General features: G+C 47.3%; 1 protein-coding gene across 9 annotated transcripts; it reads right to left on the bottom strand.

Annotated features, from left to right (window-relative positions):
* Window positions 1–37,435: 37,435 nt before the first annotated feature.
* On the bottom strand, window positions 37,436–124,963 carry HP1BP3 (heterochromatin protein 1 binding protein 3). 9 transcript variants are annotated; one of them, XM_044995916.1, is made up of 13 exons: window positions 124,864–124,940; window positions 97,381–97,580; window positions 96,823–96,907; window positions 93,591–93,738; window positions 85,129–85,288; window positions 82,412–82,555; window positions 81,423–81,503; window positions 60,577–60,731; window positions 58,020–58,110; window positions 57,127–57,286; window positions 42,897–43,008; window positions 40,504–40,626; window positions 37,436–38,624 (listed from the first exon to the last, which is right to left on the bottom strand). In XM_044995916.1, the coding sequence occupies exons 2-13, from the start codon at window positions 97,474–97,476 to the stop codon at window positions 38,339–38,341; spliced, it is 1,641 nt and encodes a 546-aa protein (XP_044851851.1). In that variant the 5' UTR covers window positions 97,477–97,580; window positions 124,864–124,940; the 3' UTR covers window positions 37,436–38,338. The 9 variants fall into 9 exon arrangements, with proteins under 9 accessions (XP_044851851.1, XP_044851852.1, XP_044851848.1 ...); XM_044995917.1 differs by having other exon boundaries at window positions 96,823–96,904; XM_044995913.1 differs by having other exon boundaries at window positions 96,805–96,907; window positions 124,864–124,939.
* Between the last annotated feature and the right edge of the window lie 19,216 nt (window positions 124,964–144,179).

The raw sequence follows: 144,179 nt of genomic DNA, 5'->3' as shown, positions 1-144,179 counted from the left end.
TGGGTGCCCAGCTGTGGGCTTGTGTGTGTGTGTGCGTGTGTGTGTTGGATGGGGGGGTGTTGTGAGCACACTCCAGTCAGGGAAGGGGTGGAGTGGGGAAAGAGGAAGGTTGAATCTTTAGCAAAGAATTCCTTTCTCCTTTGTGTTAGCTAAGCGTTGCTGTTAAATTTCAGTAGACGAATGGAATATTTGAAACAATCTGACTCTAACCCCACTGCCATCTCTGTTGCTGTAGTTCTCACACCCTCTCCTCTTGTCATGTCACCACAAAACATGGTGTCTTATTCCCAGAGCATCCTGTAGGTTAGACAGGACTGAAGTTTATAAGGGAAAAACTGAAGCATAACATCCCAAACCCCTCATTCCCAGCCCCAACCCAGAGCCCGCATCCCTAGCCGGAGCCCTCACACCCCTGCACCACAACCCTTTACTCCAGCTCTCAGCCTCTCATCCCCAACCCCACCCCACACACTGCACCCCCAGACAGAGCCCTTTCACCCCACCCTCTGCCCTACCTCAGACCCCTCCACACTCCTAACCCTTCAGCCTCACCCTGCCACACACCATCCATATGCAGAATGAAGTTTGGAATGAGCACCAATAGACAGGTGAGGTGTCACACCTCACCTCCGTATTAGTGCACTCAGCAAAATTCATTCCGCACACGGACATAGCAAATTAGAGGAAACACTGCTCCTGATTATCAACCTCTCTCTCAGATCTTGAATTTCATACATTGACTCATCAGAAGAAAGTGCTCTCAAGTGAGCTACAGACCAACAGTGGTTCATAGTAATTATTCAGCAAGTATTTTAGAAGACCTGGAACATTAGAGGAAATCATCACCTGCTAAGAGACAATTAATGGAGAGAAGCAACAAGATTAATCCCGTACATTGGATCGGTTGTGACTTCTTTGCCTGATTTGAAAAAAGACTAAAAGGACCTGAGTCTCCTCGCTCACGATAGCCCCCTGCTCGGCCAATCACCACTGAGACTCTGAGGGGCGGGAGGCTGAGGGGTCTCACCAGATGTCCCAAAGGACGGCCCAGGTCACCATCACAGGGGATCACTCTCACATCCAGCCCCACCTCTTGGTGAGGACCTCTGCAATGAGAGCAATACCCCTCCCCTGCCGCACTCCACACACATCCCTCCTCGGTAGAGGGAGGGAAGCTGGGAAAAGGGAAAAAAGAAGCAAGAGAAGAGGGGAAAGGAGGGAGGAAAGAGGAAAAGAGAAACGAAAAAGGACAAACCCCAATGTCCCCAGGGATTCCAACCATCAAAACCTAGGGAGGAAATCAAATTCTGCCACCTGAAGCCAGTGTTTCCTGCGCCTAGAATGCTGCCTGCGCCAGGTGGATCAGACTGAACAGGTTCCAAACTTCTCTGAGCCTCTTACCTTCTCAAAGGGAAGTTTCTTTTCAGCACAATCCATGGTAGGAAAGGAGAAAACTCCAGTGTTTCCTCCTCATGCTCACATCCATGAATCTGAATTCTCTCTCAGCCCTCGAGGAGAGACCTCCCGAAGGCGACTTGCGGCAGCAAAGCCGGGGGCTCTCAGAGACAGACCTGGCCCTGCACCTCTGTCCTGCCCGGCTGATGTCGGGGTCTCTCTCTCTCTGAGGTCACCCCCTCCCCACCACCTTTGCCCAATAGGCCGCGGTCCTGCAAAAGGCCTTTGTGATGTCACTGCCACACCCACCCCTCCCCTCAAAGCTGATGTCCTGCCCCTGGCCAGACTCGTTGGGTCTTTGAGTTGGTCAAAGGTGGTGGGGAGGTGGTGACCTCACAGAGAGATGCTGACATCAGCCAGGCAGGACAGGGGCGAGGGGCCAGGGAAACCTCAGAGACTCCCGTGGCTTTGCTTCAGCAAGTCTCCTTCTCGAGGTGTTGCTTTGAGGACTAAGAGAGTATTCGGGTTCACGTACGGGAGCGCCAGGAGGAACCTCTTTTGAGTTTTCTCCTTCCTTTTAGTGATTTTACTAGAAAACAGATGTCCCTGTTTAGAAGGTAAGAGCCTCCTCGAGGTTTGAAACCTGTTCAGTCTGATCCATCTGGTGACAGTTGAATTCTAGGCAAGGAAAACACGAGCTTAAGGAGGCAGAATTTTATTCCGCACCTGAGATTTTGTCCCTTAGAATCACTGGGGACATTAGGGTTTGTCCTTTTTGTTTCACCTTTTCCTTCGTCCCTCCCTCCCTCCTTTCTCGTCGTCTCTTTCTTCGTTTGTCATTTCTCCTGTTCCCCTCCCAACACCAGGAGAGTGGTGTGTGTGTGTGTGTGTGTGTTAGTTTGCAGGGACTGGTAGTGGGCAGTGTTGTCTGAGAATAGCCGAGCCTTTGATCACAGCAAAGCCCTGATTATGGGGCCTATAAAGGCAGACGAGGAGTCAGCCAGCAGGACAGGAGTCCAGGAGTCACAAACATAGGTGGGCACAGGGGAGTTTGAGTGGGAGTTTGTCAGGGGAGTGTGGGGAAGGGAGTATGTGGTGTTCTGGTTTTGTTTTGTGTGTGTGTGTTTCCCTTTTTCTCCTTGACAGGCATTTAGGTGGGAGGCTGTGACAGCTACAGAGGCAGCAGTGGTAGAGACCCCAGGAAGGGAAGCGACAATGAAGCTGATTGGATGTGGAAGCTGTGGAATGTACCTTATCCTGGAACAGGTACCTGAAAAGAGCTTCATTTGTATGAAGTGCCACCTGATAAGGCTGATGGAAGGTCCAAGGTTCGGAGATGCAGGTGGAAACTCTGGTTGAGCTTTGAAGGGGATTTGAGCAGATGGCTGGGGGGGAAGGAGAGAGGAGGCTGAAGGGAAAAGTGAAGACTCGCAGATACAAGCCGGACTGGAGAACTCTGAGGGGAGGCTGCTGGGTGAGGAAAGTGGCCCGTGGAAGCATGTGACTATGAGAACCAGGTGGAGGACAAGATCTGTGGATGAGGGGAAACCAGTGGACATGTTATTCCTTGACTTTAGCAAAGCTTTTGATACAGTCTCCCACAGTATTCTTGCCAGCAATTTAAAGAAGTATGGGCTGGATGAATGGACTATAAGGTGGCTAGAAAGCTGGCTAGATTGTCAGGCTCAACACGTGGTGATCAATGGCTCCATGTCTAGTTGGCAGCTGGTATCAAGCGGAGTGCCCCAGGGGTCGGTCTTGGGGCCGGTTTTGTTCAATCTCTTCATTAATGATCTGGAGGATGGCGTGGATTGCACCCTCAGCAAGTTTGAAGATGACACTAAACTAGGAGGAGTGGTATATACACTGGAGGGTAGTGTTAGCCAAAAGGGCCCGTTCTCCCCGGAGCTTACCTAATTACACCAAGGAGGCACGGAGACAGGAAGACAAGTACCACACCCTTTATTGATCGTTCAGCTGAGCGGGTGTTCCTCTCGGCTAGTGCCAGAGAAAGAGACACACCTGACATGGCCAGATGGGCCTACCTTTATACCTAGTAACAAACAACTTAGCCTACGTTCGTCTACGTCATTTGGTTGACCTGTAGAACCTGTACATGTATCTGTTAGGGGATAATTGGGTACGCAGGATACATATATCATTTTGTGGGGGCTACAAGAGACATACAGCTGTTGAGGATACATTTGTCATTCTGAAGGGGAAACAAGGTACATCTGTTGACCCTTTGTACTAAATATCTTGAAGACGTATATGGGAACACAGCTGCATGCTCTTGGGGAGCCAACATATACTTGGGGAGCCAAACAAAACTGATAAGCAAAATAGCTGACTTAGGTAGATACACGGCTTTCAGTCTAATGAGTTCTGTAAGCTTTCCAACACAGTTTGGACAAGCATAGCATAACTTTGGTTCACTCAGGCCTAATACAAAAAGGCTTCATTAGCACTATAATTTTCCAACAACTCCCCCCTTTGAGAATACTCACCAAACCTTTTGGCTGAGTTTTCTCACACTTTGAGGCCAACAAAAAAAAAAGCAATTAAGCTCTAGGGAGCTGGGGTTAATAACGAGGGGGTATTAAGTCCCACATGCATCCTTCCCATGGACCCAGCAGGATTCGGTATGTGGGAGCCCACACCCTAACCGGTCCAAATGCTTGGAAGGAGCACTGTAAATGTACACACTTCCACCCAGAAAGTGTCCAAGTATGTCTTCATGACCACAGATCAGATGGTACTCCTGACGTGTCTGTAAGGGCAGTGGGTCAAGTCTGGTGCTCAAGATCACTCCAAATGGCCATCAGCTGGTCATTCAGGAAATCCTGAATTTCTATACATACTAGATCCCACTGCAATGCCTTCCCAGCCTCAGTGATATTCAATACCATCTCTGTCAGTAACTTCTGGGTTATAGAACTAAGGGTGGAAATGACATGTAACTCACCAACTTCAGCCTATACTTGGGTTAGCTGAACTTCAGAAATAAGGCTAGTGGCCCTTTCTAGTCGGCCCAATTTCTTATTATGTTCTTGGCCTTTAAGAATATTCCAAATGGCTGCTTCACTATTGGCCCCAGCCCACAGGGATCTGGTTAATTCCCCTTTCTCCAGAGGAAATAACCTAGGCTTTTTGTTGTGCTAATCTAATGGCAGCCCCTTGTGAGCAATCTGGTATGTAAAAGTGATCTGAAAACTGGATAAGGGCAATGTCATGTAAAATCCAATTAGGGAGGGCAATACATGCTGAAAGATTTATCCAAAACACAGGGCGCAGCCTGTAGAATAAACCCCAACATTCAATTAATACCACATTCCCAAGCAGGGGTCCCACAAGTTTGTTCCTGCCAGTGTATAATTCTTTGATTCTTTACCAGGGTCAGTTCTCAATGTCCTTTTTAGTCAGGAATTCCTGGACTTTGGCAGTGTCAGTGGAGTGAGTGTTTCTTCTAGAAAAGTTCAAAGGCACAGTAGGTCTGTCAGTGGACAAGGGAGAGGTTAGCTAGCACGTCATTTTGTCCTTTTTCCCTGCTGTCCAGAAGCACAGTTGAACTAGAAGAAAGAATAGGCCAATCATCAATAGGAAAATTCTTCTGAGGTGGAGGGGTCTTTTTGCAGTGAGAATCCTGGGTCCAGGCAGTCAGTCTTTGGCACATCACAGCGGTGTTGGTAGTCAGCAGGACTTAATAAGGGCCGTTCCAGCATGGAGCCAAAGCAGTCTTTCGCTGGAGGTCTTTCACATTGATCCGGTCTTCTGGTTCCATGGAGTGGCAGGGCTGCTAGGGTCTTCGGATAGTGCTTCTTTACCTGTGAGAAAAGAAACCTAACACATTGCATTAGTGTCTTTGCAGATTTTACATCTGCTTGGGTATATTCAAGCCCCCCCCCCTTTTCTTGGTTGTTAGCCAAGTCCTTGAACAGAGTCAGTGTCTTATCTTGAAACTGAATATGTTAACTATTTTTTCCTCAGTTAACTCGTTCCTTTTCCCTTCTTGGCTTTTTTAACCTACAAAGGAAACTTTTACTTTTTACTTATACACCTTTTGTTAACAATGAACATATACACATTGCTGTTATACAGTACATTAGTCTTATTATTTAATATATGCCACATATAGCTTTTTACTAATATAACCTTATTACAGAGCTTTGGAACAACAAACCAGGACAAGCACACCCACTTTGAGAAGTTCACATAATATAACCTCTAGTCCAATAGCTTTCCACCATCCCCAGCCCTCTGGCTAGAAATCTGAGGTAGCCAGAAGGATCCCATGTACAATATGGGGAGTGGGTTAACTTTTTATGTCCTTGCTTCCAAAGACTGTTAGTATGCAATTTGGCCAATGCAGTTTTTTCTTTTACTTAAGAAAATACATAAGACTTTAGTATATCACATTTTTCTGATGTATCCAAACACTTTGTATTTTAAGTTGAACAAAACAAATATCTGCATTTCAATTCAAGCCTTCTGCTTTATTTCAAACCAGACCATCCCATGAAAATATTAAACACAACAATTCTAACCACGAGATAAACACCACAAGACAGAACATAGAACACAAAACATAATTTTTACTGTGCCAGTAACTCATGGTACGTTGAATGCTGTTTAGCTGGCATTAGTTTTCTTTGATTATCTGAAAGACAAAAACAGAGGTCTACCCCTTCTGGGCAGTCAATTATTGCTTAAAATATACAAATACCCTTGTTGATTTTAGGCAAAACAGGGGAATTACCCCATATTTTCTTGTATATGTTTTATAGGCAGCCCAGGTTTCAGTGGCTTTTACCTTATCAGTTAGATAATTTGCATTAATACAGATGCTTTCTGGCTTGCTTTTTACTTTTAACTCCTGCTTTTAAACACTGAAAGAAAACATTACCACTTATAGTGCCTTAGAGCCTAATAAATTTTCATTTACATAGCACTGTATACATTCTTTAGCTAATTCAACAAAATTGTTCATAGCCAAATGATTGCAATCTAATAATTTCTTTGCCTGAATTTATTTACAAACATTTAAAAAAACACCAAAAACGTTTCTCTTTAGCATTTTTACAAAGTTCAACTACTATTCCCTCCAGCAACTACAGAGTTAACTCTTCACTCTCCTTCAAATCACTTGCTCTTTCCTTATATCACTTGCTTTGTCTTTCAACAGCCACTTACCAATTCAAATCGCCATTCCAAATATCCTCCTGAGTATTTGAAATCCCCATGCTTATACTCACTTACTTCTTCCTTCCACTAGACCCTCAAAAGTTTCCAACCTGTTCTCCAAGCTCTCTGTCTGTTGCCTGCCCGCCTGGGCCCGATCCTTTTTTTTTTTTTTTTTTTTTGCGCTGAACCGTTTCTTTCATGGGCTTCTGCCCCCACCCTTCTGGTCTTTTCCCTAAAACATTTTATTCACAAGACTACCCGAGTCCTCCCTCGTGAGGCTTGCCACCTGGGCAAAACGCATGGCCTGCTGGCGTTTAACTATTTAATTGCCTCTTGTAGCAAACACACTGCTGTTACGGCATATGCTGAGCACGAATGGTTAAATTTTTAACAAGTCCCTGAAGGACTGGTACTTGCTTAGCCAGGGCTTCCTTTTCTAACTGGAAGTCCTGTCTCAAGGCCTGCAACTTGCCCTGGGCGCAGGTTTGAGTTGCTGCCTGGTTCATGATCTATGCTCTTAATTGCTCAATTCTAGTTATCAAATACACATTTTTTCCTTTTCTCCTACTACTCTATTGCCCAGTCCTGCTACGACTGGGGGTAGATCCACCTGCCACCCTTCCTGGTCAACCAGGGTGAAGAGAGGAATGCTAAACCCTTCTCCAGTTCTCAGACTTACTGCAGCTGAGAATGGGCACACCTTTAATTATGCAATCCTCAACATATAACACTAACAATACCAAACAGAGCAAACATAAAATAACAAGGGTAAAACAGATAGATGGTGTAAATTCTGCAGGGCTCCCCCATTCTCTATTGCTCACCAAACTGTGACAAATTTCTGTTACCAATTATCCCTCATGTCAGGTGATCAAACTGACACTGCAGGACGGTGCGGGGGTGGATAGAGAAAGCACACCATATAACCAAATGTTAAAGCTTCATTAAAAATAATAAAACAACAATGGAGAGTGTTGGGAATGCTCCCACATCACTGAAGAAAAATATAAATGCCCCAAGCCTTAAGCCACGTTAATACTCACACATGTCCAGACTGGCCACGTCTGTATATAACGTTCAGAAAAGGGGGAATAGGTGGACGGGAGATTATCCTGTATACAGCTTGTTCAGAATTTCCAACATGCTTCCGCACTTGGGAGGGCTGGTTTTTTTTTTGTACTTAACATAGTCTGTACTGATTCTTGACCTTGAGCATAAAACAACTTTCTCTTTTTACCTCTGGGCGAAGCTGAGTTTTAAATTAACCCGTTTCTAGACAAATTGCTCACACTGTGTCACAGGCTTTTCTTTAGTGATTAAAAGCTCCTCTGAGATATATGATCTTATCTAGATTAAAGGTACCTTTTAATGGGCATTGTTTAGATGGATCTTCACACACTCCTAGACCCGGTTATCACAGTTTCGGCTTCCAGTACATCAATATAACGAAAAACAAAAGTACCCCTACCAGGAATAAAAACAACAGCGTAGTAGTCACATTCCCATACTCGTTCGGCACGGCCCCCGAACTAGTGGAGTTAACAGAATTATTCATTAGCCGTGGCTGTACCTAGGTATATTAACCAAAAACCTGTTAGGGGCCCAAGGTCCAACCCGCACTTCGGGGGCGTTAATCCTCAAAACCCAGGAGGTAACGCACTTACCACGCCCGGAGTGGCCACGTCTGGCAGGTGGACTCCCCTCTTCTGGTACTGTCTTGCCTCCGTGTCGTTTGGAGTTCTCTATGGAGGGGGCGTAGCCGTCCCGGCCGATTGCGGCGACCCGGAGCTCGAGCAAACCAACAGCTCAAGGTGGCCACTCTCCTGAGCCGTCCTCGGCCGCCGGTCAACGCCTCCTACAGGGAGAGAAGTCCCGGCGTGGAGTCGCCAATTTGTTAGCCAAAAGGGCCCGTTCTCCCCAGAGCTTACCTAATTACACCAAGGAGGCACGGAGACAGGAAGACAAGTACCACACCCTTTATTGATCGGTCAGCTGAGCGGGTGTTCCTCTCGGCTAGTGCCAGAGAAAGAGACACACCTGACATGGCCAGATGGGCCTACCTTTATACCTAGTAACAAACAACTTAGCCTACGTTCGTCTACGTCATTTGGTTGACCTGTAGAACCTGTACATGTATCTGTTAGGGGATAATTGGGTACGCAGGATACATATATCATTTTGTGGGGGCTACAAGAGACATACAGCTGTTGAGGATACATTTGTCATTCTGAAGGGGAAACAAGGTACATCTGTTGACCCTTTGTACTAAATATCTTGAAGACGTATATGGGAACACAGCTGCATGCTCTTGGGGAGCCAACATATACTTGGGGAGCCAAACAAAACTGATAAGCAAAATAGCTGACTTAGGTAGATACACGGCCTTCAGTCTAATGAGTTCTGTAAGCTTTCCAACACAGTTTGGACAAGCATAGCATAACTTTGGTTCACTCAGGCCTAATACAAAAAGGCTTCATTAGCACTATAATTTTCCAACAGTAGGGGTAGGATACAGAGTGACCTAGACAAATTGGAGGATTAGGCCAAAAGAAATCTGATGAGCTTCAACAAGGACAAGTGCACAGTCCTGCACTTAGGACAGAATAATGCCATGCACTGATACAGACTAGGGACCGAATGGCTAGACAGCAGTTCTGCAGAAAAGCACCTAGGGGTTACAGTGGACAAGAAGCTGGATCTGAGTCAACAGTGTGAACCTTGTTGCCAAGGATAATGGCATTTTGGGCTGTATAAGCAGGGGCATTGCCAGCAGATCGAGGGACGTGAACAAATTGGAAAGAGTCCAGCGGAGGGCAACAAAAATGATTCGGGGGCTGGAGCACATGACTTATGAGGAGAGGCTGAGGGAACTGGGATTGTTTAGTCTGCAGAAGAGAACTATATATCTTAGAAACAGAAGCCAATCAGTTGTTTTAATTGTCATCTTTGAATTGAGCAAATCAAAATACATTCTCAATAGCACATTTGATCTCTGAAGCAGACGACTTCTGAAAAATTGTAGCCCAGTGTAAGCCAAGCAACCCCCTCCCTTGCTTTGTGCTGGGTGCCCAGCTGTGGGCTTGTGTGTGTGTGTGCGTGTGTGTGTTGGAGGGCGGGGGGTGTTGTGAGCACACTCCAGTCAGGGAAGGGGTGGAGTGGGGAAAGGGGAAGGTTGAATCTTTAGCAAAGAATTCCTTTCTCCTTTGTGTTAGCTAAGCGTTGCTGTTAAATTTCAGTAGACGAATGGAATATTTGAAACAATCTGACTCTAACCCCACTGCCATCTCTGTTGCTGTAGTTCTCACACCCTCTCCTCTTGTCATGTCACCACAAAACATGGTGTCTTATTCCCAGAGCGTCCTGTAGGTTAGACAGAGACGACGAGAAAGGAGGGAGGGAGGGAGGGAGGGACGAAGGAAAAGGTGAAACAAAAAGGACAAACCCTAATGTCCCCAGTGATTCTAAGGGACAAAATCTCAGGTGCGGAATAAAATTCTGCCTCCTTAAGCTCGTGTTTTCCTTGCCTAGAATTCAACTGTCACCAGATGGATCAGACTGAACAGGTTTCAAACCTCGAGGAGGCTCTTACCTTCTAAACAGGGACATCTGTTTTCTAGTAAAATCACTAAAAGGAAGGAGAAAACTCAAAAGAGGTTCCTCCTGGCGCTCCCGTACGTGAACCCGAATACTCTCTTAGTCCTCAAAGCAACACCTCGAGAAGGAGACTTGCTGAAGCAAAGCCACGGGAGTCTCTGAGGTTTCCCTGGCCCCTCGCCCCTGTCCTGCCTGGCTGATGTCAGCATCTCTCTGTGAGGTCACCACCTCCCCACCACCTTTGACCAACTCAAAGACCCAACGAGTCTGGCCAGGGGCAGGACATCAGCTTTGAGGGGAGGGGTGGGTGTGGCAGTGACATCACAAAGGCCTTTTGCAGGACCGCGGCCTATTGGGCAAAGGTGGTGGGGAGGGGGTGACCTCAGAGAGAGAGAGACCCCGACATCAGCCGGGCAGGACAGAGGTGCAGGGCCAGGTCTGTCTCTGAGAGCCCCCGGCTTTGCTGCCGCAAGTCGCCTTCGGGAGGTCTCTCCTCGAGGGCTGAGAGAGAATTCAGATTCATGGATGTGAGCATGAGGAGGAAACACTGGAGTTTTCTCCTTTCCTACCATGGATTGTGCTGAAAAGAAACTTCCCTTTGAGAAGGTAAGAGGCTCAGAGAGGTTTGGAACCTGTTCAGTCTGATCCACCTGGCGCAGGCAGCATTCTAGGCCCAGGAAACACTGGCTTCAGGTGGCAGAATTTGATTTCCTCCCTAGGTTTTGATGGTTGGAATCCCTGGGGACATTGGGGTTTGTCCTTTTTCGTTTCTCTTTTCCCCTTTCCTCCCTCCTTTCCCCTTTTCTCTTGCTTCTTTTTTCCCTTTTCCCAGCTTCCCTCCCTCTACCGAGGAGGGATGTGTCTGGAGTGCGGCAGGGGAGGGGTATTGCTCTCATTGCAGAGGTCCTCACCAAGAGGTGGGGCTGGATCTGAGAGTGATCCCCTGTGATGGTGACCTGGGCCGTCTTTTGGGACATCTGGTGAGACCCCTCAGCCTCCCGCCCCTCAGAGTCTCAGTGGTGATTGGCCGAGCAGGGGGCTATCGTGAGCGAGGAGACTCAGGTCCTTTTGGTCTTTTTTCAAATCAGGCAAAGAAGTCACAACCAATCCAATGTACGGGATTAATCTTGTTGCTTCTCTCCATTAATTGTCTCTTAGCAGGTGATGATTTCCTCTAATGTTCCAGGTCTTCTAAAATACTTGCTGAATAATTACTATGAACCACTGTTGGTCTGTAGCTCACTTGAGAGCACTTTCTTCTGATGAGTCAATGTATGAAATTCAAGATCTTAGAGAGAGGTTGAAAATCAGGAGCAGTGTTTCCTCTAATTTGCTATGTCCGTGTGCGGAATGAATTTTGCTGAGTGCACTAATACGGAGGTGAGGTGTGACACCTCACCTGTCTATTGGTGCTCATTCCAAACTTCATTCTGCAGATGGATGGTGTGTGGCAGGGTGAGGCTGAAGTGTTAGGAGTGTGGAGGGGTGTGAGGTAGGGCAGAGGGTGGGGTGAAAGGGCTCTGTCTGGCGGTGCAGTGTGTGGGGTGGGGTTGGGGATGAGAGGCTGAGAGCTGGAGTAAAGGGTTGGGGTGCAGGGGTGTGAGGGCTCCGGCTAGGGATGCGGGCTCTGGGTTGGGGCTGGGAATGAGGGGTTTGGGATGTTATGCTTCAGTTTTTCCCTTATAAACTTCAGTCCTGTCTAACCTACAGGACGATGTGGGAATAAGACACCATGTTTTGTGGTGACATGACAAGAGGAGAGGGTGTGAGAACTACAGCAACAGAGATGGCAGTGGGGTTAGAGTCAGATTGTTTCAAATGCTGCATTCGTCTATTGACATTTAACAGCAACGCTTAGCTAACAAAAAGGAAAAAGGAATTCTTTGCTAAAGATTCAACCTTCCTCTTTCCCCACTCCACCCCTTCCCTGACTGGAGTGTGCTCACAACACCCCCCCATCCAACACACTCACACAAGCACACACACAAGCCCACAGCTGGGCACCCAGCACAAAGCAAGGGAGGGGGTTGCTTGGCTTACACTGGGCTACAATTTTTCAGAAGTCGTCTGCTTCAGAGATCAAATGTGCTATTTAGAATGTATTTTGATTTGCTCAATTCAAAGATGACAATTAAAACAACTGATTGGCTTCTGTTTCTAAGATATTTAAGTTTTTTACATTTTATATCTATGTATATTGTGTAGATAGCAGAGTTTTAATCATCAATTTTAAACCTAGGTCTGTTTGTGTGTTTATGGTTGCTTTACATGATAATATTTCACCTCTCCTGTTTATGTAACTATTTAAAAATCAGCAAAAGGGTTATCTAGCTTAAATGTATTATGAAACAAAAGGCAAAAAACTATTCTGTACATAGTTTAGTCCTATTCAGTGTCTACTCGGCGCTTCTTGGCTTGTCTCTTGTATTCATTAAATGGAGCATCTCTTGTCACTGTCCAGCAATAGTCTGCCAGCATTGATGGGCTCCATTTGCCCTGATAGCGGTTCTCCATTGTTGCAATGTCCTGGTGAAATCGCTCGCCGTGCTCATCGCTCACTGCTCCGCAGTTGGGTGGCGTCCCCATAAACTGTCTCTTCGCACACAAAGAGGAGACACTTTAATTTAGAAACGAGAGAAGATGCTTCAGTCAGGTTAAGCAGTTGCTCCCCTTCATGATTGAAAGATCATAAAATGCCAGTCAAAATGACTCTTTCAGCCCTTACACAGCAGACCCCACTGACGGCAACTAACCGGGGCCGGGTGGGGCCAGGTCACCTTCTCAAACCTTCCCATACCCAGGGGAACGGGAAAGTGCCAGGCTGCAGCGCCACCTAGCGGCCACAGGACAAATCGCCGGCTGCTGCACCTGTGGGCACTGGTGGTTCAGTTAATATCGAAATCTGCCTAATGCAAGGTTGGCAAAACGGGGGTCTGCTGCACTACATCATCATCTGCAATGACTCAACCCGATAGGACACCTCCTGTGCTACGCTGCTACTAGTGACCCTCTCAAACAGGTCCCCACAGCTCCCCAGCCTCCCCCCACCAGGAGGCAGCTAGGAGAGGCTTGTTACATTGCTCTACAGCCAAAATGCTTCTGAAATAAATGGAGTCCAACTTTACTAATTCTGGGTCACTCAGAATGAAAATGATGCTTAAAATTCTCGATTGGCTCTAGTTTTCAAGATATGCTATTGGGTCAGTATTTATGACCCTTGACTTGGGAATGGCGGAGAAGTGAGTTATAAAGGGACGGGATCTCAATTTAACCAGTAATGACTAAAATCCATCTTTGACTGGATCTATGAATAAATCTATGAATGGGTTTGGACAGTACTTGCTTTTTAGGCAAAACAATGAAGGATGCAATCTGAAGCTGGTATTGCCTAATACATGATATGAATTGCATCATGTTATTCCTAGAAGTCATGGATGATGCAATCATAATGAAGCTGAACCAATTGCCCTATATCAGCTCTAGAAATCATACAGTGTCGTGCTCTCTTATTTGCCAGTGTTTGATTTTGCAAAGGGACCCATTTCTCTTTAGCCAAAGTGAGCAGAGATGCCTCATACTTGTGTGAACAGTGCAGATAACTTCTACTATGTTTGTGGTGAAGTGACTTTTGCATCACAAAAGTGCAGTAGAACCACTATGGTTAAGAAAGCCTATCACTTTTCTTTTGGCTGCAAAATTGGAGATCAGGACAAGAGGTGGGCCCCACACATATGCTGCAACACTTATGCAACAAATCTTCGCCAGTGGTTGAACAGCAAAGGAAATCTATGCCTTTTGCAGTGCCAATGATGTGGAGAGAGCCAACAGATCATACCAGCAAATGTTACTTCTACATGGTGCCTCCAGTTGGGAAAGGTGTGACAAAGAAGAAAAAGTGGACGCTGCATTATCCAAACATTCCATCAGCTATACGTCCAGTACCCCATGGAGAAGGACTGACGCTTCCTGATGCACCACGATCATTCTCACTTGAGTCCGACGAGGAAGAGGAAGAGGACGAAACTTCTGGTCCTGAACCATCAATGTCACAGGACCCACATTTTCTCCCATCCTCCTCCTCTGAACCACACCTCAAAACACAAGGTGAACGGAATGACCTTGTCAGGGATTCGGAACTACCCAAGAGTAAGGCAGAGCTGTTGGGCTCCGCACTACAGCAGTGGAATCTCCTGGCAGGTGACGTTAGGGTTTCCATGCTCCGGGACCGTCAAAAGGATCTTGTCCCATCTTCTTCATGGAAGGCCATCTTGTAGCGTGCAACAACATCGATGGTGTGATGGCAGCCCTCAACATCGTTCACAATCCACATGAGTGGAGACTGTTCATTGATTCATCGAAGACGAGCCTTAAAGCTGTTTTACTGCATAATGGCAATGTTTTGCCATCAATTCCACTTGGTCATGCAGTCCATATGAAGGAAACCTATGACAACATGAAACAACTTTTGAGGTGCATAAACTATGACCAACATCAGTGGCAGCTTTGTGGCGATTTGAAGGTTGTTGCTCTCTTGCTTGGTCTGCAGACTGGATACACAAAGTACTGCTGTTTTCTCTGTGAATGGGATAGTCGTGCAACAGATTCCCACTACATCAAGAAAGGTTGGCCACTCCGACAGTCATTGGAGCCTGGGAGGGAAAGTGTTCAGCATCCACCACTTGTTGAATCAAAGAAGATTTTGTTACCACCTTTACACATCAAGCTGGGGCTGATGAAGAACTTTGTCAAGGCCATTGACAAAACACAAGCAGCTCTGTGGAAAATTCCCAAGGTTAAGTGAAGCTAAGATAAAGGAAGGTGTCTTTATTGGTCCTCAGATTCATGAACTTCTTCGAGATGATGCATTTGACCATGGACTGCGTGGCAAGGAAAAGACGGCATGGAAAGCCTTCCACTTAGTGGCAATACATTTTCTCGGAAACAACAAGGCAGACAACTACAGGTTGTTGGTGGAAAACCTCCACAAGGCTTACAAAAGCCTTGGTTGCAACATGTCACTAAAGAGACATTTTTTGCCCTCTCATCTAGATTTTTTTTCCACTCAACTGCGGAGCAGTGAGCGACGAGCACGGCGAGCGATTTCACCAGGACATTGCAACAATGGAGAACCGCTATCAGGGCAAATGGAGCTCATCAATGCTGGCAGACTATTGCTGGACAGTGACAAGAGATGCTCCATTTAATGAATACAAGAGACAAGCCAAGAAGCGCCGAGTAGACACTGAATAGGACTAAACTATGTACAGAATAGTTTTTTGCCTTTTGTTTCATAATACATTTAAGCTAGATAAGCCTTTTGCTGATTTTTAAATTGTTACATAAACAGGAGAGGTGAAATATTATCATGTAAAGCAACCATAAACACACAAAAAGACCTAGGTTTAAAATTGATGATTAAAACTCTGCTATCTACACAATATACATAGACATAAAATGTAAAAAACTTAAATATCTTAGAAACAGAAGCCAATCAGTTGTTTTAATTCTCATCTTTGAATTGAGCAAATCAAAATACATTCTCAATAGCACATTTGATCTCTGAAGCAGACGACTTCTGAAAAATTGTAGCCCAGTGTAAGCCAAGCAACCCCCTCCCTTGCTTTGTGCTGGGTGCCCAGCTGTGGGCTTGTGTGTGCGTGTGCGTGTGTGTGTTGGAGGGAGGGGGGTGTTGTGAGCACACTCCAGTCAGGGAAGGGGTGGAGTGGGGAAAGGGGAAGGTTGAATCTTTAGCAAAGAATTCCTTTCTCCTTTGTGTTAGCTAAGCGTTGCTGTTAAATTTCAGTAGACGAATGGAACATTTGAAACAATCTGACTCTAACCCCACCGCCATCTCTGTTGCTGTAGTTCTCACACCCTCTCCTCTTGTCATGTCACCACAAAACATGGTGTCTTATTCCCAGAGCGTCCTGTAGGTTAGACAGGACTTAAGTTTATACGGGAAAAACTGAAGCATAACATCCCAAACCCCTCATTCCCAGCCCCAACCCAGAGCCCGCATCCCTAGCCGGAGCCCTCACACCCCTGCACCCCAACCCTTTACTCCAGCTCTCAGCCTCTCATCCCCAACCCCACCCCACACACTGCACCCCCAGACAGAGCCCTTTCACCCCACCCTCTGCCCTACCTCACACCCCTCCACACTCCTAACACTTCAGCCTCACCCTGCCACACACCATCCATCTGCAGAATGAAGTTTGGAATGAGCACCAATAGACAGGTGAGGTGTCACACCTCACCTCCGTATTAGTGCTCTCAGCAAAATTCATTCCGCACACGGACATAGCAAATTAGAGGAAACACTGCTCCTGATTTTCAACCTCTCTCTCAGATCTTGAATTTCATACATTGACTCATCAGAAGAAAGTGCTCTCAAGTGAGCTACAGACCAACAGTGGTTCATAGTAATTATTCAGCAAGTATTTTAGAAGCTCTAGAACATTAGAGGAAATCATCACCTGCTAAGAGACAATTAATGGAGAGAAGCAACAAGATTAATCCCGTACATTGGATTGGTTGTGACTTCTTTGCCTGATTTGAAAAAAGACCAAAAGGACCTGAGTCTCCTCGCTGACGATAGCCCCCTGCTTGGCCAATCACCACTGAGACTCTGAGGGGCGGGAGGCTTAGGGGTCTCACCAGATGTCCCAAAGGACGGCCCAGGTCACCATCACAGGGGATCACTCTCAGATCCAGCCCCACCTCTTGGTGAGGACCTTTGCAATGAGAGCAATACCCCTCCCCTGCCGCACTCCACACACATCCCTCCTCGGTAGAGGGAGGGAAGCTGGGAAAAGGGAAAAAAGAAGCAAGAGAAGAGGGGAAAGGAGGGAGGAAAGAGGAAAAGAGAAACGAAAAAGGTCAAAGCCCAATGTCCCCAGGGATTCCAACCATCAAAACCTAGGGAGGAAATCAAATTCTGCCACCTGAAGCCAGTGTTTCCTGGGCCTAGAATGCTGCCTGCGCCAGGTGGATCAGACTGAACAGGTTCCAAACCTCTCTGAGCCTCTTACCTTCTCAAAGGGAAGTTTCTTTTCAGCACAATCCATGGTAGGAAAGGAGAAAACTCCAGTGTTTCCTCCTCATGCTCACATCCATGAATCTGAATTCTCTCTCAGCCCTCGAGGAGAGACCTCCCGAAGGAGACTTGCGGCAGCAAAGCCGGGGGGGGGGGGTCTCAGAGACTGGCCTGGCCCTGCACCTCTGTCCTGCCCGGCTGATGTCGGGGTCTCTCTCTCTCTGAGGTCACCCCCTCCCCACCACCTTTGCCCAATAGGCCGCGGTCCTGCAAAAGGCCTTTGTGATGTCACTGCCACACCCACCCCTCCCCTCAAAGCTGATGTCCTGCCCCTGGCCAGACTCGTTGGGTCTTTGAGTTGTTTCCCCTGGATCTGGGGTTGCCAACTTTCTGACCCAACAAAACTGCAAGTTAAAGAAGTATGGGCTGGATGAATGGACTATAAGGTGGCTAGAAAACTGGCTAGATTGTCGGGCTCAACACGTGGTGATCAATGCCTCCATGTCTAGTTGGCAGCTGGTATCAAGCAGAGTTCCCCAGGGGTCGGTCCTGGGGCCGGTTTTGTTCAATCTCTTCATTAATGATCTGGATGATAGGATGAATTGCACCCTCAGCAAGTTCTCAGATGACACTAAGCTGGGGGGAGAGGTAGATACACTGGAGGGTAGGGATAGGGTCCAGAGTGACTGAGACAAATTGGAGGATTGGGCCAAAAGAAATCTGATGAGCTTCAACAAGGACAAGTGCAGAGTCCTGCACTTAGGACAGAATAATGCCATCCATTGATACAGACTAGGGACCGAATGGCTAGACAGCAGTTCTGCAGAAAAGCACGTAGGGGTTACAGTGGACAAGAAGCTGGATCTGAGTCAACAGTGTGAACCTTGTTGCCAAGGCTAATGGCATTTTGGGCTGTATAAGTTTGTGACTCCTGGACTCCTGTCCTGCTGGCTGATTGCTTGTCTGGCTTTGTAGGCCCCATAATTAGGGCTTTGCTGTGATCAAAGGCTCGGGTATTCTCAGAGCACACTGCCCACTACCAGTCCCTGCAAACTAACACACACACACACACACACACACACACACACCACTCTCCTGGTGTTGGGAGGGGAACAGGAGAAAGGACAAACGAAGCAAGAGAGGACGAGAAAGGAGGGAGGGAGGGAGGGAGGGACGAAGGAAAACGTGAAACAAAAAGGACAAACCCTAATGTCCCCAGTGATTCTAAGGGACACAATCTCAGGTGCGGAATAAAAGATAGAAGATTAGGGTTGGAAGAGTCCTCATTAGGTTTCTAGTCCGACCCCCTGCTCAGGTAGGACCAACCCCAACTAAATCATCCCAGTCAGGGCTTTGTCAAGCTGGGCCTTAAAAACCTCTAAGGATGGAGATTCCACCACCTCCCTAGGTAACCCATTCCAGTGCTTCACCACCCTCCTAGTGAAATAGTTTTTCCTAATATCCAACCTAAACCTCCCCCACTGCAACTTGAGACCATTGCTCCTTGTTCTGTCATCTGCTACCACTGAGAACAGTCTAGATCCATCCTCTTTGGAACCCCCTTTCAGGTAGTTGAAAGCAGCTATCAAATCCCCCCTCATTCTTCTCTTCTGCAGACTAAACAATCGCAGTTCCCTCAGCCTCTCCTCATAAGTCATGTGCTCCAGCCCCCTAATCATTTTTGTTGCCCTCTGCTGGACTCTTTCCAATTTGTTCACGTCCCTCGATCTGCTGGCAATGCCCCTGCTTATACAGCCCAAAATGCCATTAGACTTGGCAACAAGGTTCACACTGTTGACTCATATCCAGCTTCTTGTCCACTCTGACCCCTAGGTGCTTTTCTGCAGAACTGCTGTCTAGCCATTCGGTCCCTAGTCTCTATCAATGCATGGCATTATTCTGTCCTAAGTGCAGGACTCTGCACTTGTCCTTGTTGAAGCTCATCAGATTTCTTTTGGCCCAATCCTCCAATTTGTCTAGGTCACTCTGTATCCTACCCCTACCCTCCAGTGTATATACCACTCCTCCTAGTTTAGTGTCATCTTCAAACTTGCTGAGGGTGCAATCCACGCCATCCTCCAGATCATTAATGAAGAGATTGAACAAAACCGGCCCCAGGACCGACCCCTGGGGCACTCCGCTTGATACCAGCTGCCAACTAGACATGGAGCCATTGATCACCACGTGTTGAGCCCGACAATCTAGCCAGCTTTCTAGCCAACTTATAGTCCATTCATCCAGCCCATACTTCTTTAAATTGCTGGCAAGAATACTGTGGGAGACTGTATCAAAAGCTTTGCTAAAGTCAAGGAATAACATGTCCACTGCTTTCCCCTCATCCACAGATCTTGTCCTCCACCTGGTTCTCATAGTCACATGCGTCCACGGGCCACTTTCCTCACCCAGCAGCCTCCCCTCAGAGTTCTCCAGTCCGGCTTGTATCTGCGAGTCTTCACTTTTCCCTTCAGCCTCCTCTCTCCTTCCCCCCCAGCCATCTGCTCAAATCCCCTTCAAAGCTCAACCAGAGTTTCCACCTGCATCTCCGAACCTTGGACCTTCCATCAGCCTTATCAGGTGGCACTTCATACAAATGAAGCTCTTTTCAGGTACCTGTTCCAGGATAAGGTACATTCCACAGCTTCCACATCCAATCAGCTTCATTGTCGCTGCCTCTGTAGCTGTCACAGCCTCCCACCTAAATGCCTGTCAAGGAGAAAAAGGGAAACACACACACACAAAACAAAACCAGAACACCACATACTCCCTTCCCCACACTCCCCTGACAAACTCCCACTCAAACTCTCCTGTGCCCACCTATGTTTGTGACTCCTGGACTCCTGTCCTGCTGGCTGACTCCTCGTCTGCCTTTATAGGCCCCATAATCAGGGCTTTGTTGTGATCAAAGGCTCGGCTATTCTCAGACAACACTGCCCACTACCAGTCCCTGCAAACTAACACACACACACACACACACACACACACCACTCTCCTGGTGTTGGGAGGGGAACAGGAGAAAGGACAAACGAAGAAAGAGACGACGAGAAAGGAGTGAGGGAGGGAGGGAGGACGAAGGAAAAGGTGAAACAAAAAGGACAAACCCTAATGTCCCCAGTGATTCTAAGGGACAAAATCTCAGGTGCGGAATAAAATTCTGCCTCCTTAAGCTCGTGTTTTCCTTGCCTAGAATTCAACTGTCACCAGATGGATCAGACTGAACAGGTTTCAAACCTCGAGGAGGCTCTTACCTTCTAAACAGGGACATCTGTTTTCCAGTAAAATCACTAAAAGGAAGGAGAAAACTCGAAAGAGGTTCCTCCTGGCGCTCCCGTACGTGAACCCGAATACTCTCTTAGTCCTCAAAGCAACACCTCGAGAAGGAGACTTGCTGAAGCAAAGCCACGGGAGTCTCTGAGGTTTCCCTGGCCCCTCGCCCCTGTCCTGCCTGGCTGATGTCAGCATCTCTCTGTGAGGTCACCACCTCCCCACCACCTTTGACCAATAGCCTGAGGTCCGGCAAAAGGCCTTTGTGATGTCACTGCCACACCCCTCCCTTGCTGTGCTAATGTCCTGCCCCTGGCCAGGCACTTTGGAGGTTTGTGCTACTTCCTGTGGATCACCCCACTCAAGGAGTGTTCATTCTAGGAAGCAAGCCGGCTAGACAGTAAAACATCAGACGCTGCTCCCAATGCGGCACTCAGTTTTAAAGAAATTAGTCAACTTGATGGCCAGAAGAGATCATTAGAGCATCTCATCTGACCCCCTGCATATCACAGGCCTCCCGTATGACACGATAGCTTCTTCTGGGGCAAACACATTCCAGAATTCTCCGGTTCTCCATATGAACCCAACAACCAGCGCACACAGGTCCAGAAATGGGCAATCTCTCCTATGGTCACTAGATGGCGATGCAGCTGGCACTTTCCCTTTCATGCGATGATCCGACCTTTTGGTTAACCAATCTGGCCCTGGTCCCAATTCGATGGGATGAAGGGGGTTCCGCTCTCCTTGTGAGCGATCGTTTGATGCAGGGGATCTTCTGCTGGTGTTATTCCTTGTGGAAAAGTACAAATTGCAAAACTGATGGGAGGGGCCTTCTGAGGTGGTAGGGAGGGGTCACGCTGTTACCTGCAATGTACACAGGCCCCGCAGCAGGGACGCACCTCGGAATGTGCATAGAAACAGGTTAAAAGTGCATCACAACAGTGAAGCCGTTGTCAAGATGCTATTCTGTGCAGAGGACTGTAAGACAGCCCCTGTTCTTGATCTGAGGCCTGAATTGATTTCAATGGGAATTAGGAACTGAAATCCCTTTAAAAAATCTGGCCCTAAGTGATTTGCTCAAGGTCGCAAAGGAAGTCTGCAGTGAAGGCAGAACTTAAACTCAGACCCCTCAAGTCTTAGTCGAGTGCGATAACCTCTGGACCATCCTTCCTTTCCGTGCTATTGGGCTTGCAATTTCATATGCAAGTTCCTTTCATATTCTTGGATGAAGATTATCTGGGCCCCCCTGATTTAGTCCCATTAAGATGCTTGAGTTTGACTTCTACATTGGATGTGGTAATTTCTACTTAGAATCATAGAAGATTAGGGTTGGATGAGTCCTCATTAGGTTTCTAGTCCAACCCCCTGCTCAGGTAGGACCAACCCCAACTAAATCATCCCAGCCAGGGCTTTGTCAAGCTGGGCCTTAAAAACCTCTAAGGATGGAGATTCCACCACCTCCCTAGGGAACCCATTCCAGTGCTTCACCATCCTACTAGTGAAATAGTTTTTCCTAATGTCGGAGAAAAACTCAGTTCTCGCTTTTTCTTTTGGGTGCAGCAAAATCAAATACTTTATTATTTCTCCAGTAATTACAATGGAGGGAGAGAGTGCCATAGGACACAGGGTCGCCCCAGTCCTGGACAGGTCTCTCAACTGGTAAACAATTACAGCAAGCCTTTATACTTTTGTTACAGACAATAACTAGCAATAATACAGACAATAAAGAGCAACAACTTCATTTTGTTTATACATAAGCCATTCTGCTATCTTGTTTTCTCACTCCTAGAAGACACCAGGCTGCAAATTTGGTTATCAGTTACAAGGTCGTAATAACTTTTTACACAGTTCTTTCCCTCTGCCTCACACTATCCTTGCTTCTAGAAGTCTCACGTCATTAGGGTTACAGCTGGGCTAACTCTTGCTAACTGACTGACATGGATTAAGATCCCCTTCAAATCCTTATTAATTCTTTCCCTGCTTCCACACTAATATCCAACCTAAACCTCCCCCACTGCAACTTGAGACCATTGCTCCTTGTTCTGTCATCTGCTACCACTGAGAACAGTCTAGATCCATCCTCTTTGGAACCCCCTTTTAGGTAGTTGAAAGCAGCTATCAAATCCCCCCTCATTCTTCTCTTCTGCAGACTAAACAATCCCAGTTCCCTCAGCCTCTCCTCATAAGTCATGTGCTCCAGCCCCCTAATCATTTTTGTTGCCCTCTGCTGGACTCTTTCCAATTTTTTCATGTCCCTCGATCTGCTGGCAATGCCCCTGCTTATACAGCCCAAAATGTCATTAGCCTTGCCAACAAGGTTCACACTGTTGACTCATATCCAGCTTCTTGTCCACTGTAACCCCTAGGTGCTTTTCTGCAGAACTGCTGTCTAGCCATTCGGTCCCTAGTCTGTATCAATGCATGGCATTATTCTGTCCTAAGTGCAGGACTCTACTCTTGTCCTTGTTGAAGCTCATCAGATTTCTTTTGGCCCAATCCTCCAATTTGTCTAGGTCACTCTGTATCCTATCCCTACCCTCCAGTGTATATACCACTCCTCCTAGTTTAGTGTCATCTTCAAACTTGCTGAGGGTGCAATCCACGCCATCTTCCAGATCATTAATGAAGATATTGAACAAAAACGGCCCCAGAACCGACCCCTGGGGCACTCCGCTTGATACCAGCTGCCAACTAGACATGGAGACATTGATCACCACGTGTTGAGCCCGACAATCTAGCCAGCTTTCTAGCCACCTTATAGTCCATTCATCCAGCCCATACTTCTTTAACTTGCTGGCAAGAATACTGTGGGAGACTGTATCAAAAGCTTTGCTAAAGTCAAGGAATAACATGTCCACTGCTTTCCCCACATCCACAGATCTTGTCCTCCACCTGGTTCTCATAGTCACATGCTTCCACGGGCCACTTTCCTCACCCAGCAGCCTCCCCTCAGAGTTCTCCAGTCCGGCTTCCATCTGCTCAAATCCCCTTCAAACCTCAACCAGAGTTGCCACCTGCATCTCCGAACCTTGGACCTTCCATCAGCCTTATCAGGTGGCACTTCATACAAATGAAGCTCTTTTCAGGTACCTGTTCCAGGATAAGGTACATTCCACAGCTTCCACATCCAATCAGCTTCATTGTCGCTTCCCTTCCTGGGGTCTCTACCACTGCTGCCTCTGTAGCTGTCACAGCCTCCCACCTAAATGCCTGTCAAGGAGAAAAAGGGAAAACACACACACGAAACAAAACCAGAACACCACATACTCCCTTCCCCACACTCCCCTGACAAACTCCCACTCAAACTCCCCTGTGCCCACCTATGTTTGTGACTCCTGGACTCCTGTCCTGCTGGCTGACTCCTCGTCTGCCTTTATAGCCCCCATAATCAGGGCTCTGCTGTGATCAAGGGCTCGGCTATTCTCAGAGCACACTGCCCACTACCAGTCCCTGCAAACTAACACACACACACACACACACACACACCACCCCCACCCCACCCCCTAACCCTAAACCCTCGCCCCCACCCCCACCACCCCCACCCCCTAACCCTAAACCCTCGCCCTCACCCTCGCCCTAGCCCTAACCCCTAACCTACCCGAACCCTAATCCTACCGCTATCCCTAACCCTACCCCCTAATGCCTAACCCCTAACCCTACCCCTAACCCCTAACCCATCCCCTAACCAAAAATCACGCTTGGAGTTGCAGCTAGCCGGAGATGTTAGGAGTAACAAGAAGGGTTTCTTCAGGTATATTAGCGACAAGAAGAAAGTCAAGGAAAGTGTGGACCCCTTGCTGAATGAGGGAGGGAACCTAGTGACAGAGGATGTGGAGAAAGCTAGTGTACTCAATGCTTTTTTTGCCTCTGTCTTCACAGACAAGGTCAGCTCCCAGACAGCTGCACTCTGCAGCACAGTATGGGGAGGAGGTGACCAGCTCTCTGTGGAGAAAGTAGTAGTTTGGGACTATTTAGAAAAGCTGGACGAGCACAAGTCCATGGGGCCGGATGCACTGCATCCGAGGGTGCTAAAGGAGTTGGCTGATGAAATTGCAGAGCCATTGGCCATTATCTTTGAAAAATCATGGCGATCGGGGGAGGTCCCGGATGACTGGAAAAAAGCTAATGTAGTGCCCATCTTTAAAAAAGGGAAGAAGGAAGATCCAGAGAACTACAGGCCAGTCAGTGGATTGTACGAAGCACCCAGCTGTCTGATGTTATTTGGGACCACGCCAGGAGAAAGTGGGAAAGGCGGTTGCAAAATAAACGGGAAGGATCCTGTACGGAGACTGATGGGCCGTCCTCGGGCGTCCCATCAAAGGCCTGTTTGGGCCCTTGAGGGGCCTTGGAAGGTGCCTGGTTCTGGTTGCGCCTGTTGCCCGACGGTCTACGGTGACTCAGGCCGGGACGCCTGCTATTGTAGGGTCGCGACCTAGGCTGGTTAAATGGCCGGTAGGGTTGCTGGCGAAAGGACCTTCGCTGGGTAGCCGGTGTGTGCATACCCAGAGTGCGAATGGCTATGCGACCGTCCTTCAGGGTCTGAATTCTGGAATCCGTCTTTTCAGAAAACAGACCCTGAGTGTCGAAGGGTAGGTCCTGCAAGGTGTACTGCACCTCCGGTGGCAATGTGGAGGACTGCAGCCAGGAGATGCACCTCATGGTCACTCCTGAGGCCAGGGTTCTAGCACCTGAGTCCGCGGAGTCCAGAGCGGCCTGGATGGAGGACCTGGAGGACTTCTTGCCCTCTTCCAGGAGGGCCGTGAACTCTTGGCGCGAGGCTATTGGGATCAGCTCTGCGAATTTCACCAGGGACACCAGGATGTCAAAGGTGTATCTGGCGAGGAGGGCCATTTGGTTGGCAATTCGGAGCTGGAGACCCCCTGCCAAATAGACCTTTCGGCCCAACAGATCCATGCGCCTCACTTCCCTGGACTTCGGTGCTGGGGCTGGCTGACCATGCCTCTCCCTGTCGTTGACCGACTGGACCACGAGGGAGTCTGGTGCAGGATGGGTATATAAGTACTCGTACCCCGTGTGGGGGATGGAGTACTTCCTTTTGACACCGCGGGCGGTGGGAGGGACGGACGCCGGTGACTACCAGATGGTAGTGGTGTTTTTCTGAATAGTGCGGATGAATGGCAAGGCCACCCGCACTGGAGCCTCAGCTCCAATTACATTTGTCACCGGGTCCTCGTCCTCCGTGACCTCCGCTACCGGGAGGTCGATAGCCTTCGCCACCCTGCGAAGAAGGTCCTGGTGGGCCCGCAAGTCAATAGGCGGAGGATCTGCCATAGAAGCCCCCGCCACCGCCTCGTCTGGTGAAGATGACGAGGACAGACCTTGGACCACCGCCTCCGCAGGTGGGTCCTCTATGGGGTGGGCAGCTGACTCGGACCGTGGATGCGCCGCGGGATCAGGCGGTAACTGGGCCTCACCCGGTGATGGGGGTGACCTGCTGACAGTGGCCTCCGGCACTCTGCGTTCGGAGGCTGGGGTCCGCTGGGGGCAAGGTAGTCCTTGAGCTTCGTATTGGGCCCAGGGGACCCAAAAACCCCACTGCTGTGCCCCGTGGACTTGTCCGTGCGGGGCCGCCTGGAGATGGCCATAGCTGTCTGCCCGCGAAGCGACCGATGAGTGACGGGATGGCAACGGCGGAGCGGAGGCGCTGACGGACTGCGCCATCGAAACTGGCAGCCTGTCCCCGCACGGTGCCGAGGGTCGGTGCCAGTCGTCGCGGTACCGAGATGGCGAGCGAGACCATCGACTGCCGCGGTGCCGGGAGCTCGACCGGGAGCTCGACTGGCGGTGCCGGGAGTGGCTTCTAGAATCATGGTGCCAGGACTCGGACTTTCTGTGGTGCCGACGGGACGGTGATCGGGACCGTGAGTGTCTCCGGGAGTGCGACTGGTACTGCGATGTTGAGCGGTACCGGGACTGCGACCGGCGTCGAGATGGTGAATGGTACCGCGATGGAGAGCGGTGCCGGGACCTGGAGCGGCGCGACGGTGACCGTCTTCGGGATTGGGAGCGAGACCAAGTCCTGGATCGCCGTCTATCCCGTCCGTCAGGGGAAGGGGGCCACAGCATGGCCGGCTTGCCCGCTGACTTAACAGCCCACACCGGCGGTGCCGGGGGCCAGAGGCTCGGTGCCTCTGTGAGCTCGATGAGCTCTCTTGCCGTCGAGAATGTCTCGGGCGTGGACGGGAGATGCAGCTCAACCGCGGTTGGCACCGGGGAGCAGGGAGGATCTAATATATCTGGATTTCAGTAAGGCGTTTGATACGGTACCGCATGAGGAATTACTGGTTAAATTGGAAAAGATGGGGATTGAAATGAAAATCCAGAGGTGGATAAGGAGCTGGTTAAAGGGGAGACTGCAGAGGATAGTATTGAAGGGGGAACTGTCGGGTTGGAGGGGGGTTACCAGTGGAGTTCCTCAAGGTTCGGTTTTGGGTCCGATTTTATTTAATCTATTTATCGCTGACCTGGGAACCAAGAGTAGGAGTGGGCTGATAAAGTTTGCGGACGACACCAAGTTGGGAGGTATTGCCAATTCGGAAAAGGATCGGGATATCCTCCAGGGAGATTTGGATGACCTTGTAAACTGGAGTATTAGTAACAGGATGAAATTCAATAGTGAGAAGTGTAAGGTTATGCATTTAGGGATGACTAACAAGAATTTTAGTTATAAGCTAGGGACGCACCAGTTGCAAGTAACGGAGGAGGAGAAGGACCTAGGAGTCCTGGTGGATCGTAGGATGACTATGAGCAGGCAATGTGATGTGGCCGTTAAAAAAGCTAATGCGGTCTTGGGATGCATTAGGCGAGGTATTTCTAGTAGGGATAAGGAGGTGCTAGTCCCGTTATATAAGGCGTTGGTGAGACCTCATCTGGAGTATTGTGTGCAGTTTTGGTCTCCCATGTTTAAGAAGGATGAATTCAAACTGGAACGGGTACAAAGAAGGGCCACTAGAATGATCCGAGGAATGGAAGGCCTGTCGTATGAAAGGAGACTTGAGGAGCTCGGTTTGTTTTCCCTAACCAAAAGAAGGATAAGAGGAGATATGATTGCACTCTTTAAATATATCAGAGGGATAAATACCAAGGAAGGAGAGGAATTATTTCAGCTCAGTGCTAATGTGGACACGAGGACAAACGGATATAAATTGTCGGTCAGGAAATTTAGGCTTGAAATTAGACGAAGGTTTCTAACTATCAGGGGAGTGCAATACTGGAACAGCCTACCGAAGGAAACAGTGGGGGCGAAGGACCTCCATGACTTTAAGATTAAGCTAGATAAGTTTATGGAGGAGATGGTATGATAGGATACCGGGCTTAGTCAATAGGTTAATTAAGTGCCACACTGGTAAATAGTACAATGGGTCAATGATATGATATTCTTAACCGTTTTCCAGAGGGTATGGCTGGAGAGTCTTGCCCGCATGCTCGGGGTTCAGCTGACCGCCATATTTGGGGTCGGGAAGGAATTTTCCTCCAGGGTAGATTGGCTGTGGCCCTGGAGGTATTTCGCCTTTCTCCGAAGCATGGGGCAGGGGTCGCTTGCTAATAGAGTGGGGGGATCAGCTTATGTGGCCTGCATCTTGCAGGAGGTCAGACTAGATGATCATAATGGTCCCTTCTGATCTTGAATTCTATGATTCTATGATTCTATGATTCTAGGTACCGGACTCGACGGCTCTTGAGGTGCCAGAGTCAACGGAACCGTGCATGGCTTGTGCACTACCACAGCCGGTGCCGGAGGTGCCGGTGATGGCTGGGTAAGCTGTCCCGAAGCAGGAGGCTTAGAAGCCGAGTGCGCCGTCTTCCGCTTCCTCGGTGGAGAGAGGGAACGGTGCCGGGACGTCGGTGCCGTCTGCGAAGATCTAGCAGCGTCGGTACCGGGGCGGCTCGGTGCCGCTGGTGCGCTGCGCGCCGAGGACGATTTTGGTGCCGCGTGGGAGGCTGAAGTGCCGCCTCCGTAAGGAGCTGCTTAAGGCGAGAGTCTCGCTCCTTTCTGGTGCGCGGCTTAAACGCCGTGCAGATCGGGCACTTATCTGTCCTGTGAGATTCCCCGAGGCAGCGCAGGCAGGAGTCGTGCGGGTCGCCCACGGGCATGTGCCGCTGGCAAGCCGCACAGGGCTTAAACCCCGGTGCCTTGGGCATGAGCCCGCACCGGTTGTGGAAGAAGAGGGGCTAACCCCTCTAATTCCCCTACTATACTATAACTAACTAAACTTATTCAACTAATCTAATTACTAAACTAAGTTAACCAACTATGTACACAGAAGAATGGAGAAACACTAGGGCTGTGGAGGACAGAGAGCACTCCACAGTTCCAACTGGCCATCACGGGCGGAAAGAAGGAACTGAGGAGCGGACGGGCCGGCTGGGGTATATATCCAGCGCCATAGCGGCGCCACTCCAGGGGGCGCCCAGCCGGCCCGCCGGAGTTGCTAGGGTAAAAATGTTCCGAAGAGCCGTGCACACACGGCGCGCACACCTGATTGGAATGCATAGGAGCAATCACTCGAAGAAGAACAGGGAGTTTCACAGGGGAGTTCTCCATGTGAAGGAGGAGCAAATACAGCATCCTTGGGATCAGTGACTGTTTGTGTTTGGGGGTTACTTGTTGTTTGCTGAACTTGTGTTTGTCAGTCTGGTTGGTTGGTTGGTTGATTGAAGGACCGTGTGCTGTGGCTGGCAGTTGGAGGCTGTGAGATTCAATGGAAGGTCTGAAAGCTAGAAGCCTGACACATCAGAAAAGGGCAGACAACTAAACGGTGACAAGTTTTTAAAGTGCTTGTACACAAATGCTAGAAGTCTAAATCATATGGGTGAACTAGAGCGCCTTGTGATAAAGGAGGCTATTGATATAATAGGTATCACAGAAACCTGGTGGACTGAGAGCAATCAATGGGATACAATCATTCCGGGGTACAAAATATATCGGAAGGACAGAACGGGTCATGCGTGGGGGGGAGTGGCACTATATGTGAAAGAAAATATAAAATCAAATGAAGTAAAAATCTAAGTGAATCCACATGTTCCATAGAATCTCTGTGGATAGAAATTTCATACTCTAATAAGAATATCACATTAGGGATCTATTATCGACCACCTGACCAGGACAGTGATAGTGATGATGAAATGCTAAGGGAAATTAGAGAGGCTATCAAAATTAAGAACTCAATAATAGTGGGGGATTTCAACTATCCCCATATTGACTGGGAACATTTCACTTCAGGACGAAATGCAGAGATAACATTTCTCAATACTTTAAATGACTGCTTCATGGAGCAGCTGGTACGGGAACCCACAAGGGGAGAGGCGACTCTAGATTTAATCCTGAGTGGAGCGCAGGAGCTGGTCCAAGAGGTAACTATAACAGGACCGCTTGGAAATAGTGATCATAATACAATAGCATTCAACATCCCTGTAGTGGGAAGAACATCTCAACAGCCCAACGCTGTGGCATTTAATTTCAAAAGGGGGAACTGTGCAAAAATGAGAGGGTTAGTTAGACAAAAGTTAAAAGGTACAGTGACTAAAGTGAAATCCCTGCAAGCTGCATGGGCGCCTTTTAAAGACACCATAATAAAGGCCCAACTTCAATGTATACCCCAAATTAAGAAACACAGTAAAAGAGCTAAAAAAGAGCCACCGTGGCTTAACCACCATGTAAAAGAAGCCGTGAGAGATAAAAAGACTTCCTTTAAAAAGTAGAAGTCAAATCCTAGTGAGGCAAATAGAAAGGAGTATAAACACTGCCAAATGAAGTGTAATAAGAAAAGCCAAAGAGGAGTTTGAAGAACGGCTAGCCAAAAACTCCAAAGGTAATAACAAAATGTTTTTTAAGTACATCAGAAGCAGGAAGCCTGCTAAACAACCAGTGGGGCCCCTTGATGATCGAGATACAAAAGGCACGCTTAAAGACGATAAAGTCGTTGCAGAGAAACTAAATGGATTCTTTGCTTCAGTCTTCACGGCTGAGGATGTTAGGGAGATTCCCAAACCTGAGCCGGCTTTTGTAGGTGACAAAAGGAACTATAGGAACTGTCACAGATTGACATGTCACTAGAGGAGGTTTTGGAATTAATTGATAAACTCAACATAAACTAGTCACCGGGACCAGATGGCATTCACCCAAGCGTTCTGAAAGAACTCAAATGTGAAGTTGCGGAACTATTAACTAAGGTTTGTAACCTGTCCTTTAAATCGGCTGGAAGTTAGCTAATGTAACACCAATATTTAAAAAGGGCTCTAGAGGTGATCCCGACAATTACAGACCGGTAAGTCTAACGTCAGTACCGGGCAAATTAGTCGAAACAAGAGTTACGAATAAAATTGTCCGACATATAGAAAAGCATAAACTGTTGAGCAATTGTCAACATGGTTTCTGTAAAGGGAAATTGTGTCTTACTAAACTATTAGAGTTCTTTGAAGGGGTCAACAAACGTGGACAAGGGGGATCCAGTGGACGTAGTGTACTTAGATTTCCAGAAAGCCTTTGACAAGGTCCCTCATCAAACGCTCTTACGTAAATTAAGCTGTCATGGGATAAAAGGGAAGGTCCTTTCATGGATTGAGAACTGGTTAAAAGACAGGGAACAAAGGGTAGGAATTAATGGTAAATTCTCAGAATGGAGAGGGATAACTAGTGGTGTCCCCCAAGGGTCAGTCCTAGGACCAATCCTATTCAACTTACTCATAAATGATTTGGAGAAAGGTGTAAACAGTGAGGTAGCAAAGTTTGCAGATGATACTGAACTGCTCAGGATAGTTAAGTCCAAAGCAGACTGTGACGAACTTCAAAAAGATCTCACAAAACTAAGTGATTGGGCAACAAAATGGCAAATGAAATTAAATGTGGATAAATGTAAAGTGATGCACATTGGAAAAAATAACCCCAACTATACATACAATATGATGGGGGCTAATTTAGCTACAACGAGTCAGGAAAAAAATCTTGGTGTCATTGTGGGATAGTTCTCTGAAGATGTCCATGCAGTTTACAGAGGCAGTCAAAAAAGCAAACAGGATGTTAGGAATCATTAAAAAGGGGATAGAGAATAAGACAGAGAATATACTATTGCCCGTATATACATCGATGGTACGCCCACTTCTCGAATACTGCATACAGATGTGGTCTCCTCATCTCAAAAAAGATATACTGGCACTAGAAAAGGTTCAGAAAAGGGCAACTAAAATGATTAGGGGTTTGGAAAGGGTCCCATACGAGGAAAGATTAAAGAGGCTAGGACTCTTCAGCTTGGAAAAGAGGAGACTAAGGGAGGATATGATGGAGGTATATAAAATCATGAGTGATGTGGAGAAAGTGGTCCGGCCGTTCTTACGTTCTTTATGTTCTTATGTAATTATTAGCCTTAGAGCGATAAGAGTTAGTAAGGAAGTTGGATATGCATATGGTGCCCAGGTAAATTTTACAATTTCTCTCTCTTTGTCCCTTTGTTTAGTTTGCACCCTTTTATCTGTATAAATAATACTGTTTGGGTATTGCATGGGGCTCACATTATCTGGGTTTTATTAGCAGAGCACTTTGCTAATAAAACAGAGTGGTCTGACAAACTGTGAGTCCTGAGTCTAACTTTGACACTTGCCTGTTCCGCTGCGAAAAGGTACTAGTGGCCGTTGCCTAGGGGATGGTGAGCGATGGGTCGCCAGGTTGCCACTGCTTTTGAGCTTGGTGCCCTGTCTTGTGTAGGTGGAGAAGGCGGTGTCATGAGTGTCCTAAGGTCTCTCACTACCTCACGGTCTCTGGCGTGAAGGGAAACTCCAATGCTTCCGTATGACCCTCCCATGGAGGGGCGTTTTGAGAACCAGCCTCGACCTTGGCCTCAACCTCAATGGTGCCAGGCTAGGCAGTGACACGCTTATGTAGTCCAAAGCAGGTCTCACTGCACCCGAGTCGTTCCATGCTGGTCTTGGTGTGGGTGAGCCCCTGCCCCCCGTCCAGCTTCTTCTTTTTGCCGGGCACCAGAGATCGGGAACGGTGCCACGTGCTGCCATGGGCAGGGACACTGTGCAGGGAGCCCTGTTGGTGCTGAGGCGCTTTCTTGGTGCCGAAGTTTCTCATGTCAACATCAGAGCACTGTGCCAAGGTGCTCGGTGCCAGATCGGCTGACCCCAGCTCTGAGTGGGGATGAACTGAAGCTTCCATCAGCAGTATCTTAAATCTTTGATTCCTCTCTTTTTGAGTCCCCTATCGATCTTGCAATGGCCTTTTTTATGCAATTCCCCCAGACACTTCAAGCATGCCCTGGTCCGGGAGGTTGGTGTGGGGGGTGTACCTACTGGAACTCTAACTATTTATTATTAATAACTACTGAATAAACTATTTACAATAGAAAAGCCTGAAAAGATGAGGGGGAAAGGCTTGCTGAAGCAAGAGAATGAGTGTTCCGGCTAACCATCACAGGTGGTAAGAAGGAACTGAAGTGGTGGTGGGTCGGCAGGGCCCTATATATGGTGCCATGGATGCGTAACTACAGGGGGTGCCTGAGCTGACCCACCTGGTATTGCTTCGGCGGGGGGGGTGGGGGGGGGACTTCTGGCTACTGTGCATGTGGCACACAAAAACCTAATTGGAATGGATGTGAGCAAGCATTCGAAGAAGAAATGATGGTTCTTCAATATGTGTTCCTGTAATGGTCTTCAGGGAGGGCCCTTTGGGCAGCTATGTCAGAGTTTTTAGGCTTTCCACTGTGCTGCTGGAGCTGTAGGCTACAGAGCTTCTTACTCCCAGCTCTGCCACCCAAATTAACTAATTCCCTGCCTTTTAAGTCCTCCAGCAGATGGAGTGTTTGCGGCAGGTGGTCAGGAGTGGCTGAGCCCAAAATAATCCCTCAACTCCATGTTGCCCACTGTGGGGTTTGTACACCCCATCACAGTCCCCCTATGTAAGTGTATGTGCTTCCCTGCACTTCTGATCAGAGCTCTTTGGTAGTAGTGTCTGTTCAGCCCGTATATGTGCTCCCCGCTCCCTTGTGCTCTGCCTCACAGCTAATTAGTGCTGCATGGGCAAACCACACTCAATTCCTTGTCTACTGAAGAGTCCTCATCCTACTTAGAGCTGAGGAGGGTTGGTCATGGAGCACAAGTTGAGTAACTTCCTCATCTTCTTCAAGTAGTGTCCTTCTGAGTGCTGCGCTGTAGCTGACTCCAGTGGGAGTTTGGGGCCTTGGCTCTGAAATACTGCAGAGCCAAAGCTAGCATTGGAAGTAGAGTCCACAGTAATCGCATAGTGTTCTGCAAAGGTATGAATAGAGGCCCAAGTGGCCGCTCTGCAGATTTCAGAGCTATGGACATTACCAATCTTGAGTGTGAACTACATTGCAGACATGATAGCGCCACCCCTTTAGACCTAGCAGTGTATAAACAGAGGTGGTCTCCATTAGCAGCAGATTTCTACTAGATTTCCTTAGTGATGGCACAACCCAGTGTCTGCAACATATATGGGCGAGAGTAAAGTTATAAAAAGTTTGCCAGTAGTCAAGTTTTACCATCCCACGGAAAAAGCCAAGGGCAACTGAAGCTTGGGAGGAGGCAGTGGGATCAACTGTACTTTCCTTTTGTCCCCCTTTCCTGCAGAAGCAGAATTCACAATGGGTAGGCTCCCCCCACCCCCAAAACACACACCTTTTCCCCCATCGGAGGGTAATGCAGGCACAGTCTGAGTAACTACTTCAAGCAATAACAACACAGGTGTGAATATCTGCTTGAAAATAAGAGTTCCTTCACCTCGCTCAAAACCTCCGGTCCCCTCTCAAGCAATGCACACACCTCTCGCTGCTGTTGTTTTAGCATTAAGCTTCTTTAGTTTCTCCCTCCCACTGAGTTTCTGTCTTTTGGCGTTTGTCCCCAGATGCAGTAGTTTCTACTCCCCTGCCCTCCCTTTGTAATTTACTAACCATGATTTGATTGTTCGATGCACCTGTAGACTGTTTTGGTTTTCACAGATACTTTCAACTTCTCCCAGTTTAGTATCAGCTGAATTTCATTAACCTGCTGTTTACAACCTTTCTGACAATTAAAGGGACACTGACAACGTAAGTCAATTTTGTCTATTTTTTTAAACCCACTGTTGTTGCTTTGGTTACTTTCAGGGCCGCTCAGAGGATTCAGGGGGCCTGGGGCAAAGCAATTTCAGGGGCCCCTTCCATAAAAAAAAAGTTGCAATCCTATAGAATCCTGTATTCTCATGGGGGTCCCTGCAGGGCCCGGGCAGCCCTGGGAAAAATAAACATTTAAAAATCTTCCTCATCTCGGCACAAACACAGTTTTGAGAACTTCTTTTCAAGGAACCTTTACAAGGTATCACTGGTTCTCAGCATCAGCTAGTGCTAAAAGGCACTAAAGCTCATTAAAAGGGTTGGACAAATATTTTCCGTCAGAACTTTTTTGGATTGAAATCTAGGGTTTTTTTAAAAAGCAGAAAAAAATCACAGACAATGTCTGCCACAACCTGAACATGGTTTGGGGTTTCAGAAGCGTGTGGCCAAATATTTGCTGCTTGCTGTGTTTGATTGTTTAAAGAAACAAAGTTCTGCTTAAAAAAAATCCAAAACTTTTGAACCACCTCAGCTTGTGACCAAACGCCTGAGCCCATCCAGTCAGATTTTTTCCATGTTTGATACTCTCATGGCTTCCTTGACTCACAGCTGTCTCCATAACTTTGGGTCCATTTAGGTTAGAATATAAGAATTGCCATACTGGGTCAGACCAAAGGTCCATCCTGTCTACTGATAGTGGCCAATGCCAGGTGCCCCAGAGGGAGTGAACCTAACAGGTAATGATCAAGTGATCTCTCTCCTGCCAGCCATCTCCACCCTCTGACAAACAGAGGCCAGGGACACCATTTCTTACCCATCCTGGCTAATAGCCATTAATGGACTTAACCTCCATGAATTTATCTGTTTCCTCACAAACTGGAGATGGTTACTGTGGGTTTGTCTTTAGTATAGACTATGTACATACTCCACGAACTGAGCATTTGAACTTGTTCCAGAATCTGGGATGAGCCTAGTATGTGAAAACTGAAATGCTCAAAATAGCACATGCATGTGAATGGACACAGTGTGCTAAAATTAACCCAGGGGTTCTCAAACTGGGGGGTCACAAGGTTATTACTGGGGATCATGAGCTGTCAGACTACACCTCAAACCCCACTTGGTGCATTGGTGCCACCACTGCTCAGGGGGCAGGAAGTGGGTGGGGGGGTCAGATAGGGGGCAGGGCCAGGCTGTCTGGAGAGGCACATCTTTCCCTACCCTAAAGCTCATTCAACAGTTTGAGGCTTGCAGACAGTTATTTAACACAAAGAGCCAAGCTGTTATCTTTTCTCTTAAAGGGATGGTAGCCCTAACTTCTCAAATGCCAAATTATAGTCTACATTTAATTTCAGTGCCATAGGGAGATTCATGTCAGGGGAGGGTAGCTTCATTTAAAATTAGCCACTTTAGATTAACCACCAAGAGAGCCATGGGGGAGGGGACACATCAGAAGAGCAATATCCTACACCAACCCCCTCAGCAGTGGTGGCTCCAGCCAGGCACCAGCGCACCAAGCGCGTGCCGCGAGGGCGGCAGTCCGGCAGCCTTCGGGGGCTTGCCTACGGGAGGTCCACCAGTCCGGCCGATTCGGCAGCAATTCGACGGTGGGTACGCCGAAGCCACGGTACCGGCGTACCTCTCGCAGGCGTGATGCTGAAGGCAGCCAGCCTGCCTGCTGTCTAGCAAAAAAGCTAAAGCTGCCCCTACCCCTCAGAATCCCCAACTCATCCTGCTCCTTGTCCCCTGACTGCCCCCCCCCGAGACCCCCTCTCAACCACCACCCCGGGACCCCCCCGCTCCCTGAATGCCCCAACCCCTATCCACCCCCCCATGGAGTCCTGACAGACCCCCCGAACCTCTGCCCCCTCCCTGTCCCTGCCCCTTATCCAACCCCCCCCCCCCCCGCCCGGCCCTCTTACCATGCCGCTTACCCCTGCCTCTCCTCTCTCCCGGAGCCTTAGCGAGCTGGGTCCAGGAGTGGCCCTGGACAGAGCTAAAGCAGCCTAGCTCTGGCGGGACCTGAGCTCCCACCGTTCGGCTTCAGCTCGCAGCCCCGCCCCCTTACCATGCGTCTTCGAGCAGCAGGAGCTCAGGCCTTGCTGGAGCCATGCCGCTTTAGCTCTGTCCAGGGCGCGCCATGCTGAGGCACTGGTGGATGGGGGAAGGCAGAGCCTCAGAGATTCTCATGGGGGCCCCGTGGGGTCTGGGGCAAATTGCCCCACTTGCCCCCCCCGCCCCGGCAGCCCTGGTTACTTGTAAAGGAATGGAGGAAAATACCACTTTTTTCAGTTTATTTTGTATTGTTTTCAGGTTTTATACCACCCTCAACACCATCATACACTCAAGCACCTTCCTATCAATCATTATCTGTCATGTAAGGTTCATTCATTCTCTCATTCTCATTCCAGGGAAGGATTGCGTGTGCAGTGTTTTGATAAGAGTTTTGGTTTTTTCAAATGTACATGCTGTGTATGTTCAGAGTTTGTTAGCGAAGGCAGATGGAAGAAAATGCACCATGCATTTGAAGTGGAAGGTGATGAGGTCTGAGATGGTCCTTAGTTCCTGCGGGAGTTCATTTCACTCAACACTGACTTTACAGGGGAGACTGACTGTACCAATTTCGTCAGTTCACACTGGTCTTCACAAAGGAGGGGGAGAAGAATGTTTTAAAGAGTGAGTGTAAAATTACAGAGTTTGGTAGGGGACTTGGGAAGGGTGGGGGGGGGGGGGGAAAGGTATCTAAAACTCATTAACAAGGACCAGATTTCAAGCTGATGGTATCCCTTTAACAAAATGTTAAATAAAATGGGCCTCCACATTGATCCCTACCCCACTCTCCTAGATGTCACCTAAAAAACCTGAGAAAGCTTTGGAGAGGAAGCAGCACGCAAGACAGGGCTGGAATCTAGTTTCATTTTATTTTAGCAAATTGCATGTTCATCACTTATCAACATCTCTACATTAGGAGTTACAGAACTCTCCATTTGTTGTTTTTTAAAAAGCGCAAACAAGAAGTGAAAACTCAGGTTCTTCATCTTTTAAAAAAACATTTCAAAGTTGAATTCAAGACGACTTGTATATATTTTGGTATTAGGTAACAGATGGAGGATGTGTGGAATCGCTTACTCAAATCATGACAACCCGACTAACTGAAAATCAGGAGATTGCCCATTATGGGACTCCTTTGACATCAGATGGGTCAGAATGTTTTGCATTCACTCTGAGATCCGACTCATTTTCAAGGGGAACTTGCCGGTCTGAAGTGGCCAAACAAAAGATCTCCTTAGCAAATCACTACAACGGCCACGCAGAGAGAAGCACCTTCAGAATTCAGTGTGAGCATTGTATATATTTTGCTTCTCCATAGAAGCATTAGGAACCCTTTGTGTTAAGTTACCATGCAGCAAATCTAAGGAGAAAACTACTGCAGTTTTGCCTTTTCACTTCAGAGTTACATTTCCCCAATGATCCTGTTCCTGCTCTGTAAAGATATAAAAATCTTCTTTGAACAAGTTTTAAAAGCAAAAACCCCAAACACTCACCATAAAGTGTACAGATTACACGTTCTAGAAAAGCCCTAAAATTATTGCAAAAACTAAAGATGACTTGTTTCAGGGGGAGGGCAGGCACAGGGCATCTAGATCTAACTCGGGTTGGTTTGACTTAGTTTTCAGCTTTTCCCCATCATTCAAGAAAAAAAAATTAAGTGTTTAAGCATTAGAACTAAAATACAAATGCACGTTGACATTATAAAACAAGATTGTGGATTTGACCATGGGATTCCCTGACACACTGGAAAAGTTTACTTTTTTGCCCGGAGAGACTTCCTCATGGTGGATTTGCCCTTGGCAGGGGATTTCGCTTCTTTTCTCCCGCTTGCTGCTGGTTTCTTGGAAGAGCTGCTACCAGAGGGCCTCTTGATGGATGGGGCTGCTGGTCTGGGTTTCTTGGCAGGGGTTTTGACCTTGGGCGGGGGCTTTGCTTTCCCCCGGCGGACTGCAGGGGCCTTTCTTGGCTTGGGTTTGGACTCTCTTCGTTTCACAGGGGGGGCCCTGCTCCGGGATTTGGGGGGGGATCGCATCTGCATCCTGTCAGGAAGGACAAGAAAATTTAGTACCAAGGCAGCAACGCACAAGGGTTAATTGATATAAGATGGAGCAGAATTCAGCCTACATCTTTAATGTGGAGGACCCACCTCAATTTGAGTAGCCAGACCCCAAGAGCAAGAAAATCTTTTAAGCAAGATCACAGTGTAAAGCTCTTAACAGTCCTCAGGGTGATCTAAGTTTGTATCTCCTTTGTTAGCATATAACCCTATGAATAGTGCCTGTCATTCAGGAGTACGAGTCATGCAACCCAAGCGTCCAAGAGCTTTCCTTTGTGTTGGGTTTGTTACTAATATAGCCACTCAGCGTAAATGTACATTTGGAGCAAGAACAGTTTAATTTGGCTTTAGAACAGTAAATACACCAGCCAGAAGAGAGCAAAGTAAACTTATCCTGTATTTATCTGATATCATTAAAAAGTCTCCAGCTTTTAAAAGTGAGACCACAACCTTTCCTAAAGCATAGAAGAAACATGGAGAAACTAAATGGAAAAAGGAAATGGATACTAAATATGATACAAATAATAAGAAAAGGCCCCTCTCAGCTTTTATGAAATTGAGTAAAAGACTACCATTGGAGCCAGTCCAGGTGCACACTGATAACGTGTGTACAGCACCTACCATGATAGAGTCCTGATCCCAACGGTGTCCAAAGCCTCCAATCACAAAAAAAACCATACACCACCTTGCAAATGCCTGCATCATCCCCTGCTATTCCAGTACTGGATCTCTCTGCAGCAGTAATGGCTATCTGTGGATAATTATCCACTGCCAGAGATTGACTAATCAATTCTCAGCAGCTAGCCCTAGTCCTAAAGAACTTTACCACAGCCATGACAAAGGCCAATGAATTGCCCCAAACTCTGGTTAATCGTGACCTCAGTTCCTTCATGGATGATCCAATGTCTGAGTCGCCCCTGCACTATGTTGTTTTGCTGGAGCCTGCTGCTGAAGAGGCAGGATTCCCATGAAGCCTGTAACTGCAGGTCAGTCATACTTTTTAGTATGTCATACTGGAGGAGTCCTGTAGCAAGGAGATTTGGCTTCCCTCAGAGATTGACAGGGAGGGACCACAACATGCCCCCTGTTGTGTAGAACCAGGAAAGCTATGCCTGCCCCGCTGGAAGCTGAGGGGCAGGACAGGAAGTGGAATTACAAAAGGTAGGCCCTTCAGCTCAGCTGGGCTGGAGCTGCCAAGGGAGACAGATGCATCCTGCCTGCTGCTGGAACCTGGAGAGGAACCCATTGTGCTGAAGATTGGCCAGATCTCCCTGGGCTGCTAGCTGACCAAGATTCTGAGTAGCTGTGGGGGCTGCCGCCTGAGGACTGGCCAGAGTTCCCAGGGCTGCTGGCCAACCGAGACACCAAGGAGCTGCTGGGGCTGCTACCTGAGGACTGGCCAGAGCTCCCTGAGGAGACAAAGGATCCCCACGTTACAGAGGTACCAAACCCCAAGGATGTAGGAAGTAGCCCAGGGGAACTAGATGACCATCAGGTTAAGTGTTGGCCTGATCCTAGGTCAGAGTGTTGCAGGCAGACTACTCTGCCACTGTTAGGGCCCTAGGGTGGGATGTGGTGGAGTAGGTTGGGCCAAATCTCCCCACCGTAGGCGAGAAGGCCTGTGTTGGTCTACCATCCACTGAGCCCTAGACTGCTTTGCTGCTCTGCCCTAACTGAAGGTCCAGGGCTCAGACTGCCTTACTGCCTGGCCTGAGGGCCTGAATACTAGATGCAAGGTAATTTCCCCTTTTTCAGATCACCTTTACAGGTGTGTGACAGCAAGGAGGCATGGCCTCCCTGAGAGACGGACCAGTAGGGATGGCCATGCAGGCTTACAAGCCCATTTGTTTTCAGCTCTATACCTTTTCTTTGGAGGTGGTTCTTCTTCCTCTGACTCTTCTTCCTCCTCAGATTCCTCTTCTGCCTCCTCCTCAGATTCCTCAGAATCCTCCTCCTGCTGCTTCTCTGGGAACAGCACACCTGGGCTGCAAGAGTAATCTTGTTAACTCATGTCAAAGGATAAAAAGTTCAGTATCAGATGGCTGAAAAGGAGCCACTGATTGACCCTACATTGCCAGGGCTAGTTGCCCATTTTGTTATAGTAAAACCTAGCTAGTTTGAGCTTCCACACACTGGATTTACACACGATGCTGATTTCCATGCATGGTGCTAAATATTATAGAAATCAATGAGGTGCTGCTAGGGAAGGGCCAAGGTGGATGAAGTCAAGCTGGCTGCAAATTAATGGACATGCCACAGCCCCACCTCTCCCCTAAGCAGTCCTGCCTCAAGCTTTCTTACACATTGCTCCCTCCCATTGCAGGCATAGCAGGGGGATGGCAGTTTAAGTCAAGGTTCTCACTGATCATGGAGCAGGTCCTTAAGGAATCCATTTTGAAGCACTTGGAGGAGAGGAAGGTAATCAGGAACAGTCAATAAGGATTCACCAAGGGCAAGTCATGCCTGACCAACCTGATTGCCTTCTATGATGAGATAACTGGCTTTGTGGATACGGGGAAAGTGGAGGATGTGATTTACCTTGACTTTAGCAAAGCTTTTGATACGATCTCCCCCTGGAGCCGGTTTTGTTCACCATCTTCATTAATGATTTGGATGATGAGATGAATTACACCCTCAGCAAGTTTGCGGATGACACTAAGCTGGGGGGAGAGGTAGATATGCTGGAGGGTAGGGATAGGGTCCAGAGGGGCCTAGACAAATTGGAGGATTGGGTCAAAAGAAATCTGACGAGGTTCAACAAGGACAAGTGCAGAGTCCCGCACTTAGGACAGAAGAATCCCATTCACTGCTACAGGTTGGGGACTGACTAGCTAAGCAGCAGTTCTGCAGAAAAGGACCTGGGGATTACAGTGGACGAGAAGCTGGATATGAGTCAGCAGTGTGCCCTTGTTGCCAAGAAGGCTAATGGCATTTTAGGCTGCATTAGTATGAGCATTGCCAGCAGATTGAGGGAAGTGATTATTCCCCTCTATTTGGCACTGGTGAGGCCACATCTGGAGTATTGCCACTATTCTGTAGTGGGGGGCCAGTTTTGGGCCCCCCAGTACAGAAAGGATGTGGACAAATTGAAGAGAGAGTCCAGTGGAGGGAAACAAAAATGATTAGGGGGCTGGGGCACACGACTTATGAGGAGAGGCTCAAGAAACTGGGCTTATTTAGTCTGCAGAAGAGAAGAGTGAGCGGAGATTTGATAGCAGCCTTCAACTACCTGAAGGTGGGTTCCAAAGAGGATGGAGCTAGTCTGTTTTCAGTGGTGGCAGATGTCAGAATAAGGATAAATGTTTTCAAGTTGCAGTGGAGGTGGTCTGGGTTGGATATTAGGAGAAACTATTTCTCTAAGAGGGTGGTGAATCACTGGAATGGATTACATAGGGAGGCAGTGAAATCTCCATCCTTAGAGGTTTTTAAGGCCTGGCTTGACAAAGCACTGGCTAGGATGATTTAGTTGGGGGTGGTCCTGCTTTGAGCAGGGGCTTGGACTAGATGACCTCCTGAGATCTCATCTAACCCTAATCTTCTATGATTCTATGATCCCAGGCAGCTGTGCTGAAGCCATGATGGACTTGAAGATTAATAGGATGATTCATGCTTGAGTGTAGAGTCTTTGAGAGGTCACCCTGCCACATGTCTCCTCAGAAGAGGCTCTCAAGATAGTCACCCTCTTCATGCTCCAAGTGGCTCAGCTTAAAGGTAGGAATGTGAAGAAATTAAAGATGGTGGAGCTGAGACTGGTTCTCTCCTCTCCATAAAGAGGGGAGGCTAGCTTTATGGTATTACAGATAGTGGGATAGTTGGACCCAGGATATTTTTTCCTTATAATCTTTCTTGTGTTAAGCAAGGAAACTGAGGGCCATGCAGATTTGCTTCATCTTGGAAACACTTAAATAATACAATGATGGGTACTACAGAAGATAAAAGGACAGAATATCTGAGACTACTAGACCCAATATTTTATATGTTCCTTAAGAGTCTCCTGGCTGGTAAAGCCATCATAATGTTTAATCAGATTTGTTATCATCAGAACCTAGAATGATACGGGTTATACAATGTTGGGCATAATCAAGGTTGTTAAACCCTATTAAAAAACAAAAACAAAAAAAACCCCACAAACAACCAAATCTTCCAAGGTAAAAAAAAAATTGGTCCTGTGAACATCAAAACGTTAAACAACATGGCTAGGCTAATGGTTTGTGAAATGCTCTGCATGACCATCTGTCAACGGAGGGCTCTTTACCTGGGGTAATAAGGGAAGCACAGCTGGAAGGTACCACTGAAACCTTTCCCAGAGATCTGCTCCATCCAGCCATTCTTCTCACATTTCTGCAGGGTTCTCTTCAGTAGATGCACTGCAGGAAGTTAAGTAAGGGTGCGTCAGTAACGTTATCCAGCCACAAGCCCTGACTTTACTGTTCTATACAGGCCCCTTCTCGATGCAGTCAGCTTCTGTGTAGGACCCAGATAAAGAGCTGCTTTAGAAGAGGTTTACTACATATGTACGGTATGTAGAATTTACGGGGCAATTAAGTAGATTTCAGGTGGGGAAGGGAAAGAAAAATGGCATAAAAAGGAATATACTGTTTAGTAAGCATAATAAATGGAAAGGTATTCACTCCATCCAGCTTCCACAATATTGCTGAAGTGGGGCTTTTAGAGAGATAACATTTCACTGTAACAAAATCATTTGGGACTAAGCCATCCTTTTATCAGCCTACAGACCATTCCCACTGAATAGTTTTAATTAAAAATAGCACTTAAAGAGCTTGCTTTATTAACTGAATGGCTCATTTCCATTAAACTATTAGCTTTGTCCATGTTAGATGCACAAGAGTCCAAAATAATTATTTAAAGAAAAACCACCAAGTTTTATAATATGCCTCATAAGGCTATTTTTAAACCGGGGCAGCGAAAGGAGTGCAAGGGACAAAATGACAACCATGGCAGAGCACAGAACTCCTAACATAACTCCCTGTCTGCTTCTACATCTCCTCGGGTCTCCTGCTCTGGATAGTCCAGAAAGAGCGTGAGATCATTACAGATATTTCCATCTAGTGGTAGGGGGTGTAAGTTAACAGATGGCATGCTGAAATGTTTCCACATACGACCAGTGGTAAACAGATATCATACATCTGCAAGCAATGATCAAATGTTCTCAGGCACTGGGGATAGGTTGATTATGTACGCCTTATCAACCAGAGTTAAAATTTCCTACAGCAATGCTCTAAAACCAAATAATGCCAGTGCTAAATACATATTAGACTAGCATGGATATTCTTCCCACAGCAGAGATTCAAGCCGAGTCATGGGTCAAAAGACGAAGTTACTCACTGTGTGCAGTAACAATGGTTCTTCAAGATGTGTCTCCCTATGGGTACTCCACTGTAGGTGTGCTTGTGTCCATGCGTTGCAGGTTGGAGAACTTGGGCAGCAGTGTCCATTAGGCCCGCACATACGCTGGTCTCCTCTCATGCCCTACCATGAGGCTAGTCAGCGTGTGTGGTCTAACCCCCTCTGCTCCTTTTCTACCACAGAGTCACTGACAAGAACTCCAAGTAGAGGGGAGCAGGGTGGGTTGTGAAGCACTCATAGGGGGACACATCTCAATGAACCATTGTAACGGCACAAGGTGAGTAACTACTATTTCAGGGATTGGCAACCTTTGGCACGCGGCTCGCCATGGTAAGTACTCTGGCAGGCCGGGCCGGTTTGTTTACCAGCCGCGTCCGCAGGTTCGGCCGACTGCAGCTCCCACTTGCCATTCCAGGCCAATGGGGGCGGCGGGAAGTGGCGGCCAACACATCCCTGGGCCCACGCCACTTCCCGCCGCCCCCATTGGCCTGGAGAAGCAAACAGTGGCTAGTGAGAGCCGCAATTGGCCGAACCTGCAGATGCGGCAGGTAAATAAACTGTCCCGGCCCGGCAGGGTGCTTACCCTGGCGAGCTGCGTGCCAAAGGTTGCCAATCCCTGTACTATTTTTTCTAGTAGTGTCCCTATGGGTACCCCACTGTAGGTGACTCCCAAGCAGTATCCCCATTGGAGGGCTAAGACTTCGGAGTAAGGTCAGTTACAAATGACAGTACTGTGGAGTCAAAGATGCCATTGGGGGTGGAGTTCCCAGTGATTGCATAAATGTTCTTTGAAAGTGTGGACTGATGCTCATGTTGCCGCCCTACAGATCTCTGAGATAGAGACATTCTTGAAGGAAATGAGAGATGAAGATTGACCTTGTGGAGTGTGTACAAGTAGTATCTGGAGGGGTTATATAGTGAACTTGATAACATTGTCTGATGCAGTTCGGGATCCACTTGGAGAGTCTTTGGGCTGATATTGCTGAGTCTTTGGATCTTTCTGCAATGGAGAGAAAAAAAAAATCTAGGGGGACTTCCTGAAAACTTTTGTCCTGTCTAGGTAGAAGGCTAGGGCTTCTCCTGGCATCTAGAGTGTGTTGTTTTGGTGAGGCTTGGGGTAAAAGGTTGGAAGGTGATGGGGAGGCTACCGTGGCAGTGAATTTCAGATGTGGTCTGAACGTTACCTTGTCCCAAAACAATACAGTGTAGGATGGATGTGCCATCAGAGCTGCTATTTCTCCTATTCTCCTAGCCAAGGTAATTGCTATCAGGAAGACTGTCTTCACTGAGAGACATGCAAACAAACAGGTGGCCATGGGTATGAAGGGAGGCCTAGTCAGTCCTTTCAATACCAGGTTTAGGTCCCACATGGGAGTAAGAAATTGAGGAAGTGATCGGATGCAACAGCAGTGAGTATCCCTCTGCTGGTTGGTGGAAGGCTGCTACAGCCACTGGGTGGACTCAGAGAGCCCTGATCTTTTTAGGGTTAATGCATAATCTAAGATATGTGGAAGAGTTGATATCAGGGAAATTTGTTGGGAAGTACACCAAATCCAAAACCTGGACCACTTTTGCAGGTAAATACGTCATGTTGAGGACTGTGTAATACCTCTTGGACCTCCTTTGAACAGGAGCTTTTTTGGTGTTGGAACCAAGTAGGAGCCATGCCTTGAGCCAGCGCCAGAAAATCCAAAGACTAGGGTACGTACTCAGTTCTGAGAGAGGAGGAATGGGAGAGGGATTGGCAGGCACATCACAAACTGTGACAGGTAAGGGTGCCAGGTCTGTCTTGGCCAAGTGGGAGCAAGATTGATCACGCCATCTCTTTATTTCAGCAGGACTTTTGACAGTAGAGGAAAGGAAGGAAAGGCACAGAGAAGGTCCTCATGCCAGGGAAGGAGGAGAGCATCGCCCAGAGTGTGTTGTTCTATCCCTGCTCTGGGGCAGTAGTGTACACATTTCTTGTTCAGGTAAGTGACAAATAGGTCTGTGGTCGGCATCCCCCATCACCTGAATGGATCACGAAGTACTACTGGATCTAGCTCCCACTCATGGTTGTAGGGGAACTTGCAACTGGAGATGTGTGCTTGGAAGGCAGGCTGCTGATAGTGTGACGTCGTGGGGGATGCACCAATTCCGTAGTCTCATTGCCTCTGCACAAACAGAGGGCGACCTGGCTCCTCATCAATTTATGAGGGTGCTATCTGACTGGCTAAGCAGCAGTTCTGCTGCTCCGTGGGGCTTAACCTTCTAGACTCATAGGTAATCAGTATTGACTTCCCCTTGTCCATTTCTTGCATCAACACTGCTGCAAGTCCTTGTTGGGTCACTGCAAATGTAATCACCAACAACTTGTTTATCTCAGGGAATTTCAATCCTGGAGCTTGTACCAGAGCTTGTTTTAAATCACCGAAAGCTTTTTCTTGTTCGGGTCCCCACTCCCTTTCTACTTTCTTTTTTTAATAAACGCCACAAAGGTCCAGTTATAATGGCAAAATTCCAAATGTGTTTCCTTAAATATTTAAACCCTTCTAACATTACCCTCAATGCATGAGAGTCCTCTGGCCTGGATAAATTCATCAATGTAGACCCTGGGGGATTCTTTTGAATAAGTACTATTGTCCCTTAAAGGTAAATGCAAAGCAGGCCCAAGGATCGGGGTGCAGTGGGATGGCAAAAAAACAATTTGCCAAATCTAGAAGAGAAAACCGTGTAGGGCCCCCCTGTATTCATGCCATCATTTGAGGCAGATCTGCTACCATTGGTGCCGGGGGGGGGGAGGGGGGAGAAGAGATGTTGCTGGGGGGGGAGCTTTATTAATTTGTCTAAAATCCACTGTCAATCTCCAGTCTCCTGAAGCTTTTAGTACAGGCCAAATTGGGCTACTGTATGCAGAATTCCCCTTTTCAAATCACTCCCTGTTGTTCTTATGATTCAACTATTTTTTCAATTCCTGCCTCTGCTTTGCACAGAATATTTATACTGTCTCTGTGGTGGCACTTATTCTCCCACAATTTTACCACATTCTGCTTTTTCTTAGTCCATCCATCAGGAAACTCCTTTACCCACATATCAGTTGATTCAGTGTAATCTCTTCCACTGCTTCTGCAGCATATAATCTTGGAGTGTACCCTGCTGTCAGGCTGCTTTCTGTTGAGCCAGGCACACGCCACAGAACTGAGTTAGTTAAATCCAAAACCAACCAATTCCTCTTCGAAAAAAGGAGTCCCTAATATTAGTGGCTCAGCTGCCTGATTTATCTCTAGCATTTGTTCTTTACAACAAAAATCCTCCATTCTCTCTCTGGGTATAGGTATTTCTACTGAATGATCCATCTTTCCTGTCACTTCTTCCCCAATAAAGGATGCTGTTATAATGGTTTCAGACACATATCAAGTCAAATCACAACTTCTATTTACAATATTTACACCAGCCCCGCTATCCAATAGGTCATCTTTGGGTCCATTATCTGCCACAATGACAGTTATTCTAGGCCTCCCGTTCGAGTCCCATCTTAATCTAGTTATCTCCCACTCCTGGGGACCCATTTCCTGTGGGAGCAACTTGTCATCGGGGCTTCTCCTATAGGGTAGGTTTCTCTGAATCCTAAACTTGCACAGCTGCAACTCTTTTCTGCTCCTTAGACATTTCTTCTTCCATCCTTTGCATTTCTTTGATTAATTCATCAGTATGTCTCCCATTCCACTGATCCATATTTACTCCCCTCGATTTCAAATACCTCCAAGCAATATTTCAAATCACATCTACTCCCTTCTGGGGCTCATTCTGATTATTCCACCCTCAACCACAGCCTCTCTCTCTCTCACGGAATCCTGATCTATAAGCACTCTCATTTGAATATGTTATTGCTTCAACAAAGGGTACTCTGGGTTTCAATCCTTCTACCTTTCATCATTCCTTGGCACATTATCCAGTGCATCCATAACAGTTAACCCCTCGTCCTGGGCTGCTTGGTTCACCAAATTAGTAGACATTGCTAATAAATTCCTCTCCAATCCCTCAAACACATCATTTCAAAATTCCCTCTGATTCAAATAAACTGACATTAAAGAATCAGCTATGATGTGTCTGGCAACCTCTGTCCTGGGGTTAGTCACCAGTTGTATTTCTCCAGCCAATAACCCCAATGTTATTCTACTTAACAGGTAATCCCTAGGCGAATCCCCAGGCTTCATGTAATCTGCACTGGATAGCACTTTCATGGGTCTTTGACCTCTCTCTTTCCCTAACAACATAATAAACTGCAGTATCAGCTGGTGTGCTTCTGGCTGCCTGTCCAAAGCATTTTTCACTCAATCTACTGCCTCTCTAGTGGTAGCTGCCCTGATCAACCTATAAAATTAATTCATATTTAAATTCTGCATTCCTCCTAACTCTGCTCACTGTACTAGCCATATAGCTAGATTTTTCATATTAACTGGGTCTAATGACTTTGCCATCAACTGCAAGTCTGATGAACTCGCAGGAATTATGTGTGTCTGTTCTGACTGTATATCCCCCACTGCATCCCTAACTGTAGCAGTGATAATAGTGATAGAAAGGAGATCAACCGTCTTTTCTGGCTTAGGCTCTCCTGACCAGTTTCTTATCTCTTCCCTCAGCTTAGTATAAAGCCCCTCTCGAGGCTTTTCCTTTTGACCCCCCAGATCTTCTCCATACCACGTCTCTTTTCACTGAAATCCCAATCTCTGTTGTCTCCTTGGCACACAGCCACCACTTGTAGTCCCTTCATTTTCAATTCTCTTTTTAATGCTACAATGGTTTTCTGACACCAACTGTGAGAAGCACTTACAATCTCTTCTTCCTTTTTCTTAGTCAGTTCTCGAATTAATGCCTTCATTCCTACCACTTGATTTTCTAATTTATCCTTATTTGCCTTAATCTTTTCCCAATCTATCATTTTCTTTTCCAGTTCACTGTTGTGTTTCCCCATTTGGTCTAACTGGGTTTGCATTATCTGTGCGTGCCTGTCTTCCTTCCCGCTACAAATTTTCCTGGCAAGTTTTAGAGTTCTCTTGTAGCATCTGTAGCTTTGAACAGATTTCCCCCTTACATACAATTGCCTTTTTACAGCCTGTTACAACAACCATACTACGGCCATTTGCTTTTTCCTGGCATTAGGCTTGTACAGCTGTACATATTTCTCAAACATGTTTTCTAAGGTCTCAATTGTTTCACCGGGCTCCACTGCACCGTCCATCCAAGGGCACGTCCCAAATACAACAATCTCCTTTTTTAACAGAGAAGGGGCTTTAACTTTAGTCTACTGGGGTGCCTCCCCCACCCCTTTACTTTTCTTCTTAAGCAGTGTTTTAAACATTGTTACAATAACACCACACACACTCACTGTAACACTAGTTCTCCATGTGATATCTTCCCCATGCGTATTTTTTTCCCCTCACAAATTCCACAAATAAAGGACTCCCCCAACACTGTAAGACTCGAAATCCAGCACTCTTTAACATCTCTTCCCCCCAACCCCTGCAATTCTCTACAAAGTGTTTATCTCAGGAATATATCTCCATACATAATCCATACATCCATGTAATGTTATAGGCCTAGTGTGGATGAAGTGTGCTTGATGTGAGTTGCGTGTTGACAACCGAAGCAAGAATTTGAGGTTTTAAGCGGTCAAGGGCTGTTTGTGAAAAATAACTTTGTTATGAGAAAGATGAAGAAATACCAGAAAAGGAAATAACATTGAGGGCACTGCCATAATAATGTACCTGTTGCAATGTACCTGCTGCATTTGTAAACAAGAATTGGGGATAGAGGAACAACTTGGGCCTGGGACTGTTTCTAAACAGCTTGGGTTTTGACAATTTGCCCAGAACTGTCTCTTTGAAATTGCCCAGACAACTGACGATGTGACGGAGTGGCTTATAAAGGATGTTCGATACACTCACAATTTGGAGTCGTTCATGGCTCCATAGCCCTGTTCAGATTAAGATGGAGTAATGCTGGCTCCCTGCATCCTGTGATCGGACTGAACATTGACTGGCCACTGGGACTTCAGTTCTGATCTTCAGACTCTGGTGTAGTATGCTTGGGTTATGAATGTGGAGTGAATGGTTTATTTTGTAGACAACAAAGAGTATTTGTGGATTATATACCAACACTGTGTCCAGTATCTGCCTGCTCCCCTATCTTGTAGGGAGACTCCTGCTGCAGGTTTAACACAGGGACATGTTGCTAATGGCTCGAACAGCAGCCCAGTCAACGGAGATAGTACCAGGTTGAGAACTCAGTAAGGCAGAGACTGGTCCACATGCGGATACAGGTGCTCCAAGCCCTTTAAGAACCAAGAGCTAATTGGGTTGGAGAATACCAATCACCTGTCAGGGTTCCCTCCCTACTGTGAACTCTGGGGTACAGATGTGGGGACCCGCATGAAAGACCCCCTAAGCTTATATTCCCCAGCTTAGGTTAAAAAATTCCCCAAGGCACAAATTCCTTTCCTTGTTCTTGGATGGTATTGCTGCCACCACCAAGTGATTTAAACAGACATTCAGGGAGGGGCCACTTGGAGCCCTGTCCCCCCCAAAATGTCCCCCCCTCCCCTTCATCCCCTTTCCTGGAGAGGCTTGAGAAGAATACCAACCAAATTGGTTATTAAGTGAGCACAGACCAGACCCTTTGGTTTTTAGTGTCCTAAAATCCAATCAGGTCCTTAAAAGAAGAATTTTTTTTTTTTAAATAATAAAAGGGCAAAAGAAACACCTCTGTAAAAATCAGGATAGAAGGTAATTTTACAGAGTAATAAAAAGACTTAAAGCACAGAGGATTCCCCTGTAGGCTTAACTTTAAAGTTATAAAACAGAAATAAACCTCCCTCTTAGCATAGGGAAAATTCACAAGCTAAAACAAAAGATAATCTAACGCATTTCCTTGCTGTTACTTACAATTTCTGGAATTTTAGATGTATGATTTCAGTAGGAGCAGGATTACCTGCTTGGTCTCTCTCTGTCTCAAGTGGGAACACAAAAAAGAGCACAAATACCCCCTCCCTCCACCCCGATTTGAAAGTATCTTCTTTCCCCATTGGTCCTTCTGGTCAGGTGCCAACTAGGTTATTTGAGCTTCTTAACTGCTTACAGGTAAAGGAGGGGTTTTATGCTACCCTTAGCTGTATGTTTATAACACTGCCGTTCACCGGTAGGGGGGAATGCTGAGACTGCAGCTAAGTGGACTCTGATGGAAGATACTGTAAGACCTTCCCCCTTCAGGTGGAGCAGGTAGTCCAGGATAAAGGGGAGTGTGGCCTCCAAGGGAGGGACTCCCTTTCTGAAGTGTTCAGAGTGAGAACCTCTTACACTCTGCTAGATAGAAAGCAATCAACCAGAATGGTTTACTACCCATAAGGACCGCTTGAACCAGTGCCCAAGCATCCCAGTTTTGTTTCGCTCAGCCACAAAGATGCCAAGCCGTCAGATACAGGGATTCCAGATTTGGGTGGAGCAGGTGGCCGTGGTCCTGGGAGATAAGATCTGGCCACAATGGAAGACCGATTAGGGTATCTATCGAGAGGTTCAGCAAGGTTGTGAACCAATGCCAGTGCGGCCATGTCGGCCCTATGAGAATCATGTGTGCGCTTTGCCTCTTTTGACCCTGAGGACCATCTTGTGGATGAGGGGTGTGGGAGGAAAGGTGTAAAGGAGTCTGCTCTCCCCACCCCCATGGCAGACAGAAGGAATCCGAGAGAACACCCAGGCTGTGCCCCAGATATGAGCAGAACTGGGGGCATTTCCTGTTGCTTCTGATTGCAAACAGGTCCACCTGGGGAAATCCCCACTTCCAGAAAATAGCCTCCAGGATGGAGGTTAGAGAGACCACTTGTGATGACTGGTGAAGGACCTGTTCAGGTAGTCTGCTAGCCCATTCTGCAAGCCCGGAAGATAAGCAGCCTCTGGGTGAATGGAGTGGGCTAAGCAATAGTCTGAGAGTTTCAACACTTCATGGTAGAGGTGAGAGGATCGGGCTCCCCATTGTTGTTTATACAGAACATTGCATTGGTGTTGTCTATGAGGACTGACAAACATCTGCCTCGGAGCTTGAGGCAGAACATTTGGCAGGCAAGGTGCACTGCCCCCAGTTCCCAGTTGTTGATCTGCTGGTGTAACTCCTCTGGTGTCCAGCAACCCTGTGTCCTAAGAGACCACAGCTGGGGTTCCCAGCCCATAACCGAGACATCTGTGACCAGTTCTACTGAAGGTGCGGGTCTTGGAAAGGAAACGTCGGCATACACTATGCCTTTATCCTGCCACCACTGAAGGGCTTCAAGAGTCAGAGGAAGAGTAACTACTCTGTCTAGCTGGTGACCACCTGGTATGTATACTGATGCCAGTCACAGTTGGACAGGGTGGAGTCTGAGACATGCATGCTGCACCACATATGTGCAAAAGGCCATATTCCCCAGGAGCTTTAGACAATTCTTTGTTGTGGTGGTGGGGCACGCTTTCAGGCTTTGTACAAGAGCTGAGATGGCCCTTAAGTGGCACTGCGGTAGTGAGGGCTTGCCCAATTCACCTCGAGGACTGCTCCTATGAATTCTATCCTCTGGACAGCGTGAAGGTGGACTTCTGTTCGCTGATCAGGAGTCCCAGGCTCTTGAAAGTAGACAGTATGAAGTCCACATGTTGTTCCACTAGTACCTTGGACCAACTGCTTACCCGCCAGTCATCCAGATAATGATAGACCTGCACCCCTCTCCTCCTGAGGAAGGCTGCCACCACCACCATGCATTTTTGGGAAAACTCTTGGAGCTGCTGATAGGCCGAAGGGTAGAACCTGAACTGATTGATAGTGGTTATGGTTTACCACAAACCGAAGGTATCTTCTGTGCCCTCAGAAGATAGCTATATGGAAGTACACGTCTTTTAGGCTGGGGGCGGCATACCAGTCCCCCAGATCTTGGGAAGGAATAATCGAGGCCAGGGAGACCATGCGGAACTTCAATTTCTTTAAGAACTTGTTGAGGTTTCTGAGGTCTAGGATAGGCCTGAGATCCCTGTTGGACTTTGGGATCAGGAAGTAATAGGAGTAAACCCCTTGCCTCTTAGCTCCATGGGAACCTCCTTCACTGTCCCCAACCTTAGGGGTGACTGCACCTCCTGGGCCAGGAGATTTTTGTGAGAAGGGTCCCTGAAGAGGGATGGGGTAACGGGGTTGGAAGGAGGGGAGAAAATAAACTGCATCGTGTATCACACTACTACTGTGCAAAGCACCGTGTGATGTTGCCCCACGCCTGATAAAAGTAGGACAAAACAGTCCACAAACATAGGGGTAAGATCCAGGTTCTGGTCTGGTGCATCATCTTCGGGTGCACCCTCAAAAGTTTTGCTTATTGCCTAATGGTTGTTTTGCAGGCACAGATGTTGAGGCCAGAGAGGAATGAGGGGCCCGTCTTTTCCTGAAACCCTATTCCTCCTCTGCTAAAAGTCTTGCCTCTGGTGGGACTGGTAAAAAACAGCCCATGGGCTGCAGCTTATAGTATTTCCGGGATGGGCTCAGACTGTGGAGGCCCAATGATTTCTTTTAGGCTATGCAGCCAGGCATCTGTTTGTTTGAAAAATAAGGAAGGATCGCCCTTCGAACAGGAGGTCCTGAACTGTCTGCTGGACTTCATAGGGGAGGCCTGACAACTGAAGCCAGGAACTTTTCCTCATTACAACTCCGGTGGCCATCACCTGGGCTGCTGCATCTGCAGCATCTAGGACCACTTGGAGGGCTATGGACCTGCCCTCTTCTGCCATGGCCATAAACTCTGCCCTATTCAGATGTCAGGAGCTCTTTGAATTTCTGGATCACCGACCAGGAATTAAAATCGTAGTGACTAAATAGAGCCTGGTGACTTGCAATTCTTAGCTGGAGGCCCCCATGGAGTAAATTTTCCCCCCAAGGAAGTCCAGCTTTTTGGCCTCCTCTTTAGCCTTCGTGATGGACCCTGCTGCCATTACCTCTCCTTCTTGTTGGCCACAGCGACAACCAAGAAGCCCAGTGGAGGATGAGCGTACAGATGTTCATAATCCTTATGGGAGATGAAATACTTCCTCTCCACCCATTTGGCCGTAGGCTGGACAGAGGCCAGGGTCTGCCACAACACCCTTATAGGCTGTAGGATGGCCTTGTTCAGGGGCAAGGCAACTCTTGCTGGCCCTGAAGTCAAAATGTCTACCAAAGCCAGGGCTGACTCAGCAATCTCCTCCACGTGGAAGTTAAGGTTCTGAGCCATCTGACACAGGAGCTCCTGGTATCATCCTGCATCGGGACTATGGCCATACCCATCAATACCTTGTCAGGAGAAGATGAGAAAGTGGCCTGGACTGCCACCGGTGCCTGTACCGCCTCTGGCCCTGGCAGGTCTCCTGCCAGTGTGGCTTGAGTGTCCTTGATTTCTGCACCAGGAACAGATCCTCTTTCCAATGGGGACGCCCTCGTCTCAAGAGAGTGCAGAGAATGAATGTCCCCCATGGGAGCCCTGGACCATGTGCAGTCAAGGGGTTCACATCATCCACTGAGGCCATATCAATGCGGAGTCTCTGATTTGCCTGGGGTCCAGTCCCTCACAAGGCATATGATTCCACCTGCAATTCGGAGACTGAGGACCCGCTTCTAGGCAACCAGGGCAGTGCCGCGCCTCATGGCACCAAATAATCCTGCCGCAATGGAGATGTGGCACCGGTGTGGTGAGCGTGGCCTTGCTGCTGAGTCTCCTGACTACGAGCGGGATGGGGGGTAGTGCCTTGCCATCATCGCGGGCTTGCCCCTGCGGTGCCGGCCCCTGCGGAGCCTGACTTGTCCCCTGAACTGAGGCCTGGAAGGAAGGTGGTGCCGGGAGAGTTAGGAGGTTCTGCACTGCCTCGTACACATCTGCATCAATATTGCTGCCAGGGGTGTGTCCCCTCCTTGGCTCACCCTACGTGGGGAGTATTTGATTCAATGCCTCCCTTTCCAAGGCCAGAGTCAACGGAGCCAGTTGAATTGCAGCCAACTGAGAGTGGACCACCACATTTCGCACTCTCTCCATAATGTTTCTCCAGGGGGAATGCCCTCGTTCAGACTTCTTTGTTTCCCAAAAGGTACTGTGTAATTGTCGCTGACTTCTTGGGTGCTGAAGAAGCATGCCAGTGTCGGGAGGAGGCCAGCACCAGGGAGCCCATGCTATGCTGAATGGCCACTGGCGTGCTCCTGGTAGAGGAAGCGCTCAGTGCTGGATCAGGCTGCCACTCTGAAGTGGGATGGAGTGCTGCCTCCATAAGTAGGAATTTTAATTGATTGTCTCTCTCTTTTTTGGTTTGAAGTTCCTATAGATCTGCACTCATCTTGGATATGACCCCTTCCAAGGCACTTTAAAGAGCTCTTGTGAGGGTCACTAACTGGAATGTGCTTGTGGCACGCCACACAATTTGAAGCCCTGGGACCGAAGCATGTCCTGGGGCTCAGGTGGGAAAGCCCCACAGGGCAGGTGCTTACCAGAAAACTAAACTACTACTATACTTATGCTAACTAAGTATTTACACTTATCTACAATCTATTTACAGGAAGACTACCACTACCGGGATCACTTGCTGAGCAAGAGATATGAGTGTTCCAGCGACCGCCACAGATGGAAAGAAGGAACTGAAAAGGCAGTGGATTGTTCGCTGATCAGCAGCACAGGGACGCAAGCATATCTATAGTGGAACACCCATGGACACTACCTGAAAAAGAACCTGACATTGTGATCTCTGTAGCCTTAGTCAAACCCCTTTTGCCCTCATTGCTAGGCCCCCTTATGGATGAGAGAGCCCTGAATCAAAGATTTGATTATGCTGATGCAGATGTATAAGATGGGCTGTGCTATCCATGGCCCTGTCTCCTGTAAGCATTACAAGAAGACACCAAGCATCACAAAAATTTTGAAACAAAGAACCAAAAATGCTAGTGTGCCTGGAGATTTGCTTCTGGGTCTGGCAGTGAGTTGACATCTGCTTCATATGACTGCCAGCACAGGGGAAACAATCACACTGTCCAGAAGTGCTCAGATCAACACCACATACTATAATTCCTCTGCAAGTGAACGGTTAGAAAAGAAATCTACCTTTGAGTCCCTAAGGCATCACCACTACTCTTAATATAGAATGGTTTACAAGTCACAATAAATTATAATATCCCATGGAAAGATATTTATTTGGTTTCTGGCAACCAAGATGTGCTATGCCTCTTTCAAATACAACTAACACACAGTCTCTGCCTCAAGCAGTTATCTATCTGACTTAAGATTATAAACTATGGAGAAGTGGGGGAAGCACAAACAAGCAAACTGCTCAAGGTGGGGCATGGGTGCTTCAAGGGCTAGGATTGTGCAACATCTCCAGGTAGGAAGTAAATTTGGAACTGAATTTATTTTGTTGAGCTATAGTCTCCAAGAATTTTTCCAGAAGTAACAAAAAAGATCAAGTATCAGAAGGGTAGCTGTGTTAGTCTGGATCTGTAAAAAGCGACAGAGTCCTGTGGCACCTTATAGACTAACAGACGTATTGGAGCATAAGCTTTCGTGGGTGAATACCCACTTTGTCAGATGAATGTAGTGGAAATTTCCAGAGGCAGGTATAATCTAGACTGATTCTTGCCTGCATATTTATACTTGCCTCTGGAAATTTCCACTACATTCATCTGACAAAGTGGATATTCACCCACGAAAGCTTATGCTCCAATAAGTCTGTTAGTCTATAAGGTGCCACAGGACTCTGTCAAAAAAGATCAATTCAACTGGCTTAAGACAAATAAGAATGGACTATCTAGACCAATACTGCTTTAATAAACTATTTTCCTCCTCTAGAAATGGGCTTTAGAGCAAGATGACCCAAGAATCCATTATGGTTCAGAGATGGGCCAGGCTGCTATAAGCCTTGGAACTCAATGGACATAATGGGACTTTAAAATCCTGTGAATCTCTGTAGTGTGCTTCTTTCACACAGGATAGTGCTAAGCAGCTGCCTGGCCTCTGGTAAGTAAAACAGTACATTTTTAACAGGGAGTATAGAGAATTCTATGGCTTTTGGGACTCCTCACTTAGTCTCTGTGAAACTAACAGCTATGTAGATTTGGAGTCATACCCTGGAAGTTGGAGTTGGTCCCTGGGTGGTTCTCCAGGACATACTTCTTCAGAGCTGTGGTGGAGCAAGTCTTCGGTTCATTCATGGCAGCAATAGCAGACAGGATGGCATCTTCCATCAGACTCCCACCAAGTAGGGGCTTCTCCCCTGATTTCTTCAGCTATTTTCCAAGGAGGAAGACAAAAGCAATCAAGACAAAATTCTCCCAAACCAGCTCAGGATAAGACTCCTCTGCACCAGGTGCATTAGCACAGATACGTTTTACATTAAAACACTGCACAGGGAATACTTCCTTCCCACCCATGAGGAGAAGACAGATTTTTTTTAGTCAATTGGCCAGAAATGCTATTTATTGGAGCCACTGTCCCATCTCCAAGATGCACAGTAGATATATTTTTTAATATACTCAGTACTGTTCTGAGTGCAGGGAACTGGACTAGATGACCTCTCGTGGTCATGTCCAGTCCTAGGATTTATATTGAGCCGAAGAAACTAACACCACAGGCAAATTAACATGCCATGACCTTCCTCCATCCCACAGACAGCCATTGGCTTTAGACTTCCTTATGCCTCTGCCATGGGTGGGACAGATGCACACACCTAGCAAAAGTATTTATGTTAAAAAAAAACCAACCCAAACCAAAAACTTACTCCACCACCATGCTCATCACTCTAGTGAGTCAGAGCTGAAGCAGTATGTGGAGCACTACTGACAACAAACAGGCTATAAATCTCAGCAAGAATAGCTAGGTGTCCAGCTCCAAAAACGTAGACCAACCTAAGAATCCGAATATTCCACCATCTGAGAACTGCTGATGGGGGAGAAAATAGAAGGATTATGTATGGTATAAACAACAACAGAAGGTGAAGTAAGACTAACTCTGGCCTCTGACCTGGAATGTTCCAGAAGCTCCTTTGCCTGTGATCTGCTCTAACTGGCCCTTCTCTACTGCTCTCTGCAGGGCATTCTTCAACAGCTGGGGTCTGAAAAAGATGGGCAATATAACTTTAAAGAGGAGGTGGAGAAATGACTCAGACTCATAGACTTTAAGGTCAGAAGGGACCATTATGATCTAGTCTGACCTCCTGCACAATGCAGGCCACAGAATCTCACACATCCATTTCAATAACAAACCCCTAACCTATGTCTGAGTTATTGAAGTCCTCAAATTGTGGTTTGAAGACCTCAAGCTGCAGAGAATCCTCCAGAAAGTGACCTGTGCCCCATGCTGCAGAGGAAGGCAAAAAACCTCCAGGGCCTCTGCCAATCTGCCCTGGAGGAAAATTCCTTCCCGACCCCAAATATGGCGATCAGGTAAACCCTTAGCATGTGGGCAAGACAGCACCCAGGAAAGAATTCTCTTTAGTAACTCAGATCCCAACCCATCTAACATCCCATCACAGACCACTGGGCATACTTACCTGCTGATAAACATCAATTGCCAAATTAATTGCCAAAATTAGGCTATCCCATCATACCATCCCCTCCATAAATTTATCAAGCTTAGTCTTAAAGCCAGATATGTCTTTTGCCCCCACCACTCCCCTTGGAAGGCTGTTCCGGAACTTCACTCCTCTAATGGTTAGAAACCTTCGTCTAATTTCAAGTCTAAACTTCCTAGTGCCCAGTTTATATCCATTTGTCCTTGTGTCCACATTGGTACTAAGCTTAAATAATTCCTCTCCCTGCCTAATATTAATCCCTCTGATATATTTATAAAGAGCAATCATATCCCCCCATAACCTTCTTTTGATTAGGCTAAACAAGCCAAGCTCTTTGAGTCTCCTTTCATAAGACAGGTTTTCCATTCCTCGGATCATCCTAGTAGCCCATCTCTGAACCTGTTCCAGTTTGAATTCATCCTTCTTAAACAAGGGAGACCAGAACTGCACACAGTATTCCAGATGAGGTCTCACCAGTGCCGTATATAACGGTACTAACACCTCTTTATCTTTGCTGGAAATACCTCGCTTGATGCATCCTAAAACTGCATTAGCTTTTTTAACGGCCATATCACATTGGCGGCTCAGGGTCATCCTGTGATCAACCAATACTCCAAGGTCTTTCTCCTCTGTTACTTCCAACTGATGTGTCCCCAATTTTTAACTAAAATTCTTGTTATGAATCTCTAAATGCATGACCTTGCACTTTTCGTTATTAAATTTCATCCTATTACTATTACTCCAGTTTACAAGGTCATCCAGATCTTCCTGTATGATATCCCAGTCCTTCTCTGTGTTAGCAATACCTCCCAGCTTTGTGTCATCTGCAAACTTTATTAGCACATTCCCGCTTTTTGTGCCAAGGTCAGTAATAAAAAGGTTAAATAAGATTGGTCCCAAAACTGATCCCTGAGGAACGCCACTAGTAACCTCCTTCCAGCCTGACAGTTCACCTTTCAGTACGACCCGTTGTAGTCTCCCCTTTAACCAGTTCCTTATCCACCTTTCAATATTCATATTGATCTCCATCTTTTCTAATTTAACTAATAATTCCCCATGTGGAACCTATCAAATGCCTTACTGAAATCGAGGTAAATTAGATCCACTGCATTTCCTTTGTCTAAAAAAATCTGTTACCTTCTCAAAGAAGGAGATCAGGTTGGTTTGGCATGATCTACCTTTTGTAAAACCATGTTGCATTTTTGTCCCAATTACCATTGACCTCAATGTCCTTAACTACTTTCTCCTTCAAAAATTTTTCCAAGACCTTACATACTACAGATGTCAAACTAACAGGCCTATAGTTACTTGGATCACTTTTTTTCCCTTTCTTAAAAATAGGAACTATGTTAGCAATTCTGACACTTTACACAGGGCATGAGAGTAACTATCAGCAAGTGACATGAGCAAGGAGTAATGGACATTATTTAAAGGTGAATTGACATTATCTTCTGGTTCTACAGTTTTATCTAGAAAAGATCAAATTTCATGTTTCAATTTAAAAGTTTGACTCAACTGTAAAGCAAATTTGTTGACAGGACAAGGTGGGTGACTTACCCACCAATCAGTCAATGGACAGAAGGCTCTTTACGTTCACAAATTAAAAGACTGTACATAACTTCTTATTTTTTGAAACCACCCACATGGGTGAACTAGCTGGCAGGCTGTGTGCCCTTTAAAGCATAAAAAAGGAAGTGGAATAAGATGCCAAGAGGATACCTGTAAATATTCATATCCCAAAAACTAAAGGGATTACATTTATGTTACTGGTGGATGTGCAATATGAACAATGCTACCTTAGTGATCAGGAGTTTCATATGGGTCACAAAGAAAAAAAGTCACAGGAAAAAGCATTTTATTCTCTGCTTCTAGGAGGATATTACAAGGTTGAGCTAAAAATGCCATCTACAGTCTCTTTAAAAGAGCAGAAGAGGGAAAACCAACGGAAATTAGTGTTTCAAAAACAGTGAGAGACACCCGTTACCAAAATGTACCACCTGCACCTACCTTACATCCACCTTCAGTTTGGGGTAATACTGAGACACATATTTTTTGATCAGGCTGTATGAAGCTTCCTTAGGTTCACAAAGGCGGGTGAATGCCAACGGAAGGATGTCTTCTAGCTTGACTTGCTGCTCTGGAGTGGATGTGGAGGTACTTCTCTGAAATATATTTTTCAAAATATATCTAAAATCAGAACAGGGACTAGGGCTGTAGGATGGCCTCGTTGTTGAAACAAAAGTTACTTATAGTAACTGGAGTTCTGCAAGATGTGTAGTCTCTATGGCAGTGGTCTCCAACCTTAAATTAACTTTTTTAATTTAAGGGCAACCCAGGATCTACCCCGCCCCTTCCCCGCTCACTCCATCCCTCCCCCACCCTCACTCACTTTCAGCAGGCTGGGGCAGGGGATGGGGTTCAGGAGGGGGTACGGGCTCTGGGCTGGGGCCGAGGGGTTCGTAGTGTGGGAGGGAGCTCCAGGCTGAGCCCGGGGCTGGGGTGCAGGAAGGCGTGAGGGGTGCAAGCTCTGGGAGGGAGTATGGGTGCAGGAGGGGGCTCTGGGCTGGCGAAGAGTGTTGGGGTGCAGAAGGGGGTATGGGGTGCTGGCTCTGAGAGGGGGCTCAGGGCTGGGGCAGGGGTGCATGAGGGGCACGGGCTGCTGGCTCCGGGAGGCTGTAGGTTGGGTGATGGAAGACAAATGCTGGTCCTGCTGTATTTATGCTACTCCTGGTCCTAACGGTGCAGAGCCATTCAGAACCTGCCCATTGAAGGGGGAGGCACTTACCTTGGGTGGTCCCAGCCCCACCCCACTACCGGAATGGGCCAACGCACCCCTGCAGCCCCTCGGGAGGGGGCATGTAGCTCCACATGCTGCCCCTCTCTGCAGGGACTGCCCTCCACAGCTCCCATTGGCCACAGTTCCCCAATGGGAGCTGCGGGGAAGTGCTTGCAGGCAGGAGCAGCGTGCAGAGACGCCTGCCCTCACACTTCCCCAAAGGCAACGGAGGCATATTGGGCTGCTGGCCACTTCTGGGAGCGGCGTGGGGCTGGGGCAGGAAGGGAGCTTGCCTTAGTGGCAGACCCGATGCACCACCGGAGATCGCAATCGACTGGGAGAGTCTCCAGGATCAACTAGTCGATCGCGATCAATCGGTTGCTGACCCCTGCTCTATGGGTATTTAGTGTGGGCGTGCAATGTGCACCTGGGACTGGAAACTTTTCAGTAGCAGTGTCCATTGGTCCATGCCTGCACCTGTACCTCCAACTGAGGGCATAATGGGTGGCAAATATGGATGCAGGTGGTGATCCAGGCCAAAATCCTCTGAGAAGACACCGGAAGGGCTTGGTGCGCTACAGGTAGAAAGCCTGGGCACACCTGACATCTAGGATGTGCAGATCCCTCTCCTCTTTGGACACGTGAGGCTTTGAACAGAACATGGGGAGGAAGATATTCTGGTTGACATGGAATTGCAACATCACACGCAGGAATGTTGGATGGGGATGCAGTTGGACCTTGTCCTTGTAGAACACTGCGTACGGGAGCTCAGACACCAGGGCTTTAACCTTGGAGACTCACCTCACCGAGGTAATAGCTACAAGGAACACAACCTTCCATGACAAATGTGAAAAGGAGCAGGAAGCCAGAGGTTCGAAGGGACAGCCAGTGAGTCTAGAGACAATTGGGTTAAAATCCCACTGGGGAACTGGGTCTGGAATAAGCCTTTCAGGAACCTGATCATCATCATCTCATGTGAGAATACTGATCTACCCTGGACACGAGGGTGGAAGGCTGAAGGTACGCTTAGTGGCCATATCATCGATAAACAAGGCAGGCCCTGGTGCTTTAAGTGAAGCAGATAATTTAGGATGGATTGTAGAGATGATTGGATTAGAGAGCTATTCCATTCCAATGCCCAGCAGAAAAAGCACTTCCACTTTGCCAGGTATGTCGCCCTGGTAGAGGGTTTTCAGCTTTCCAAGAGGACCTTCTACTCCTGACTAGAGCAGACTTGCTTCTTGGGATTCAGCCACTCAGCAACCACGCTGCAAGGTGGAGAGAGGTGAGGTTTGGGTGCAGTAATGGTCAGTGATTGTGAGAGAGCAGGTCTGGGCAGCTGGGAAGTGCCCACGGGGCTGCCACTGCTAAGGCCATGAGCGTGCTGAACCAATGCTGGCGTGGTCAAGCCGGGATGATCATAATGATTCATGCCTTGTCTCTCTTGATCTTCAAGAGGGCCATGGGCCGATCAGTGGGACTGGTGGGAAGGCATACATCAGGTCACCTGACCACGACAGGAGGAAGGCATTGGATAGCGAGCCACTGTCAAGACCTTGCAAAGAGCAGAACTGGTGACATTTTCTGTTTTGTCTGGTGGAGAACAGGTCCACTTGGGGAGCTCCCCACTTCTGGAAGAGCATCCTGACGACCTCCAAATGGAGGGACCACTCAAGGTGAGAGAAGAAGGACCTGTTGAGGCGATCCGCCAGCATGTTCCGGACACCCGGGAGGTGTGAGGCTTCCAAGTGGGTAGCATGCTGGATACAGAAGTCTCACAGAGGAAGAGCTTCCTGACAAAAGGCTGACGATTGAGCTCCTCCCTGTCTGTTGACAGAACACAGAGGCAATATTGTCTGTCAGCACCTGCACTACACAACTGGACAGACAGGGAAGGAACAATTCGCAAGCCAGGTGGATGGCCCCGAGCTTTCTGATGTTTATGTGCAGAGACTATAGCCCCTAAGTTCTGAGTGTACCGAGGTGCGCTCCCCAACCGAGGTTGGATGCATCTGAAATCAGGGACAACGTGGGCCGTGGATTCACAAATGGCACACCTTCCAACACCGGAGTCGGTTTGCACCACCACTGCTGCGAGGTGAGTATTCGCGGCAGGACCGTGAGAAGTTTGTCCAGTTGAGGTCTGGCCAAGGAGCAGACAGATGCCAGCCACATCTGGAGAGGTTGGAGCCAGAGTCTCGTGTGCTGGACAACATAAGTGCATGCAACCATGTGCCCTAATTGCCTGAGACAGACTCGGGCTGTGGTGAGCAGGTGGGCAGTGACCTGGGCGATCAGATCTTACATTGCCCTGAATCTGGCTTCCGGCAGGAATGCTCTGGCTTAGGTAGTTAAGAACCACGTTGATAAACTCTATCCTGTGCACCAGTACCAATGTTCAATTTTGTTTATCAACAGGCCCAGTGCTTGACAGGTGGCTTGCAGTGTCATGAAACTGCATTGGACATGGTTCCTGGAGCGGCCCTTGATGAGCCAATCATCAAGGTACGGGTAGATCTGGATACCCTGACATCTGAGGTAGGCTGAGACTACTGCCATGCACTTTGTAAATATCCTTGGTGCCATCGCTAGGCCAAATGGGAGCACTGCGAACTCGTAGTGGGTGTTCCCGATGACAAATTGTAGGAACCTTCTGTGGCTGTGAAATATTGAAATATGAAAGCAAGCATCTTTCAGACTGAGGGCAGTGTACCAGTCTCCCGGATCCAGGGAGGGAATGATGGAGGCCAGGGAGACCGTGCTGAACTTCAACTTCTTGAGATACTTGTTGAGGCTTTGCAGGTTGAGGATGGGGCATAAAATAGAAAGTTTGAATGAGTAAAACCCTTTCTCTCTCAAATGCTGTGGAACTTCCTTCACAGCCCCCACCCACAGGAGGCCTTGCAACTCCTGAGCGAGCAGATGCTCATGAGTAGGGTCCCTGAAGAGGGACGGGGAGTGGGGGTGGGGCGGGGGAAGGGATAGAAAGGAATTGGCGGGTATACCCCCCTGCCACAGTGCTGAGCACCCACTGGTCTGATGTTACAGAAGTCCAAGCAGGGAGGTAGGGCAATAAACAGTTAGAAAACAAAAGGGGTGTTCGATCCAAGATACCGGTTGGAAGGTCACCCTCGACCACACCCTCAAAATACCTGTTTGTTACGCAGCTGGTGGAGTGCAAAGTAGCCCTAGAATCTTTCAGGCCATAAAAATCCATGGTCTGCTCCAAAAACAGTGCCAGGCCATTGAAGAGGAGGTCCTGGATTGACTCCTTTACTTTCACCAACACCCCAGACGATTGCAGCCAAGACATGCTCTTCATGGAAATGGCTGAAGCCATAGTCCTGGCTGCAGAGTCCACCACGTCCGAGGCAGCTTGGAGGGCAGTCCTCGCCACTGCCTTGCCCTTGTCTTTTTAAAATTCATATGGGCCTCTCCTGCTGGTAATCCAGCGGGTCCAAATTTCATCCAACTTTGTGGGGATTTGCGGGCAGGGGATAAGGGATTTTTTCTAGCTTTGTTTTTATTGTTATGTTAGATCGCAATTCCTACAGAAGACAGCTTGCTTACTTACCAAGTCAGTGATCATGGTTCACCAATGTGGTTAGATGTTCAGCTGCATGTGTGTTTTTTCTCTGTGTTCTCCCTGGGTGTTGCCCCAGCTCTGTGCAGAGAGCTGGCACAGCAGACCTTGAGCAAACCGCCCAATGATCACAAAATCCATCAAGGTACGAAAGCACCAGGCTAGGTTTATGGTCGACAAAGCACGGTACTAGTATCCCATAGACTCTATTGGACCACTAATATATGTGTGCCCGTAACAATGGACTAGCTCATTGAACGGCAGGACTTTCCATTCCTCCCTAGGCGAGACACACTCCCTCTGAGATACATTTTTATACCCTGATACAAACAAGTTACGTACAGTCCCTCTGACACAGTTACTTCCCCCGACGTGGCTAGTTATTGCCCATTACCTTATACATGTTGGTTCAATCAAAACATTTTATTAATGTTTATAAAACATTATAATGTTATCATCATTGTGGCCAAGTAGGGCCTGGTGATTGGCCACTCTCAATTGGAAGCTGGTCATTGAATAAAAATTTTCTGCCCAAGAGATTGAGCTTCTTCGTCTCTTTGTTCTTAGGGGTCGAACCCAGTTGCCCTTGTCTGTCGCGCTCATTGGCCGTGGATATGACCAGCGAGCTTGGGGAGGAGTGGGTATAAAGGTATTCAAAGCCCTTGGCTGGAGACATAATATTTCTTCTCCACCTGCTTGGAGATGGGGAAAAGGGAGGAGGGAGTTTGCCACAAGGCCTTGATCAGTTTTACCACTCCCTTGTAGACGGGTAAGGCCATCTTAAGAGCGGGCAGCTGCACTCAAAATGTTGAATAGGGTGAAGGGTTCCAACAACTCCTTGGCCCCTAGCCCCAAGTTCACTGCCACCCTTTTAAATAGCTCTTGATGAAGGGGTTCCAGAACTCGGAGCTGGCCACTGCCTCAGAGGCCAGGCGGTACCAGGGGAATCCTGACGCCTCCGGTGCGTGATTTGGCCCACAGGCAATGCACCTTCCTTGCTTTCCCAGCTTGAGGAGGAAGAAACTTGTCTCCAGGACCAAGGAGGTACTGCTTCCGCCTGTCTGCACTTTTCATGCTGGCTGTCCCCACATTCTTCTCTTGGGCACCAGTGCTGGGATGTTGACACTTGGTGCCGTGTCTCCGGTGATGGCAGATTAGTGAGGGCAATGCAGCAATCAATGCCTCGCACTCCGAGAGTGGTGCCTCTCTATTGACCAGGAGCAAGGAGACCTTCGTCTCTATTCCAGAGATCAGCGATGGGCCTCTGGAGACCTGTATCGACAATCTGGAGATTAGTGACGAGACTCCGGAGACCGGCGCTGCGAGTACGGAGGGTGATGCAGATGCTCAGGGGACCAGTGCTGGGCCTCTGGGGACTGGCAACTCACCTCTGTCGGTCTCTGCCAGACAGCTGGTGATCAACATTGGGATCCCAGACAGCGGCACCTAGAGTCCAGGGAGTGGAGCCGGGAACTCTGGCAGATAATCCACTCATATTGGAGGGCCGGCGGCGTTGCTCTGGAGACTGCTGGCAGGATGCCGCCAGGGATCGGTGCTGCGGAGTCAGAGATCGCTAAAAAGGCCCCATGGTGGTTTTGCCCCTAGAACGGGCAACCTCACTGGCAGGCGTCAGCGGCAACAGAAGGCTGAAGCAGCCTGGAAGGTGTAAGGGCCGTTTCCTGGCGTGGCAGGCAGGTCTCAGAGGAAGCTCGATAGCTCTGTGGACACTAGAGCCTGGCTACAGGCTGGAGGGGGTGAGTTGCCTCGCCAAGGTCTTTGCTCACCTCCGGCTCTCTTCTTCCTCTTGCGTGATAGATGATACTGCTCTCTCCCAAGCTTTTTCTGATTCTTATCCGGCGCTGGGAATGGGGAGGTCCCAGAGGTTGGTGGCACACACTGCACTGACATGGCAGTGCTCAGGGTGGAGTCCAATCTGGCCAGCTCGGAGGCTAGTGCAGGGGACAACTCCATAGTGCTTGAAGCCGAATGTCCTGCTCCTTTTTGGTGCGCAGCATGAAACTTTTACAGATGCAACACTTGTCATTTACGTGGATTTCCCTCAAGCACTTCAGACAGCTTTGGTAGGGATCACTGACAGGCAGAGGTTTTTTGTAGCAGTCAGAAGGCTCGAAGTCTGGGGACTGGGGCATATCCCATCCCTAGGCTAAGTCCAGTAGGGGACTATTTCTACACTAAACATTAAGGGAACTATTAAAAACTAAACTGAAAAACACTAACAACTATATACAGTATAATCACAAATAGGAACACTGTAACTGTGTAACAAGGTAAAGCTTGCTGCAGCAAGGGAATATTCCAGCACCATCACTGGCGGTTAAAAAAGAACTGAAGGGGGCGGGGGAAGCCAGCGGTGCCCCTTATAGCAGCATACACGCACCACTCTAGAGGACACCAGAGCCGGTCCCCTACGGATACTACTGAAGGAAAAACTTCTGGCACTGGTGCATGTGGCAAGCACACATGCCTACAATGGAATGAACATGAGCAAGCACTCGAAGAACCTTGTCTTTATGAAAAACTGTATGAGGTAGGTGTGCCATAAGGACCCCAACCTTCTCTCCCCTTCTAGCCAAGGTAATTGCTGTCAAGGAGGCAACTTTTCAAAGAAAGATGGAGGAGACAGCAGAAGACCAAGGGTTCAAATGGTGGTCTCATAAGAGCCGAAAGGACAAGCTTCAGCGCCCTGGCAGGGACAGGTTTTGAAACTGGAGGGGGAAGGGGAGTGGGGGATAGGATGGGACTGTCCTTATATTACCCTTCAGGAATTTCACAGTAGTAGGATGCAGAGCCGGCTTTAGGCCGATTTCACCGATTCCCCAGAATCAGGCCCCGTCCCTAAGAGGACTCTGCGCCCAAGCCCCGGTATGGCGTAGCGGCAAGAGCCAGTGCGCGGTACCGGGGTGGCCCGGCTTCCCCAGGGGGCAATTTAAAGGGCCTGGGGCTCCCAGCGGGCCCTGGGGTGGGGTGCTCCAGCTGCCTCTGCCGCCCCAGTCCTTTAAATAGCCCCCAGAGCCCCACCGCTTCCCAGGGCTCCCGCGGCTATTTAAAGGGCCGGGGCGGTAGAAGCAGGGGAGCCCTGGGCCCTTTAAATAGCCCCTGAGCCCCAGGGCTGCTGTTGTTGCTGCTACCCCAGTGGGGGAGGGAGAAGGAGGGGGCACTTACTGTACAGAGTGGGCTGTACCCCTTGTACCCACACCCTCAGCCACAGCCAGCCCCTGCTGCACCCCTGCCTGCACCAGCCCCGCACCCCCTGCCCTGCCCACACCAGCCCATCTCCAGCCAGCTCCGCATCCCCTGCCCTGCCCGCAGCCAGCCCGTCTCCAGCCAGCCCCACAACCCCTGCCCTGCCCGCACCAGCCCTGCACTCTCTGCCCTGCCACTGCCAGCCCCTGCCTGCAGCCAGCCCCGTACCTCCTGCCTGCAGCCAGCCCCTGCCACACACCCTGCCCTGTCTTCAGCCAACCCCTGCTGCACCCCACTGCGGTCCTGCCCGAAGCCAGCAAGCCCCACACACACCCCTGCCTGCAACCAACCCCTGCCGCACCCCCCTGCCTGAAGCCAGCCAGTCCCGCACTCCTGTCTCCAGCCCTGCCAACCCATGCTGCAGCCCCCTGCAGCCCTGCCTGAAGCCAGCCAGTCCAGCCCCGCACCCCTTGCTCTGCCTGCAGCCAGCCCCTACCTCCAGTCAGCCCCTGCCCTGCCTCCAGCAAGCCCCATGTCCACTGGTGCCCTGCAGTTCCCAGGGCAGTAACCCTGCACACCTGCTTCAACGGGGCAGGGAGCAGCTGGGACCCACACATGTGCACACCCTAGGGTGACCAGACAGCAAGTGTGAAAAATCGGGACGGGAGTAATAGGATCCTATATAAGAAAAAAGACCCAAAATATCGGGACTGTCTCTATAAAATCTGGTCACATCTGGTCACCCGAGCACACTCCCAAGGAGTGGCGGGGACCCACACATGTGAAACAGAGCTCATTTCTAGTTCAGGCCCATCTTTTTTAAAAAGAACTTTAGGTAGGGTTAACATACATCCATGTTTTCCTGGACACGTCAGGCTTTTTGGTTCTTAAATCGCCGCCCGGGAAAATACGGACGTATGGTAACCCTATTGGTACAAATAATACATACTGTGGCACATCCCTTAAATCAGAACTTTTTATAGGGAAACCGTTGCTAAGAAATGAAAGGCTTTTTTTTTTTTTTTTTACAGGTTTTTTGTTTGTTTGTTTTTTTAAGTCATCCCTGCCGAGGCCCTGCCAAAAATGTTCGAATTGGGCCCCGCACTTCCTAAAGCTGGCCCTGGTAGGATGGGTAAAGACTGAGCACCCCTTCACCAGGGCATAGAAAACACTGAGAGCTACTGTGTGGGACACATAGGGAGTAGATAGACAAGCCTGACTTCTTCAGTGAGAGAGAATATTCCAGTACGAGGGGTATTCCCGATACCTCAGGATGTAAGTGGTACTCCAGAACCAAAGGGAGAATCGTATCCACTTCAGTGTAAATGCTATTCCACTGAGAGGGTCTCCTGCTGTTGTTGTTTAGGATGGATTGAACATTCTGAGAACACGCCCTCTCTATGCTTGTTGTCCATCCAAAAACCACACTGCCAGATGCAGGGAAGCTGGGTCGGGGTGGTTTGTCCTGCCCATATTCTAGGACAGCAGGCCCAGGAATGGTTGTAGGTGGACACATGGATGGGAAGCTAGCTTTAGGATGGTGGTGAACCAGAACTGCCTCAGTCACTAGGGGGCTGTCAGTCAGGATCACTGTTACCCCAACAAGCTTGATTTTCCCCAAGTGCACGAGGTATCAGGGGGGTGGAGCAAAGGCATACATCAACGGGTCTGACCATTGTACCAGGAAGGCATCCCCTCTGGAGCTGAGGTCCTGGGCAGCCTGGGAGCAGTGTGACAGACACTTCTTGTTCCGCTGGGTCGAAAAGAGATCCTAAGATAGGAACTTCTCATTGCTGAAAAATGCGCTACACTATCAACAGGTAGGAGTTCCTACTCGTGATCCACCTAGAAGTGTCTGCAGAGGGAGTTGATTATTGCTGGAATGTGTACTGCTGAGAGGGTGATCTGGTGGCCTCAGGCACCAATTCCAAAGTTGGATTGCCTCTCTGCAGAATGGGGTGGATCTGGCTTCTCCCTGTTTATATGTTAGGCTGTGTTCATATTGTCTGACTTGGCTTGGATGTATGGAGACTGGATAATGGGCAGAAACATCTTACAGGCTTTGTGAATTGGCTGAAGCTCAAGTAGGTTGATATGCAGCCTGGATTTTTTGGGGGACAAGGAGTTGTGGGCTGTCTGGTCATAGAGATGTACTCTTTGTAAGTGGCACGGGAACAAAGGGGACTCCCACGTAAAACCATGTCTCTGCTCTCCCACCAGGTGAGTGACATCAGCACATTCCATAGAAGAGAAACTTTAACTGGGACACAGACTATCCTTAGCCATGTTTGGAGGCACTGCAGGTGCAGCCGTGCAAACAGGGTGACATAAGCCACATGGCAGTGTGCACCTAACAGGACCAAGCAGGATCATACTGTAGTCTGAGGACTGAGACAAAGCCGGGCAATGAGATCCCTCATGGCAAGGAATCAGTCTTGAGGTAAGTAGGCCATTGCTATGAACGAGTTCAGAACCATCCCAACTAATTATATGATTTGCGTGGGCGTTAAAGTTGACTTGTATACATTTAGCTGGAATCCCAGGAATGAAGGAGCTGAAGTGCAGCAGGGGCTGCTGCTTACATTTCTTGACATGACCAACTCACGAGCAGCCAATCATCCAGGTAGGAAAATGTTGGTCTGCCTTGGCTACCACTACAAGCACTTTTGTAAAGACCCTCGGGGCCATCAAGAGGAACTTTTTTTTGGGGGGGGGGGGGGGGAGGAGGAAAGGGGACTGTCCAAATGAAACTATGCCTCTTTCAAATCAAGGGCCGTAAACCAGTCACCTCCATTGAGGGAGAGTATCAGAGGCCAGGGTGATCATCCTGAACTTTGAGTACTGTATGAAGACATTCAACTGCCTGAGGTATAGCATGGGCCTCCAGCCCCCCTTCTTTTAGGAGTGAGAAGTACCTTGAGCAAAAAGCCCTTCCCTACATGAGAGGGTGGTATGGGCTCTATTTTGAGAATCCTCTAATGAGACGGGTCCCTGAAAAGGGACTGGGATGGGGAGAGAGCAACTCTAGTGTGTAGCCGTTTGATAGCATCCAGGACCCATTTGTCCACTGTGATAATGCAAGAGAACTGGGAGACAGCCACCAAAAGTGGTGATAGTGAGCAGCGCAGAGACTGGTAGATGCCCTCATGTATCGCATCAAAATATTTTCTGGAGGCAGCTAAGACAGTAGAGTGCGACAATGTGGGATGTGTGTGTCAGTCTATAAGGTGCCACAGGACTCTTTGCTGCTTTTACAGATCCAGACTGACACGGCTACTCCTCTGATACCTGGTGGGTGTTTGTCACAGGCTCACATGGTGGTTGGCGGGAAGCTTAATGAGACAAGTCCCGTGGGGACCTTGGGAAAGGATACAGATAGATTATGTAGGACCTCTGCCATTAAATGCGGGGGGGGGGCGCGGAAAAGAGAGAAACAAAAACAAAATCAATTTATGCTGGTGGTGGTAGATGCTTTTAGCAGGTGGGTGGAGGCATTCCCAACAGGATACCAAACTGCCAAGGTGACAGCTAAAAATCTGGTCAATAAGGTATTTACTTGTTGGGGGGGTTCCAAAAATAATTGACTCTGACCAAGGAGCCACTTTCCAATCAGATCTGATGGGGGAGCTCACAGCACTCACCGGAATCACACAGCTGTTCCATATTGCTTATCACCCGCAGGCTGTGGGACAGGTAGAACGCATGAACCGCACTATTAAAAGTGAATTGAGAAGGGGGGTAGAAAAAGGAGGGAAAAATTGGTCACAATTGTTACCCTTTGTTCTAAAGAGAATAAGGGCCCGAGAATCAAAAAGGTACAGGATTCTTCCCCTCCTCCCCCCAAAGCTCTTATGGGAAGGCCAATGGAACAGTGGGAAATTGTGCTTACTCCAGTACCTGGAGAGATTACTACACATGGATTAACACAATAATGGGTTTTAAGCCTAATTAACCAGAGAGGGTAGTGGCCTGGCAAAATGAGCAAGGAGCAGCGAAAGTCAAAACATGGTATAATCTACCAAGAGAAAACAATATATCGCAGTGGGTGACTGAGTGATATACCAGATTCCCATCTTGACAAAACCCTGGCTAGGATGATTTAGATGGGGTTGGTCCTATTTTGAGCAGGGGGTTGGACTAGTTGACCTCCTGAAGTCTCTTCTAGCCCTAATCTTCTATGATTCGAGGACACCATCATCCATGAATGGAAGGGCCCTTACCTGGTCCTTAACCAATTAGGACCCAGTTTACTATTACTGGCAACAGGAGTGGGTTCATTGTACACAAATAAAGAGGTACAAGCACACAAAAGATGAGAAACAGGAAACAACGATGTTATTTGTTTTACAGAAACAAAATGCAAAGGATGGTGGAATGGAGAGAAATCAACAACGCTAAAATGTGGAAAGGTAGATGGTACCTGTGGATGCGAATGGGATGATGTTTAATAACCCAGGACAGAGGTGTAACCACTCACTGAATACCCACCTGTGATTTAATGAAGGGGGAAGAGGAATGAGAACCAATTCCAGTCATACGGGTTAAGGGAGAGTGTAGAGAGGGAATGGAATTTGCTTCTGCCCCACTGGTAAACTTAATTATACTTGTAGTGCCCCTCCCCGATACCACCCCTTCTAATATACAGTCATGTTCTGTTTTGGGAGGGTCTTGTGTCTAGGGGCGATGAGACCACCTCTTATGTACCTGATGGGAGGGGTAAGGAGCGAGGTTACTTTTGGCCATCATCACTTTCTTGCAGACTTTGCATCTCCTCCTTACACCTTCCCTACTCCTCCAGCTGCTTGGTTACCATAGCAACTGATTAGCCCCCTTATCTTCTCTTGTTACTGAAAGGTAAGGCTACCAGCTTGGGGGGGTGGGGGGGGGGAGAAGAAGAAGGGGAGTATAGCCTTGTGCTTTCACTTACATTCTTTTGCTTGCTTATTCAGACTGTTTAAACTAAAAGCAAGGCCAGAAGCAAGATTATTATTGTTTAGTCTTTACCCTATTTACTTCACATTCTCCTATCATTCTCCTATTAGCCATGATGGTCAGGGACAACCTCATATTCTAGATGTCCCTAAACCTCTGACTGCTAGAAGCTGGGACTGGATGACAGGAGATGGATCACTTGATAAATGCCCTGTTTTATTAATTCTCTCTGAATCATCTGGCACCAGCCACTATTGGGAGACAGGATACTGGGCTAGACAGACCACTGGTCTGACCCAGTATGGCCATTTTTATGTCATGCTCCAAGACTGGAGCCAAAGGTACCGCGAGATCCTATCTGGACCTATCAGGAACAAGAGTAGATGAGGAGCACATGACTGCACTGGAGCTTCCAATTCACAGCTGGGGCAAGCTATTGGTGGATGTTGGCCTGACTGAGTCAGGACATCCTATAGCAGGATTGGATCTAAGAATGACTGAGGATTCCAGATCTGTATAGATAGCTAGATCCTAGAAGAGGGCATATCGAGGTCCAGCCTGCCAGGTATCTTGGGCTTGACCTGAACTGTCCATCTCACCTTAGAAGTGTAGGACTTATGCAGGGCCAATACCACCAGTGCAGAGAGAGAATGATCCCTTCTGTCTCTACATAGTGCACGAGTTGTTACTGCCCTTTCACTGCAAGGTTTCAGCACTCTGGAAGCTCCCAATACCGTGAATGTAATCTTCCTATAGTCCAGGTGCACCTGTTCTGGGGCACAGAGTCTAGCAGGAGGAAGAGGCAAAGGAGACCCATTTTTAGAGAATTTATGGGGAGATTTGTCCCTCTTCTTGTGAGGTTGTTGACCCTTGCCTTCCTCATGCTTCTGCTTCATAGTCCATTTCTCGAGGCCTCCCATCTGTTGGGACAAGACACTGGAAGGGTGTTGCCCGGAGGCTCTGAATAGGTAGTTGGGGAGTAGGAGGGCCCAGGTTCTGAACAGGGCCTCATGGAGAGCTCCAGAGCCTGAATTAGTGAGATTGCCTGGTACACAGGGAGAAGTGTGGCAGATGCCACACTCTGAAGGGATGTGTGCTTCCCCGAGGTAATACAGGCAGCTCTCATGTGGGTTGCTCAGTAGGAAGACCTCAAGGCTAGCCAGGCAAGGCTTGAAGCCTGGAACTTTGGGCATAATAGGTACCCAAAACTCAAGCTATTTAAAACTTTGAACAACTATTTACAATATTTACAGGTTTGACGAAGCAGAGCACTGAAGAGCAGAATCGGACATAGGAGGGTTCCATCACAGACCACAAGTTGTAGAAAAGGAACTGGAGGGGCTGTCGATCCGCACTACTCCTTATGTTCTTGGTTGGGGGCACAAAGAGGCGCAGAGTGCAAGCATGGACCAACGGACACCGGTATTGAAGAATTTCCAGTACCAGGTACACAGAGAGTGTGCACACTCACAATGAATAGGGATCAGCACTTGAAGAACCTGGCTACATATTTAATAAAACAAAGTTACAATAAGGCAGCTTTTCAAACTTAATGTTGCATCAACAAGTTAAAGGGAAATTGTCTACATGAAATTTGTCTGGGATTTTCAAAGGAGCCTAATGGAGCTGGGCACTTACAATCCCAACCTTAAATAACGGAGTTAATACACCTGCCCTGAATGCTCTTGACCACATGTGGGTTTAGTCACATCTTTCTTTTTATCATGTAATGTCTCTTCTCCCATTCCTAATTGCTGTGTGAAAGTTTTTATCTGCTTATGTGAATCTGACTTTACATCATCATCAAATGCACAAAAGCAAAACTGAAAAGGTAAGGTTCCCCCATGCATTCTGCATCAGTTCTATTAATCTGTAGGAGCAAAAAAGACTGGAGTGTAATTTTTAAGTCGGTGTTCCTTTTAATCAAGCCTTCACACGCTGGTTTCCCTATCAGTTCCACAGTAGTAGGAGATGGATGATTAGAAAGGGGAGCTCTGCTCTTTACACAAAAATATCCTGGTGAAGAATCAAAGGGAAGAAAATGCAGTAGATTTGTGACTAGTTATTCACGTGTAAGAACTGCACATCCAGACAGTTTTCACAACAGTTCAGGTTGCTAGCTACTTGTTTTTAATTAGATTATTAATTGCTGCTGCAGCAGGCTAAGTTATCCTACATGAAGAAATCAAACAACGATGAGAAATACTGATTTGCTTCAATGCTCTGCAAGGACATGAAGCAACATATTAGCATGGATCAGCTGCAGTAGCCTTTAATGCAGCAACAAAGCTTTATTTAAAAAAAGAAACAACTCTGCAGTAGGTTCCTTCTCACACCTTAAGTTCCCATAAATATCACCATCATTAGGCTTCCTAGGTCTCTTGGTTTCTTTGGTAGACAGGAAGTAAGCTTCAATATCTTCAAATACTCAGTGTAATACCACCTTTAAAAATATCTGGACTCAAGTCTGGGACATCAATGGATATCCCATTTTTGTAGATTGGATATCACTTAGTTGGCACCTAAAGCATAAATGCTGCACAGCCATTACCACAGCAAGGATGGAGAGGGAAAGCAAAGATGGAACTACTATTAGCAAGGGCATCTGAGCTCAAGAACTATACCTGATTTTTGGACATAATGCAATATACATCACATTGCATCTCTGGCCTCCTTTCAGGAGAACTAAGACATTTGTATTCCCTTTCTTCCTCACTGTTGATGTAAGGGGTCCAATCTGTCAGCCCTGGAGACTGAAAGTCCTCCATTTATCCCACAGAAGCAAGGTTCCCCTCACACAGCCCTGGGAGGGATCCACCTCTAAGAGTAAGGAGAGAAGCCCAGTTCTCATGGCCATTCACTCTTCAGCCTCTCTATGGTGATTTTAGGTTGATGTCTGTCCACTAACAACTGTGATGACTATGAGAAGACGACCAGCCAAAAACTCTCCAAACTACCTACTACAGAGAATTTTGACACCATCAGCTCAGGACTAAACAAAGACTGTGAATGGCTTGCCAATTACAGAACCAGTTTCTCCTCCCTTGGTTTTCACACTTCAACTGCTAGAACAGGGCCTCATCCTCCCTGATTGATCTAACCTCGTTATCTCTAGCTTGCTTCTTGCTTGCTTATATATACCTGCCCCAGGAAATTTCCACCACTTGCATCCAAAGAAGTGGGTATTCACCCACGAAAGCTCATGCTGCAAAACGTCTGTTAGTCTATAAGGTGCCACAGGATTCTTTGCTGCTTTTACAGAACCAGACTAACACGGCTACCCCTCTGATACCAGAGAATTCAAAGACCACTCTGCATTACAATTCACACAGAAATTAAAGGAGATCATCAAATCCTTCCACAAACAGCTCCAAGAGAAACTCTACAACCTTATACCCCACAAACATAACCCAGGGACCTTATACACACATCCCAAGATACATAAACAAGGGAACCCAGAACGACCCATCATATCTGCCCACAGCACTCTTACTGAAGGAATATGAAGACTCTCAGAAACCCATCCTCAAGCTACTCACCACATAAAGGACCAGTTCCCTAAAGGATAACTGACTTACTCCAGAAACTCTAACATTAACAACCTCTCTCAGAATATCATCTTCCTTTCCAAATGCAAACGGATGGACATCATACCTAATGGACTAAAGGTAAAAAATCCACTACTATCTACATACTACACAGACCACAGTGAGAGATTATGCCATACTCTATCGAAGAAACTGAGGAACCACCTGATCAGCATCCTATACAGCAAACAGGAAAACATCAAAAAAGAGCTCTCCAACCTGGAGACTCTCATCAATAACCAAACTTCCATACAAACGGACTTCACTAAAATAAGACAGGAGATCTACATTACTCACTTCACCTCTCTACAAAGGAAAAAGGACTGTAAGCTGTCTAAACTCCTACCTGCCACATGGGGCCACAACCGTGGTACCCCTAACCCACCCAGCAATATCGTCAATCTATCCAACCACACACTCAGCCCAGAAGAACAGTCTGTCCTATCTCGGGGACTCTCTTTCTGCCCTGCCACCCCCACCAATATGATACAGTTCTCCGGTGATCTGGAAGCCTACTTTCGCCGTCTCCGACTCAAAGAATTCTTTCAGGACAACACTGAACAGCGCACAGATACACAGTTACCCTCCCACCAACAGCACAAGAAGAAGAACTCCACATGGACTCCTCCTGAGGGTCGAAATGACAGTCTGGACCTATACATTGAATGCTTCCGCCGACGTGCACAGGCAGAAATTGTGGAAAAACAACATCGCTTGCCTCACAACCTAAGTCGTGCAGAACGCAATGCCATCCACAGCCTCAGAAACCATCCTGACATTATAATCAAAGAGGCTGATAAAGGAGGTGCTGTTGTCATCATGAACAGGTCTGACTACCAAAAGGAGGCCGCCAGACAACTCTCCAATACTAAATTTTACAGGCTACTTCCCTCAGATCCCACTGAGGAATACACCAAGAAACTGCACCATCTACTCAGGACACTCCCTACACTAACACCAGAACTAATCAACATACCCTTAGAGGCCTGACCAGGGTTATTCTATCTACTACCCAAGATCCACAAACCTGGAAATCCTGGACGCCCCATCATCTCGGGCATTGGAACTCTCACTGAAGGACTGTCTGGATATGTAGACTCTCTACTCAGACCCTATGCTACCAGCACTCCCAGCTATTTCCGTGACACCACTGATTTCCTGAGGAAACTACAATGCATTGGTGACCGTCCAGAAAACACCATCCTGGCCACCATGGATGTAGAGGCTCTCTACACAAACATCCCACACACTGATGGAATACAAGCTGTCAGGAACAGTATCCCTGATGATGCCACAGCACACCTGGTTGCTGAGCTCTGTGGCTTTATCCTCACACACAACTATTTCAAATTTGCTGACAATATATATCTCCAGATCAGTGGCACCGCTATGGGCACCCGTATGGCCCCACAATATGCCAATATTTTTATGGCCGACCTGGAACAACGCTTCCTCAGCTCCCGTCCACTCACGCCCCTTCTCTACCTACGCTACATCGATGACATCTTCATCATCTGGACCCATGGGAAGGAGACTCTGGAAAAATTCCACCATGATTTCAACAGCTTCCACCCCTCCATCAACCTCAGCCTGGACCAATCTACACGGGAGGTCCACTTCCTAGACACCACGGTGCAAATAAGTGATGGTCACATCAACACCACCCTATACCGAAAACCTACCGACCGCTATGCCTACCTTCATGCCTCCAGCTTCCATCCCGGACACACCACAAGATCCATTGTCTACAGCCAAGCACTGAGGTACAACCGTATCTGCTCTAACCCCGCAGACAGAGACCAACACCTAGAAAATCTCCACCAAGCATTCTCAAGACTACAGTACCCACACGAGGAAATAAGGAAACAGATCAACAGAGCCAGACGTGTACCCAGAAGCCTCCTACTGGAAGACAAACCCAAGAAAGAAACCAACAGGACTCCACTGGCCATCACATACAGTCCCCAGCTAAAACCCCTACAACGCATCAGGGATCTACAACCCATCCTGGACAATGATCCCACACTTTCACAGGCCTTGGGTGGCAGACCAGTTCTCGCCCACAGACAACCTGAAGCATATTCTCACCAGCAACTGCACACCGCACCATAGTAACTCTAGCTCAGGAACCAATCCATGCAACAAACCTCGATGCCAACTCTGCCCACATATCTACACCAGCAACACCATCACAGGACCAAACCAGATCAGCCACAACATCACCAGTTCATTCACCTGCACTTCCACCAATGTAATATATGCCATCATATGCCAGCAATGCCCCTCTGCTATGTACATCGGCCAAACTGGACAGTCTCTAAGGAAAAGGATAAATGGACACAAATCAGACATTAGGAATGGCAATATACAAAAACCTGTAGGAGAACACTTCAACCTCCCTGGCCACACAATAGCAGATCTTAAGGTGGCCATCCTACAGCAAAAAAACTTTAGGACCAGACTTCAAAGAGAAACTGCTGAGCTCCAGTTCATCTGCAAATTTTACACCATCAGCTCAGGACTAAACAAAGACTGTGAATGGCTTGCCAATTACAGAACCAGTTTCTCCTCCCTTGGTTTTCACACTTCAACTGCTAGAACAGGGCCTCATCCTCCCTGATTGATCTAACCTAGTTATCTCTAGCTTGCTTCTTGCTTCCTTATATATACCTGCCCCAGGAAATTTCCACCACTTGCATCCGAAGAAGTGGGTATTCACCCACGAAAGCTCATGCTGCAAAACGTCTGTTAGTCTATAAGGTGCCACAGGATTCTTTGCTGCTTTTACAGAACCAGACTAACACGGCTACCCCTCTGATACCAGAGAACTCAAAGACCACTCTGCATTACAATTCACACAGAAATTAAAGGAGATCATCAAATCCTTCCACAAACAGCTCCAAGAGAAACTCTACAACCTTATACCCCACAAACATAACCCAGGGACCTTATACACACATCCCAAGATACATAAACAAGGGAACCCAGAACGACCCATCATATCTGCCCACAGCACTCTTACTGAAGGAATATGAAGACTCTCAGAAACCCATCCTCAAGCTATTCACCACATCAAGGGCCAGTTCCCTAAAGGATAACTGACTTACTCCAGAAACTCTAACATTAACAACCTCTCTCAGAATACCGTCCTTGCCACCAGATGTCATATCCCTATACATCAACATCCCTCATCATACCGCTGCCTCCCTCAAATATCTAAGACAATACAAAATACTTACATAGCCATACCAAAAACTTTAAAAAACTCATTCATTTCATCCTTATCCATAACAACTTTACATTTTAACACTCTATCCAAATCATGGGAACAGCCATGAGTACTATGACAGCTCTTCAATATGCTAATCTCTTCCTGGGCCACCTTGAGGAAGAATTTCTCAACAAAGGCACCACAAAACCTACGATATACCTGAGATTCGATTATATTTTCATCCTCTGGACAGACAACCTAAACTCCCTCAATAGATTTCCACCACAACTTCAACGCCACCACCCACACATCAAACTCTCTTTAGAACACTCTCACACCAGCATCAACTTCCTGGACACCACGATCAGCTTCAATAATGGAACCCTACAGCCAACTATACACAAGAAAGCCACAGATCACCACACACTTACCTCCACAGATCCAGTAACCACCTCAGACACACCAAGAAATCTTCTGTCTACACCCAGGCACTCAGATACCATAGAATATACTCTGAGGAGAAAGTCCAGGAAACACACTCAAACTCACTTAAAACCTTCACCAGACACTGCACCAGTGACGTCGAAAGCATCATGGAACAGGGCACCCAAATACTAAGGAAACTTGCTTCATCGTGGACCAAAAATACCCAAACCCCCTTTTGTGACCGTTAAATAGCCTCCTAGACTCACCAAGCTCATCAAGTCAAAGCAGCACCAGACTCTGCCATCACGACAAATGCAAAACCTGCAGACATCAACACCCCCGAGAACACACCTTTCAAGATCCATATGTCCTACATGCACCTACCACAATGTCTGATGTATCTCTGCCAGTGCATCAAATGTCCCTACAAGAACTATGTGGGTGAAGTGAGACAACGACTACGTTCTCAAATGAGCTCTCAGAGGAAGAAAAAAAAAATACTATACATTTGTGGGTGAACACTTTTTGCAAATATCCATATCTGACTTTTCAGTCCTCATCCTCAAAGGAAACTTGCACGCCACCTTCAAAAGGCAGCCCTGGGACCATAAATTCATAACTCTGTTAGACACTAACTCAAAGACACTGGTTTTATGGCTAATTACAATTTGTAACCTACTAACCCTCTTTTCCTATGACTGTAGAGGTACTATTGCTAAAATCATTTTAAATGGTTTCCTGCAATGTGTTAACCCCTTATGTTTAGCAATCTGCCCCACCTGGTATTTAGCTGTGACACCAATTACTTTTTCCAGAGCTGAAAAAGAGCTCTATGAAGCCTGAAAGCTTGTACCTTCCATCATCAACAGAAGTTGATCCAGTAAGAGATATTATGTAACCTACCATGTCTCATTAAGGACTAGACAGACCAATTAAATTATTTCTATTAGAGGAAAAAATTAACTGTGAGAACGTTTTACTGATTATATTTGGGAAAGAAGGGGAAGGAGCAGCTGTTGGGGGGTCTGGTTTTTGGCCATACTGCATTTTGTACAATATGTTATTTGTCGTATTTTGCTGGGCACCTCAAAGGCCTTTGAGACCATATTTATTATTAAAACTGATACATCTTACCTTTCTGTCTCTGGATTTCGGAACAGTTTTCCCTGCATTAGAGACCACCACAAAACTCCCAGAGGCTCCCTTTCCTTTCACCTATTTTAAAAGAATAATTTTCATTTCACTCCCCAGTAAGCAATAAATTAACTTTCAATAATGGTCAGTTGAGAGATGCTGTAGTATATTGTGCCAAAGAATTAGACTACCTCTACACTGCGCACCTTACAGTGATACAGGAGAGCTCTCCTGCCAACAAAATAAAACCATCTTCAATGAGGGGTGGTAGCTTTGTCGGTAGGAGAGCATCTCACACTGACAAAGTGCTCTCCACACTGGTGCTTTTCATTGGTAAAAACTTTTGTCAGTCAGGGATTTCCCCCTCCCCCCCACCCCAACTGACAAAAATTTTACTGACAAAAGTGCAGTGTAGACACAGTCTTAGATTGGAAGGCATCCTGGCAGTAGACTGCCACAAATTCAGAGTCTTGGATTTGAGCCCTCTATCTTAGCTATAGAGAGCAGCACACTGAATCTCAGAGGCAATGGTGATTTTAAACAATAGGGACTGACCTTTCTGTAAGACTAAGGAGCTAGTTGGTAACAAAAGGCAATTATAATAGCATAACCTGTTTGCCTTGAGCAGATGATCCTGTGATGCTGGAAATCTAATGTTGCCAGGACAAAATATACTTTTAAATAAGACATGCTGATGCAAAGGTGAGGCAGCTAAACTTACAGTGAAAACACAAGCTGTTGCAATGCCATAAACCACAGTTCACCATCAAGATATAAACAACTGTATCTTGTACAGAAACTTATGAAGTATATGGTTCCTAGAACAATGCTAACACCTGTCAATGACCAAAGAAGCTGAGACAAAGGTATAGTAACCTTCATGAGAGAGAACAAGATCACCCAAATGACATGACTATTGAGTGTCTTACTACTGGCTTAATATGGGTGTTTTCACTCACCTCTGCAGGGCTGCTCAAAGTGGCTCTTACCTGTCTGATGACTCCCCTCTCCAGCTCCCTTTTCAGTGCTTGCTTTAGAAGATAACCTCTCCTCTCAAGCTCCAGGGAAGGGTACTTGTGGATAATGTATTTACGTATGGCAACCACTGATGCACCACTCTTTTGAAAGCATGCCTGAAACAGAACCAACAAGTTAGCAAACCACATGCAACAGAACTACCTCTCCATGGGACCAGAGAGGTAGAGATTAACTGTTGCATATATGACAGCACGGTGGCCCAACATGCCAGGGCTGCCTTGGCCCCACAATGGTTTCAGAGGCAAAGAATAGCACTAACAGTATCACATCTTTCTACCCTTCACAGACTGACTGAACAGCAGACAACATAAAAGTAGCGTGGTAACCAGGTGGACAGCTCACTTGTCCTGTGTCATGGAGTACCAATTTCTGTTGTAACAGAGCTAGTCACTCCTTACAGCAAAGCAACAACTGCACAACTGTTAATATGTTCCACCCATGTCAAACCGAGTTAATCATTGGTTACGGAATTAATTGTCAAATTTCCACTCCCAATTTTTTGCCATGAATTTTGAGAGTGAAACTAGCAGGCTAAAAACAGAAACTAAGCTACAAATTCATATTTTAAAAGTTGCTTCTTTCAGAGATTCATGTTTAGGATACCAAGTGCTACTTTTAAATTTCCTTGTTAAGTATAAGATCTTATGAGATTATAACAATACTATAATTCTGCTATAATTTTGTAGCCCAGTTATCCTAAATCAATTACTTAAAAAAAATAAAATCTTATTTTAAAATCAATTAATTGGTAGTTCTAAGAGTTTAACTTAATGAAACTCTGGGTATAAAGTCAATTTGCAGGTCTAGGTAGATTTAGGACGACTACCCACATGTACAGTCATGTAACATGGGATGAATTTAGCCTACACAGAGCACAGTTATGAGCCTTAGAATCTACACCGTTACCTGCCTCTTCTAAATAACAGCCAGCAATCTAGGATTTAGAGCAACCTAGAGTTTAGAGCATTTCTTCTCTCTTCCGCCAATGGATTTGGACAAAACTTCGGTAGACTGCCGTGCCGGGAGAGGTAGAGTCTTTTGCAACCACAGCTGGTGGAGCCCAGACTCCCTGCGAAGGGCGTGTGCATTGAGTGAGTTCTAAGGGGAAGGTGGCAGTGTTGCAGCTACAAAAAGGATCTTGGGACACAGCCAGAAGTGGGGATGCAGTAGACTTAAGACCACTGACATTTTTGGACTTAATTTGCAGTATTTCATCCATTTTGTGCTTTGAAAAAGCTTTGAAAGACACACATAGCAAATTGCTGTGCCAATCAATACAAGTCTGGTAGAACACAGTTAGAAGCAGAAGCACAGCAGATTGGTTAACTGATGCCAGCAGTCAACCAAAGTCAATGCAACAGTTTCTAATGAGTCAAACAGGAAGAGGTACAAAGTCTAGACAGAGAAAAGTTAGTCAAGAGCCCCTCAGTTACATCACTGACTGAGAAACAAAACTCAAGTGCCAGGAGTCAAGAGTGTAGTAGGAAGAGGACCTGAAACATAAGCCCTTGTATCAGAGGCCTGAGCTAAAATAGTGGTCAAAGCTGTGCTGATATAAAGCAGAGTCAGGCTGTGAGCTAGGTAGGGCCGGCTCACAGAATCTGGCAAGAACAGGGCTGATATTGCAGAAACACACATTCCTAAGAAGTGCTAGGCACAGGCCATGCATGCAAACCCATTCCAGAGGGGTGGTACCAGAAGACCTTGATACCAACACATTCCCCAAAAGATAACAGGAACATGCTAACCCATCTTAAAGATAAGGTCAGGATAACAGCATGATGGATAGAGATGTTTTGATCGAACCAACAGGTACATGGTAATGGGTGGTGGTTAGCTACGTCACAGGGTGGTATCTAGGTATGTCAGAGGGCAGTAACTAGCAACGTCAAGGGGGCAACACGTAACTTGTTTGTAGCTGTGTATAAAGATGCATCTCAGAGGGAGTGCCTTTGTCTGGACAAGGGGAGAATGGAAAGTCCGGCCATTCACTGAGCCAGTCCACTGTCACGAGCATACATGTGTTAGTGTACCACTGAGCCAGAGCATTAGCACCGTTCGTCGGCAATAAACCTGACCAAAGTTCCTTTGCTGAAAACCGAGTCTGTGGATTTAGTGGGCAGCTCAATCAAAGTCTGCTATCTCCGCAGAGCTGGGACAACAGAGAGAGAGAAAACACACACACGCACGCAGCCAACATCTGACCACAAGGAATTTCTGTCACCAAAGTCCAACAGTATACAATATATTATAGTATGACTACACTACAAAAGGAAGTTTCCTTTTAAGTGTACAGTATTATTCATGTCTATACAGAAAGCTGATCTGAACACAAGGGCACAACATCACAGCAGGATTTCTGGACCTCGTATTATGATTATTTTTCCCTGCCCCACCATCACAGCAGCACTGTTATGTTAACACAGATACATAATCTCTTGCCTTATCTACACACTTATAACATACTCCTTGTAGTATCTCAGCACCTATTTGTCCATGCCTTAACACATGCTAAAGGTGATTTTGCTTACCCACAGTCAGAATTAAGTATATATTAGTCCCAAGATAAGAAACTGTGAGGCTGCAACTGTGAATCCTAAGAATCCTCAGATTCATAATATATTTTATATCTGACATACAAACAAAGGGAATGAAGTCTTCCACTTGCCTTGATGGCCTCAGTTAAGATAGCATCCATCTTTGGGCGTGAGGAGGCAGCCATCTGTGTTTGCTTCTGTGCTCTAGCTAGTTGGCTAGCAGAAAGTGTTGCCCATGAGGGAATGGTCTTTTTCACTTTCTTCTCCTTTTCTTTAGACTGATCCTTCTCACTTAGGGGAAAAAAAAAAGTGACAGTAAGACAACAGATACTGCACCAAGGCAGCCCATGGAGCAAAGAAGCAAAACTGAAAAAAATAAAGTCTCAAAAGGTTGTCTTAAAAAGGAAGGGCTTTTTAAAAAAAATAGGAGGAGGCTAAGTAGATAAAGCACTGAGGACTTTATATTAAATTGATATATTTTGAAGCATAGACCGTGATAGTTCAGTACCAGAGGATAAATCCAAAACCCCTCAAAAGACCAATTCATTTATTGCATAACTAACAGACATGTTCAAGATCAACAAGGACACAAGGAACTAGAGATCTGCCCTTGTCCCTTCAGCCAGAAGGATTCACACAGAATATCACACAACTCTGTAACTCTCCTTAGGCTAACAAAGGGTTCCAAGACAGAATGGAGACCCATATGCAGGCCAGGTCTACCGTACAAACTTTTGTGGACATACCTGTGTCAGACAAGGGTGTGACGTGTAACCAACACAGCTGTACTAGTCCCTAATGTGGATAGTTATATTGGCAAAACTGCACTTCTGCCAATGATGCTTGGTTAGCTTTTGGAGGGGGAGGGTGTGACAGAACAGACACGATACCTAGAAGGAACTATGTGAGCAAAAGTACAGTTTTATTAGAATAAGCTGTGTCCACACTGGGAGCACTTTGCCAGTACAATATAGTACGATACCTACATTGTCATAGGGCTCCTAGGCCTGGTCTAAACTGGGGGGGGGGGGGGGGAGGGGGAAAAGAGGGGAAATCGATCTAAGTTACGCAACTTCAACTACGTGAATAACGTAGCTGAAGTTGACGTACTTAGATCTACTTACCGTGGTGTCTTCACTACAGTGAGTCGACTGCTGCCGCTCCCCCGTCGACTATGCCTGCGCCTCTCGCTGAGCTGGAGTACAGGAGTCGACAGGAGAGCGCTCGGGGATCGACTTATCGCGTCTAGACTAGACGCGATAAATCGATCCCTGCTGGATCGATCGCTGTCCACCGATCCGGCCAGTAGTGAAGACATACCCCTAGTATATACCTAGCCCCCTGTGATGTACAGTCAGAGTTAGTCAGAAGATAATACAGAAAGCTTTGCACTCCTGATGGCACCCTTACAGCATACTAACATGGCATATGGGCTGTTCAGTAAAACTTCTGTAAGGGCTCTGCCGTATCAGGGAAGAGACAAAGTACCTGTCACAAGAAGGTTACAGGAATATGACCTTACAGCACATTTAAAACACTAAACTTACCAGTCTAGCAAAACTGATTTTGAATTGCAGCAAGGATTTATTTCAGTTCATTGGAAAGTGGCACAACAGGAAGAATTATTTGCAACCACAAAGTGGGGGAGGGACACCAGTTTGGAGCAACCTCAAGGCTTCTCTTCTTGGGAAACAGCATTAAGTGCAACAAAAACACTTACTTCACACCCTGGGAATGCGGTAACAGAACAAGGTGCTAACAGTGGAGCCCATTACACAGAAAAGACGGTTACTCACCGTTGTAACTGTTGTTCTTCGAGATGTGTTGCTCCTATCCATTCCAGTTAGGTGTGCGCGCGCTGCGTGCACGTTCATCGGAAGATTTTTACCCTAGCAACACTCGGTGGGTCGGCTGGGCGCCCCCTGGAGTGGCGCCGCTATAGCGCCGAATATATACCTCTGCCGACCCATCCGCTCCTCAGTTCCTTCTTGCCGGCTACTCCGACAGTGGGGAAGGAGGGCGGGTCTGGAATGGATATGAGCAACACATCTCGAAGAACAACAGTTACAACGGTGAGTAACCGTCTTTTCTTCTTCGAGTGATTGCTCATATGCATTCCAGTTAGGTGATTCCCAAGCCTTACGTAGGCGGTGGGGTCGGAGTGAGATGTTGCAGAATGCAAACTGCTGAGCCAAAGGCTGCATCATCTCTGGACTGTTGAACCAATGAGGCAAAGGTATGGACCGAGGACCAGGTAGTTGCACGACATATCCCCTGGAAGGGTAAGTGATCCAGGAAGGCATCAGAAGAAGCCTGAGCCCTGGTGGAATGTGCAGTAAGGTGGCTCGATGGAACATGGGCCAAGTAACAGCAGGTGCGGATGCACGACGTCACCCAAGATGAAATCCTCTGGGAGGAGACAGGTAGGCCCTTCGTCCGGTCTGCCAGTACAACGAAGAGTTGGGGCGTTACGAAAGGGTTTTGTCCGCTCGAGATAGAATGCGAGCGCCCTACGGACATCTAGGGAGGGCAAATGTGCTCCCCTCGCGATGAGTGTAGCTTCGGAAAGAAGACCGAAAGAAAGATATCCTGGTTGATATGAAAGGTCGACAGCACCTTGGGGAGGAAGGCCGGACGTGGTCACAACTGCACCGTGCCCTTGAGAAACACAGTATACCATGGGTCCACCTTGAGAGCCTGAAGCTCGGAGACTCGTCTGGCCGATGCAAAGGCTACAAGGAAAAACTGTCTTTCAGGACAGGTATATCAGCGAGCATGTTGTCAGTGGCTCAAATGGGGCAGTCATAAGACTGGTTAGAACCAGGATGAAGACCCAGGTTTTGGCGGGGCGGTGAACTTGGGGGTATAAACGCTCCAAGCCCTTGAGGAACCTAGAAACCATAGGGTGTGAGAATACGGTGCAGCCACTATCCCCTGGGTGGAAGGTGGAGATGGCTGCCAAGTGTACCCTTAATGATGACCACGCCAGGCGCTGCTGTTTGAGAGACCAGAGGTAGTCCAAGATGGAGTGGATCGGAACCTCGGTGAGAGAAACACTGTGCGTTTCGTAGCAGCAGGAGAAACCCTTCCACTTGACCAGCTACGTTAACAGAGTGGAAGGTTTCCTACTACCCAGGAGAATCCTGTAGAACCGAGGCAGAACAACGTAACTCGGATCGGTTTAGCCACGCAGCAGCCCTGCTGTGAAGTGCAGGGATTGCAGGTCTGGGTGGTGAAGTTTGCCGTGATCCTGCGTTATGAGGTCTGGGCAAAGAGGCAGGGGAATCGGGTTGGCTACTGACAGGTCTAGCAACATGGTGTACCAGTGCTGCCTGGGTCACGCTGGAGCGATCATGATCAGGTGCGCTCTGTCCCTGCGGAGTTTTAGCAGGACCCTGTGAACCAGTGGGAACGGTGGAAAAGCGTACAGCAGACGGCTCGTCCACGGCATCCGAAAAGCCTCCAAGATCGAGCCCGGGGAGAGGCCTTGGAACAAGCAGAACTTCTCTCTCTTTCTGTTCTTGCGAGAGCAAAGAGGACTATGCAGGGAAAGCCCCACTTCTGGAAAACGGAATGGATAACGTCCAGAGGAATCGACCACATGAGAGACAGGAAGGATCTGCTGTGGCGATCCGCCAGAGTGTTCCGGACCCCTGGGAGAAAGGACGCTACCAGGTCTATCGATTGGGCTGTGCCAAAGTCCCGGAGTTGGATAGCTCCCTGCAAAGAGGGGAGGACCGTGCTCCGCCGTGCTTGTTTAGGTAACACATGGCCGTTGTGATGTCTGTGAACACCGAGACACAACGGCCTTGCAGGTGCAGCTGAAACGCCTGGTACACAAGGCAGACTGCTCTCAGCTCCCGGACATCGATGTGCAAGGCCAGCTCTTGAGCCGACCGAAGGCCTTGAGTGCAAAACTGACCCAGGTGAGCCTCCCAGCCGAGAGATGGGGCGTCCATCATGAGGGACACCGAGCGATGAGGTGGATGGAACAGCGGATGCACGCACCAGGGAGGGCGTCGACCCCCAGTCGGGGGAGCCTAGGACACTCGGGGGGGATCGAGGCGACCATGACTATGCTGTCTCTGCCCGGGTGGTACACCGAGGTGAGCCACGATTGAAGTGGACAGAGGCGAAGCCTGGCATGTTTGGTTACGAACATGCAGGCAGCCATGTGACACAGGAAACCTAGGCAAGTGCGAGCCAAAGTTGTCGGAAAGGTCCGTAGACCTTGTATAATTGTTACCATCGCGTGAAACCGAGGCTGAGGTAAGCAGGCTCTGGCGAGACTGGAGTCCAGGATGGCCCCAATAAATTCTATTCCCTGTGTGGGAATCAGAGTGGATTTCTCTATATGGATCATCAGGCCTAGACGCAGGAATAGGTCCTTGTCGACGCCCACATGACTGGTAACTTGGGCCCCGGTGGTCCCTCAAATGAGCCAATCATCTAGATACGGAGAACGTGTATCCGACGGTGGCGGAGAGAGGCGGCGACTACAGCCATGCACTTTGAATACAATTGGGGCTGTAGAGAGGCCAAATGGAAGGACCGTAAACTGGAAATGATGACGGTTGGCCACAAACCGGAGGTACCTTTTGTGTGGAGGATAAATGGTGACGTGAAAATACGCGTCCTTCATATCGAGGGCAGCATACCAGTCTCCGGGATCCAAGGATGGGATGACGGTCCCCATGGATACCATGCGGAACTTCAGGTGTATCATGAACCTGTTGAGTTCCTGCAGGTCTAGGATAGGTCTGAGACCTCCCTTCGCCTTGGGGATCAGGAATTAGTGGGAGAAGAACCCTTTGTCCCTTTCGTCCTTTGGTACCTCCTCTATAGCTCCGATGGTGAGGAGCGTCCGCCCCTCTTGCAAGAGGAATTGCTCATGAGAGGGGTCCCTAAGAGGGACGAGGATGGATAGGCTTTTGCCCCATTGGTGGTTAGAAGGACCCTGATTTTGCCTTTGGGGTCCTGACTGACGCCTACGACTGCCTCAGCGACTCCTGCTGGCAAAGTCCTGTCTTTGTCTAGGTGCAGGGTAAGGGCGGTGAGGCTGGGGTGGAAAGGTCAGCGCTGAGTCACCAGCGTGTGCATGCCGAGAGGGAGCGCATAGTGACCTTGCTGTCCTTTAGGCTTTGCAGCCTAGGGTCAGGTTTTTTTTTGGGGGGGGAGAACAGGCCTTTGCCATTGAAGGGCAAGTCCTGTATAGTGTGCAGCAGCTGCGAGGGAAGGCTCGATAACTGGAGCCATGAAATGCGCCTCGTGGCAACACCCGAGGCCAGAGTCATGGCTGCGGAGTCAGCTACATCCAACGAGGCCTGGAGGGAAGCTCTCGCCACCTTCTTCCCTTTTTCCAGGAGGGCAGCAAACTCTTGACGGGAGTTCTTAGGAACAGACTCCGTAAATTTGCCCACCGCCGCCCATAGTAGCAGCGTAGCAGGACTTACTGGTTTGCTACGCGAAGTTGCAGGGCCCCTGCCGAGTACATCTTACGGCAAAGTAAGTCCATTCGCCTAGCCTCCTTGGATTTAGGGGCTGGTGCCAGCTGGCCATGGCGGTGCGTCTCATTGATGGACTGGACAAGGGAGCAGGGGGGAAGATGTACATATAGGTACCTGTAGCCCCTGGAGGATACCATGTACATGCGTTCGACTCCCGTGCCCGCGGGCGGGATAGAAGCTTGAGACTATCAGATGGTATCCGCATTGGCCTTGATCGTCGGAATGAACGGTAGGGCCACTCTAGTGGGGGTGTCAGCCGACAGAATGTCTACGACCAGATCCTGTATCTCCGAGACTTCCTCCACTTGGAGATTCATATTGAGTGCCACCCATCTCAGGAGGTCCTGATGGGCCCCCAAGTCGATTAGAGGAGGGCCCGAGGAGTACGCTCCTGCCCGTGCCTCATCTGGGGAGGAGGAAGAAGAAAGGCCGGGGACAAGCGGGTCCTGTGTGGGCTTGCGCTCCTGGATGACCTCCTGATCCGGTGGGATGTGGGAGTCCGGTGGCTGAACCGGGGCTTCCTCCGTACCGGTCGGAGGGGGGCGGCTAACTGTCGCCTCTGGCACCCAGTGCTCTGACGGAACAGAGCAAGATGGGATCACAAGGTAGGCCTTTGGCCTGATGGCACGCCCAAGATGTACAGGGTGACCACTGATGGGGTCAGGGTCCTGGGCCTGGGGCACCTGGAAGACTCTGGTGTGCACATCCGAATCACAGTCCTGCGCGTATGAACTGCCCGAGCAGGACGACACTGATGCATGTCTGGATGGCCATGGAGGAGCTAAAAAGCCCTGGGCAGAGTCTCCCTCTCTAGCTGACGTCGCTCGATGCGGCACTGGGGATTGGTACCGGGAGGCATACCGGTACCGGGAGCGAGAACGGGACCTGCAACCGGAGCGGTGCCGGGAGGTCGACCGAGATCTTGAGGCTCGACGTCGGGAGTGGTGCCGGGAGTCCAGTGCCTAGAGCGGTGCCGGGAGCTGGATCGGCGCCGAATGTACTGGGCCGGCGAACGGGACACTGATCGGTGCCGCAAGTACGACCAGTACCGAAATGGAGAACGGTGCCAGGACTGCGAGCAGCATCGGCACCTGGATTGGCGACGGGACCAAGAACATCTGCGGGACCGCGATCGTGAACGGTGCCGCTCTGCGGTGCCGACAGAGGGTGGTCTGATCAAGGCAGGCTTGCCAATCGACTATATAACCCGCACTGGCGATGCCGGGAGTTGAGGCAGCGCAGGCGCTGTCATTGCAATCAACTCCCTCGACGTGGAAATGTCTCTGGCGTGGAGGGAATAGTGAGCTCAACCACGGCTCGCACCGGGGAGCGTTCAGGTACCGGACTCGACGGCTCTTGCGTGGCCGGAGTCGACAGTGCCGCTATTGTCGGTGCCGCGGCAGGTATCGGAGCCGGGCGGTCCGACTTAGTATAGAGCTCGGGCTGCGGAGCAGGCGGCTCTGACGCAGCTTAATAGTGAGCTCAACCACGGCTCGTACCGGGGAGCTTTCCGGCACCGGACTCAACGGCTCTTGCGTGGCCGGAGATGACGGTGCCGATATTGTCGGTGCCCTGGCAGGTATCGGTGCCGGGCGGTCCGACTTAGTATAGCGCTCGGGCTGCAGAGCAGGCGGCTCGGACGCAACAGGAGTCTTGTGCCTCTTCATCCTCCAGGAGAGGGATCCGGGCCGAGTGGACGTTGGTGCCGGCGACGGCCGGTGCCGAGAGGCGTTGGCGGTACCGGCGATCCGGTGCTGAGGGAATGCTTCTTGAAGACTGACCAGTGCTCGGTGCCGAGAGCGGAGGAGTAAGAGCTGCCTCCCTCAGGAGCTGCTTGAGACGAAAGTCTCGCTCCCCTATTGTTCTCGGCCTAAAGGCCTTACAAATGCGGCACTTATCTGTTAGGTGAGATTCCTCGAGGCACTTAGGAGAGGATCTCTTGTCGGCATCGGCTTGTGGCCAGCCGAGCACGGTTTGAAACCCTGTGAACCGGGCATAGTACCCGGCACCGGGTGCGGGGAAGGGGATAATCTGCGAACCCCTGTGAACTATATACACTAACTATACTACAAAGGAATAAAGTTAACTACAACTATATAAATCTGAACTAGATATACAAGAATTAACGAGAGAAACTATGAGTAGCTAGGGAAGTGGAGGTCAGCTAAGCCGCGCTCCACTGTTCCAACGACCAACACGGGCGGTAAGAAGGAACTGAGGAGCGGATGGGTCGGCAGGGGTATATATCCGGTGCCACAGCGGCGCCACTCCAGCGGGCGCCCAGCCGACCCACCGAGTGTTGCTAGGGTAAAAATCTTCCGACGAATGTGCACACGGCACGCGCACATCTAACTGGAATGCATATGAGCAATCACTTGAAGAAGAATCCCTGTAACTAGGACAGGAAAGACAGGTTGCCTGAATATTACTCCTACTTATTTACATTTGTGGGATTTGCCCACAGCCCAGCTGCATTTAGGAATCTTCTAGAAAAGCAGTACCTGTCGGGACCACAAGTAAGCATTCTGTGCCCCGAGAGTACACACAGTTCCCATCCTCTTCCGTGCCTTCCTTTTCACAACTAACTGTAGATTCTCTGGGTCCAAACAGGAGTTTGTGTGTATGTACATCCCACAAACAGTAATATGCAGAACCACCTCAAAGAAGAATTGCTCATTTCAGGTCAGCAGTCAAGTGACGTTAAGTATATCCCTCTCCCTGCACTAATGGAAACCCAAAAGATGGAGAATATGTTCAATATATTCAGACTAGCAAACCCGTTTGCAGAAAACATAAGTATTTTCCAGGCAATTCTGGTTTGCAAGGGAAAAAAATTCCACACAAATCATTTCTTGGGAAAAGTTATCTGCTACTGGATGAACCCAAGGAATTTGCTCCACCCCAAAACAAAATACTCAATTTTGTATTAATTAACTTCAAAAACAGCAGCTGCATTTTGGCTTCCATCCTTAGTTTTTGAGAAAATTTTAGTTGTCTTTTTTCACTAAAATCCTTTACAAAAAAATTCCAAACTTCCCCTACAATCCCACCCCAATTCCAGGCACTCAGAAAGGAGTATGTCTTACTCCTTTTTGGTTTCTTCAGAAGACTTTGCTTCTCCCTTCTCACTCTCTGGTTCTTTTGGCTGCTCTGTCTCACTGGATGTAGCAGGTGGAGTTTCATTCTCTTGCTCCTCTCCAGTAGAAGCAGATTCCTCAGAGCTGACTTCCGGGTCTAATGAAAGATTTGGAAATACAAAGTCTGTATCCAAAACAAAACTCTACTCTTTAAAAAAAGACACAGGGAGAGTTTATAAACACAGCCAAAAGCAGCCATTTCCCCAGATAATCTCTGTGAAAAACTCAAATTATCCATTTAAACTAAACTTTAAATAGTTCTATGAACTTATTAAATCTCTTCAGTATGTCATGATTAGCAGTAAAATGCCAGAGTAAGCTTCAAAACAGACATTACATAAAAATTCTCAAACTGAATTAACTAACTTTTCTTATTTCACCCACTTCCCCCCTCCCGCCCTGTCCCACATCTCCTTTTCCTAGATTATGGAAGTTTATTATCATTGTGGTCATTCAAGTGAGATGCCACAGAAGAAGCCACTATCATCTCTGTTTCGTGCTAACTCTAGATGAAGTGGAAAGGTTTTTGCCTAGACTGAGATGATCTCTGGCATCCTTACACACCTTAATACTGAAGAGACACTGCCAGTTAAAATTTGCCATTTAGAGATCAACTTGAGATCAATATAAACGTACCCATGAGTTCTTTTGTTTTCAAGAATAGGTTTGATCACGACCAACTACTGTTTTAAAAATATCACAGTCTTTGTTTATACTAAACAGTAGTGTTTAAAAATGTTAACATGTTACCTAAATGTTCACTAGTATGCATGGTTCTAGACAGGGCCTTAGAGTTTTCATTTCTGGGTTCGGTTCTGCTCAATATCTTCATCAATGATTTGGATAATGGCAGAGAGTACAGTTATAAAGTTTGCAGATAATACCAAGCTGTGAGGGGTTGCAAGTGCTTTGGAGGATAGGATTAAAATTCAAAATGATCTGAACAAACTGGAGAAATAGTCTGAATAAATAGGATGAAATTCAATAAGAACATATGCAAAGTACTCCATTTAGGAAGAAACAAGTTGCATACATGGAAAATGACTGCGTAGGAAAGAGTACTGCAGAAAGAGATCTGGGGGTCATAGTAGACCATAAGCTAAATATGACTCAGTGTAACATGGTTGCAAAAAACAGCAAACATCATTCTGGAATGTATTAGCAGGAGTGTTGTAAGCAAGACACAAGAAGTAATTCTTCCACTCTAGTTGAGGCCTAATCAGCACAGAACAGAGTATCGTGTCCAGTTCTGGGCACCACAATTCAGGAAAGATGTGGACAAATTGGAGAAAGTCCAGACAAGAGCTACAAAAATGATTAAAGGTCTAGAAAGCATGACCTATGAGGGAAAACTGAAAAAATTAGTCTGGAAAAGAGAAGACAGAGGGGATGTGATAATAGTTTTCAAGTACATAAAAAGTTGTTACAAGGAAGAGGGAGAAAAATTGTTCTTCTTAACCTCTGAGGACAGGACAAGAAGCAATGGGCTTAAAATTGCAGCAAGGGAGGTTTAGGTTGGACATAAGGAAAAACTTCCTGTCAGGGTGGTGGAATCTCCATCATTGGAGATTTTTAAGAGCAGGTCAGACAAACACCTGTCAGAAATCGTCTAGAAGATAATACTTAGTCTGCCATGAGTGCAGGAGACTGGACTAGATGCTCTCTTGAGGTCCCTTCCAGTCCTATGATTAAACTGGCAAATTCATTATTTCAACTGTCCATTCGTTACCTGTTTGGATGGAGAGCCCCTAACCTACTCTAGTTACTCTGTGCACTATAGAAAGCCATCTTCCCTCTCCCTTTAAGAAGTGTGCTCAAGTGACTTTCTGCTGTGCACATTTTTCTTTGAAATTTTGTGAATTTAAAATATCCATTCAAATGCATTAACAACTATTTTGGCATTAATTTCATTTTTTCCCACAAGAAAGAGGGTAAAAGGGATCAGTGGGATTAACTGAATATGATATCCAAGAATCATTTTGCCAAGAAATTCAGCAGAGGTGATATGATCAGAGATGCAACTTACATCAATCTTACAAAGAGGTAGTGTGACGGGGCAGCTGCCCCTGACTGGCTGGCAAAAGGTTAATAGCAGACCTTGGAGTGGCTGTGCAGAACCCAGCCAACCAGAGGAAGGCTTTGAAGCAGCCAATCAGGGCCAGGCTGGACCCTATAAGAAGGGCTGCAGAGCAGAGAGGAGCTCAGTCTCTCCCTGAAGCTTGAGGGAGAAGGACTGGCTGCCTGTAGAGAGAAGTGCCTGGGACAGAGCAGTGCTGGGCAGGGTCAGGGGTGTAAGCGGAGCTCCAGCCTGGCTGGCTCCCAGACGGAAGCCTTGATACAGGGGCCGAGTAGATGCTGGGGCTATGGGGAAGTGCCCCAGGGAAAGCAGGTAGTGGCAGAGGGGAAGGAGTGAGTGGCTGCCAGCTATACGGTCCCTGCATCGGGGCCCAGAGAAGCGGGCAGGCCTGGGGAAGCGGTCAGCCAAAGGACTGCAGTTTGCCCCTGAGTGAGGGGCGGGAATAGGGGCTGCAGTTTGCCACTGCGGTGAGAGGCCAGGCGAAGGACTGACTGTTTCCCCGGATGAGAGGAGACAATGGAGTTAGGGCACAGTTGGAGGGCCATGCCCTGAAGAGGACGCCGTGGTCCGGCAGTGATGCAGGTCCCCATTACACCTTGCTAAACTGAATAGTCCAACACAACAGAAAAAAGCAGAAAAACGTGCAGTTAAGTCATTCAGCAACCTGTCTACACTCCATTCATCAGCCCCCCTTCTCAATCTCAGACTGCCTTCCTTCCACCAATGAAAGCCACATATCTCTACTTTCACCCTGAACAACCAACAGGCAATCATAACAGACCATGCTTATTGGTTATATGTTCATGCAATGCAGTAAAGCCACAACTATATGAATCATAAAACAAATTTAGTTTATGTGGTTTTGTACTGGTGCATGTAAGTAAGTGAGGTATGGTTTCAGATTGCAAATGATGGCTGCAAGACAAAAAAACTTTTCAACTACCAAAAAATAAAGGCATATGAATGGGAGTTCTTTGTTAGTGACTGCTCTAACCTTGGCGGTAATATCTATGTAGGAATTACAGAACTGAGTCTGTGTTGACGTACACATTGGTAACTCAGTATACAATTATCATTTCATTTTACCTGGCTTGGCCTCCTCACCTTCAGCAGGTTTGCTTTTGGGAGGAGTTTCCCGAGCAGAAGAATTCACAGCACGACGGATCGGCATGGTGTCGTCTTCAACCTTCTTTAAGAAACAGAATAAGAAAATCAAGCAAATATGAGAAAGAGCCTGAGAAAGTTCCTGAAATGGGCCTAAAGCAGAGTATTAGAAGCTACTGGAAGAAGTGTGTGGAGAAATTTTTCAGGCAAGATCTGATGCAATCAGCTTTCTAAATTTACAGGTAAAACCCAAACCAGCTTCTCTGAAGCACATTCGGAGACAAAATAGTTTCACGTTTTTTATTTCAGTTTACAATTTATGAGAGAGAATCTTTTCATTTCAATTCAGTTAAATGAGGAGAACATTTGAGGATTCTGGCAAACCAGACACATCTCAGAGAAATCAGGGGAGGGGAGGAAGCATGCCTATAGGGTTTTAATCAGACTCCCAACCAAGTTTCCTACAAGCAGGGGAGGAAAAGTATAAAATAACCCTCAGCAGAGCTGGAAGCCAAGGACTGATCCAAGGGCGAGCTTGGAGAATGGGTCAGACCCTACCTCACTTAACTTGTCCGTGTGGATCAGCTGAGCTCCCGTTAACAATGGAAGCGCCTTATGATGTAAGGGTTCAGCTTCAGACAGATCAGTCGCCATTTAAATTAATTTCTAGCCCCAAGTGCAGGTAACACTGTGGAGCCCCAGGTTTTAACCACAAAGATTTTTTCCTAATGGTTTTCACAGTGCAGTGAGGAGTCAACCTAAAGTACAGAAGAGATCTGGTATGATTAACAAAAAACAAAAAAACAACCACTTCTATTAAACTAAAGATTTAAAAAAAAAAAAAATAAAAAGGATGAATTACTGTTTACATCAACATGACTGACAGTATGTACTTCATGTTCGATAAAGATGCCACAACATCAACACACACAAACTATTATACATAACTAGGACAAAGGCAGAAGCTATAGCAGCAGTCTGTTCTGTTAATGCACCTTCTAAGGGAAAAAGGAGACCACAAAGGAAGAAACATTCAAAAACAGAATCACCACAATACACTATGCCTAAAGCACAGGGTGGATAAAAATCAATGATTTAATTTAAATCGCATTTTTTTGATAAAATGCTTTTTGAGGAAAAAAACCTACCTGAAGATATAGTTTTAATTAAGATACATTATAGCTCAAAGATATCTCATCATGGAATAGGGATTATAAATTCTAATTCTATAGTATGAGACAATGTAATGTTCAAGAAAAGTTTTGTAAATGAGTTCCAATAGTTCATGAATTAGAGACCCAATCTTACGGGGTTCCAGGGGCTGCTGTATAGATTAACCTAAATAATCTTTCTATCTAGCCAATCGGACTCGGTGCTCAGTCTAGAAGATACCATCAGAGATGCTTAATTTTGCAGTTCTCAAACTGTGGATTTGTGTCTCCAGAGATAATAAGCTTGTTAACAGAAAAATTGTTTTAAAATAAATAAACTGATTTGAGATCTACCATACCATTCTCCCACTAGAAGGGAAAACCTGTAATGGCAGCAGGCCGTAAAAGAGACCCAGTTTAGGAAAAAGAACCATTCAAGAAATATATGTTTGCTGATAATGTTTTAAAGAAAGTCACACCAGTGAACTGGTGGAAGTCACTTAAGCACTTGGATTCAGAGAATGTTGAAGTGATAATCTCACTTTTAACAGCAGTAGCTTCTTCTGCTGGTGTAGAAAGAATATTTTTTTCCTTTGGACTAATTCATTCCAAACTGAGTAATCGTTTAGGACCTGAAAAAGCAGGAAAGCTTGTTTTTCTTTTCCAGATTAGGAACAAACAGGAAAATGAAGGTGAAGACAACTGAGTTAGCAGCTAACATTTTAATATTAGAAGCCAATATTTTAAATTTCTCATGTTGACCTGGCTGACAGAGTTGATTGAATTTTTTTTTTAATATTTCATTTAACTATTTTAGTTAAAACAATTTTAACAAAAACAAACCTGAATTTAAAAAACTTGGTTTAATGAAATTCAAAAATTCATATGTTTGTTTTGTTAAAAGTTTTTTTGTTTGCTGTTGAAGAAAAAAATCCAGAATACATAACGTTGTTGTTTAAGTTAAAGAAAACAAATTTAAATGTCTGTCTGGTGATGTTCTCCTCCTAATACAGCATGGCAAGAAAATCCTCCAAATATTAATGATTAACCTATTGAATTGGAGATATTTATGAAGTAATTGGGAGATGAACTATCTGCTTCAATTACCTTTGGTAAATGAAATATCCAAACAATCATTCATTTTCTGATATAGCTGTAGAACTAATCTGAAAAGTTTTCAAAATTATACATTTTTAAAGTGATTTGTGTGTACCTTTTAAAAATGAAACCTACATCTATCTCTGAGTTGTGAAGAATATGTATTAAGGTTATAACAACCAATAAGAATGCACTTTTATGTAGAAATCCATGATTCAATCGAGTCTTCCTGACTAGTGATTTAAATCAAATCCACCCTGCTAAAGCACCAGTTGGCTAAAGATAAAGCTTCAAGGTAACAAGGCTAGAGCAGGACTTGAAAAAATTACCTAGTACCTACTAACCCAGCGGTAGGCAACCTATGGCACAAATGCCGAAGGCGGCACACGAGCTGATTTTCAGTGACACTCATGCTGCACGGCTCCTGGCCACCAGTCTGGAGGCTCTGCATTTTAATTTAATTTTAAATGAAGCTTCTTAAACATTTTAAAAACCTTATTTACTTTACATACATCAATAGTTTAGAATCCTGTGGCACCTTATAGACTAACAGATGTTTTGGAGCATGAGCTTTCGTGGGTGAATACCCATTTCGTCGGATGCAAGGTGCCACAGGATTCTTTGCTGCTTTTACAGATCCAGACTAACACGGCTACCCCTCTGATACTAAGTTTAGTTCTATATTATAGACTTATAGAAAGAGACCTTCTAAAAACGTTAAAATGTATTACTGGCACGCAAAACCTTAAATCAGAGTGAATAAATGAAGACTCGGCACACCACTTCTGAAAGGCAGCAGGAGAGCACCGTTTACAAACCTGCAGCTGCCAGACACACACCGGCCTGCCCAGTCCTGTGCTGCCAGCATGCCCCTTCCCAGTGCCTCTGCCACTGCCCACCACCTTCCTCACAGTCCCACCATCACAGCTGCACAGCACCCCATATTCTTGAGGGGATTCTGCACCGGGAGTGCCATGGGGCCAGGGAGCCTGCCTTAGCCCCGCTGCACCACAGGGCTGGCAATCCCACAGTATTCTTGCCAGCAAGTTAAAGAAGTATGGGCTGGATGAATGGTGGATAGAAAGCTGGCTAGATCATGAGGCTCAACAGGTAGCGATCAACGGCTCCATGTCTAGTTGGCAGCCGGTATCAAGCAGAGTGCCCCAAGGGTCGGTCCTGGGGCCGGTTTTGTTCAATATCTTCATTAATGATCTGGAGCAGGAGTGGGCAAACTATAGCCCGGGGGCAGGATCCAGCCCCTCAGGGGTTTGGACTGGCCCGCAGGATTGCCCCCCATGGCGCTGTGGGCCTGGCACCGCTCTCAGAAGCGGTCCCTGGGCGGGCGCAGAGGACTCTGCATGCGTTGCAGCTGCCTCCAGGCACTGCCCCCCTGCAGCTCCCATTGGCCTGGAATGGGGAACTGCGACCAATGGGAGCTTCAGGGGAAGTACCTGCAGGCACAGCAAGGGCAGCATACACAGAGCCCTCCGCGCTCGGGGGCTGCAGCGCTCCCTGGAGAGGCACAGAGCCGGAGACAGGGCGGGCAGGCAGGCAGCAGGCCCTGGCGCACCCCGGAGCCACTTTAGGTAAGCGGCGCCAGGCTGGAGCTTGAACCCCTCCTGCATCCCACCCGCCAACTCCCTGCCCTAAGCCCCCTGCCTGCACCTCGCACCCCTCCTGCACTCCAACTCCCTGTCTTGAGCCCCCTCATATACCTGCACTTCTCCTGTACCTCAACCCCACCCTGAGCCCCCTCCTGCAGTCTGCACCCCTCCTGCACCCCAACCCTCTTGCCCTGAGTTGCACACCACACCCCCTCCTGCACCCCAACCCCCTGTCCCGGCCCTGCATACAATTTCCCCACTCATATGTGGCCCTTGGCCCAAAAAGTTTGCCCACCCCGATCTGGAGGATGGCATGGACTGCACCCTCAGCAAGCTTGCAGGTGACACTAAACTGGGAGGAGTGGTAGATATGCTGGAGGGTAGGGACAGGATACAGAGGGACCTAGACAAATTAGAGGATTGGACCAAAAGAAATCTGATACGGTTCAACAAGGACAAGTGCAGAGTCCTGCACTTAGGACGGAAGAATCCCATGCACTGCTACAGACTAGGGACCGAGTGGCTAAGCAGCAGTTCTGCAGAAAAGGACCTAGGGGTCACAGTGGATGAGAAGCTGGATTTGAGTCAACAGTGTGCCCTTGTTGCAAGAAGGCTAACGGCATTTTGGGCTGTATAAGTATGAGCATTACCAGCAGATCGAGGGACGTGATCATTCCCCTCTATTTGGCATTGGTGAGGCCTCATCTGGAGCACTGTGTCCAGTTTTGGGCCCCACACTACAAGAAGGATGTGGAAAAATTGGAAAGAGTCCAGCGGAGGGCAATAAAAATGATTAGGGGGCTGGAGCACATGACTTATGAGGAGAGGCTGAGGGAACTGGGATTGTTTAGTCTGCAGAAGAGAAGAATGAGGGGGGATTTGATAGCTGCTTTCAACTACCTGGGGAGTAGGGATGGAACCAGACTGTTCTCAATGGCAGCAGATGACAGAACAAGAAGCCATGGTCTCAAGTTGCAAGGGGGGAGGTTTAGCTTGGCTATTAGGAAAAACTTTTTCACTAGGAGGGTGGTAAAGCGCTAGAATGGGTTACCTACGGAGGTGGTGGAATCTCCTTCCTTAGAGGTTTTTAAGGTCAGGCGTGACAAAGCCCTGGCTGCGATGATTTAGTTTGGGATTGGTCCTGTTTTGAGCAGGGTGTTGGACTAGTTGGACTGGGTCCCTTCCAACCCTGAGATTCTATGATTCTATCCCATGGGCCGGATTGAAAGCCCTGACAAGCCGGATCTGGCCCGCAGGCATAGTTTGCCCTAGACAATTAAAAGGATTCTCTCTGTCACTAGAGCAAAGTTCTGTTTCCATCACATTCCCAAGCAACTCAACCTGGGTCTTCTACACAGTTTACTTCTGAGGGCATTCTATGCCAAAAAAATGAAAATTCAGCACAAAAAAAAAAGTAAAAATTCTGCAAGTTTTATTTGTCAATAAATGCAGAGGCTCCAGCATGGCAGTGGGAAGCACAGGCCACTGGCTGGATGAAGATCGGAGATCACCCTGTAGCCCTCCCACCCCCCACGCCCAGGACATGGACTCATCGGTGAGGCTGCACCCGACCCTGATACAGCAAAAGGCCTAGGCCTGCCCCAGAAACATCCTGGGCCCCTGCTCCTCTGTGCCAGATATGGGACAGGCAGGCTCAACCAGGCAGGATCCAAGTGTGGAGGGGCTCAGTCTGGGGGGATCCAGGTGAGAGAATTCTGTGTGCGACAATCTGGGTGCAGGCAGCTCAGTGGGGGTTTAGGTGTGGGTGGGATCTAGATGCCCAGAGATTCATTGGGGGGGGGAGGTGTTCCAGGTGAAGGCGGGTGCAGTTAGTTGAGGGTCAGTGGCATGGAGGTCCAGATGTGGGGGCTCAGGGTAGGGCACCTGGGTGGGGGTTTGAGAGCTCAGTGGGGGTGCAGGGATGGGGGTTCAGAGGCAGGGGGTATGATGCAGGGCAGCTCCAAATGCAGGGGTTGAGGTTCAATGGGGTGGGGTTCTGGATGTACTAGGTGAGGCTTGGCAGAGGTGTCTGAGTATGGGAGGTCCGGATGCACGGGGGTTGAGTGGATGAGGGAGCAGCTCCCCGTACAGTGACCCTTCCACCCACAGCTGAGGAGTGACAGCAGCAGTAACTAGGGGAGGATGCTGAGCTTCCTGCATCTGGGGGAGGCTTCTGGGGGTGGGTCTGACACAGCCCCAGCCACTCCTTGCAGGGGAAGTGGAAGTCCCATCCTCTCCTGCCTCCAGCCCAGCCAGAACTAGCAGCTGATCCCAGCTCAGGGTAGGAGCCACTGGCTGGGGTATCCCCAGTCCTGCAGTGATTTGCCTCTCTGCCGGCTGCCTGAAATGATGTACCTGCGCTGCTACACCCACATCTTGAATACCATGTGCAGGTGTGGTTGCCCCATCTCAAAAAAGATGTATTGGAATTGGAAAAGGTTCAGAAAAGTGCAACAAAAATTATTAAGGGTATGGAACGGCTTCCATATGAGGAGAGATTAATAAGACTGGGACTTTTCAGCTTGGGGGGAAAAAAAGACAGCTAAGGGGAGATATGATTGAGGTCTAAAAAAATCATGACTGGTATAGAGAAAGTAAATAAGGAAGTGTTGTTTACTACTTCTCATAACACAAGAACTAGGGGTCACCAAATTAAATTAATAGGCAGCAGGTTTAAAACAAATAAAAGGAAGTATTTCTTCACACAAGGCAGTCAACCTTTGGAATTCCTTGCCAGAGGATATTGTGACGGCCAAGACCACAACAGGGTTCAAAAAAGAACTAGATAAATTCATGAAGGATAGGTCCGTCAATAGCTATTAGCCAGGATGGAAGGGAATGGTGGCCCTAGTGTCTGTTTGCCAGAAGCTGGGAATGAGCAACAGGGGATATATCAGTTGATGATTACCTGTTCTGTTCATTCCCTCTGGGGCACCTGGCATGGGTCACTGTTGGAAGACAGGATACTAGGCTAGATGGACTTTTGGTCTGACCCAGTAGGGCCATTCTTATGTTCTTATGCTAGGGAGTAGTGCATGACTGCTCTTGCAGCTTCGGGAAGCAAAGAAATCTGTGGGGGACATGAATTCTGCGCACGCAGGAGTAATAGATACACAGAGCAAAATGAGAAACATTCATACAAACAAAATTGGTGGCAGTTAGGGGGTGAGGAGGGAGGACTTGAAAGGAACATGTAATATTAGGAAATGATGATTCCTGAAGACTAAATATGGACAACGAGGTTCAAGTTTAACAAAAAAATGACCGTCCCTTCAGAATTTAGTGGACCAAATTCAGCCCTAGTACAAAGGGGTGTAATGCTGATTTAGGGCTGAGCAAGGCTAAGAGTATCTCCAATTCAACTGTAGGCCAATCAAAGGGAGGTAGTAAAATAACTGGAACTATTCCCAGATGAACCAAGCAGGCAGCATTTCAACAGGAGACATACCCTGAGACATTTCTTTAGCAGGCAGCTGCAAAAGGCAGGCGTTTCTGATGATTAAATACAATTTATCCACTTCCTCTACAATGTAAACCTCATTTGATGCTCTTTAGGACAATTTTATTAAAAGAGTGTAAGTGTCATTTAAAAGTGTTGTGGTCTCTACACTAATGGAAGTGAATGAAGTAGACTAGGTTTGTTCCCCCCACCCCCCTTAGTGGTAAAAAGCTAAGTTCATAAAGTGCTGCATTCCAAACAAACAAGGGAAAATGAACTTTCCTGTGTCATTCCACTCTTCTCCTGGAATTTCAATACATACTAAACCATTTGCCCTATGTCCAGCACTTTAATTTCATTTCTGTCTGGGATGGGAGGCCCCATCAAATGTGTGTGTGTGGGGGGGGGGGGGGGGAAGAAGAGAGAACATCTAATGAAATTTTGGAATCTATTTCAGAGTCTTTCAATTATTAATCTAATTACTATAAACTATCAGCAGCTTTGGCTATCAAAGAATTCCTACATTCTTTTGGTTACCATTCATTACTCAACAGGCAGTTCAAAGAAACTAGATGCTTTAGTTAAGGTAGATTGAAACTGATAGTCATGTCAATTTCACTCTGCTCCTCTCATATAGATGTTCCTACAAAAATGCAAAATGCAGGGAGAATGGAAGGAATAGAATTTAAAGCTCTGATGGGGGAGACAAGGTCACAAGTGCTTCTGGTCCTCTCAAGTCAAAGTTCAAGGTCTGCCAGCTGGAATCAGCTGGGCATATCTTAACTAATCAATTCCATGCTACCGCAAGGGCCTTAGGCATTAGTGGCACCTTAGTCTATTCTGCTCTCTCCCTCTAGCACACAATTTAGTCTCCCAAGGACTGAAATGCTTTGGTCTAAATAAAGTTTTTGGACTTAATATAAAAGGTATGCGGGTGGGTGTAATTTAATGGACTAGTGATATACTGGAGATCAGACTATATGTGATGGCCCCTTCCACTCAAATATGAAAAAACAACCCACTCTTAAATATATCTGCCTGCCCGAGGAATCAGGCTAAAGATTGATTTCTACACCAGGAGAGAAAGGACCAACCAAAACATCACTTTCTGGATTGAGCATGAGAGATGGCAGCTGATGAAACGGTCTAAAATCAGTTTATCAAAAAGCACTGAAGCAAGTAACAAGTCTCAGCAAAAGCAACATTTCCATCAAAATTCATGCAAGGCCAGACCAGGTGAAAAGAAAGCAGACACTCCCCCAACTTTTTATTAATTTACACTTTAAAAGAACCTTTAATCCAAAAGCATTTTACAGACCACAGACAGAAACCTTCATATAGTACTGAAATGCAACTCTTCTGCACAGAAATTGAGGATTGGAAGTGAACAAGAACACTGTTTTCAATTAAATTGCAGGTAGATTTAGAGGCAAAAGTCAAGTTACCCAAACTGAATTTGACCAAGATACCCAAACTCCTTGCACTGAGTACCAGGGGATCTTTAATGGTCAGGAGTGTTAAGAAAAGCTGCAGTGACACATAGGAATATCTTCTATCATTGCTTTTAATTGCAAGAATAATTTGGAAAGCATTATTTTTTTTTATATTTAAGAGAATATTAACAAAACCAGTGATGTAGGTTACGACAAGAAACACAGGTAACCATTTTGAATGGTTACACGGTAATTTTTGTTAATCTGATCAACTATCATCAAAACCTCAGATCCCTACTAGACATACCAGTATGATTCAACAAAAGAGATACTAAAAGTGAGATTTCTAAAAATTGCTTTGGAAATGCATACAATTTTACACACACAGAGCTACTGTTCATTTAAGTTATCCATAAGAAATGATACATGGCTTAGCAGTGGCCCATGTAGTCCAGTATTCATTTCTCTCTCTCACTGAACAATCTGGTACTGATGTGAGAGAGAAAGGTACAAGAAGCCATAGTGAAGTTGTGGAAAACTTTACCTATAGAGAAGTTCCTGCCTAACTTCGGTCAGTTAGTTGTCTGCTTATGTCCTGAACGCAACATGAGGGTTTGTATACTATGTGAGTGTGTGTTTTATATACATATAAAAAATGTATCTTAGTTGTAGATGAGAACATCCACAAACCTATAACTGTTTTTTAATCCAAAATTCAAAGGTTAATTATGCATTGTATAAAAGCATTTCTTTGTACATCTTAAACATCTTGCCTTTCAATATCATTGATATCCCCTTGTTTTGTAAGTGTAAATAATAGTACCCAATTTACTTGTCTTTTTCATTTATTTTATGTATTTATCATGCCCTCTTATTCCATTCCTCTCTAACCTAAGGTGTTTGCAAGTCTTTTCACTATCCTTAAGTGAAGTCTCTCCATATCTCTAGTCTCCAATTATTAAAACATTTCCATCTCTGCTAGAAAAGAAAGGAGAGGGTAAAGGTATGTGGAGGATGCTCTTCTTACACAAACCCTAGTGAGCTCACAAAAAAACAGGTTTAACAGTAATTTTCACTGGTGAAAACATAGCAGGCATTATTAGAGGACTTTAAGGACTGATCAGTCATGGAAGAGACTTTCAGTTTCAAGCAGTGACCCCAAACTGACAGCCAATAAAGGCTGGCAAGATGACAGATAGAAGAGGCAAGGAAGGGAGGAAGTTCAGTTATTGTACATAATTTTTCGGGCAAGACAATTCTGAAGGGGAAATCACTACCACTTTGCCATTAGCCTTATTTCTGGTCAGGCAATCTGTCTAGAGCCACCTTGTTTCCCCTCTACACCCAAAACTGTTCAAACCCACAGCCAGGGCTACCCCTAACATCCATAAACAAAGTTCCATTGAGGATAGCTGCTGTGAATCAGGAACTTGTGGATTTTGCAGGGAGGCATAGGAAGAGAAAAGAAAAGAATGAAAAAATAATAAAATAAGGTAAGAAGGGTAAAAGGATAATCAGTCTCAAACAGGGATAACAGAATCCCTGCTACCAGTAAAAACACTGTTAGTGGATATGAGCAATTGCAACTGCCCTGGGTAGCAATTTGGACTCTTGTCTGTGGCAAACAACAACTAAATAGGGCAACATGGGTGAGTAAAGTATCATTCACCTTCCCGCAGCAGATTCTACAGCACAAGTTAACTCTTCTCAGGGTTGTGCTATCAACAATGCTGGCTTAGAGACGTCTTGACACCATAAGAAAATACTTTAAAAAGCAGTTTTAAGCACACAGGGTAAGTTTACTGCAACCAAATGTGCAACAGAAAAAAAAATTATGTGGGGTGAGGTAGGGGGCACGGCATTCAGTCTTGTTCTGCCAAGGAAGGCACATCTACTTACTACGATCATGCAACATACAATACCAGTGACTAAAAGATATACTGGTTAGTGAAGACTTCTACATTCTATCTTCATAGTGGTTCTGAGACTCAAACCAATAAAGCTAGACACCAGTGTTTTATAACATCTGAAGGATTAGAAGTCCTGCTTTAGAGGATATAAAGAATACCAACCTCTAAAAATCAGTTCAAAAGGTATCGATTGTTTAAAAAAAAATATCAGAACCATAGGCACCAACAACATGGGTCCAGGGCTGGAGCACCATGGAAAACACCTGCAGCCAAGCTTTCCCCCTCACCCCCAGTACCTCTTGCCTGCCGGTAGCCATGCTGATCAACTCATCCCCCTCCCTGCCACCACGATCAGCTGTTCTGCAGCATGCAGGAGGTGCTGGGAGGAAGGAAAAAGGTGCGTGGGGGGGGGGGGGTGTCATCGAGCACCTCCCAGGTACAGAGGAAGTCAGCGTCTATGATCAGAACTAAAGTATTAAAAAGCAAGATAATCAGAATGAATTGATTTCAAGCCATGGATATCACCTAATTTTACTAAAATCATTTTCCAATACTTGGTTATTGAATGTTAGATATTGCTCAAGAGTTCCAAACAAGATGCGCTGCAAAGCAAAAGTGAAAATTTGAGTTTTGTAGCACAGAAATGTGCTACATGCTATCCACTAAGTAATTTAAAACCAGCACAGAAAAGTTTTAAACTAGTCTTCTACAGACTACTGCCCGTCTGAAATCCTCTAGGTATTTCCTGGTTCACTGAAGATGTCACAAAATGCAACTCACAAATACAAGATATCTGACTGCAACCCAGGATATCTGCCACATCACAGAATGCTGCATCCTGTCATACCTTCAGTACCAGAAAAAAGTTTCATAAAGGGAACAGTTAAAATTCACTTCTTTGCTGAACAGGCCTTTCTCACTAAGTTCCGAGAGGCACAGCACTCATTAATCTTCACTCCGCTTCCATTTTTATTTTGCAGCTCACCTTTAATTGGAGAACCGGGTGCACAGCCTCTTGTCCTGATAAGGAAGCTGGTCCAGTAGAATAAAGCCATTCAAGTCAGCCTAAAAAAATTATGAGGCTAAAACACCTTACTAAATAAAGAGGAAGAACACACACTTATTCCTTGTGTTGTATCAGATCTTTATTTGGTAGTTTCTGTATTAAAAACTAACAGGAGTACTTGTGGCACCTTAGCCCTGGTCTACACACAGCCCCTGGTTCGAACTAGGGTACGCGAATTCAGCTACGTGAATAACGTAGCTGAATTCGAACTACCCTAGTTCGAATGACTTACCGTCCAGACGCCGCGGAAGCGAACTCCGCGGCTCCAAGGTCGACTCCGGCAACTCCTCCTGCCGCGGTGGAGTACCGGAGTCGACCGCGGCGCTTCCGGAGTTCGAACTATCGCGTCTAGATCAGACGCGATAGTTCGAACTCCGAGAAGTCGAACTCGCCGCGTCGACCCGGCGGGTAAGTATAGACGTGGCCTTAGAGACTAACAAATTTATTTGAGCATAAGCTTTCGTGGGCCCATAATCTTATGCTCAAATAAATTTGTTAGTCTCTAAGGTGCCACAGGTACTCCTGTTCTTTTTCCAGATACAGACTAACATGGCTGCTACTCTGAAACCTGTCTATATTAAAACTATTTCATAGCTGGTTATGTACCACTTCACCATAGGTTCCTCCACCAAGCAACTTTTATGCTAATTTGGTCCCGATTAAGCAGCAGACTTTGCCATTAATTAGCCTTATGCTACACAGGTTTCCTGGGAGGTGTCCTACTTAAGCAGACTTAGAATCATAGAATATCAGGGTTGGAAGGGACCTCAGGAGGTCATCTAGTCAAACCCCCTGCTCCAAACAGGACCAATCCCATTTCTAGTTAAGTAGCACCTGATCAAGAGGCAAAGACCATATCTGTAACTCCCTTGAAGTTCCCCGTACCAGAAATCTCTTACAGACTATTCAAGCCCATGCATGCATCATAAGCAGTTCCTGTTTCAATTAAAAAAAGAATAACGGTCCAATATGAAGATCTAATAATTCACAACCTGCCAGACTAGAAAGAAATTATTTGGCCTCATCAGTACATAAGAACGGTCGTACCAGGTCAGACGAAAGGTCCATTTAGCCCAGTATCTGTCTACTGACAGTGGGCAATGCCAGGTGCCCCAGAGGGAGTGAACCTAACAGGCAATGATCAAGTGATCTCTCTCCTGCCATCCATATCCATCCTCTGACAAACAGAGGCTAGGGACACCATTCGTTACCCATCCTGGCTAACAGCCATTAATGGACTTAACCACCATGAATTTATCCAGTTCTCTTTTAAACGCTGTTATAGTCCTAGCTTTCACAACCTCCTCAGGTAAGGAGTTCCACAAGTTGACTGTGCGCTGCGTGAAGAACTTCCTTGTATTTGTTTTAAACCTGCTGCCTATTAATTTGGTGACCCCTAGTTCTTGTATTATGGGAATAAGTAAATAACTTTTCCTTATCCACTTTCTCTACATCACTCATGATTTTATATACCTCTATCATATCCCCCCTTAGTCTCCTCTTTTCCAAGCTGAAGAGTCCTAGCCTCTTTAATCTTTCCTCATATGGGACCCTCTCCAAACCCCTAATCATTTTAGTTGCCCTTTTCTGAACCTTTTCTAGTGCCAGTATATTTTTTTTGAGGTGAGGAGACCACATCTGTACGCAATATTCGAGATGTGGGCATACCATTGATTTATATAAGGGCAATAATATATTCTCTGTCTTATTCTCTATCCCCTTTTTAATGATTCCTAACATCCTGTTTGCTTTTTTGACCGCCTCTGCACACTGCGTGTACATCTTCAGAGAACTGTCCACGATGACTCCAAGATCTTTTTCCTGACTTGTTGTAGCTAAATTAGCCCCCATCCTATTGTATGTATAGTTGGGTTATTTTTTCCAATGTGCATTACTTTACATTTATCCACATTAAATTTCATTTGCCATTTTGTTGCCCAATCACTTAGTTTTGTAAGATCTTTTTGAAGTTCTTCACAGTCTGCTTTCGTGTTAACTATCTTGAGCAGTTCAGTATCATCTGCAAACTTTGCCACCTCACTGTTGACCCCTTTCTCCAGATCATTTATGAATAAATTGAATAGGATTGGTCCTAGGACTGACCCTTGGGGAACACCACTAGTTACCCCTCTCCATTCTGAGAATTTACCATTAATTCCTACCCTTTGTTCCCTGTCTTTTAACCAGTTCTCAATCCATGAAAGGACCTTCCCTTTTATCCCATGACAGCTTAATTTATGTAACAGCCTTTGGTGAGGGACCTTGTCAAAGGCTTTCTGGAAATCTAAGTATACTACGTCCACTGGATCCACCTTGTCCACATGTTTGTTGACCCCTTCAAAGAACTCTAATAGATTAGTAAGACACGATTTCCCTTTACAGAAACCATGTTGACTATTGCTCAACAGTTTATGTTTTTCTATGTATCTGACAATTTTATTCTTAACTATTGTTTCGACTAATTTGCCCGGTACTGACGTTAGACGTACCGGTCTGTAATTGCTGGGATCATCTCTAGAGCCCTTTTTAAATATTGGCGTTACATTAGCTAACTTCCAGTCATTGGGTACCGAAGCTGATTTAAAGGACAGGTTACAAACCTTAATTAATAGTTCCGCAACTTCACATTTGAGTTCTTTCAGAACTCTTGGGTGAATGCCATCTGGTGCCGGTGACTTGTTAATGTTGAGTTTATCAATTAATTCCAAAACCTCCTCTAGTGACACTTCAATCTGAGAGAGTTCCTCAGATCTGTCACCTACAAAAGCTGGCTCAGGTTTGGGAATCTCCCTAACATCCTCAGCCGCGAAGACTGACGCAAAGAATCCATTTAGTTTCTCCGCAATGACTTTATCGTCTTTAAGCGCTCCTTTTGTATCTCGATCATCAAGGGGTCCCACTGGTTGTTTAGCAGGCTTCAAGCTTCTGATGTACTTAAAAAACATTTTATTACCTTTGGAGTTTTTGGCTAGCCGTTCTTCAAACTCCTCTTTGGCTTTTCTTATTATACTCTTGCACTTAAGTTGGCAGTGTTTATGCTCCTTTCTATTTGCTCACTAGGATTTGACTTCCACTTTTTAAAGGAAGTCTTTTTATCTCTCACTGCTTCTTTTACATGGTTGTTAAGCCACGGTGGCACTTTTTTAGTTCTTTTACTGCGTTTCTTAATTTGGGGTATACATTGAAGTTGGGCCTCTATTATGGTGTCTTTAAAAAGCGCCTATGCAGCCTGCAGGGATTTCACTTTACTCACTGTACCTTTTAACTTCTGTTTAACTAACCCCCTCATTTTTGCACAGTTCCCCCTTTTGAAATTAAATGCCACAGTGTTGGGCTGTTGAGTTTTTCCCACCACAGGGATGCTGAATGCGATTGTATTATGGTCACTATTTCCAAGCGGTCCTGTTATAGTTACCTCTTGGACCAGCTCATGTGCTCCACTCAGGACTAAATCTAGAGTTCCCTCTCCCCTTGTGGGTTCCCGTACCAGCTGCTCCATGAAGCAGTCATTTAAAGTATTGAGAAATTTTATCTCTGCATTTCGTCCTGAAGTGAAATGTTCCCAGTCAATATGGGGATAACTGAAATCCCCCACTATTACTGAGTTCTTCATTTTGATAGCCTCTCTAATTTCTCTTAGCATTTCATCATCACTATTACTGTCCTGGTCAGGTGGTCGATAATAGATCCCTAATGTTATATTTTTATTAGAGCATGAAATTTCTATCCATATTCTATGGAACATGTGGATTCACTTAAGATTTTTACTTCATTTGAATCTACATTTTCTTTCACATATAGTGCCACTCCCCCACCCTCACGACCTGTTCTGTCTTTCCAATATATTTTGTACCCCGGAATGATTGTCCCCCATTGATTGCTCTCAGTCCACCAGGTTTCTGTGATGCCTATTATATCAATATCTTCCTTTATCACAAGGCACTCTAGTTCACCCATCTTATTATTTAGACTTCTAGCATTTGTGTACAAGCACTTTAAAAACTTGTCCCTGTTTATTTGTCTGCCCTTTTCTGATGTCTCAATCCTTTTTATGTGACTGTTTATCATCTGATGCGGCCCTTACATTATCCTCTTCCATCCTCTGCTCCTGACTATAACCTGGAGATTCTCTATCATTAGACTCTCCCCTAAGAGAAGTCTGTGTCCGATCCACATGCTCCTCTGCCGCAGTTGGCTCCCCTCTCCCCATCTCCTACTTTAAAAACTGCTCTACAACCTTTTTAATGTTTAGTGCCAGCAGTCTGGTTCCACTTTGGTTTAGGTGGAGCCCATCTCTCCTGTACAGGCTCCCCCCATCCCAAAAGTTTCCCCAGTTCCTAATGAACGTAAACCCCTCCTCTCTACACAATCATCTCATCCATGCATTGAGACTCTGAAGCTCTGCCTGCCAACCTGGCCCTGCACGTGGAACTGGGAGCATTTCTGAGAATGCCACCATAGAGGTCCTGGATTTCAGTCTTCCCTAGCAGCCTAAATTTGGCTTCCAGGACATCGCTCCTACCCTTCCATATGTCACTGGTACCTCCCCAGCACTACACAAGTCTGTCTAGATATAAATTCTTCCAGTCCCAGTACATTTTCCTAAGTACTAATCTCTAACCAGTAGTTAGGGGGGAGAGAGAGAGAGAAAGAAAAGTTATACAACATCACAGGCTCTTTTTTGGAATAGATGGATGTGCTGTATACATTATGAAGAAAAAAAAATGGTTACCTGCCTTTCGTAACTGTTGTTCTTCAAGATGTGTTACCCATGTCCATTCCATTCCAGGTGTGCGCACGCCCACGTGCATGGCCATATGAGATTTTTGCCTTAGCAGTACCAGAGCGCGCCACAGCCAGCCCTCCAGAAGTGCTGCACTCATGCCGCCGTATATTAGGCACCACCAGCCCCTCGGTGTTTGGCTGCCCCTGGCTGGGCTGGCGAGCAGGAAGACAAAGGGCAATGATGACCAAAACTAGCATCCTTTCTCCTTATAGGTCCCTGATGAGGCTGTCAGGGTCTTAGCGGTGGCAGAGGTCTGAAGGACTTCCTGACTGATTGAAGAGTGTGCATACCCAACAAGCAAAGGGTAGCTCTAATGTCCTTCAACCCATAAAGCCTGGCGTCCGTTTGGTCCAAGAACAGACCAACTCCATCAAAGGGGAAGTCCTAGATCGAGGCCTGCATCTCTTGGGAGACGCCTGCAGTCTGGAGCCAGGAACTATGTTGCATGACCACTGTGGATGCGACAGCCATTGCCACCAAATATGCCGCGTCCCATGCTATTTACAGGGAGCATCTGCCCACTGCCATGCGCTCCTCCACCAGCATGCCAAACTCTTGGGCCAACCCCTGAGGAAGGGATTCCTGGAACTTTTTGAGACCATCCCAGAGATTAAAATTGTACCGGCAGCCCAGCAAGGCCTGATGATTCATCACCCGAAACGGTAGGCTGACAGTAGAATAAATTTTTCTCCCAAATAAGTCAAGTTTTTTAGCGTCCTTATTTTTGGGAATCAAGGAGGTGGGGACCTGCTTGTTCTTTTTGTTGGCTACAGATATAACCAGTGAGCCGGGGGCTGGTGCATATAAACGCCGGCACAAAGTATTTTTTCTCGGCCATTTTAAAAGGTGGATTGGATGGAGGAGGGGGTCGGCCACAAAGCCTTGGCTATTGTGAGGACCCCCTCATGCACAGGCAGGGCGACCCGGCCGTGCATAGACGCCAAGAGGACGTTGAAGAGGGTGTCCCCCTACTCCGCCACCTCTTGCACCTCGAGCACCCATTCTCGGCCACACCGGAGAAGGGCTTGATGTTACCAAAAATCATCCAGTGGGCTAGCTCTAGGTCCCACGCCCACCTCGACTGGGGTCGACGAGGAAGACTGGACCACGGGTGGGGGTTCTGGGGTCTTGATGGCCAGAGAAAGAGGCTTTGGGGTGGGCACAGGTTCTTCTGCGCCATCCTCAGGACAGACTTCCAGTACAGGGTACGGTGCCGGTGGGGCTGCTGCCCCATCATGACCACCAAGGAGTGCTATGAAGGAGGCATCATCACGACTGGTACAACCCATGCTCTCCAATATTGCCACTGCGCTTGCTGCCATTGTGGTGTTGCCAACGAGGGAGCGGGCTCTGGTGCTCAGCCAGGTCGATGAGACCGTGGCGAAGGGCTGACCTGGACCTCTATGCTGGAGGAGCCACCTTCCGGCGACCAGGGAGGAGCCATCAACGCCTGAGTTCGTTTGCTAGTCATGTCTACCAGTGACCATTGCCTGGGCATAACTGAACTGTAACTGCAGTGTGGTGAGTGGTACCGGTGCCAGGGGGACCGGTACTGGGACGGGGAATGTTCCCATCATGCTGGTGATCGGGACTGACGCCTAGAGGATGACAGTTGATTTGGCAAGCAGTGCCAGGAATAGTAAGGGGAGGGTCAGCCCCATGGTAATCTGGAAGCTCGCCTGGGCGACTGACGTCACGATTGGGATCTGCCCCACGATACCTGATGCAGCAGAGAAGATAGACTCCTTCTGTCTGGCGACTGATGTTGGCCCCCTCTTCCCTAAGAGTCTTAATGGCGAGCCTGCCCTCTTAGGGAGTCTTAGCCGGGTCCTGCAGCACCAGGGTCATTGTCAGAGCAGGTGGAGACCTGTGCTCTCTCTCTACCACGGGAGCCTGGGCTGATGAAGATGCAGGCAGGCATGCAGGTCTCAAACCACTCCCAAGAGTCGTGGCAAACCTTTCAGGGGGTTGGGCGCCCCACCCGGGGAGGCACAATCACATGGCTCCGGAGCAGTCTGGTGGGCAGGCCAGGTCCCTTGACAGATGACCCCTGGGTCTTCTTCCTCAGTGCCATGGAGCGCTTCCTGGACTACTACTTTGACACCAGCGATGGCGAATGGAGCCAGGAGGAGTCAGGTGCTGGTGGTGCACTTTTCACAGAGGCCAAGGCACTTGGTGCGACCTGCCCAGACGGCTCGGAAGCCGGGCGGAGGGTGGATTCCATGAGGAGAGCCTGAGGCAGATGTCCCATTCCTTCTGGGCACAAAGACAAAAGTTTTTGCAGATCTGGCACCGCTCCTGAACGTGTGACTCCCCCCAGGCACTTAGGGCAGCTGCTGTGGGGGTCACTCACAGGCATAGGCCTGCTGCAGTCTGAGCAGGGCTTGAACCCGGGAGACTAGGGCATGCCCCTCTTGGGGCAAAGTCCCACTGGGACACTAACTACTTACCAACTACACCTCTACCTTGACAGAACGCTGCCCTTGGGAGCCAAAAAATCTTACCGCATTATAGGTGAAACCATGTTATATTGAACTTGCTTTGATCCACCGGAGTGCGCAGCCCTGTCCACCCTGGAGCACTGCTTTACTGCGTTATATCCAAATTCGTGTTATATCGGGTCGCGTTATATCAAGATAGCAGTGTACTTAAGACCAACAAAGTGAACTATATACACAATGGCCTTAAGGCCCAAAGTTCAAAATGGTAGACAACCGCTAGCTCTTGCCAAGCAAGAGAGGTGCTCCGACTGACCATCATGGGCAGTAAGAAGGAACTGAGAGGGCATAGGGCCAGTGACGCCTGATATACCATAGCGTGAGTTCAGCACTCCAGAGGGTGCCACAGCTGGCCCTATGGGTACCACTAAGGCAAAAATCTCCAGCGGCCACACACGTGAGTGTGCACACACCTAGAATGGAATCGACATGAGCAAGCACTTGAAGAAAGATGAAAAATACTACAGAGGGAGCATCATTGTAAATCTGAGTGATACAGCACTGAAATGAAAATGTAACCAAACGTAACCAAAAAACCTGTCGGTGTACACTGAGATCGCTAACTCAAGGAAACTCTCTCGATGTAAGTTCATAGTGTAGACAAGGCACTTATAATCTCAACTAGCTTTATGAAGCTAAAAAAAAAACCTATCCATGCCATGTCTCTACTAGGCTTTTACATCTTAACTTAGGACCAGAAAGGCCCTCCCTGGATCACCGAGTCCAAGAGAGTTCTCTCAGCGTTATCTCCCCCACTCCCTACCCCCACAAAAAATGCCATAAACTCCAGTTTCCTCTCTTTCCATTCATCCTCTAATCTTCATAGAATCATAGAATCTCAGGGTTGGAAGGGACCTCAGGAGGTCATCTAGTCCAACCCCCTGCTCAAAGCAGGACCAAACCCAACTAAATCATCCCAGCCAGGGCTTTGTCAAGCCTGACCTTAAAAACCTCTAAGGAAGGAGATTCCACTACCTCCCTAGGTAACCCATTCCAGTGCTTCACCACCCTACTAGTGAAAAAGTTTTTCCTAATATCCAACCTAAACCTCCCCCTCTGCAACTTGAGACCATTACTCCTTGTTGTCATCTTCTACCACTGAGAACAGTCTAGATCCATCCTCTTTGGAACCCCCTTTCAGGTAGTTGAAAGCAGCTATCAAATCCCCCCTCATTCTTCTCTTCTGCAGACTAAATCTTCTGAATTCTAGAGAAGCAGCTCAGCAACAGATCACTAGAGCGCTGCATGGATACAAAATTTATATCCGCATCCGGTCCGCAAACATGCAGATATCCGTGAATATAAAGCGGATAAACACAGATTTGCAGGACTCTACAGATCACTCCTATTGGACGAGAAGATAACTCATCAGAACCTAATTGGTGTTATCCATTATTTCTAATTTGATGACCAGAGCCAGGTACCGCAGCATTAAGCCTTTTTGGCCCTCTCCATGCTAGGGAATGCCAGTGATTAAAATAATTTCTAAACATGGTTATAGCATTATGTACAATTCCGTTACATAGAATATTATGATTGGAAGAGACCTCAGGAGGTCATCTAGTCCAATCCCCTGCTCAAAGCAGGACCAACACCAACTAAATCATTCCAGCCAAGGCTTTGTCAAGCCAGGCCTTAAAAACCTCTAAGGATGGAGATTCCACCACCTCTCTAGAGAACCCATTCCAGTGCTTCACCACCCTCCTAGTGAAATAGTGTTTAATAATATCCAACCTAGACCTCCCCCACTGCAACTTGAGACCATAGCTTCTTGTTCTGTCACTGAGAACAGCCTAGCTCCATCCTCTCTGGAACCCCCCTTCAGGTAGTTGAAGGCTGCTATTAAATCCCACCTCATTCGTCTCTTCTGCAAACTAAATAATCCCAGTTCCTTCAGCCTCTCCTCGTAAGTCATGTGTGCCCCAGTCCCCTAATCATTTTTATTGCCCTCTGGTGGACTCCTTCCAATTTTTCCACATCCTTCTTGTAATGTGGAACCAAAACTGGATGCAATACGCCAGATGTGGCCTCGCCAGTGCCAAATAGAGGGGAATAATCACTTCCCTCGAATTGCTGGCAATGCTCCTACTTATACAGCCCAATATGCCATTGGCCTTCTTGGCAACGAGAGCACACTGCTGACTCATATCCAGCTTCTTGTCCACTGTGATCCCCACGTCCTTTTCTGCAGAACTGCTGCTTAGCCAGTCGGTCCCAGCCCGTAGGGGTGCATGGGATTCTTTCTTCCTAAGTGCAGGACTCTGCACTTGTCCTTGTTGAACCTCATCAGGTTTCTTTTGGCCCAATCCTCCAGTTTGTCTAGGTCATTCTGGACTCTACCTTCACTCCAGCACATATAGCTCTCCCCACAGCTTAGTGTCATCTGCGAACTTGCTAAGGGTGCAATTAATCCCATCATCCAGATCATTAATAAAGATGTTGAACAAAACTGTCCCCAGGACTGACCCTTGGGGCACTCTGCTTGATACCGGCTGCCAACTAGACATCGAGCCATTCATCACTACCCATTGAGCCTGACAATCTGGCCAGCTTTCTAGCCACCTTATAGTCCATTCATCCAATCCATACTACTTTAACTTGCTGGCAAGAATACTGTGGGAAACTGTATCAAAAGCTTTGCTAAAGTCAAGATATATCACATCCACCGCTTTCCCCATATCCACAGAACCAGTTCTCTCATCATAGAAGGCAGTTAGGTTGGTCAGGCATGACCTGCCCTTGGTGAATCCACATTGACTGTTCCTGATCACCTTCCTCTCCTCCAAGTGCTTCAAAATGGATTCCTGGATTTTACCAGGGACTCAATGGTAGTTCCCCGGGTTCTCTTTCTTCCCCTTTTTAAAGATGAGCACTACATTAGCCTTTTTCCAATCATCCGGGACCTGCCCCGATGGCCATTGAGTTTTCAAAGATAACAGCCAATGGCTCTGCAATCACATCCACCAACTCCTTTAGCACCCTCGGATGCAGTGCATCTAGGCCCATGGACTTGTGCTCATCCAGCTTTTCTAAATAGTGCTGAACCACTTTTTTCTCCACAGAGGGCTGGTCACCTCCTCCCCATACTGTGCTGCCCAGTGCAGTAATCTGGGAGCTGACCTTGTTCATGCAGACTGTGGCAAAAAAAAAAAAAAAAAAAAAAAAAAAAAAAAGCATTGAGTACATTAGCTTTTTTCACATCCTCAGTCACTAGGTTACCTCCCTCATTCAGTAAAGGGCCCCACACTTTCCCTGACCACCTTCTTGTTGCTAACATACCTGTAGAAACCCTTCTTGTTACCCTTCACATCTCTTGCTAGCTGCAAACCCAATTGTGCCTGGCCATCCTGATTAAACCCTTGCATGCTCTAGGAATATCTTTATACTCCTCCCTAGTAATCAGTTCAAATTTCCACTTCTTGTAAGCTTCCTTTTTGAGTTTAAGATTTCAAACTAAGCTAAGTCAAGTCAAGCTGGTCGCCTGCCATATTTACTATTCTTTCTGCACTTCGGGATGGTTTGTTCCTGCGCCCTCAATAAGGCTTCTTTAAAATACAGCCAGCTCTCCTGGACTTCTTCCCCCCCTCATATTAGCCTCCCAGAGGATCCTGCCCATCAGTTCCCTAAGGGAGTCTAAGTCTGCTTTTCTGAAGTTCAGGGTCTGTATTTTGCTGCTCTCCTTTCTTCCTTTGGTCAGGATCCTGAACTCAACCATCTAATGGTCACTGCTGACTAGGTTGCCACCCACTTTTACTTCCCCTACCACTTCTTCCCTGTTTGTAAGCAGCAGGTCAAGAGGAGCACGGCCCCTAGTCAGTTCCTCCAGCACTTGCACCAGGAAATTATAGGTAATATTATAACCATGCTGAGGAACTGTTCTAGAACTCTAAAGGATTAGCATAGAGCAGAAGTTTCTGCTTCCATGGCTGTTTAAAAACAAACAGCACTGTTATTTTTTATCCTCTGCATTGGAGCACAAAACCACGATACCTACGACCTATATGAGGAAACTGTTTTCAAACAGTTTTAGCTATGGTTCACGGCCTAGAATCCTAATCTCTGCTATGGCAGAAGACTTTTGGAGGGCACAATATCCTGAGTTCAAAAGTCAGTGTATCAACTTGAAATTTATTGTATGTTTGGGTCAGAAGCTTAAAGCTAGTATAACAGAAAATTTGTTATGGAAACACTTGGAGAAGTTATGGGCAAAAGATGGATACTGGAATTCAGATATCACTCAAAATTTGATATACCGCTAACCTGACACTTGAAGGGAGATTTATATCACTAATACTATGTATCAGGGAGAGAGGTTTACAAGTGAGAAATATGACTGTTTAAAAATGTTATTCAGTTAGCATGAATTTAGAGGTTTTTTTAATACTAACGAAGTGTGTGTGTTCTGGACATAATCCACTAACAGCTCATATATTTTTTTTTTTTAATGTAAAGAAACTCTTTTACTTGTATTCTCTCAAAAGGTTATAAGAGGACATCTTAGGTCACTTGTAAACAGACAATAAAAGACATCAGCAACAGACATCATAGTTTTAATCAAAAAGGAAAATGTGAAAAAATTATACCCTAAAGACTGAAGCAGCTCCCATATTTGTCTAAATTATGAAAAAAAATCCTAACTGTGCATTTTCCTGAGTTGCACTCAGTGGTTATATACTTAGGAATAACTGTTAAGAATAATTATATACTCTGGCTTTTACAATTTCTCATATTTACAGTGTACTCTTACTGGGTTCTCTCCATGGAAAGACAGAACGTGGGGTGGGGAAAGAGTTTTATGTCCTATGCATCCTTGATTTACTGAGACCTTCCACTTTATTCACCAATACCCTTGGATCATATCTTGTAACAGCCATCCTTCTGGTGGAAGAGAAATGCATGGATCTCCCTTTACAGTTCATTAGTGAGTGAAGATAAGTTAAACAGATCAAAATAGGTGCTGTAATGGCAATACCCAACCCCAACTCATCACGGCTCCCTGCATGCACAACATTCATGACAACTTCAGGAGCAAGAGATTGTTAAACCCTAGATCAGTGGTCTCCAAACTTTTTTGATCGCGCACCCCATCAGTAAAAAAATTTTGAGCAGGCACCCCCTGCTGCGCCACAGGGCCGGCTCTACCATTTTTACTGCCTCAAGCAAAAAAAAAAAAAAAAAGCAGCGCTCAGACTCCCATCCATACTGCAGAAGCAAAACAAAACAAACCCAAACTGCCTTACCAATTTCACAGTTACAGAATTTTAAAAATCGAAAATTTCATGATTTCAGTTATTTAAATCTGAAATTTCATGTGTTGTAATTGTAAGGCTCCTGACTCAAAAAGGAGTTCGGGGGGGCGGGGGGGAAATCACAAGGTTATCGTGGGGGGGGGGGGGAGAAACTGCAGTACTGCTACCCTTCGTTCTTCGCTGCTGCTGGTGGTGGCACTCCTTTAAGGCTGGGTAGCTGAGGGAGTAAGGATGGCATGGTACAGTAACTCCTCACTTAAAGTCGTCCTGGTTAACGTTGTTACATTGCTGATTGATTAGGGAACATGCTCGTTGCACAATGCTCCCTTATAACGTTGTTTGGCAGCCGCCTGCTTTGTCCATTGCTTGCAGAAAGAGCAACCTGTTGCAGCTGGCTGGTGGGGGCTTGGAACCAGAGCAGACCGGCAGCCCCCCCCATCAGCTCCCTTCTCCCCTAAGTTCCCTGTGCAGCAGCTGCCCAGCAGGCTACCAATTGCCAGCAGTTCAGCTGTCTCCTGCCCTCCTGCCCTGGAACTGTTCCCCAGAGCCTCCTGCTTGCTGTGCAGGGGAGGGGCGAGAGGGGGAAACTAATGTCAGGGTGTCCCCCTCCCCGCTACTCCTGCCCCTCCCCCCACTTACCCCTTCTCCATATAGAGCAGGGAGGAGACAGCTGCAGTCTCAACTTCCTGATCTTTTAAAGGTAATGTACTTAGAATGTGGTGTCAGTGTACTTAAAGGGGCAATGCGCATCTCTCTCTCTCTCCCATACACAGGGTGTGTCTCTCTCTGTCTGCCATGCTGTCTCCCCTCCCTCCATTCGTGCTGTCTTGTAGAGTATGAGGCTACATTAACAACGTGTTAACCCCTGAGGGCTCAGCCAAATGCTAGTTCATCATTTAGCAGTAAGGCATTCCCTGGGAAATATGCCACTCTATTCCACCCTCTAACTTCACCACCTCAACCAAGCTTCACAATCGTCATTGCTGTGTACATTATTAAATTGTCTGTTTAAAACTTAGAGTGTGTGTGTATTTAAATAAATAAATAGCCACCCTTACTTCTGCACTGCTGCCTGTGGAGCTGAGCCGGCAGTCGGCAGTCAGCAGTCGCCATTCCCCAGCCACCCAGCTCTAAAGGCAGCAGCACAGAAGTAAAGGTGGCAGGGTATCGTACTTCTCTACTGCTGGTGGTGGTGGGGCACTGCCTTCAGAGCTGGGCATCTGGCCAACAGCCGCCATTCTCTAGCTGCCCAGCTCTGAAGGCAGTGCAGAAGTAAGGGTGGCAATACTGTGACCCCCCCCCCCCACTCTCTTTTGTGTCAGGACCCGCAATTTGAGAAACACTGGTCTCCTTCATGAAATCTACATAGTATATGGTAAAAGCACGCAAGACCAGATTTCACAGTCCATGACGTGTTTTTCATGGCCGTGAATTTGGTAGGGTCCTATTTATAAAACATCAATATTTAAGTATCTTTTTCCATACAGTAAAGATATGCTTGCCAAAGGATTTTTTTTTTGTTAGAAGAGAGGGAAAACAATGATGAAAACGTGTATTTTTAGTAAAAATAAACACTACATGCCTTCTTAAACACACAAATTGGGTGTGTTCAAGAAGCCTGCTATGAGCGACAACTCACATGCTTGTTAACCTAGAACGAAGTTTAGCAGCTATGTCAGATGCCTGACTACACAAACTTGCATGTGAAATGCTGATATAGGTGAGCTGAGAGTCACAGAGCAGAAATAAATGTGATGCTTGTGGTTGGGTGTTATCTAAACATCTCCTCCCTGATGATAAGCAGGTCTCCATGACTTCTAGATTTGTTGCCAAATTTGTTCTGAGCAGGGTCAACTGTGACAGAGTTTGTGTTCCCAAGCTGCAGATGTGGAGAAGGCCACAGTCAATAGATTCCCAACTGATGTAAACTGTCATTGCTCTGTTGATTTAAATGGAGCTATGCCAATTTGCACCAGCTAAGAATGTGTTCACTGTTCTGTTCTCTTTTCTACAAGAACATACACAAGGTTTCAACCAGGAACACAGTCCAGAGGGGTGGACAGGCTAATAAATCCAGACTGCTTCCACTTTGGAACAGTCCAATTTTTTCTGGCTATAGAATTTACAGCCTCCACTACTTTTTAGGTGGGAGAGAAGATAAAGGTTTAGATTTTGAAACCTCACCAAAGAAAAGTTTTTTTCCCCAACGAGATGGAGAACGCACAAGGAATGGTGCCTTCTATTCTAGGATTTGAACCATAGCTCCTAACAGTCTCTAAACACATTCCGACATGGATGAAGGCTTTTCTTTTGGAAACATAATGCACTAGATGTCACGCCACCGTGAAGAGTTGGGCCACTGCTCAAGAAACCATCCCAACAGTGGCAATTAAGACAGCTACCATCGGATTTAAAATCTCTTTGTACTGGCAAAGATAGTGGTGAAAATGGTGTTAAGGCAGCTGGTGTTAAGAAACTTCATAAGTCCTCATCAATTCTATTTAGGACTTATGACAGAGAGGCTATTGATATTTTTGGTGGTTGTGCTACCCCAAGCGATCACACTTTCACAGGGCTCATGCTGATTTTGTTAGATCTATCAGCAACATAGGATAGCATCAACCTTAGGGAAACAAGGTGGATGAAATAATATTATTGGACCAATGTCTACTATTGAGAGAGACAAACTTTCAAATTTACACAGAACTCTTCTTTCGGTCTGGGAAAGGTACTCAGAGAGTGCCAGCTAAATAGAAAGTGGAATAGCATTCAGTTTAAGGAATTGATACATTTTTCAAGAGGCTGCTCAAGGTGAAGTAGGCAGTTAACACCTCTGTAATTGCAGGACAAAGAAGGGTTGGTAGGTTACAGTTTGTTGTAGTGAGCCATAATCCGATGTCTTTACTGAGTCCATGATTTTTAGTGTCTAGCATCAACAACACTGCAATCAAGCAGGTAGTATCATGTATCACTTCCTCTCAAAAGCCTCTCAAATACTGGATACCATAAGGTTCAGTCTTTTATCCCTCCCAATACGTAAATGCTACAGATGAGATAGCGAGGGGTTACAAACCGCACTGTCAGTGGCATTCAGGTGAAACTTCATTCTACATCTCGTTTCACTCAACTCTGCTGCTTTTGTGCTTGTGAGGCTTGTCTCTGGGTGTGACTGAACCAGGACAAGACCAGAAACAATGCTGCTCGGTCAGGGAGTTTATCCAGAGAAGCGGAATGGGGCTCTTTCATTTTTAAGAGTGCAGGGCTGCCCTTCTCAGCCCAGCCCAGCCTTGGAGGCACAGCAGATTCCTCAGCACAGCTGGATATGCAGGTAGCAGCGGCTCTCCATGCCGAGCCAGGCCAAAAGGCCACATCTTCTCGCCGCTGCTACATCTCTACCTGTCACCGCAGGCTTGGTGCGGCGGTCTCTGATGGCCCCGCGGAGCTCAGGCAGGAACAGGGCGCTGCAGTCACTAGCCACAGCCTCCTGCGATGCCCTGCGCCCCTGGGCTGCGGAGGCCCGGTGGCCCCGGTGACAGCTGAACGCTGCTGCCCGCGCCAGGACGCCCCGCGCCGTGTGAGGCCGGAGCCTGCTCAGCTCCGGGTCCCTTCCCGCCTGTCCTCGCTCCCGCCTGGCCCGGCCCGGCCGCCCGGCCGCTCCGGACACTAGGCCCGCGGCGCGAGGAGCCAGGGGCCGCGGCCTGCCCCTCCCCCCACGCAGTCGGTACGTGGCCGCCCGGCCCTTCCACCAACAGCGGCCACCTCAGCTCCCCGGCGCCGCCCGGGGGACCCTGCCCCTCCGCTACTCACCGGCAGGCTCGGCGGACACAAAGCGACCCCTCTAATGGCGACGATGGAGAAACCGGGGAAGACAGGGGAGGGGGGCGGGCACAGTCGCAGCGCAGCCAATCGAAGCCCCCGAGCGCCTCGCGAAAGCCAGCACGGCCCTTCAGTCAGGAAAGCCCTGAGCTGACGGCCAATCAGCGCCGCCGCACAAAGCGCAGGCGCACAACTAGGCGGGAATCAGCGCCGCACAGGGCAGCCCAAACAAAACAAATCGGGAGCGCGCGGAGCGGGGCGGGGTCTCCCGTGGCGGCCGGGAGCGGCCCCTGCCTCGGTTACCTCAGGGCTGCCCGCGGGGCCTGACACAGCGCTCGCCAGCTGCCCAGTCCTGCGCAGCCCTCGCCCGCGCGCTCCCGAGAGGAGACGCGCCCCCTGCAGCACGCGCGCCCGGCCGCTGTTTTGAAAGAGGCAGTGACTGAGGCAGCCCTTAGCGCCTGCTCAGGCGGGGGCAGCCCAGCCCCGGGGACGCTGGGCCACCGCGCGGGCAGAGGCAGCAGGCCAGGCTCAGCCAGCGCCTGGGGTTAACTTTGGGGGCTACTGGTCTGGCTACACTTACTATCTACATCACAAAAAGTCCCTTTTCACACTAAAACTTAGGGGACTATCTACACTTGTTAAAGACTTTTTGCAAAGAAAACCACCTTCACAAGAGGGGTACAGCTCTTACCGCTGTTCTTTGGGCATTGCGGTGAAAGTAAAGACATGTTCTACCAGCGTAAACACCTTTCGGCATCCGGAGGAGATCCCACAGTTCAAAAAGCGAGCACGCTGGCCAGCATCTCTGCTGGTCACGTCCGCCTCTCCCCTTGTAAGCCCCGGGAAGTTTGAAGCTTCCTTTGTACATGTGGCAGGGAAGCAGCCAGACAGCAGGACATTTAAAAAAGAATGCCAAGAACGAAGCAGGGGAGCACGGGGTACTGAGCAGGGACCCAGAATGTCTTCAGCTCACCCTCCCCCCAGATCTGTTGAGAGAGCTCCACTGTGGGATAGCTGCCCTACAGTTTTCAGAGTGGTAGCTGTGTTAGGGTATGGCTACACTCAGTGATGAGCTGCCAAAATCTTAACAATGGGTTCCCTATAAAAAGTTCTGATTTAAGGGATGTGCGACAGCATGTATTTTTTGTACCAATAGGGTTACCATACGTCCATATTTTCCCAGGAGGTGATTAAGAACCGAAAAGCCTGACATGTCCAGGAAAATACAGATGTATTTTAACCCTACCTAAAGTTCTTTTTTAAAAAGATGGGGCTGAACTAGAAATGAGCTCCGTTTCAAATGTGTGGGTGGTGATCAGGGACAGTCTCAATTTTTGGGTCTTTTTCTTATATAGGCTCCTATTACCCCTCACCCCCGTCCCGATTTTTCACACTTGCTGTCTGGTCACTCTAGGGTGTGCGTCCCAGCTGCTCCCTGCCCCCCCCCTCATTAAAGCAGGTGTGCAGGGTTACTGCCCTGGGAACTGCAGGGCACCAGTGGATGTGGGGCTGGCTGCAGATAGGGGCGTGGGGCAGGGCTAGCTGGAGGCAGGGAGTGACACGGGCTGGCTGTGGGCAGGTGATGCAGACGGGCGGGCTGCGGGTGGCTGTGGGCAGGGGGTGGCTGCGGGCGGCTGTGGGCAGAGGCTGGCTGCAGGCAGGGGGTGGCTGTGGCAGGGGCTGCAGGCAGAGGCTGGCTGCGGGCAGAGGGTGTCTGTGGCAGGGGCTGCAGGCAGGGGCTGGCTGCGGGCAGAGGGTGTCTGTGGCAGGGGCTGCGGGCAGGGGGCGGCTGGGGGCTGGGGCTGGCTGGGGGCAGAGGGCGGCTGGGGCTGGGGCTGGCTGGGGGCAGGCAAGGCGGGGGAGGGGCGCAGATACTCACACGGGCGGGGGGGGGCTGGGAGCAGCAGGACGCAGCCAGGGACTCACGGGGCAGCAGCAGGAGCCCCAGGGCCAGAGGTCCAAAGAGCAGGAGCAGCAACAGGGCCAGGAGGCAGCTCACATGGCTCTCGCAGCACAGCGCAGCGCCCCCCGGCGGCCGGGAGGAGGAATTACAGGCTTCCCAGGCAGAGCCCATCAAAGCTTCCCTCGCAGGGAAGCTAGTTAACAAGCGGTTCTAAAACCGCTTCTAAATTTAACAACGGGTTCGCGCGAACCCGTGCGAACCGGCTCCAGCTCACCCCTGGCTACACTGGCGATTTGCAGCGCTGGAAAGCCTCCACCAGCGCTGCAATTAGTAAGTGGCCACACCTGCAGGGCACTTCCAGTGCTGCAACTCCCTGGCTGCAGCGCTGGCCGTACACCTCACTCAGCATGGGGAATAAGGATTCCAGCGCTGGTGCTGCAGCGCTGGTCATCAAGTGTGGCCACACACCAGCGCTGTGATTGGCCTCCAGGGTATAAGGATGTATCCCAGAATGCCTGTTCAGCCACTCTGCTCATCAGGTCAGACTCTAATGCCCTGGCCTCAGGTGACCCACCCTTTAAATGCCCCGGGAATTTTAAAAATCCCCTTCCTGTTTGCTCAGCCAGGTGTGGAGTGCAATCAGTGAATCTTTACAGGTGACCATGCCTCCACGTGGCAAACGAGCCCCAGCATGGAGCAATGGCGAGCTGATGGACCTTATCAGTGTTTGGGGGGAGGAATCTGTGCCGGCACAGCTGCGCTCTAGCCGTAAGAATTATGATACCTTTGCCCAGGTATCAAGAGCCATGCTGGAAAGGGGCCATGAGCGGGACGCGCTGCAGTGCAGGGTTAAAGTAAAGGAGCTGCGGAGTGCCTATTGCAAAGCACGCGAGGGAAACCGCCGATCCAGCGCTGCCCCCACGACCTGCCGGTTTTACAAGGAGCTGGATGTGATTTATGGGGGTGATCCCTCTGTAAATCCAAGGACCACGATGGACAGTTCAGAGTCGGTAGAGGAGGGGGAGAGGGAGGGGGAGGCAGACAGTGAAGCTACTGTGGTGGGGGAAGACACCCCGGAGTCCCAGGAGGCATGCAGTCAGGAGCTCTTCTCAAGCCAGGAGGAAGCTAGCCAGTCGCAGCCCCTGGGACTTGGTGCAGAAGAATCACAGGAGCTGGTCCCAGGTAAGCAGCTTTTATTGCAATGCAAAGGTTTTGGGAGAGGAGGGGGGGTGGTATGGCTGCATGTTTGCATGCCTAGACATGGAATATCCCATTGATGTGGTCTATCACGTCGCGGTAATCTGCCTCTGTAATCTCTTCAAAAGTTTCTGCAAGAGCATAGGCAATTCGCGTGACCAAGTTTAAAGGGAGAGCCAGTGTGGTCCCTGTCCCAGTCAGGCTAACGCGTCCGCGCCACTGTTCCAGGAGGGGTGGGGGGACCATGGCTGCACACAGGCAAGCTGCATAGGGGCCAGGGTGGAATCCGCATTGTTGTAGGAGACCCTCCCTTGCTTCCCAGGTAACCCGCAGCAGGGAGATATCTTCAAGTATTAACTCCTGTGGGAAATGGAGGGAGTGTTTCAGTGCAGGTCTCCCAACTGCTGCTTGCTTCCTGCCTTTACCAAAGCCCAAAAAAAGCAGTTTATCCATGAAGCAAAAAGCACCCTGCCCAGGCAAACCGTGGCAGGAACCCCAGGGTTAATTCCTGAGGGACATGGCAGTGCAGGTCTCCCAACTGCTGCTTGACTTCTACTTCTACTATGCGATACCCTCACTTACCATTTCTGGGAGGCTGTGAATTCTCTAGCTGTGTTTGAAATGTCTGAGGAATGCTACAGTGTGAGACTTGAAACTAACTTCAGATTATACACAATGCAGGCTCTCTTAAAATGTATCATTTGCTGTATTTTTATAGTGTCCTTGATTAGTCCTGGTCCGGTCTTATCAGTAACTGAAAGAAAGCTTCAAAACCTGAGAAGGAAGCCTAACAAAAGCAAGGAAGATTTGGTGAAGGCAGTTATGAACCAGTGTGCAACAGAGAATAAAACTGCGCAGGAATGGAGAGAAAAGATGCAGCACTGGAAGGAAACAGAAAGTAGGAGAAAGGCGTTGATGCTGAAGAAAACCACGAGGCAGCTTACAAACCTCATGGCGCGCCAAACAGACTGTATGCAGTCACTGGTAGCAATGCAGGCAGAGCACTACCGTGCCAAACCCCCACCCTCCCAAACCTCTTTCCCCTATGCACCAATGTCAGCTCCAAGTCCCGTTCCCCAGCATCCAGGTTCTTATCTACACCATCACCAGCTGCCCCCGACACCTGTACGGTCACCTATGAGCCCAGAGAACTACGACCCTTACCCTCTGCACTCAACCCCCATCACCATGCAACAGTACAATCCTGAGGTGCACAGCACTCCTGGCAGTACATATGCAAACCTATGAATGTACAGTTCAACAACCAACCCCTCTGCCCGTTTACTTCCTTTTTTTAAAATAAATTATTTCTTTGATTATGAAACAGTTTTTATTATTGCATAAAGTGAAAGATAACAAACCCCAAGGAAAAGACAGGTAACAAACAGCAAGGAAGGCACTTAAAAGCACTGTAACCAGTGCACGTCACTCCTGGTCAAGGCAAAAAACATTACTGTTGGCTTTCAGCCTCAAATTCCTCCCTCAAGGCATCCCTAATCCTTGTTGCCCTGTGGTGGGCGTCTCTAGTAGCCCTGCTGTCTGGCTATGCAAATTCAGCCTCCAGGACTTGCACCTCGTTGGTCCATGCCTGGCTGAATGTTTCACCCTTCCCTTCACAAATATTATGGAGGGTACAGCACGCGGATATAACCGCAGGGATGCTGCTTTCCCCCAAGTCTAGCTTCCCATAAAGCGCCCGCCAGTGCCCCTTTAAATGGCCGAAAGCACACTCCACAGTCATTCGGCATCGGCTCAGCCTGTAGTTGAAACGGTCCTGGCTCCTGTCCAGCTTCCCTGTATAGGGTTTCATGAGCCAAGGCATTAATGGGTAAGCGGGGTCCCCAAGGATCACAATGGGCATTTCAACGTCCCCTACTGTGATCTTTCGGTCTGGGAAAAATGTCCCTTCCTGCATCTTCCTGAACAGGCCACTGTTCCGAAAGATGCGTGCATCATGCACTTTTCCAGGCCAGCCTGTGTAAATGTCAATGAAACGCCCACGGTGATCCACAAGCGCCTGGAGAACCATAGAGAAATACCCCTTGCGATTAATGTACTTGTAGGCTAGGTGGGGTGGTGCCTGAATAGGAATATGCGTCCCATCTATTGCCCCTCCACAGTTAGGGAAACCCATTTCTGCAAAGCCATCCACAATGTCCTGCACGTTCCCCACAGTCACGGTTCTCCTTAGCAGGATGCGATTAATGGCCCTGCAAACTTGCATCAACACGATTCCAACGGTCGACTTTCCCACTCCAAACTGGTTCCCGACCGACCGGTAGCTGTCTGGAGTTGCCAGCTTCCAGATTGCAATAGCCACCCGCTTTTCCACCATCAATCTTGTGTCCTTGCACCACAGGGTGGGGGCAAGCTCAGCACACAGTCCCATGAAAGTGGCTTTTCTCATACGAAAGTTCTGCAGCCACTGCTCGTCATCCCAGACTTCCATGACAATGTGATCCCACCACTCACTGCTTGTTTCACGAGCCCAAAAGCGGCGTTCCACGGTGCTGAGCATTTCCGTTACCGCCACAAGCAATTTCATGTCACCCGCATTAGGCAAATCCATATCATCGTCGGACTCCTCACTGTCACTTTGGAGCTGAAGGAATAGCTCAACTGCCAAACGTGATGTGCTGGCGACAGTCATCAGCAAAGTCCTCAGCAGCTCAGGCTCCATTTCACACAGAAAGCGTGCTGCACTCACAATGGCAAGAAACGTGGACGGCGAAACTGTGACTGCTGGGAAGTGAAGCGATGCACCACGGGGCGTTGGAACAGGAAGCGGAATGACCCACACACTTCCTTCCCCTTCCCACAATACTCAGCGCCAAAACGGGACGAGGTGCTCTGTGGGATAGCTGCCCACAATGCACCTCTCAGTACAGCGCTGCAAATGCTGCAAATGTGGCCACACTGCAGCGCTGGTAGCTGTCAGTGTGGCCACACTGCAGCGCTGGCCCTGCACAGCTGGACGACCAGCGCTGCAAACTACCAGCGCTGCAACTCGCCAGTGTAGCCATACCCCTAGTCTGTATCAGCAAAAAGAACAAGGAGTACTTGTGGCACCCTAGAGACTGATGAGATCTGCACTCACCTGCACCTTACCATGCTGGCCAAACAGGAAATGAGATTCAAAAGTTCGTGGGCCTTTTCCTGTCTACCTGGCCCGTGCATCTGAGTTGAGAGCACTGGCCAAAGTGGTCACAATGGAGCACTCTGGGATAGCTCCCGGAGGCCAATACCATCAAATTGCATCCACACTAACCCAAATTCGACCCGTCAAGGCCAATTTTCGCGCTAATCCCCTCATCGGAGATGGAATAAAGAAATCGATTTAAAGAGCCCTTTAAGTTAAAAAAAAAAAAGGACTTTGTGGTGTGGACAGGTCCAGGTAACGCTGCTAAATTCGACCTAAAATTGTAGTGTAGACCAGGCCTAAGATGCCACAAGTACTCCTCATTCTTTCTGCCCTACAGTGCTGTAGTGTAAACATTCTCTGACACCTGAGGAATTGAGTACACAAACCAGCGCTTTACTGTCACCGGTTCCCTATCACTGGTGAAACTTACAGGGCAAAAACTCTAAGTGCAGACATACCCTAATGGTAGCCGGGCCTATGGTTCCCTGCTGGACCGCATCACAGCAGCCCTGTCCCTGGTGGCCTGGAAACGGCCCTGCCCTACTCGCAGAGACCGTTTAATGGACAGAACCAGTCGGTGGGAGGGAGCAGCTGCCCTGAGACCAGGCAGAAAAGCGAGCAGGCTCCGGGCCGGCACACTGGTCGTAAATTGCTGTAAGACCTTGTCCTCACCTCAGTGTCAATCTACAGTGGAGTGGAGCAATTCCAGATTCATGCTGAATGGCTACCCCAGCCCAAAAACTGGGGCAAATGGCTAAATAGTGTAACATGCACTAATTGGGCATTTACTAGGCCTGAAACACCTCTAATTTACCTCTTTGGAAACTGGGGGTAACATTCCCCCCCACCCCCGATATCGCTGGTGACATAAACTGAAAGCCATGGGGAGGAGGGATTAAGCCCAGTTGATAGGGGAAATACATTTCACTTCTTTGCCTGGGCATAGAAGTTACAATAGCCACTAATAGTGTGTACATTAGCACCTCAGAGTTACAAACACCAGAGTTACAAACTGACCAGTGAACCACACACCTAAGTTGGAACTAGAAGTAAGCAATCAAGCAGCATCAGAGACCACCCAAAAAAAAAGGGGGGGGCAAGTATAGTACTGTGGTAAATGTAAACTACTAAAAAAATAGTGTCACAGTATGGCTTGCTATAATACTGCTGTCCCCACAGCTGTATCTACAGTAGAAGTCTGGACCAATGCATATGGAGCTCTAGATCACCAGCCTAGAAAAGGTACATCTCACAGAGATGCTGCAGAGGTTACTGGAGATCTGGTGGAATGGGATCTTACCCCATCGGGGGTGGGAGGAATACAAGCTAGTTGGTAACAAAGGATGATGCAACTTGAGATCCACTTAGAGCAGGGGTTCTCAAACTGGGGGTCGGGAGGTTATTACTATGGTAATAAAAAGCTTGTGTTTTTCTAATTGCTTTTGTTCTCTGTAGATAAAAGGCCAGTGCCTGTCAGACATCTAGAGAATGGAGCCCTCTCTTCTCATCAAAGGCATACGGTTTTGGAAAAAATACCAGTAAGCAGATGGTTTAACTTATTTGAATCTCCAAATTTATTTTAGAGATTAATTTCCAAGTGGGAGAGGGAGCTAAGAGACACCTTCTCTTTATGAAAGATGGCATATGGCGGCTCTGCCATGAGTGCTCCCAGTTCACTCACCCTCTTGGCTGATGTTATGGCTACTAGGAAGGCAGCTTTCATCAAGAGATGGGACGTAGAACAGGTGGCTAATGATTTGAAGATAGGTTTGGTGAAAACCAAAAGAATAAGGTTGAGGTCCCATTGTGGTGTTGGTTTTGCTATTGGTGGAAGAGTTTGAATAAGTCCCTTCAGGAATCTAGCCATTGTGGGATGAGTGAAGATAGTATGGTCCACAAATGGAGGATAAAAGATGCTGATTGCTGGAAGATGGACCTGCAGGGAACTGATTGGCCGAATAGCATCTCCTGGTAAAATTCTTCCTGCTTTGTTGGAGAATGGTTTGAACAGCCACTTAACACTAACACTCTGTGTCTGATGCCCATCCAAATACCAGGCCTTGAGTTGTAGAGGTTCTGGGCTTGAGTGCCTGATTGTATCATTACATTGCATTAGCAGATCTGGAAATCATAGAGATATCATAGGAAATGGTTGGATATTGATGGGCAGATGGGTTGAAACCCTCAGGAGTTCCGAGAACCACACTTGTCTCGGCCCATTGGGCACGGCAAAGATGACCTGAGCCCTGTCATAGTAGGTCTGTTGCAGGATTTGTGGTATTAGCGGGATGAGAGGGAAGGCATATCTGAGCTGGTCTGTCCAGGGGAGCAACAGGATATCACCCTTCGAGCTATGGGCCACAGCTCCTCTGGAGCAGTATAGGGGTAGTTTCTTGTTCCATTGTGAGGCAAAGAGACCTCAGGATGGTGTTTCCCCACTGAGTGAGGATCTTGTTGAAAACAGAATTGTGACTCTCCCATTTGTGGTCTGTGGAAAAATGTCTAGTGAGAAGGTCTGCTAGGGAATTCTGCACACTTGTTGGTATACTGCTGAGAGGGTTATGTGGTTTCTGACACATCAATTCCAGAGGTTGATTGTCTTTGCACACAGGAGGAGAGAGCTTGTTCCCCCCTGTTGTTTATGTAGAAGACAGTCATCCTATTGTCCAACATTACCTGGATATGTTGGGATTGGATGAGTGGAAGAAAAGCATTGCAGGCCTGAGAGACTGCTCTTAATTCCAGTAAGTTGATATACGTCATGGCCTCCTGAGAGGTCCAGATGCCTTGAGTAGTATGATTGTCCATATGGGCTCCTCACCCTAAGAAAGAAGCAACTGTGATTTTTGTCTTCTCGGGTGTAGGTGTGAGGAAAAGAACTCCACCCAAACTTTCTCCAGATTTGTCCACCAGGTGAGAGAAACCATACCCTGTGCTGGAATTGTTACTTTGGTATTGATGGTGTCTTTTTCTTTGGTGAGTAGATGGACTGAAGCCAGGTTTGTAGGCAGCAGAGATGAAGCCTGGTGAACGGTGAGACATAAGTGCATGAGGCCATGAGAACAAGGAGGAAAAGACAGGTCCTGATTGTAGTCTCATGTCTGAGGTTGACCTGTTTTATAAGATCATCCACGGTGTGGAATCTCTCAATGGGAAGATAGATTCTTGCTGTGGTTGAGTCCAAAGTCACTCCTATGAAATCTATGGATCTCGTGGGAGTCAAAGTAGACTTTCTGTGGTTGAGACAGATTCCCAGGGAAGACAGAAGTCAGACTAGGAATTGAGTTGCCAGTTGGACTTCCCTGCTGGATCTGCTAGCTATCAAGATATCGAAACACAATAAAGCTGTTTCTTCTCATCAAGCTACTACCATTGAAATGACTTTTGTGAAGACCCAAGGTCCCATAGCTAGTATGAATGGAAGAGCTCTGAATTGGAAATGGTCTTGCCCAAGGAGGAAATTTCTGTGGGATGGGTGAATGTAGATGAAAGTGTCTTTCATGTTGAGAGCTGAGAACCATGTGCCCTTTTTCAGAAAGGGAATTTTTAATGCCAATGTGACCATGTGGAATTTTAATTTTTGGGTGAATACATTTAGTTGGCATAGGTCGAGACTTGGTCTATGTACACAGGATTTAGTGCTGAGGGTTCTCTGGCCCATTTCTGGAGTAGAGAACTTACTTCTAGATGAAGAATCTTTGTGCAATATTGGTCCCTGGAAATGCACTGGGAAGGGGGTTTGGGGTGGAGAGGTGAGAAACTCAGTGGTGTAGACTTGGTGCATGATGTCTAGTACCCACTTGTCTGTTGTTATTGCCCTCCAGTTGTGGCAAAGTGGGTAAGGCAGCCACCAAAGTTTTTTGGGCGGGCAATAAGGTATGCCATCAATATCGGTATGCAGTCCTCAAGCGTACCATCAAAAGAATGCCTTGGACAGTGGGTGAGGCTAGACATTGATTGTAGTGGTATAAGAAGCCACATATCTGGGTTTTTGAACCCTTTGGCTTTTGCAGAGGGGGTTGGGGTTAATAAGGGTGCTGATGATAGAATGCCTGAGAGGGAGGTCTGGGTCTATAGATTTGCTTATTATGTCTCCTCTTCAGGGCAGCGGTGTAAATGTCCAGGGGGAAGAGAGTTGTCCTAGACTAGAGTCTTTAAGGGAGTGTAGAGACTCATCGGTCTTTTCTTGAAAAAGATTAGACTCTGTGACGTTGTGCAGTCTATATGGTTTTATAAAAATTTAATAATAAGTGAATATAATGTAACTGAAATATGCTTCATGCAAAATGTCTTTGTAAGGTATCATTACAAAGCTTATAATCTACTAAGTGCAATCATCCTATTTGTATAAATGTACCATTCTTGTATCTGAAACTAGAAATATGAAATATAACTCTGAAGGCCTATTGTAATTATGCAAAGTGTGGGCCATTAATGGTGGTTTGGGATCTTGATGACTCCCATTAACTAGGACCATTGTCTGCAGATGGGTGTGTTTTACCTGTAAGTCTTCCTCTATATGTGTGCGCTGGCAAGTGGGTAATGAAGTCTTGCAGTGACATGTGATCATGTCACCTGAACTGGAATCCATCTTTAACCTGGTGTCTTTCCATTGAGAAGGAGGAGGTGGGAACTCAGAGAGGGACAAAAAGATTCCCGCCTTATGCAAAAGATATATAAAAGGGTGGAAAAGAACAAGGGGAGAGGAGCCCTCATGAAGAATCCCCTAGCTACCACCTAAGCTGGGACAAGAGCTGTACCAGCAGAAAGAATTTTGCCCAGGCCTGGAAGGTCTCCAGTCTGAGGAAAAAAATTACTGAAGCATCTCTGAGGGTGAGATTATCTGTATTCAGTTTGATTAGACATAGATTTGCGCATTTTATTTTATTTTGTTTGGTGACTTACTTTGTTCTGTCTGTTACTACTTGGAATCACTTAAATCCTGCTTTCTGTATTTAATAAAATCACTTTTTACTTATTAATTAACTCAGAGTATGTTTAATACCTGGGGGAGTAAACAATTGCGCCTCTCTCTCTATCAGTGTTATAGAGGGTGAACAATTTATGAGTTTACCCTGAATAAACTTTATACAGGCTAAAACGGATTTATTTGAGTTTAGACCCCATTGGGAGTTGAGCATCTGGGTGTTAAAGACAAGAACACTTCTGTTAGCTGCTTTCAGGTAAACCTGCAGCTTTGGGGCAAGTAATTCAGACCCTGGGTCTTTGTTGGAGCAGACGGGAGTGTCTGGCTCAGCAAGACAGGTGCTGGAGTCCTGAGCTGGCAGGGAAAACAGGAGCAGAAGTAGTCTTGGCACATCAGGTGGCAACTCCCAAGGAGGTTTCTGTGATTTGCAAACAGGAGCTGCTAACAGGGAGTTTCGCAAGGGAGTTTGGAAGGGGAGCGGGAAGGGAGCGGGGATCCCTTGCCGGTTCTATCTGTTTCACTTTAGTCCCCGTAAAACCTATAAACCAAACTACATTCAAAAACTTCTTGCTTTAAACAACCCTTTCATTAACTAGGAGACAATGCAGGCAGAAGCCCAGCAGCAGAGGGGGGGCTATCCAGTTTATTACATTGAGTGTAGCATGTATGATTACCTGCCCTGTGGACGGGTGGCGTATGTGTGCATTCAGTGCAACAAGCCCTTGGCCCTCAGAGACCATGTACGGGACTTTGGAGGCCAGGGTGGCGGAACTGGAGGAGCTAAGAGAGGCAGAGAGGTATGTTGATGAAGCTTTCTGAGACACTGTAGAATTGTCCCACCTCCGGTCAGCCAGCCCCTGCGCTGTTGAGGAGGATGAAAGGCCCAGGGAATCAGGGCAGTCAACGGGAGCAGAGGGAAACCTTCCTATAGTTGGGACCCTCCTTCCAGATGGTGCTGGGGTTGCCTCTTGCACTGAGGTTACCTCTCGGGGGGAGGGAACTCCAGTTGCTAGGAAAAGGCAGGTGTTAGTAATGGGAGATTCGATCATTAGAAATGTAGATAGCTGGGTTTGTGATGACTGAGAGAACCGTATGGTGACTTGCCTGCTTGGTGCGAAGGTTGCAGATCTCTCGAGTCATCTAGACAGACTTATGTGTAGTGCTGTGGAGGAGCCGGTGGTCGTGGTACATGTAGGTACCAATGACATAAGGAAGGGTAGGTGAGAGGGAAGAGACTGAAATCCAGGACCTCTGTGGTGGCATTCTCAGAAATGCTCCCAGTTCCACGCGCAGGGCCAGGTACGCAGGCAGAGCTCCAGAGTCTCAATGCGTGAATGAGACGATGGTGTAGAGAGGAGGGGTTTACATTCATTAGGAACTGGGGAAACTTTTGGGATGGAGGGAGCAAGAGGTGTTCTCGTCCATCCTCCCTGTGCAGGGAAAAGGCCTGGGTAGGGATAATTAAATTGTGGAAGTCAACGAATGGCTACGCAGGTGGTGTCGGAGAGAAGGCTTTGGATTCTTCGACCATGGGATGGTGTTCCAAGAAGGAGGAGTGCTAGGCAGAGACGGGCTCCACCTAACGAAGAGAGGGAAGAGCATCTTCGCAAGCAGGGTGGCTAACCTAGCGAGGAGGGCTTTAAACTAGGTTCACCGGGGGAAGGAGACCAAAGTCCTGAGGTAAGTGGGGAAATGGGATACTGGGAGGAAGCACGAGCAGGAGAGCGCAAGAGGGGAGGACTCCTGTCTCAGACCGAGAAAACGGGACAATCAGCGAGTGATCTTAAGTGCCTATACACAAATGCAAGAAGCCTGGGAAACAAGCAGGGAGAACTGGAAGTCCTGGCACAGTCAAGGAAGTATGATGTGATTGGAATAACAGAGACTTTGTGGGATAACTCACATGACTGGAGCACTGTCATGGATGGATATAAACTGTTCAGGAAGGACTGGCAGGGCAGAAAAGGTGGGGGAGTTGCATTGTATGTAAGAGAGCAGTATGACTGCTCAGCGCTCCGGTATGAAACTGCAGAAAAACCTGAGAGTCTCTGGATTAAGTTTAGAAGTGTGAGCAACAAGGGTGATGTCGTGGTGGGAGTCTGCTATAGACCACCAGACCAGGAGGATGAGGTGGACGAGGCTTTCTTCTGGCAACTAGCAGAAGTTACTAGATCATAGGCCCTGGTTCTCATGGGAGACTTTAATCACCCTGATATCTGCTGGGAGAGCAATACAGCGGTGCAGAGACAATCCAGGAAGTTTTTGGAAAGTGTAGGGGACAATTTCCTGGTCCAAGTGCTGGAGGAACCAACTAGGGGCAGAGCTCTTCTTGACCTGCTGCTCACAAACAGAGAAGAGTTAGTAGGGGAAGCAAAAGTGGATGGGAACCTGGGAGGAAGTGACCATGAGATGGTTGAGTTCAGGATCCTGACACAAGGAAGAAAGGAGCGCAGCAGAATACAGACCCTGGACTTCAGAAAAGCAGACTTTGACTCCCTCAGGTCAGGAGTCCAGGAGAGCTGGCTGTATTTTAAAGAATCCTTATTGAGGTTGCAGGAAAAAAAACATCCTGATGTGTAGGAAGAATAGTAAATATGGCGGGCGACCAGCTTGGCTTAACAGTGAAATCCTTGCTGATCTTAAACACAAAAAAGAAGCTTACAAGAAGTGGAAGATTGGACAAATGACCAGGGAGGAGTATAAAACTATTGCTCAGGCATGCAGGAGTGAAATCAGGAAGGCCAAATCATACTTGGAGTTGCAGCTAGCAAGAGATGTTAAGAGTAACAAGAAGGGTTTCTTCAGGTATGTTAGCAACAAGAAGAAAGTCAAGGAAAGTGTGGGCCCCTTACTGAATGAAGGAGGCAACCTAGTGACAGAGGATGTGGAAAAAGCTAGTGTACTCAATACTTTTTTTGCCCCTGTCTTCACGAACAAGGTCAGCTCCCAGACTGCTGCACTGGGCAGCACAGTATGGGGAGAAGGTGACCAGCCCTCTGTGGAGAAATAAGTGGTTCAGGACTATTTAGAAAAACTGGACAAGCACAAGTCATAGAATCATAGGGTTGGAAGGGACCTCAGGAGGTCATCTAGTCCAACCCCCTTCTCAAAGCAGGACCAATCCCCAGATTTTTACCCCAGTTCCCCAAATGGCCCCCTCAAGGATTGAACTCACAACCCTGGGTTTAGCAGGCCAATGCTCAAACCATCAACTCCTTCCAAGAAAAAAAAAATGCTGTCACTGAAGTTTTCAGTGTGCATCACTTCAGTTTTCAAAGTATATACAAAAATAATCCATTACATTACATACCTGAAAATGTTGTTCTTCTGAAGATGTACGAGATAGATCCACTCACTTTGGTTTAGGGATCTCAAGCTTTTGGTTTACAGCAGCCAGGAATAATCTGTTTAAAAGCCTCACCACACAGCAGCAGCAGGTCTTAGATATATGTAAAAGACCACTGCCCTCGTTTAGTTTCTTAGTACTGAGGCACCTTTATATAGATTAATACAAGCATCCCAATCTAGTGCAGATAGTGGAAAAATGTGAACCTATTTAAAATACACTATGGTACTTTTCCTAAAGGCTATAGTCAAGCCATAATGTAAGAGTTCAGATGTGACTCTAAATTTGATTCTACCATTGTCTGTAAACAGCTAAAGAAGGTTTCTTTAAAAATGTGAACTGCGAAGAAATAAAATGGGGGGGGGAAGGGGGAGATTACCCTATACCACTCCTTTCTGGTAATACTTTTGACTTTCAACCTACGAATGCTAATATTTTACCAATGATAATTACGGAAGAGATGAAAAAGCAGCAAAGAGTCCTGTGGCATCTTATAGACTAACAGATGTTTTGGAGCATGAGCTTTCGTGGGTCAATACCCACTTCGTCGGATGCATCCTTGTTTTAGAGAGAAGAATTAAGTGTATGACATGTCTGTATTGCAGTTATGGGTGTGACTACAGCTTGAATAGACATACCTGAGCTAGGTTTAATCCAGCTAATTCAGGTACTGGAGCAGTGAATCCACAGCAGCACATGTAATGCAAATCCATCCAGAACCTGGAGCAATTACCCAGGCAGCTAGCATTGTCATTGTTTCACTGCTCCAATACCGGATGCACTGCATCCGAGGGTGCTAAAGGAGTTGGCGGATGTGATTCCAGAGCCATTGGCCATTATCTTTGAAAACTCATGGCGAACGGGGGAGGTCCCGGATGACTGGAAAAAGGCTACTGTAGTGCCCATCTTTAAAAAAGGGAAGAAGGAGGATCTGGGGAACTACAGGCCAGTCAGCTTCACCTCAGTCCCTGGAAAAATCATGGAGCAGGTCCTCAAGGAATCAATTCTGAAGCACGTAGAGGAGAGGAAAGTGATCAGGAACAGTCAGCATGGATTCACCAAGGGAAAGTAATGCCTGACTAACCTAATTGCCTTCTATGAGGAGATAACTGGGTCTGTGGATGAGGGGAAAGCAATGAATGTGTTATTCCTTGACTTTAGCAAAGCTTTTGATATGGTCTCCCACAGTATTCTTGCCAGCAAGTTAAAGAAGTATGGGCTGGATGATTGGACTATAAGGTGGATAGAAAGCTGGCTAGATCGTTGGGCTCAATGGGTAGTGATCAACGGCTCCATGTCTAGTTGGCAGCCGGTTTCAAGTGGAGTGCCCCAAGGATCGGTCCTGGGGCCGGTTTTGTTCAAGATCTTCATTAATGATCTGGAGGATGTTGTGGACTGCACTCTCAGCAAGTTTGAAGATGACACTAAACTTGGAGGAGTGGTAGATACGCTGGAGGGTAGGGATAGGATACAGAGGGACCTAGACAAATTAGAGGACTGGGCCAAAAGAAACCTGATGAGGTTCAATAAGGACAAGTGCAGAGTCCTGCACTTAGGACAGAAGAATCCCATTCACTGTTACAGACTAGGGACCGAATGGCTAGGAAGCAGTTCTGCAGAAAAGGACCTAGGGGTTACAGTGGACGAGAAGCTGGATATGAGTCAACAGTGTGCCCTTGTTGCCAAGAAGGCTAATGGCATTTTGGGCTGTATAAGTAGGGGCATTGCCAGCAGATCGAGGGATGTGATCATTCCCCTCTATTTGACATTGGGGACGCCTCATCTGGAGTACTGTGTCCAGTTTTGAGCCCCACACTATAAGAAGGATGTGGAAAGATTGGAAAGAGTCCAGCGGAGGGCAACAAAAATGATTACGGGGCTGAAGCACATGACTTATGAGGAGAGGCTGAGGGAACTGGGATCGTTTAGTCTGCAGAAGAGAAGAATGAGGGTGGATTTGATAGCTGCTTTCAACTACCTGAAAGGGGGTTCCAAAGAGGGGGTTCTAGACTGTTCTCAGTGGTACCCGATGACAGAACAAGGAGTAATGGTCTCAAGTTGCAGTGGGGGAGGTTTAGGTTGGATATTAGGAAAAACTTTTTCACTCAGAGAGTGGTGAAACACTGGAATGGGTTACCTAGGGAGGTGGTGGAATCTCCTTCCTTAGAGGTTTTTAAGGTCAGGCTTGACAAAGCCCTGGCTGGGATGATTTAGTTGGGAATTGGTCCTTCTTTGAGCAGGGGGTTGGACTAGATGACCTCCTGAGGTCCCTTCCAACCCTGATATTCTATGATTCTATGATTATACAGGAGAGATGGGCTCCACCTAAACCAAAGTGGAACCAGACTGCTGGGACTAAACATTAAAAAGGTTGTAGAGCAGTTTTTAAACTAGGAGAGGGGGAAAGCCGACTGCTGCAGAGGAGCATGTGGATCAGACAGAGACTTCTCTTAGAGAGAATCTCCAGGTTATAGTCAGGAGCAGAGGATGGAAGAGGATAATGTAAGGGCCACATCAGATGATAAACATTCACATAAAAAAGATTCTGACACATCAGAAAAGGGCAGACAAATAAACAGTGACAAGTTTTTAAACTGCTTGTACACAAATGCTAGAAGTCTAAATAATAAGATGGGTGAACTAGAGTGCCTTGTGATAAAGGAAGATATTGTTATAATAGGCATCACAGAAACCTGGTGGACTGAGAGGAATCAATGGGACACAATCATTCTGGGGTACAAAATATATGGAAAGGACAGAACAGATTGTGCAGGGTGGGGGAGTGGCACTATATGTGAAAGAAAATGTAGAATCAAATGAAGTAAAAATCTTAAGTGAATCCACATGTTCCATAGAATCTCTATGGATAGAAATTTCATACTCTAATAAGAATATAACATTAGGGATCTATTATCGACCACCTGACCAGGACAGTAATAGTGATGATGAAATGCTAAGAGAAATTAGAGAGGCTATCAAAATGAAGAACTCAGTAATAGTGGGGGATTTCAATTATCCCCATATTGACTGGGAACATTTCACTTCAGGACGAAATGCAGAGATAAAATTTCTCAATACTTTAAATGACTGCTTCATCGAGCAGCTGCTACGGGAACCCACAAGGGGAGAGGGAACTCTAGATTTAGTCCTGAGTGGAGCACATGAGCTGGTCCAAGAGGTAACTATAACAGGACCGCTTGGAAATAGTTACCATAATACAATAGCATTCAACATCCCTGTGGTGGGAAGAACATCTCAACAGCCCAACACTGTGGCATTTAATTTCAAAAGGGGGAACTATGCAAAAATGAGGGGGTTAGTTAAACAGAAGTTAAAAAGTACAGTGACTAATGAAATCCCTGCAAGCTGCATAGGCGCTTTTTAAAGACATCTTTAAAAGAACTAAAAAAGCGCCACCGTGGCTTAGCCACCATGTGAAAGAAGCAGTGAGAGATAAAAAGACTTCCTTTAAAAAGTGGAAGTCAAATCCTAGTGAGGCAAATAGAAAGGAGCATAAACTCTGCCAGGATAGGATAGGATAATTGGAGATATACCTATCTCCTAGATCTGGAAGGGACCTTGAAAGGTCATTGAGTCCAGCCCCCTGCCTTCCCTAGCAGGACCAAGTACTGATTTTTGCCCCAGATCCCTAACTTTCAAGGATTGAACTCACAACCCTGGGTTTAGCAGGCCAATGCTCCAACCACTGAGTTATCCCTCCCCCCAAAATTAAGTACAAGAATGTAATAAGAAAAGCCAAAGAGGAGTTTGAAGAACTGCTAGCCAAAAATTCCAAAGGTAATAACAAAATGTTTTTTAAATACATCAGAAGCAGGAAGCCTGCTAAACAACCAGTGCGGCTCCTTGATGATCGAGATACAAAAGGAGCGCTTAAAGACGATAAAGTCATTGCGGAGAAACTAAATGGATTCTTTGCTACAGCCTTCACAGCTGAGGATGTTAGGGAGATTCCCAAACCTGAGCCGGCTTTTGTAGGTGACAAATCTGAGGAACAGTCACAGATTGAAGTGTCACTAGAGGAGGTTTTGGAATTAATTGATAAACCTAACATTAACAAGTCACCGGGACCAGATGGCATTCACCCAAGAGTTCTGAAAGAACTCAAATGTGAAGTTGCGGAACTATTAACTAAGGTTTGTAACCTGTCCTTTAAATCGGCTTCTGTACCCAATAACTGGAAGTTAGCTAATGTAACACCAATATTTAAAAAAGGGCTCTAGAGGTGATCCCGGCAATTACAGACCGGTAAGTCTAACGTCAGTACCGGGCAAATTAGTCGAAACAATAGTTAAGAATAAAATTGTCAGACACACAGAAAAGCATAAACCGTTGAGCAATAGTCAACATGGTTTCTGTAAAGAGAAATCGTGTCTTACTAATCTATTAGAGTTCTTTGAAAGGGTCAACAAACATGTGGACAAGGGGGATCCAGTGGACGTAGTGTACTTAGATTTCCAGAAAGCCTTTGACAAGGTCCCTCACCAAAGGCTCTTACGTAAATTAAGCTGTCATGGGATAAAAGGGAAGGTCCTTTCATGGATTGAGAACTGGTTAAAAGACACGGAACAAAGGGTAGGAATTAATGGTAAATTCTCAGAATGGAGAGGGGTAACTAGTGGTGTTCCCCAAGGGTCAGTCCTTGGACCAATCCTATTCAATTTATTTATAAATGATCTGGAGAAAGGGGTAAATAGTGAGGTGGCAAAGTTTGCAGATGATACTAAACTGCTCAAGATAGTTAAGATCAAAGCTGACTGTGACGGACTTCAAA

This window comes from Mauremys mutica, chromosome 21 (assembly GCF_020497125.1).
Source record: "Mauremys mutica isolate MM-2020 ecotype Southern chromosome 21, ASM2049712v1, whole genome shotgun sequence".
Classification (NCBI taxonomy): domain Eukaryota; kingdom Metazoa; phylum Chordata; order Testudines; family Geoemydidae; genus Mauremys; species Mauremys mutica.
Note: the sequence above shows the minus strand (reverse complement) of the source record. Positions and strands in the feature narration are given on the sequence as shown.

Bases quoted from the DNA above. Each gene is read 5' to 3' on its own strand.
- HP1BP3 (XM_044995913.1), bottom strand. From the start codon at position 97,476: ATGGCGACTGATCTGTCTGAAGCTGAACCCTTACATCATAAGGCGCTT. The intron at 93,739-96,804 runs GTAAAATGAAAT...ATCTTTCATTAG, and splicing joins AGGTGAGGAGGCCAAGCCAG to ACCCGGAAGTCAGCTCTGAG. The intron at 81,504-82,411 runs GTAAGAGCCACT...CTTTTAAAATAG, and splicing joins AGAGGGGAGTCATCAGACAG to GTGAAAGGAAAGGGAGCCTC.